This window comes from Thermobia domestica, chromosome 8, assembly GCF_964235325.1.
Source record: "Thermobia domestica chromosome 8, izTheDome1.hap1.1, whole genome shotgun sequence".
NCBI classification, from domain to species: Eukaryota; Metazoa; Arthropoda; class Insecta; order Zygentoma; family Lepismatidae; genus Thermobia; species Thermobia domestica.
In genome coordinates, this window is record NC_137461.1 from 295,094,473 (window position 1) to 295,238,651 (window position 144,179).

Sequence of the window (144,179 nt, forward strand, 5' to 3'; positions counted from 1 at the left end):
GCATACCTAAAGCGGCAATGTCTTAATCGAAATATTAACAAAACTGTGAAATTCTTTAAAATAGTTCCGTACAATCTCTCTGGTGAAGAGAGATTAGAGAAACAAATGAGAAACAAACGAAGATCTATGGTTGTGAAACGCTCTGGAAGTCCCGAAGCTAGGATTATGAAGCCCTCCAATTTTTGCACTAAATTTTCAGACTACTGAAGCTGCTTCTAATGTAAAAATCAACACAATCACAACTCTACCCAATTCATTCATCTGTCAAAATGTTTAGGGAGAAGAATTTTCAATATTTTCATAACAAATTACAGTATAGTCCCTAAAACTCAGCACTCGATAACATGGCAGTTCGGATAACTTGGCCATACCCTGGCAGGGCGCCAAAACCCCGCCTTCTACTTAATTTTCATTATAGACAGCTTCATAAAGTTTTCTGAGGTCTGTCTTATCAGGTAAATTACTATACAGTGTTTATTCATTAATTTTCATTTTCATGTATAGTAAAAGCTGTATGCCTTCATAAAGTGGGTACTTTTTCTTTCTTTAAGGTAATTGGGCAGTTTATTCTCTGTTATATTCTCAAGTAACCAATACAAACAAGTACAGCTCACAGATGATGAGAATAACCCTAGAAGAAGTAGTGTGACGTAGGTATGGGCTCGCCCACTTTTCGCACGGGGGTTTCAAATGACACCACGAAATAGCACGCAAATAACTGCCCGGAGTAGTAGACGACATCTAAATATAGACCACACCTCAAAAACCGAAAATGGACTTGACCGTGTCGTTGACCTTTCCCCGCTACCCCTGTTTGAGGGTTCTTCTCGTCATCTGTGAGCTATACAGTACTGTATTTTCTGAGGCAACACTTGTACTTATTCTTTTTAAACTTCATTCCCGATAATCCGGCACTTTCACAAACTTGGCCACCATTCTGTGCATATTAGACTGAGTTTCGAGACTATACTGTATTGATTCCATAACAACCCATGTTTAACCCTTTCACAGAGGAAGTTGACTTTTGTCGACAGAACCAAATTTCCTTAACATGCGAATGTCGACTATACTCGACGTGTTAAAATTTGTTTCTCCGTATCTTGGCTTTGTCGAGAGTGGTCGCCAAAGTTGTGCCGTTCATATTTATTTGTGTTCTATTGTTTTCGATAAACAATAGAAATCACACAGAAAACCTTTGGCGATTACAATCGACAAAACCAAGATACAGACAAATTTTAACACGTCGACTATAATCGACATTCGCAGGTTAGGGAATTTTTTTCCGTCGCCGTCCACAGTGAAAGGGTTAATATACTTGTTTGCCAATGGAAAATGTATAAACTGAACATTTAACGCCTCGTTGTATATCAATTCAAACGATTTAATTTATATTTTGATTCGTATAATCACACAATTGTCTTGTGTTGATTATTCTAATGCCTAATTTTAAAAATATGAATCGCACTTCTGTTATATTTTATGTTGAATTAAAGGTTATTTTTTTAAATTTTTGAGTTATAACTACTCATTAGATTGAAAATAATAAATACTCAAAAATTTCAGAAAATTTTAAATGAAACTAGAAACGTTATAACTGTGTGAAATTTACAAACTGTCTGAAACAAAGCACATTCCATTATTAGCAGTTTTCAGTTGGATTACATTTTTTATAGCCGTTGGCAATTAGAACAATTAGTTTTAGAGAAAATTAAAATATAATGAAATAGTAACATTTGACATCATATCCTGTATTTACATTTCACATCCTAAAAGGCATTTTGATAGATTCGAAAAAATTATGGAGTAATGTAAAAAACGAATAGAATATAGAGGAAAAAGATGAGTACCCGGAAGACATTTTCTTGTCTACGACAGAGCATATGTGATATGAAACACCGGAAAACTTAAACGTAATTATAATATTAGGGTTGACACAGTTATTAAAAAGGAACTTCCTCTTTTATAGTGTATATATATATATATATATATATATATATATATATATATATATATATATATACGGAAATAATATATACAGGGTGTCCATAAAGTTCGTTGTCACCCCATGTATCGTCGAAACGACTGTGAATATGAAAAACGCAAAACCACGGGCATCATTATTTTAAAGGTCTTGAATTTTGTGCTATAAAAGGTCCACCCAAGATATCTCTATATAAGAGTACGTAGAGTCAACTTGAAAATTTTAAATAGCAAAGGGGGTTGAGTAATATATCATTGGAAAGGTCTCGACAAGAGGGCAACAGACTTCATAGACACGAAATGTCAACCCCCTCCATTTTGGCCCAAACATTGTTCCCTGATGGTGATGACATCTAGCAAGATGATTTGGCACCCTGGTACTCTGCAAAAACAGTGAAATAATGGTTTGAGGAGCATGATCAGGAGCTATCACACTTTCCCTTGGTCCCACAATCACCAGATCTGAACATCATTGAGCCATTGTGGTCTGAGTTAGAAAGGCGTGTTCGGTCTCATTACCCTCCACCGGCATCCCTTAAGGAACTGGAGCATGTTTTGTAGGAAGAATGGTACAAAATTCCACACACCATGATTCAGGAGCTGTATACGTCCATTCCACGTCCGATCAAAGCTGTTTTGGATGCAAAAGGAGTCCCCACACCATACTAGGTAGAAACTGTGCTAAACTGGTAGAAAAATGTATGAAGAGAAGATTAGTTAATTTTCTTAAAGAAAATAAATTATTTTCTTCAAATCAAAATGGATTTCAAAAAGGTGAAAGTACATTAGATGCGGTACACAATTTAACAGAGATTGTTTGTAAAAATGTTGATAAAGCTGAAAAAGTAATTACAGTTTCCTAGACCTAGCTAAAGCATTGAACACAATACCACACAAAATTCTCTTAAATAAACTAGAAAGATGTGGAATAAGGGGTATATCGCTATCTTGGTTTAACAGTTATTTGAAAGTCAGAAAACAGGCCGTCCAAATAGGTAATTTTCGAAGCAATTATTTATATGTAAAACAAGGAGACCCACAAGAAATTGTATTAGGTCCAATATTATTTTTAATTTATATAAATGATTTGTGTAATTTAAAAATGGACAGTCATATACAATCATTTGCTGATGACATCTATCTTATATTTATTGGTACAACATGGACAGATGTATTCAAGAAAACTGAAGCAGAAATGAAGAAAGTAAAACAATGGCTTGATAATCATTAGTTGGTATTAAGTGCTGAAAAAACAGGTAAACAACGTTTTCGCCACCTTTAACAGGGCAGCCAGAAAACATATCACTAAAATTGCATTATTGTCAAAATACTGAAAAATGTAACTGCAGTCCTCGTATTAGTGAAAATAAAGTAAAATACTTAAATATATTTATTGATAAGAATCTAAAATGGTCTTCTCACATTACACATATCACCACAATACTAAGAAAATTATTATATAAATTTGTTCAATTACGAAACATTGTAAGCATAAAAATATTACGAACTGTATATTATGCTCTTATAAATAGTATACTTACATATGGTATTTTAATTTGTGTTGCTGCTTACCCTACTCATTTAAAACCTCTGTTGTTCAACATTGTAAGAATATGTTTAAAAAAGGGACTTGGAAGTAGACTAGATAGACTAGATAGACTCAGTGTTAAAACTTTGAAAATTATATTTGCAGAAGATATTAATATATGTTAAAAAGGATAGTAACAAAACGGAGGTAATAAAACATATATATATAACCAGAAATGAGACAAACAAAAATTTTGAAATTAAAGCAACGAGTAAATCTATAACTCAATATCAAACATACTACAGAGCTCCGAAGATCTACAACAAACTCCAAGTCCGAATCAAAGAGGAAAGTAATTTCAAAGTATATAAAAGGTTAATTTTACAGTGACTAAAAGAATCAAAAACCGCCTTATGCAGAGTCGTTTTGACATATGATTAGTGTCATACTAAAGGGTTAACTACTGCAGGAAATATATGTTAGTCGAAGTCTTTAGTGTGACACTAATTACGCGCCACAACGACTCTGCATAAGGCCCAAAGTGTTTTAAAAAACTATTGTTAGCTAAAAGTAAGAATTATACACCTCATATGTTACGGTAAGGAAATAAATAAATAAAACATGAGAATCAGGCTCACACACAAGCATTTGCTTATGTAAGCCATTTTTTTATTCTTTGCATAAGAAATACAAAAAATTCGCAATATAGAAATAAGTGCATTGAATTAAATTACCTGACACGGGAAGATAGACATGACTTCTGGAAGTCCGATGTCCTGTCATCTCTGAATACCGGGTACGTTAAACTTTATTAATAAAGGGAATCTAGGAAGTCCGATTTCCTTTAGAGAAGTAATAGCACTTACAAGTAGAAAATTTGACTTGTTAATTTCTGTAGCAGTTATTTTTTATATTCTTTTATTTTATTCCATTAATACTTTGTATATTGTTATTTTATAATTTAATATGTTTATGTATTTTTATGTATATTCTTTAATATATTGGATACACCCAATATATTACATTTTCTTCTTTCTTTAAATAAATAAATAATAAATAAAAAATAATAATATTGGTTGCTTACAGTCTATAACAATAAATCCCTTATCCTTCTAAGCCATATCTATCTATCATTTGACTTTTACATCCCACTGTTATGCCGGTTAGGCTAAAGGAGATGGTGATGATGAGATATGAATGAAATGGTGGAATGAAGAAAGTGAGAGGAAACGGAGAACCTCGAGAAAAGTCACGCACACGGTATTTGTCCACCACAAAGTTCACTTGGCGCGAGCAGAGTTTGAAACCAAGACCCCAAGCACCAGAGATGAACGCTCTTTCACTGAGCCACCGCGGTCCCCCTTCTAAGCCATAGTACACATGCCATTCACTTTTTTTTTCCGGTGCAATAATAAATAATCGTTGTAGCACTTACGATTTTTAGGATATTTATCAATAAATTACAACAAAATTAATCTCTTCTATATTATCTGTAAATAAAGCTACACTGAGAAAAAATTTTAGGTGGCGTACTTAAAAACGTAGGTTACATGCGTAATTCTTGTAATTTTTGGACTTAACGTACAATAGACGTATAAATGAACACGCATGTTTTATAATACTTTCCGTATAAGTGTTTCATCGATACGTACTTTCCGTATGAAACAATATAGACGGTCAGGATGTCAAATACAAATGGACGTATATAACACATAGCTGAGAAATGGAACATAAGTATATGCATGCGATATAGGGAAAGCTGTTATTTGTCAGACATCCTGCAACGGCATGATGTAACATCTAAGGGCAGTGCCTATGTAGCATATGGATAACGTATGCTCCATACTGATTTCTGTAGTAAGCAAGAGAATTCTGTATATTAGTACATTATACCGCTGTCCGGATAACGGATTTTTCTCAGTGTATTAAATCAAAGATGCTGCTGGAGTTATGAACTCTGTATTATATTTAAATATTAAGCTAAGTATATTGATCGACCTTGTACTTTTAACATTATCTTCTGTTTTTATCACAATTGCTGTAATCTTGCTTACAATGATGTGCTTTACATGTTTTCTCTTCCCAATTTACAATAAAACATCAAACAAGCAAGAGTGTAATATTAATAAGACTTAGCCCTACCGGTTATGACGTATGGGCCTCGTGACGTCAGCGCTCTCAGGCTTGTATACCAGTGGCTACGGCTCTGTCATCATACGGGCAGATGGGCTTTTATTGTTTTGAGGACGAGAATATCCATGCGATTACAGTCACATCGAATCGTTACGTCGCCATACTTAAAACCTTTGTTGTGCAACAACTACAGAGATTTCCACACATTATTGATACAATCTGGTTTCAACAAGATGGATTAACGTCCCACACAGCACGAATATTGATGGCTGTTGTACGCCAATTGTTTAGATACATGCAATTTCGAAAACTTGTGACATTGAATGGTCTCCCAGATCCCCTGATTTCAGCTTGATTTCTTTTTGCAGGTTCTAAAATGGCATTATTGTTAGTATTAAATGTCATTTAAAAGAATATTTCCATGAAGTTATTTAATTTTCAAAACTTGCCGTTTTTAAAATTACCCTGTATTTCGAAAATCCAGGAAAAGGCAGTTTATTTTCTTGCGCGACTATAAAGGTTGCCATGCATATATTTTTCATTGCTATCATGTGTATTTTATCTCATATTCTGGCGCAGAAACAATACTTGATAAGAGCAAGACATGTTTGTCATGTATTATGACGTTAGGAAATCCTTATTTCTTTGTTAAACATTGCATGTATGATAGTGAACATGACAATACATAATTTCTCACTTCATATAGGTATGACATGGGTTATCATGTATTACTCCACTTTTTGTCACGGCTAGCCTTTCCAATGAAGGAAAAGAATTTGAAATAAAGTGTATTTGAAAGATAAAACTTAGGTAAGTGAGTTCATCACCAATGCACTTGCAGTAGGCTAATTGCTAGTTAATCGCATAAAGAGGCTCTATCTCTTAAGGACACCGCTATTCCAAACAGGAAATCCTGGGAATAGTTCACTGCAAATTGTTGATAATATTAATTAAGGGTTTAATCTCGAGAGGGGGAAATGGAGAGCCTGCCCCCCTCACCAAAATGGAGTACGTCTCTTAAGTGTTTATTTAAACATGCTTACTACAACAACGGAAGGATATTAGCAGTACAACAAGCTAAATTGCTCGTTTTCGCACATCAAAAATAAAATTTAATGATTATAAAACTTGAAAATTGAATATTGAAAAAAATGCATCTCTTTTCCCTTTAAGAAGCGGGATTGTAGGAAAACGCTGCAACACATGACTACTCATTTTCTACTATGAGTTTATATATCGAATTTCGTACTTCAAACTCAAACGAATCTTCACATTAGGCATTTTCTGAATAAAAAGTGGGAAATTTAATACTACTTAGGGAAAAGTAATGCCCAAAATCTCACTAGTTTGCCAATAGAACTGCAAACATTCTGAACTGTTTATCATTAATGCACTGACGTTTAAGCTATAGGTTTTCACTTGTTTCACCTTCCTATCTCTTCTCGTTCCAGAGTAATGGAGCAATCCATTGTACCCACTTGTGACGTCCGGTTGAAAGTGCGGGCTGTCATTGAATCTCTGACTGCAGAAGGTTTGCGCCCAGGAACATTTATTCCGGTGATGAGATGTGGATACACCATTACGACCTGGAAACGAAGAGTCAGTCAATGGAGTACCGTCACACGTCCCTTCCTTCGCCAAAATTTCAAAATTGTTCCATCTGCTGGCAAACTGTTGTTGAGATTCTGTCTCATTTTGCCTACTCTGGATCTTGTACCTTGCGACTTTTGGCTCTTTCTCAAATTTATAGATCACCTTAAGAGCGAATGCTACAGTTGTGACGCGGAGCTGGAAGTTAATGGTGTCACCAGCAGCCATCACAATTCTTCGTCGACGGCCAAAAAAAAAAAAAAAATAAAACTTGTTTCGCGTTGGTGCAAGTGTGTTGCCCGTAATGTGAACTATGTTAAAAAATAATGAGACCATTTATAGCCGACATTGAAAGATTTCCATTAATACTTGTATCGCTATAGTAGTAGTGGCCCCGTTATGGCCAGCCGAGTCAGCAAAAATTTTCTCGATTCTGATTGGCTGAGAGAGGTCACGTGACGTTAGGCCCCGCCCACGCGGGAAATTCAAATTTTCAGGTCACGTGGTATGACGTCATGAGTCACCCCGACCTCATCCCGGATTTTGAAATTTGTTCCCTTTTACAGGTAAGATGTGTGATTCTGATTGGTTGACAAATGTCACATGATCTTAGACCCTGCGATATTTGAAAATTCGTTCCCTTTTACGGGTAAGATGAATCCTTTGGTACCCCAATGCTGATTGGTTGATAGAGGTCACGTGATCTTAAGCCCTGGGATTTTTAAAATTCGTTCCCTTTTTATGGGTAAGATGAGTCCTTTGGTACCTCGATGCTGATTGGCCGACAGAGGTCACATGCTCTTAGACCCGCCACACACCCCATGAGTGAAATATAGAGCGATATGTCGGTGATCACCCTAGACCTGTATTTTAGAATTTTGTTCCCTTTTATGGTTATCCTTAAAGTTCCCATGAAGGGTTCAACCTCCTCCTTAAATAACCCTTTTTTGGTATCATGATATTGTACTGAAGTTTACCTTAAATATTATCGTTCTCTTTGACAGATAAGATGATTACCAGCTTTTTTACCTTGATGGAGATCATGTCCTTGAATTAGTAGTCTATGTCTCTGGAAGTAACAATGGTGAAAGAGGGGTGTCGCTTGTAGATTTCTTATAACACATTGTTGTGAGTTTAAGCGATTTTTTAAACGCTCAGTAAGCGCTTCATTAATGGAAACAGCGTTGCCAGATTTTTTTCTACCTAAACTGCTCCGATTCTTTTCGAAACGGTTCCGCAGAGTACAAGAAATTTTAAACTAAAAAATTTTTCGAACTAAAACAATTTTGTAACTAAAAAAATTTTAAACAAAAATTTTCAAACAAAAAATTTTGAAACAAAAAAGTTTCAAACAAAAAATTTTCGAACCCAAAAAAAAAATTTCAAACTAAAAAATTTTGAAACAAAAAAGTTTCAAACAAAAAATTTTCGAACCCAAAAAAATTTCGAACTAAAAAATGAAACAAAATTTTGTCGAACTAAAACATTATATAAAAACAAAAGTTTCGAACTAAAGATGTAAATCACATCTAAAAATTTTCAAATCAAACTTTTTATCGAACTAAACTTTTAAAATTTTCGAACTAGAAATTTAAACCAAGTTTAAGAAAAAATCCTAAGAAATGTTTTTTTCAGGAATCGAACTCAGGTCTTTCAAACCAAAGATGTGTATGCTAACCGCTTAAATGAATTCGGTTTTAATCGATCTTGGTGGGTTTCGAACCATGGTCCTTGAAAAGGATACACATATACTTTAAGAAAATAAATCTGACAGTGTAACGCTTCTCAAATCAAACTTTTTATCGAACTAAACTTTTAAAATTTTCGAACTAGAAATTGAAACCAAGTTTTAGAAAAATCCTAAGAAATGTTTCTCCAGGAATCGAACTCAGGTCTTTCAAACCAAAGATGTGTATGCTAACCGCTTAAATGAATTCGGTTTTAATCGATCTTGGTGGGTTTCGAACCATGGTCCTTGAAAAGGATACACATATACTTTAAGAAAATAAATCTGACAGTGTAACACTTCTCAAATCAAACTTTTTATCGAACTAAACTTTTAAAATTTTCGAACTAGAAATTGAAACCAAGTTTTAGAAAAATCCTAAGAAATGTTTCTCCAGGAATCGAACTCAGGTCTTTCAAACCAAAGATGTGTATCCTAACCGCTTAGCTATGAATGAATTCGGTTTTAATCGTGCTTGGTGGGTTTCGAACCATGGTTCTTGAAAAGGATACACATATACTTTAAGAAAATAAATCTGACAGTGTAACGTGGATTAAAATAAAATGCTGATAGACTTCTTTGTGTGACGACATAGAAGCACATATGATTGAAAAAATGCAAACGTCAGCGGATCGCATTACTTTAGTTTTACTACGAACGTGTCAGCATGATTCATGAAAAAAGCAAACATTGACATTCTCGTATAGAATATGATGAAAATGAAATGTCGTCACAGTTACGACAAGTAGTGACATGTAGAAATCATTTGGGATCGGAATTGCGATACTATTGAGAAACGTGAATGACGTCACGATCGATTGTTACACATCGTTTTGGTTCGTGATTCATGACAAAAGCAGCGAGCGTTTTGATTGGTTCGTTATGACATCATTTTATAAATTTCCTCGTTTCTGATTGGCTGACGGTGACGTCGTTTTCACAACGACCTAAATAAAAATCTAAATTTCATTTTTCAAATCCTACATCGCTCTCAACTATCGTGTGAAGAAGATCTCCTTTTAAAAGTGTCTTTATTTAAGAAGCTTCATTGCACCGACTTTTTGTTCATTGAATTTGAGAGATTTTCATTGATTTGAGAGAGATTAAGTTCAGTGAGATTTTATTTGTCACCCAAGATTCCAAAATCATTTTTATTTCATATTTGTGGGCGGATCACGAATACACTGTTTTACTTTTAGTACGAAATATTTAGACTATGAAGAAATTAGTGGAATGGGAAAGTGGGAGTACGAATCAGGATCCCCACACATTAGAAGTAAGCACGATAAATGATATGGTTTAGCGCCCCTTCAGTGAACTCCCGTCGGGAATTGAACCATGGCCAGAAAAATGTGTGCGCTTAGTTTTGAAAAGAATACATTACAAAATTTCAGAAACTATGCCTGAGAATAATATGGTTCGATACCCTTTGAAAGCATTAGCGTCCCCTTCAGCTTAACGTGATATTCGAGCAACCGCCCGAGATTGAACATGGGCCAGAGGCGTGTACGTCAATCATTTAGCTTAGTTTTGAAAAGAATGTATGATAACGCGTGAGAATATTAAATTTCAGAAAAGGCTTGACAGCGATCCGATGTGGGAAAGCAAACCCCACCGAGGATTGAACCAGGGCCTTTCACGTTAAAAGCATGTACGCTAACCGCTTAGCCACGAGTGTATGAATATGTGGTTAAAAAGATTTACGCTATACAGATTTTGTTTTGACAATTACGTATGCGTAACGTTAATGGTTGATGAATCTCTTCAACTTGCAAACGCATCATTTAAAGGTCGTTGTGAGTAGAAAAAAAAATGCTTACGCGTACTTTATCACATCTCAGTACTGTTGAAACATTCATTCATTTCATGCATTCTTTTTATCACTATAGAATGGTAGGTCAGTTACATGCTGATGTAATGGTCTCGAGTTTGACAGCAATAAAACACTCATTTCAGTAACATAATTATTTAAAAAAAAACTTTGATTTCTAGTACACGTGCTTTCATAATGAGATTCTGAACGCCACCGCCAGGGAATCAAACTCAGGACCTTTACATGAATTGCTTAGTTAAGAATTTATCATGAATGTTATGATTTCCTGTTTATCAGGTGATTAAGATTTTTCTTTCTTCTTTTCTTTTGTAGTAAATTCACGCTGCTCAATTCCTTTTTCCCTTACACATTTATCGCAATTGTACCTGTTTGTTTGTTTTCATTTTTAACCATGGCCGAATCGGGTTTTATTGTTCGCAATGAAATCACTCGCCATTATAGACGATTTAACATTGAAGGCAGAATGCTCGAAATTCAATTCAACGCACCGCCCGTAGGAACCGATATTATACAGTATGTACATAACAGTTTCCAAGCAATGCTGGACCATTTATTAGTTAATGTCGACGATGAGGCGATGGTTGGTTTATCAGTAATATCACCACGGAACACGAATAAACCATTTTGGGTGAGTTTTCGCCAAGCCCGAAACCTGACTCTGGAAACGATGTGGGCCTCGTTCGAAAGAGTGTTACAAAGTAACAATGCATTTCTCCTGCACGAACCATTCACGGTTCATTTTCATCGTGTGGATATTCCAAGAGGATACGGATATGGAGATCGTTTAGCACAAGGAATACTTCAAAATGAAGAATTGTTACGTTGCAAGCGTGGGATTGTACGAGTAAAAAATCAAGATTCAAGGTGTCTGGCGTACGCCCTTGTTATTGCTATTGGCCTGAAAAAATACAAGAATACAGATATGAAACGACATAAGCAGTATAAACATCAATCGAAATGTGTTGTGGACGATGAAGTCGATGCGTTATGTGCAAATGCAGGAGTGAATTTGGATCATGGTGCCAGTGTAAATGAAATTCGACAATTCCAGGCATACCTTAAAGAATATAAAATTACAGTGTATACCAGTTTCACAGGCCGTGATATCATGTACGAGGGGCCCAATGATGAAAATCGCACTCCCATAAATTTAATTTGTTTGGCTGGCCATTTTGACATCATCCAATCTTTAACTGCTTGTTTTGCAACCAAGTTCTACTGTGAAGCGTGCCATAAAAAGTATGATCATCGTAACAGACATGTAAAAAATTGTCCTGTAACATGCTCCAAATGTTTACAGAGACCTCTATGCGACAAGAATCAAACGCTGATATTATGCAACGACTGCAATCGGCAATTTTACGGCGAAGAATGTTTTAACAATCATCGTAATATTGTATATCATCAAGGGGAACCTATATGCAAAATGGTGAAGCAATGTACTAGATGTTACAGAGTATATTCTTTTGTGCATACTGGACAACGACATCATGATTGCAATGAGATCTTTTGCAATGTTTGTAAGAAGATTGTTCCAGGATCGCATCAATGTTTTATGCTTCCTGATCGCCAATGCTTGAAACCAGGTGTTCCTTCACTCATGCACGCAAAGAAAGCCTTGTTGATATTCTATGATATAGAATCTATGCAGGACACGAATATTGGCGATAATACGTATGTACACATTCCAAATTTATTGGTTGCACAACAAGTATGTTACGCATGTGTTGAAAACAATAATATCCAGCAGTCTTGCAGTACGTGTGGTCAGCGCCAGCATATTTTCCAAGGAGAGGATCCAGTTTATAATTTTCTCCAGTACTTGCGGGAACGTCGTCCCAATATAAATAGGATTTTCTGTGTCGCGCACAACGCTAAGGGCTACGATGGACATTTTATCCTAAAGACCATGGTCGAACAATGCCAATGGAGACCCGACGTCATATTAAATGGGACCAAGATACTGAGTTTAACGTTGAATAATCTGACGTTCATTGACTCGTTGAACTTCTTGCCTATGGCATTAAGTAAATTGTCAAAAGCGTTCAATTTACCCGCAACCAAAGGCTACTTCCCGCATTTCTTCAACACCAAGGAGAATCAATCGTATATTGGACCACTTCCAGAAACGAAGTATTATGGTGCAGATGAAATGGCCGTCGAAGACAGAAACAAGTTCATGCAGTGGTACAACGATCATCGTAATGACACGTTTGATTTCCAGAAAGAAATTCTCAAGTATTGTATTCAAGATGTCAATGTACTGCGACAAGCATGCGTTTCGTTTATGACGTCATTTGAAACAGAAAGCAAAGTGAATCCCTTCTTGGAGACGATCACGATTGCCAGTGCTTCCAATTTAGTATTCCGCCGGAATTTCCTCAAACCCAATACCATAGGAATTCTACCGGCACATGGATATCGATGGAGAAGTACCCAATCGATCGCTGCAATGCAATGGCTGGCCTACATTGAAAAAACCGAAGAAAAACAAATCTTACATGCGGCCCGACAAAAAGAAGTGTTTATTGCGGGATTCCATGTTGATGGTTACTACCAAGATCCTGAGACGTTAGAGGAGCACGTCTACGAGCATGCCGGCTGCTTTTATCACGGATGTAAAGTATGTATTACTACAGGCCGTAATCAGCCCATCTATGGCAATCCAGAAGACACTATGGAATTCCGTTATGAACGAACGCAAAGAAAAAATGCAAGACTGCGTGAATTGGGGTACATTGTACATGAAATGTGGGAGTGCGAATTTAATCAGTTCTTAAAACAAAATCCTGCAATGGCGACGTATCTGAAGAATCACCCGTACATGAACCGCAGACCATTAAATCCAAGAGATAGCTTTTTTGGAGGAAGGACCAATTGCGTGAAATTGTACCACCAAGTCGACGAAAAAGCGGGGGAAGTAATAAAATATTTCGATATTGTCTCGCTTTATCCTTACATCAATAAGTGTGCTAAATACCCTGTAGGCCATCCACGAATTTATCTACAGGGTGATGAAAATATACCACCAATAAATAAAGTCAATGGTCTAATCAAAATGTCGATATTACCAAGTCGCCATCTTTATCATGGTCTCCTGCCTTACCGATGTAACAAGAAACTACTCTTTCCACTGTGTGCTGCGTGTGCCGAAGAAATGAACCCAGACCCTACAGCAACGTGTACGCACAATGATCAGGAGCGGTGCCTCACTGGAACTTGGGTATCATATGAAATCCAGAAAGCAGTAGAATTAGGATATCAACCAGTGGAAATTTTTGAAATTTGGGATTATGACATTGAACAATATGATCCCATCACGAAAACAGGTGGCTTGTTCACGGAATATATCAATACGTTTTTAAAATCAAAAATGGAAGCGTCTGGCTGGCCTAGTTCCTGTGTCACCGAAGAAGACAAATCAAAATTCATACAAACCCTCCTGGAGCGTGAAGGTATTGCATTGGATCCGTCCAAAATTGAAAATAATCCTGCACGAAGAAGTTTATCTAAGCTTTGTCTTAACTCTCTTTGGGGAAAGCTTTGCCAGCGTACAAACTTTAGCCAGACCACAATTATTGATCGGCCGGAAGAATTTTATGAAAAACTCACTTCCCCCGACATTAAACTCCATCAAATTGTACCCATCAATGATACGATGTTGTATGCGTTCTGGGAGTACAATGAACATGTGCCTGTTCAAAACCGAAACACCAATGTCGTGTTAGGTGCATTTACAACATGTCAGGCACGTCTGGAACTGTACAAGTACCTGGAAATGTTGCAGGAACGTGTTTTATATTTCGACACAGATTCTGTAATATTTACGGAGAAGCCCGGGGAGCCAACCATTGAACCTTCAACGTACTTGGGATGCTTATCGAATGAGATGGAGTCTTATGGACCACGAGCATACATCAAGACATTTGTCAGTGGAGGACCAAAAAATTACAGCCTAGAAATATACAATCCGGATACCAACGTCACCAGTTACATATGCAAAATTAGAGGATTTACATTAAATTACAATGCAGGACAACAATTAAATTTCAACACGCTAAAAGAAATGATTACAAATCAATGCCGTGGACAAGTCACCATCACTATCCCCCATAAGATATGCAGGACCAAAGACCATACCATCGTCACACGCAAAGAAGAAAAAATGTACAGCATCCAGTACACAAAACGTCGATTTAAAGAACTCAATTCTTATGATACGGTTCCGTACGGGTACGTTAAAAAACAGAAGTTGGAACTGGAAAAAGAAGAAGATGAAGAAAAAACTGTAAACACCCAATAAGGCCGCCATTTCTTTTTCCTTTTCCTTTTCCTTTTTTCCTCCTTGACCATAAAGCAGCAACACCAAGAAGAAAAAAATGAAGTACCCAGAAGAGATCATAAACCATCAACACCACCATCAGTGGAAGAAATGCAGTCATCTCGTATCCAAGGAGGAACCTTGACCATAAAGCTGCAACACCAAGAAAAATGCAGTACCCAGAAGAGTTCGTAAACCAACATCAGTGGATGAAATGTACCCGAGGAGGAAGATGAGCCTAAGCACATCCATCATTTACGAGTAAGTTTTATTTCTCTCTTATCAATATTGACTCGTTTTTATTGTTTCAGAAAAAAGAAAATTCTTAAATTAATCCGTCGTTTCTTCTTTTTCTTTACAGGATACGGCTACAAGATTCGAAGATGATGACGCGTCCAAAATATTCATTAATTAGATCCTGTATTTATTATGTTAATAAACATGTATAGGAAGACCACATACCTTTCGTTAAAATACAACAAGTTGAAAAAAAAATATGTTTTATTATTTCTTGAAACCCTGAACACTTGTTTTCAAATAAATGGTAATCTTGAAAATTTAAGGTGAAAAATATATCCAAAATTTGTTTAAATGATTTTATTCGAAAAATTGATTTGAAAATTTAGTCCAAAATTTGATTTTTAATTTAGTTCGAAGAAATTTTGATTTGAAAATTTTTAGATGTGGTTTACAACTTTAGTTCGAAACTTGTTTTTAAAAATTGGTTCGAAATTTTTTTTTGGGTTCGAAAATTTTTAATTTTTTTCGTTTCAAAATTTTGTTTGAGATTTTTTCGTTTGAAATTTTTGTTTGAAATTTTTTTCGTTTGAAATTTTTTTGTTTGCAAATTTTTGTTCGAAAATTTTGTTTAAAATTTTTTAGTTCGAAAATTTTTTGTTTAAAATTTTTTTGTTTGAAATTTTTTTCGTTTCAAAATTTTGTTTGAGATTTTTTCGTTTGAAATTTTTGTTTGAAATTTTTTTCGTTTGAAATTTTTTTGTTTGCAAATTTTTGTTCGAAAATTTTGTTTCAAAATTTTTTAGTTCGAAAATTTTTTGTTTGAAAATTTTTGTTTAAAATTTTTTTAGTTCGAAAAATTTTTTAGTTTAAAATTTCTTGCACTCTGCGGAACCGTTTCGAAAAGAACCGGAGCAGATTCGGTAAGAAAAAATCTGGCAACACTGTTTCCATTAATGAAGCGCTTACTGAGCGTTTAAAAAATCGCTTAAACTCACAACAATGTGTTATAAGAAATCTACAAGCGACACCCCTCTTTCACCATTGTTACTTCCAGAGACATAGGCTACTAATTCAAGGACAGGATCTCCATCAAGGTAAGAAAGCTGGTAATCATCTTATCTGTCAAAGAGAATGATAATATTTAATGTAAACTTCAGTACAATATCATGATACCAAAAAAGGGTTATTTAAGGAGGAGGTTGAACCCTTCATGGGAACTTTAAGGATAACCATAAAAAAGGGAACAAAATTCTAAAATCCAGGTCTAGGGTGATCACCGACATATTGCTCTATATTTCACTCATGGGGTGTGTGGCGGGTCTAAGATCACGTGACCTCTGTCGGCCAATCAGAATCGAGGTACCAAAGTATACATCAGAAAGGACACCCTAATTTCAAAAGTCACAGGGCTTAAGATCACGTGACCTCTAGCATCGTGGTACCAAAGAATTCATCTTACCCGTAAAAGGAAACGAATTTCAAATATCGCAGGGTCTAAAATCACGTGACAGCTATCAACCAATCAAAACACACATCTTACCCGTAAAAGGGAACAAATTTCAAAAATCCAGGGTGAGGTCGGGGTGACTCATGACGTCATACCACGTGACCTGGAAAGTTTGAATTTCCCGCGTGGGCGGGGCCTAACGTCACGTGACTTCTCTCAGCCAATCAGAATCGAGGTACCAAAGCACTCATCTTAGCCGTAAAAGGGAACGAAGTTCAAAAATCCCGGTCGTAAAAGAGAGTGAGGATGAGTCATTCGGGCATACGGGGGGGCCTACTACTGCTATACTTGTATCACCTTGGAGGCATTACTTTCTGAATCATCCTCGTAAAATTTATTCTCTTTAGTAGCCGAATTTCTGAAAAGGCTGAAAGATGATTTCGAATTATATCAATTAGGAGTTTATATACCAGATTTCATACCTCAAACTGAAACAAATACTCACATTGAGCTTTTCTCCATAAAGAATCGGAAAATTGAATACTATAGAATATATCTTCGCCATGTTAGAAGTGGAATAGTCGAATGAATCAAAACAAGTATCCTCTTATTACAAGTAAGACTTAAAATGACAAATTCTAGACATCTAACCTGAGTGAATCATCATATGTGGCAGTTTCACAATAAATAGTCTAAATTTATAACAAAAAATTGCTCCCTTTTCCCCGTTTAAGTTTTGTAGCAAAACTCATATACAGAGTTTCTTGTTTCTAACCTGAGATATTTAATTAAAAAATTAAGTACACTGAAATAAGTACACTTAATTTAGTATATGATTTTTTAAACAATATTCCTATCACTTGTTTCCTTGGAAAAAGAGCTTCCTGTCCAAATTTTATGTCATCTACCTAGAGTAGTATGGCCTTGATGTTTATGAATGAGTTGCTTTTACTTTTTTATATAATAGCACAGATATGCAAGAAAAACCCTAAATCACATCAACACATTATAATAATTACGAACGTTCCCAAGGCAACAATTAGTGTAATACTGATCAATGGTATAGATAGAAATGCATCAGTGAGGGGCAGGCCCGTATCTAGGAGGGTCTAGTGGGGGACCGGCCACCCTAAATTTTTGCTGCCTTCCTAAAATTTTCACGGTAGGCTTGCAAATGAACTATTATATGATGAACTATAATATGGTTGGATCGCGCCCCCTAACTTCAACCGCCCCCCCCTACATTTTTCGGCTGGCTACGGGGTGTGTGCTAACAATCGTAGAAAAGCGCTTGCACACACATATATACTTATCCACACTAGGATTATGAATACCTACACCTGAACACGGGGTAAAATATAGGCCATATGGTCTGCCTGAGTACTTAATAGCCTCTTGCAATATGAAGTTTATTTCTTTTAGTACGCAAAGGTAAGACGAATTCTAGGAGAGACAGATAAGAAAGAAATTACTTATAGTTTCCATTAGTTGTACATTATTGAAATAGTCACGACTTTACCTAAGTGGTACCACATTAAACTTCCTGCTGCTGCGTCCCATTAAAGGCTATGGCAAGCCAGATGACTCACGTTTAACTGGGTGATATTTGGTCAATGCATTGGATTATAGGTGTCAGTATTTCTGCTTTTGTGAATTGCGTTCGCTACCTCTTAATTCAGGTGGCTTCCGAATTGCTTGATCATGCTGGGTCAATACCGAAAAAAAAAATAGTGAGAGAAAAAATATCCACTGAGAATAAAACCAAGGACCATGTAGACCGAGGTCGCTCACGAAAACAATTCAGCTTAATATGAGCTAAATAATAATAATAATAATAATAATAATAATAATAATAATAATAATAATAATAATAATAATACAAGACGAAAGCATAAGACTTGCAATATACTGATACACGACAAGAAAGCAGGTTAAGTTCCGAAGAATAGTCCTCAATGTTGGACTAGTTGCAGTAACTTTCCTGCACGTTTCCTTTCCTTGATATCACGGTTTGTTCTTAGATACAAAGTAGTCAGCCAATGCTGTTTCCGCCTCCTGATTAGTGAAGAATCCTGATTTCAGGTAATACGTCATAGACCGAAACAGATAGTGATCCAAAGGGGCATAGGATTTTATAGCAAGACATCAAGTTCCTGCATTTCTTATTACGGAACTCAAATCGAGCGTGGTTTTGATTTCTCTTGTTGCAGCAGGAAGCGCTTTCTGTTCTTCAATGTGGAATATTTTTGGCGTACTATACCGTACATCTCTCCCAACTCGCCCGTAATATTACCAAACTTTATGTTCGAAACGGTCATGTTTGATGACAGGCTCTTGAAGTTGGCTGTGTTCAACCACAGTTTTCACCCTCTCATTTTAGAAAAAAAGACACTTTTCGTCCCATATGACATTCCGTTTGAGGAAACGCACATTATGCAGATTCTCAGCAGTTGTTGCCATACGTCCACTCTCCTCTCGACTTGAGTTGGGTTAACTCATGTTGCACAATGAGTTCGTGAAGGTAAGACAACACAATGGACTGATACATGCCGAGTAGGTTGGATAATCGTCGGGTGCTGGTGGCTGGTTTTTCCTCAATGGCATGCCATATGACCTTGGAATCTATTACCCCGGGACGACCGGACCTTGGCTGATCTTTGACATTTTTACAACTAGCACGAAATTTTTGAAACCAACGACTTGCTATGCTATGGTTCACTGCACTTTGAACTTTTGCATGACGAATGTTTTGGGTTTTGCCACAGTGTTATGCCCGAGTTCGGTCCTATCGGACTGTGTTGAGCACTCGTCGCCATTTGTATTAAAATATGACTGAAGATAGTGACGGATTGGTAGCCTCCGTTAGGGATGCGCACGAGACGATTCGAGACAGGATTTTTCTGACAAAATTTGAGTCGAGACACGGCTCTTCCGATAGAAAAATTTGAGTCGAGACATCACTTTTATAGCACATTTTCGAGACGAGACAGCCACAAATCTTGTCTCGTGCGCATCCCTAGCCTCTGTATTAAATAGTTTGGTTGCCACTCTAGTTCTTTTACCAGTTTAGCCTTGTGCTTACAGTACATCATGGCGTATACATACGTTTTGCAGTTGTGGGTGTGGAAATACTGCAAGACTTTACACTCATCCTTGTAATCAGGCCCGGATTAAGGGGGGCCTTCACTCTGATCAAAATCTCAACTGGATGTCTAAAAAGAATTATACAAGATACAGTCATCATCATAAGATAAAATATGAAACAAACTTCTTCGTTTCTTACATCCACAGTCTTAATAAATTATAGGAATAATTGTTTGAAAATGATGTTGGCGGTGTTTTCTCAAATGAATGATTGCTTCCTTGATTTTCCTCTCAATACCAGCCGCAAATTGTGAAGGTGAGAGAGGATTTTCCAGAATAACTCTTATCAAGTACAAATTGCATGATACAATGCAAGGAGAACGGATTTCCGCTCTCGCCTTGTTATCACTTGAACATGAGGTGACTAGTTCTCTTGATTTCCAGGATGGGATAGAGGAGTTCGCTAAGGTGAAAGCTACGAAAAGAATTTTTTGAGGTACTTAGTTTTTTATTTATTACATTTATACAATGGGGTAACTTTGTATGTGTATTTTATACATGCATTTGAAAAGTTCTATTACGTATAATGTCATCTAATGCTTGGCATCTTTGAAGTCATAGAACTACGTGTATTCCAAGGTGACCAGAATTTTCACTTGCGAAAACGGGACGCATACGAATCGGCTACGGAGCAGGGGGGAGACATCTGACTTCCAGATTGCATTTTGGGACTCAGCAGTGTTCTCAATTTACAAAATACACAAGTAAAAGTGATAACACACCGTTTCTAACTTTACGTGTACCACACAACAAATAATGGTTTCCGATTGCAAGCTCTATCCAGCAATTCTTTTAACTAGTTCAACACTCAAAATTCCCACTCAATTCCCACTTGAACCACGAACACTCAATTCCCATTTGAAAATTCAGAAGTTCTAGACACGGCTGAACCTTGGCAACGAGTGTTGGTACGGAAGAGAGTAGAATTTGCATTGACGATTTATATTTTGAATAATAATTACGGGACACCTAGGTCATTTTTACTTTAAAACGGGACATTTAGGCGTCCCCGTTCGAGAATCAGAAAAAGAACGGGACAACGGTTGGAGAAAAGGGACTATCCCGGCTAAAACGGGACGTCTGGTCACCTTGGTGTATTCCCTTAATTTTCCTACTTGTACTTTCACAGAAATGTATTAGGCGAAGACAACAGGGGATACAAATCATTTTGTAACCCCGGGTCTCCGGATAGGTTAATCTAGGCATGGTTGTAATAACAATAGTAATATTTGAACATTTACTTTGTTTTTAATGTTCTCTATTTGCACTCGCATATGGAACGAAAAGCAATTGAAAATATGAGTAATTTAGTATATAACTACACAGAGGAAAAAAGTATGTGGCGTACGCAAAATCTGTAAATTTTGGACTTAAAGTACGACTAAACGTATGTTTTATAATGTTTCCGTATAAGTGTTCCACCTATACGTAGAAAATAATTTCCGTATACATATACATATATATATGTACGTTTCGCCAGCTCTCCACCTTAGAATTTCGAAACAAAACCTATGTCAATCGTTTGTACTAGTTTGTACCGGAATGTACCGCAAACATTTTCGTTTGTACCACTTCCGGTACAAAGATATAATAGTTTCAAAATACATTTAAAGACGTTTAAATTGCGTATGATTAGCATCATACTAAAGGCGTGACTACTGTAGGAAAAGTATGTTAGCCGAACTCTTTAGTATGGCACTAATCATGTTTCAGAACGACTCTGCATAAGGCCCAATATGTCTACACAGTAAAAAATAGTTGTGTTAATTCAACTTAATTTTAACACAGGGCAGTGGTTCCAGCACGACTACCACTATGCGGTGTTAATTCAACACACACTCCGCGGTGTTGACTTTTAACACAGGGGGTGTGTTACGTTTTTAACATACAACCGGTGTTGAACGGTGTTAAATTTAGATTTGTATTAGTATTTTCGGTGTTGATTCGACATCATATCAGGTTCGGTAATGTGGGGAAAAGTGTTGAGTGTTATTTGTGGTGGTGTTGCACAAACACGAAGAAAGTAACGCAGTGTGTAGTGTGTTAATATTACACCATGTCAAGTATCAATATAACACAGATCCTACGTTTTTTCAGCATCATTTTCTTATTTCAACACACAACCTGTGTCATAATTCAAGGTCAAAGCCGTTTAAGTAACACCATTTTGGTGTTAATTCAACACTGTGTTAAAATTCAAGGTGAGACCACCATATTAACACCGTTTCTGGTGTTAGTTCGTTTCCACTTCTGTGTTACTACGACAACTATTTAGGTATTGAAATAACTCCGTGTGCGATGTTGATGTAACCATTTTTCTGTGTTGGAAAAGCTTGTGGTGTGCGTGCTTACATTTACAGAAGATTCTAATTTTAAAATAAGAATAGTAAACTACAGAACACTTCATTTAGAAAATCTTCACAAAGTTTTTTGTCGTCCTTCGCAACATTTATTGTGAAATATTTCTTGATGGTGCGAAACGCAACCTTTACCAACATCTTGTTGAAGAATGATAGGAAACACTTACCTATATCCTTATAATATGTTTGCCTCCTAATCGTGTTTCCACTTGTTTTCCGCCATTTTTGAAACAGTCCCTGAGTTGACTGATGAGCTCTAGTACATTATAGAAGTGCCACAGTAATGCGGTGTTGTCTCTTGCTTTTGACATATTTCTTCAGAAATATTATGTAAAACAATTGAGAACACATTGCACGGTTTGCACATTGAAATTTTGTGAATACTTTGATTTGTTCAAGTATTTCTTTCTTCTTTGTTTGTCTATAGCTTCAGTATATAAGTCTTTATAATTAGATGCCCAGCATATTAGCCAATCACGCAGAAAAAAAAACACCGAAGATTGTACACTTGTGTTAATTTAACATACAGGTTCTGTGTCATTTCAACTACCGGCATTTGACACACGACTTCAAATGGAAAGTGAGTTGTTCTAACCACAGTTTGTGTTATATTTTAACACAATCGTGTTAACACATAGGCATATCGTTGAAATAACACAACAATTATTTACAGTGCATTCTATATATGGGCAGTTATTAATGCTTTCACATCTTGAAATAAGACTTTCGGTTAATTTTAGTACATAAAAGTCTGCGTCCTCCTGAAAAATTAGTGGACACATCTAACAAAAACTTGCTGGGTACGCCTTTAACGATAATACATCTTAATTTTAACACGGGTTAATGATCGCATCATCGTCCCTAGGACTTTACTCTGTTATTTCAACACCAGAGGTTCGTGTTGAGATTAACGACGACACTGACTACCAGTTAGACACTGAACTAATTTTAAGCTGTGTTAACATAGACGATGGTGTAGGTTATGAACTGTGAAAACGAAACCGTGACGGTGTTAAAGAATAAGGTGAAAGAATGAAGGAACACCACCATGGTGTTATTTCAATCATATCTTGTGTTAGTGACACTTCACCTACCATGGTAAATGTAAGCAATGAAGTAATCATACTGATAAGTTTTTATTTGTTAATGAATACGCATTGGCTTAGAAATTGAACAAATAATACTCTCGAGAGCCGGATGAAATATTTACGAGCCACCACTTGTCCATCACTCCTCTATTGGTCGAAAATAATAATTTTATTAGTGTGTTAATAAAATCTTTTAAATTATTGATATAACTCTGAATTAAAATCTCTATACATATATAAAAATGAAAGTGACTTTGTACCCGACCGATCTCGAAGTTTCAACATAGAGGAAGTTCAGACCTGGGATGCTTTAATCACTTCACTTTGACTGTGCAACGTAGAGGTTGGGGAGAGAGGGAAGGTATTTTAAAAAATGATTGATAATGGCCGTGGCCGGTATTACTGTCGAATCCATGGTTTTAGGGATCGCTGAGATGAACAGTGACATTTCCGATGTCATTTAAACCCAAATTCAGCTAGAGCATTCACCTATGGTACAAGGGGTTCTGACTTCGATCCCATAACGCGCCAATTGAACTTCGTGTTGGACAAACACCGTATGATTGGATTTTCTCGGGGTTCTTCCAATTCCTCTCACTTCAATCATTCCACCATTTTCCTTCAGTTGTCATTATGACCGTCTCCTTTAGCGTAGCCGGCATAACCGTAGGTCGTAAGACTTCAAGATTTTATTTCATTTCCTTTTCCAAATTCAGTCCCGCAACTTGGGAAAAGGAAGGGGACATATACAAATATATTATATATATATATATATATATATATATATATATATATATATATATATATATATATATATATATATATCGAATTAGTGTTGTATTCATAGTTTCGAGGTCGCTGATTCCGATGCCGTTTACCCAAATTCAGCCCTTTAATTATGTTCAAAATGAAATGTATTCTCCCCTTGCGAAGAACGGACATTCTACTAGTCATATTTATTGAGATATTAATTCAGGTTTAAGAAGTGTTTTTGGAGTGAGTCTCAATTTATAAGAACGACCCCGAGACTCTCAGAGGCGATTCTAGCTCGCGACTGGAAGGCCTAGGCTCCAGCTATAATTTATATATATTTTGAAAGTTTATAGCGAACTCATAATTTACGTATCATAGTCTGTGTTCTGGCGGCCCCCCAGGTTTTATCTTCTAGATTCATCAGTGGAGAGTTTACAATTGTAACTTTAAGTAATGCAGCCTGAAGATCTCATTTGTGCTTGCTTATAACTGTTCGGCACACTCACATATTCTGTGTTGAAGTGCGTGTTGAGCTACTACGTTACATAGTCTCAATTGTGTTATTAAAGCGTGCGACAGAGCAAGGAAGAAGGGAATTCTTGAAATGTGATCTGCTGTAAGTGGCAGAGAATCTGAAAGCGGGGAATTATATGAGAAGAAAAACGAAGAGAAAAAAAGCCACTTGAGAGCGGGAGTGTGTCATCAAGGAAAAGGGAATAAAGTCTGAAGGTCACTCTGTGTTGGCCTACTTAATCACACTGAATGAACAGTCAACTATTCGCTGTTGGACTGTAGCCAGATAAACATATTGCACAGCTCATATATCTTCAAAACGCTACCACCGACAGGTGAGTTTACATGTAGATGTAATCTTTTATTTATTATTAAGTTTTTACATACAAACAGTGGAAAGTAAACAACAACATTTGACATACTGTATTACACAACTGTTTAGTGAATAACATGTTTGAGGAAGATAAAAATATCATTGATTACACGATAAAAATAAAGTGTTAAAACTACTGTAGCTGCATCCCATGAATAGATGTTGTCATTTGGACAGCATTCAGTTGAGTCATTATTATGGGATCAGTACATCGTCTCCCTCAATCAGCAGGTTGTCTAAAAAGTATTGAGGCTTTTGCTCATGAGGTGTTAGTTTCTCAACTATCAGGGCATATTAGTCGGAGTGAGTTAGACATAACATCATTTGATAGCCGGCAGTTGAAACTAGTGTCTATATTTTAAAATGCTAGGTTTATATATTTGTGGTCAATTCCTTTCAACAATGATATCACAAAAAACACAAGTTCTAGAAACGTGCTGCTTTCACTGGTCTATTTCAAATTTTGTGTACACCACCCAGTTCTAATTAATTCTTTTAAATGTGATGTTACTGTTCTATTCTAAATTTTATGTGTCGTTTGGAGCCATAAAGATTAACATTATCGCTAGGGCTGAGCTAGGGTTCATATCCTTGTGTTAGGCAACCAGTAGAGGAGTTACGTATGGCGGATTTAGGCCCATAGCCACACAAAAAATTTAGGGGAGGCCCGATCCAACCACATTATAGTTCATCACCATATTATAGTTTACTTGTAAGCCTACCGTGAAAATTAAAAAAAGGGGCCAGTAGAAATTTAGGGGGCCCCGGCCCCCTAGACCTCCCTGGATACGGGCCTGGGCGGATTGACGGACAATGGAGATACTTTGTTTTACCATATTGCATACAGGGAAAACCTATTAATGCTGGCAACTTCGAAGACCTCAACAGCCGGAATGAGGCGTCCTCGTACGGATATGGAGTTATAAGGAGGAAAAAAAAAAACACATTCGACATCATCTGTCACTTCTTTTTTGGCTCATTTTTCCAAGAGAGTAATGGTAAAAGACAATCAAATAAACTAGTGCATACACAGTTTTATTGTTAACAGACCAAAGTCATTTGTATGAGGTAATTAAATTTCTTCTAAAAGCAGGAAATTACTGTTATTATTCAGTTAAAAATCTTTTGTCGTTGCGAAATCTATCGAATAATTTGAAGATTAAAATAAATAAAACGATAATCATACACTGTAAAAAATGAGGTGTTGAAACAACACAAAATGACTACCACTTTAGCGTGTTACTTGTGTGTTAATTCAGCACCAAGCACATCGCCTTCCGGGCATATCAGAAATAGCTCGTTACTACCTGAGAGAATTTAAAATTGGTAATTATCGTTTAATATGAGCAAAGCTGTGCGAAATATATTTGGCACTTATGCCAAGTAACGAATAATGTCCTATGTATTCTGTAACCGGTCACAATAATATTGTTGTAAACCTGTGAATCGTCTGACAAGAGTTACATAAGCAACAGTTCTGCCATCTTCTATTCATACGTGCTAAGACACAAGAATAACAGATAAAGAAAATAGATGGAAGTACTGCTATCTGTGTAACTGTTGTCAGATGATTCACAGGTTTATGACGATATTATTGTGACTGATTACAGAACACATAGAATGTTGTTAGTTACTTGCCATAAATGCGAAATATATTTCGCCAAGCTTTGCTCATACCAAACAATAAAAAACAATGCAAATACTCACAACCAGTAACGAAGTATTTTTGATATGATCTGAAGGCGATGTGCTTGGTGTTGAATTGACACGCAGATAACACGCTAAAGTGCTAGTCGTTCTGTGTTGTTTCAACACCTCATTTTTTTGTTGAGTACCTGTTGTAAAACATGGTCGCTTATTCTGACGGAAGAACGCAGACTGAAAGTATCAGAGAATAAAATCCTGACATGAATATTCCTATCGAAGACGAACGGGAATGAAGAATGGCGGAAACTTAAGAACGAAGAAGTGCAAAATTTATATCGTTTACCAAACATTACTAGGATCATGAAGTCTTGGAGGCTCAGGTGGGCAGATGATGTAGCCAGATTGGAAGAAAGTAAAAACGCTTTCAAGGTCTTAACTATAAATCCAATCGGAAAACAACTATTAGGAAGACCTAGGCGCATATGGGAGGACAATATTGAGATGGATGTCGCAGAAATAGGAATACAAATTAAAAACTAGACCTAGGTGACTAAAGATAGAAAACAATGGAGAGCTTTTCTTGAACGCGGCATTAAACCTTCGGGTTCCATAGGCCATTAGTATACATAGTTTCATTATGTTATTTTCAAATTGCAACAAATATTTTATCAGTTTTGACTTTCAAAGGATCAATATTCTTTAGGCAACCTTTATTATTTCGGCTTTCCAGGCCGTATTTAGGTACCTTTTAATTCATGTAGCTTTTGGTTAAATGCAAATATAAACGATTTATATTATCTAAATTAACGTTATTATTCTCATCATTACGAGAAAATGGTTGAATCGTTTCCAATGAGTGTTTGAACACAGTTAGTTAGCACTTGGCTGTAATCAGGTTTGATTCAACTCTTATTAAGTACTATCGTAAAAGGAGCGAAGGAGAGTTTTAAAGGCACCTAAAAGATAGTGCATATCACTAGCATCTTATATTAAGGAGATGAAGCTTTTGTTGTATAAACTCCTCATTACAAACAAGTGGGAGCGGGAATTCACTGAGCTACCACCTGTGGGACTAGGTGAAGTATGTTATGTATGCGATGAAAATTGGTGATGCTCAGCATCTCAAGAAACGAATTTTGGACATAGGGAACACACTGAACACGTACTGTAACAGTGTGTGTGGTCATTACTGTATGATTAACCTCTTTTGTCGAAGACATAACCAAGAAACAGCCATAACTTTGTAATGGTAAGTGCTAGAGTAAAAACAAGAGTTTCATTCCATTTCTAGGATACTTTACTATTAAGGTGACATATATAACATGGTATGGTTTGTATGAAAGATAATCGTGTAAAATTTTGAGATAGCTTACTTTTACTAGTAATATTATTAGTAATGATATGAAATGTGAACATGAAAGTCAAGCAAGGATAGGAACGGCGAAAGAAGCCTTTAAGAGGAAGGAAATAGTATTTTGTGAGACCTGGGATAAAGAGGGAGAAAAAGACTCATAAAATGTTTCGTGGAGTATTAAGCCGTATGGGTTAGAGACATGGACATTATGCAAAAATGATTAAAAATAACTGGATGGTTTTGAAATGTGGGTGTGGAGAAAAATGGACAAATTACCTGGATCGAGCGGAAAACGAATAAGAAGTTGTTGGAAATGGTGGGAGAAAAGGACAATTTTAAATATTATTAAAAGTGGAAGAGAAACTTTTTGGGACACTGGCTAAGAAGGAAGTGTATCATGAGGGACATGCTAGAGAGTATGGTAGCAGGAAAAAGAGGAAGGGGCGAAGGAGACTACAACAATTAATGGACGATATCAAATCAGAAAATTCATATGTGAAGGCGAAGAGGTTAGCAGAAGACCGTGGAACATGGAAGCTTCTTAGTTGCAGTAAGTGACCTGCCAATAAGGGCAAAATACCAATGATGATGACTTCAATATGACGGATACCATTGTGATATGTCCCGCAATGTTTTCTTCCGTCTTTATTTCCTACCTACATATATAACATGTGTGTATCTCTCAGCTGTGAAGAGATTTTCGCTTAAAAGAGACTTAGCTATGGCATTGTTAAACTGTTCAGGTTATTTGCCAGTTTAAAGTTATTGTCAGTATTTAATTGCAAATTTAACAATTGCATTCTCTCAACGTAATTGTTCAAAATAGACAAGGGTCATGACCATGCTTATATTTGTGCATTGAATATAGTATGGAGTTCATCGTCTTCATTGAGCAAGTTTTATAAATAAACAGTTAAATGTAACCAATTAAGAGCGATTTTAACCAATACAGTACTGTAGTCCAAAAGCCCGGGCGAATCAATTAGCAATAACACAGAAAAAATATTCCTCTATGTAATAATAATAATAATAATAAAATTTGTGTGGTTTAAACAAATTACAAAATCATGCTAATTTTCGAAATGTTTATATCATAATACGATTTTTGGATAATGTTTCATCTTGCAATGTATAAGATATAGGGTGCCCCTGTGTAATTATGAGACAAAAAATCAAATTTTGAGATCTCTCGAAAACTACTGGACATAACCTCATGAAACGTGGAAAGCTTAATTTTCCCAGTAATTGGTGAAGATACCCAGACTGACTTTTGTGTATGTCACAAATTTCTGAAGAAAATTAGAATTGCCTTCTCGGGGCAATTTTGAAACATCTCGGGGTAATTATGAGACACACGATTTTCTCAGTTTGTAAAGCACTTATAATAATGAGAAAGGGATAAATTATAAGATAAGGGTTTCTATTTTCTTCTAGATGTGGTGGAATATTAAGACACTTCATACAAAGTTTGTAAATATTTTCTTATTAAAAGCACTTGTATTAGCAGTTCTTTTTACGGAGAATAGGGTGAACATTTTTATTGACTGTTTACTATGAACAAAGAAATTGTAGTGAATATTAAATATCATCAGTTAGACTGACATTGTCTGATAATGCACTGAAAAGGTCTAGTTAGATAATATTAGTTTTACCCACAAAAAATAATAAAATGAAATAAAATAAAATATATTTTACTTTGTTTCCTCATGCTATAGGGCGCATATTACAACCATTTACATGATTAATTTTATGGATATAAAAAGAGAAATAACTTTGAGAGAGTGGCACAAATATTCATAAACAACACTCACATAACCCAAGTTCACCATAAAAAATGAGATTGTAGCCATTGCTACATTTTGGCTACAAAACAAAGTCACTTTAAAAGAGTGAAAACGAATATTCACAAACAAATGCTAGGCTTAAATCCCAAGACTACACCGGCTCACCATTTTTAGTTTTGTTAAATTCTCTTATATAGTGATAAAACTGACAATGCCGAAAACTAAAAAACATTAACATTGAAAACACACACATATAGAAACACATACAAAAGTGCAGTAAATTTACATGTTTTGTTTTAGGCTGCAACTATTGTAACATTAGGCTATAATATTGGTAAGAAAAACTAAATAGGAATTGTAATCTAAGGAATTGTAATCTTGTACTTTTGTAAGGAATTGTAATCTAAATAGCTTACTTCCAACATAAGAAACGAAATTACGTAGTTGTATGCTCAAAACCTGATTTGAATAATTAGTTTTCTTGAGTTCAGAAACCTAGAACACTTCTGTCTTGTATTTTTCTGTTGCAAAAGATTGATTTTACGACTTTATCACAACGAAAGAAAAATGAAACTATTAAGCTATCTCATAATTACCGCAAAAATTCAAAAATTTACCTCAAATTTTTGAGGTCACTGACAACATTTCTTGTTGGCCAAAAGTATTTAACACTGTAGGATTTAATACCTGTTGTTTTTGGCTCCATTTTAATAACTCTAACTTGACAATGTTCTCATTCTCCAAAGATCTACAAAAAAATATGCAGTGGTATGTCACAAGTTGAAACTTTTTTTTTTTTTGCAAGCCTTTTAAAATCAATTTGACATCATATATTTCTAAGATGTAAAGGAACAAATCGTGCTACATGGGTAGAAAAAAAAAAAAGGATTGTTCTCAATTGCTAAAGCCAAAAATACCATTTCTGGAAAGAATTGGCCAAACTGGGAAGGTGTCCCAAAATCACCCGGAAAATCACTGTCTCATAATTACCCCGATGCACTCTATTCATTTACCGCCACGGACGTATTTGTATTTAAGCACACGCCTTGTGTTTGTCCCCTTCGCTCAGCTATTGTCCAGTTCTGTTGCTATATGTATAACTAGCAGCGTTCACCCCGCTTCGCTGGGGTCACCCCGGAACGCAATAAACCTTGTTAATTAGATAATTTTTACTTTTTCGCTTTCAAGTGATATGATAAAAACCATAGTAGATTGCAGTAAATGTTAACATTATATCGCCTGTCATTTATGTTAACCCGCCCCGCTTCGCTGCGGTCACCCCAACCCGCCCCGCTTCGCTGCGGTCATCCCGGAACGCAATAAACTTTGTTACTTAGATAATTTTTACTTTTTCGCTTTCAAGTGATTTATAGCGCCTGTCAGTTATGTTAACCCGCCGAGTCACAGGGTCATGCGGGTTGCATATAAATACGTTTATTTTTATACCTATGATGAACTAATAACAAAGGATTTGTACGTATGGACACCTGAATGGTCAATTATCTCAAGACACTGGTAATTGAAAATTAAAGTGATATGATAAAAACCATCTAGGGTCCACATCCTAACAACCCCCCAAAAATGAAAGAAATCGGTTCAGCCGTATTAGCGTGATGAGCGCACAAAGGATTTTTTGTACGTATTGACACCTGATTGGTCAATTATCTCAAGACACTGGTAATTGAAAATTAAAGTGATATGATAAAAACCATCTAGGGTCCAAATCCTAACAACCCCCCAAAAATGAAAGAAATCGGTTCAGCCGTATTAGCGTGATGAGCGGACAAAGGATTTTGTGCGTTCTCTTTTATATATATAGATAAATCGAACAGAGGACAATTTTAATGTCTTGCGAAACCTAAATACGCATAGTAATCAAGGAACGTACTGACTTGTGAAAATAACAGATGCATGAATGAAATCAGAATCTCTTTATTTAAGGAGCGCTTAGACAAAATATTGATGGTAAGTGCAGTGGTTCTCAACCTTTTGTGGCTCATGGCACACTTTACGGAACGTCCAGCACATTGCGACACACTTGTTTGATTTTATTATTATTACTAGCAGCGTTCACCCCGCTTCGCTGCGGTCACCCCGGAACGCAATAAACTTTGTTACTTAGATAATTTTTACTTTTTCGCTTTCAAGTGATATGATAAAAACCATAGAAGATTGCAGTAAATGTTAACATTATATCACCTGTCATTTATGTTAACCCGCCCCGCTTCGCTGCGGTCACCCCGGAACGCAATAAACGTTGTTACTTAGATAATTTTTACTTTTTCGCTTTCAAGTGATATGATAAAAACCATAGTAGATTGCAGTAAATGTTAACATTATATCGCCTGTCATTTATGTTAACCCGCCGAGTGACACGGTCATGCGGGTTGCATATAAATACGTTTATTTTTACCTATGATGAACTAACAAAGGATTTGTACGTTATGGACACTTGAATGGTCAATTATCTCAAGACACTGGTAATTAAAAATTAAAGTGATATGATAAAAACCATCTAGGGTCCAAATCCTAATAACCCCCCAAAAATGAAAGAAATTGGTTCAGCCGTATTAGCGTGATGAGGGAACAAAGGATTTGTGCGTTCTCTTTTATATATAAGACTAGCAGCGTTCACCCCGCTTCGCTGCGGTCACCCCGGAACGCAATAAACTTTGTTACTTAGATAATTTTTACTTTTTCGCTTTCAAGTGATATGATAAAAACCATAGAAGATTGCACTAATGTTAACATTATATCGCCTGTCATTTATGTTAACCCGCCCCGCTTCGCTGCGGTCACCCCAACCCGCCCCGCTTCGCTGCGGTCATCCCGGAACGCAATAAACTTTGTTACTTAGATAATTTTTACTTTTTCGCTTTCAAGTGATTTATAGCGCCTGTCATTTATGTTAACCCGCCGAGTCACAGGGTCATGCGGGTTGCATATAAGTACGTTTATTTTTATATGATGAACTAATAACAAAGGATTTGTACGTATGGACACCTGAATGGTCAATTATCTCAAGACACTGGTAATTGAAAATTAAAGTGATATGATAAAAAACATCTAGGGTCCAAATCCTAACAACCCCCCAAAAATGAAAGAAATCGGTTCAACCGTATTAGCGTGATGAGCGGACAAAGGATTTTTTCTACGTATGAACACCTGATTGGTCAATTATCTCAAGACACTGCTAATTGAAAATTAAAGTGATATGATAAAAACCATCTAGGGTCCAAATCCTAACAACCCCCCAAAAATGAAAGAAATCGGTTCAGCCGTATTAGCGTGATGAGCGGACAAAGGATTTTGTGCGTTCTCTTTTATATATATAGATTATTATTATTATTATTATTATTATTATTATTATTATTATTATTATTATAATAGTGTAACCCTATATAAATTTTTTTAATATAATGAGTTATGTAGTATGTATGATGACTGTACATAGTATTGAGCATTATTGGTGCCGCTGGACGTTGACTGGTACAGTCTGAATCAAAGTCAATTTTAACTAATTATTATTAAATTGTTCATGATTTTTAAATCCTAAAATTTTGCGACACACCTTAGGGGACTGCATGACACACCAATGTGTCGCGACAGAATAGTTGAGAACCACTGTAATAGAGAATACTAACTAACTTGTTAACTCTATGGCCTATGGAAAGAGGATGTTCAATGCCGTGTTCACAAAAGCTCTCCACTGAATTCTATTCTTAGGCAATTGGATCCAGTTCCTATTTTATATTTCCATTTCTGCGACATCCATCTTAATATTTTCCTCCCATCTGCTCCTAGGTCTTCCTAATGGTTGTTTTCTGGTTGATCTTCCTGCTAAAACTTTGAAAGCGTTTCTACTTTCCTCCATCATAGCTAAACGACCTGCAAACCTGAGGTTCCTAGACTTGATGACTCTAACAATGTTTGGTAAATGGTGTAAATTATGTAGTTCCTCGTTATGAAGTTTTCGCCATTCTCCCATTCCCATTCCTCTTTGGTCCGAATATTCGTCTCAGGATCTTGTTCTCAAATACTTTCACATCGTGCTCGTGGGTTTTCTCGGGGCTGTCCCGTTTCCTCCCACTTTCTTCATTCCACTATTTCACTCATTTCTCATTATCACCGTCTCCTTTAGCCTAACCGGCATAACTGTTGGACGTTAAACTTACAGATTCATTTCATTTCAAATACTTTCAGTCTATGTTCTTCTCTCAGAATAAGCGACCATGTTTTGCAACCATATAGAGCAAGCATGATTATCGTTTTATATATTTTAAGTTTCAAACTCCTCGACAGAATTCGTGACGGCAAGAGATTTTAAACTGAATAATAACACGAATTCCCTGCTTTTAGTCGACATTTAATTTCTTCGTGAATTTGATTTTCGTTTTTTCATATTGATCCTAGATATTTGCAACTATTCACTTTATCAAAGGTATTATTTAATATTTTAACGCATCCATAATTTGCCGTATTACGGTTCTGACGCACTCCCATGTATTTAGTTTTTTCTGCATTTACTTCTAAACTCATTTCCCTGCAAGCGTTTAATAAGATCTCTGTATTTCTTTCTATTGTTCTCCTATCATACCCTATTAATTTACATAATCAGCATACGCCATGACCTGGTGAACACCGTTAAACTTTATGCCCTGGTTGCTATCTTTGATGTTTCTTATAACGTATTCCAGGACAAAGTTGAATAATAATGGCGACTACGCATATCCTTGTTTCAGGCCATTCTGGACGTGAAAGCTTGTAGACAAAAATTTCCCTGCCCGGACTTTACTTTGTGATTCATTTAAACTTATTTTAATTAATCTAATTAGCATTTCGGTATTCCAAATTCTGTGAGATTGTTGTACAATGTTCCTCTTCTAACCGCAATAAAGAATACATGTCCACAAAATGAAGTAATACCACAAACACGTTTATGTCTAGTACATATTGTTGTCAACTAGATGAGAAAAGCCTTGTCTCGTCTCGAAACCGGTCGAGAAGTACAAGGAACATTAACAATTCATGAAAAGCTTTTGGAGGTTCGAGACGAGACGGGACAAGATAAAGAATTCTTCGGGAATAGAGGTGAGAAAAGATTTTTAATAATTTACGAAGAAAGACGAGGAAAACTTAATTCTTGTTTCATAACGTCTCGTCTCATGGGAAAAACTACTGCACTATTTAATAAGAAATGTTGCATTTTAATACTTTAATATACAAGGTGAACTTGAAAGATGTGCACAAACTCCGGGAGGCGATTCGTGACAAAAACTCCTCTTGCATGTTGTCGAATTCCGCGTCGTGTACGAATGACAGGGTTGCCAACTTAATCGAAACTCGAAACGTGACAATTGGAATGGAATAGAAAGATATGCACATCGTACATGACAACATGCAAGACGACTTCTTTTAATGTTACGAATCACCTCTGGAAGTATGTGCTTATCTTTCTGTTCCCTTCCAATTATCAGGATTCGAATTTTGATTCCAAGTTGGCACCCTGTCAGTTACGCGACGCAGAATTCGACAATATTCAAGAAAACTTTGTCTCCTTTTGATGTCACGAATCACCTCCCGGTGTTTGTGCACATCTTTCAGGTTCACTTTGTAAATCTTATTAGCACTGTCAATAACATTATTTGCAAGTTTCTCAGATGGATTGACAAATCTTAGATACACGATTAAAAAACGTATAAATTTCTACGTAGAACTCAATTCATTAGAAATAATACATTAATTAATGTGGCTTCGTCAATTTGTATTCCTCTGTTAAATAAGTAATTGTATTTTTTTATAATTAAAGGCCAAGAAGAATGTCATTTCCGTTTGAAATTAAAGACGTTGAACCAGAATTGAACCAACAACTTCTTGAAGATTTCCATGGCGAGAGAACAGGATTTTTACAAGTTGGACCCGAAAAATGGTTTTTCCCTTCTAGATACAGAGAACAAGCTGCAAAACTTTATAATTTTGAAGTCAGGCCAGACGATGTTTGGATTGTTACGTACCCAAGGACAGGTAAGGCAGTGCAATTTTATTTTAAGGAAAACATCAAATGTTCGCTCCTATAGTCTAGCTAAATTTTATCCAAACGTACTCCAAATAAGTATTTTTTAAATACTCTGCTTGCTAACGCTGTGTCGATGGAATAGATTAAAATAAAAATTAATGCGACAATGTCGTTGAACTTGTTGGAACTAAGTTTAAGTTGGAAGCACTTCTTTGGTCTCTTAACTTCTATAAATTATGCTTACAATATTATAAACCTGAAATAAATTTTAAAAATAAACAAAGAAACAACATTAACCGACTTCAAGGAAGCACTGGAAAGCACTGGAAATTTGGTGCAAATACGTTGAACGGTACGGCATCTAATCGAGTGAAGACATTTATATCGGGAGTACGGACTGGCAGATGAACAGATATCGAAAAATAACTTTTCTAGTATGAAGCGGCATGAAACGAATAAATCCGTTGAAATCTCGAATTCGATTTTTTTTCACTATCACAATACGTTTCTCCTCTCGTATCATCGGTCAAAAGTCAAAATGAACTCTGAGCAACGTATGCACTTATTATTGCTAAACTATGTTATAGTTGGCAATGTACCATTGCAAAAATTGGTCCAGCTAAGTGTCCAAGGCTGTCCATAAATTTCATGGGATTCCAGACAAATTTGATCGAACAACTCTATTTTTTGTTACGAAAATAGTTAGATAACAATCTAAATGTTGCTAAATTTGTATTACCTATGGATTACACTTTTTACTTGTCTCCACACGAAGAGAAAAATCGTGTGCATTTAGAAGCAGAATCCGTAGATTCCGGCTACAGGCGGTTTTTCTGCACTGATCCGGCCACAGCAGGAGAACTGTCATCCTGAAAATTCTTGTTGTGGGGCAGATTTTCTGGGCTGTGTAGTGTCCGCACAGAAATAGACAATGTTTATCAAAGTACATAACCAGATTTTCTGTATCATGTATGTACGGCGGAGGACACACATGATCGGCTGAACAATGTCCTGACTCAGCACCAAACCTGTATATAGCTTGATACATAAACTTGTATGTGATACAGAATCCTGCTAAATTTTTCTCTCCGGATTTTCTACACTTAAAATCAGCTTTCTATCTCTTAGTGCATGTATTTAGTACATAAATAACGAACATTTATTCCAGCGTAATTAAGAGTGTGAATTAGTGTATGAAATGAAATGAAATATTCCAGTTTAACGTCCCACGTTTACGTCCTGTAGGCTAAGGGGGAAGAAAAGGCAAATGAATGATGAAGGAATAATTTGTGTAATGAGAAAACAGAGGAACAGAGGAAACAGAAGTATGTAACTTAGCCTGAGTGAAGTTAATTTTTCCCCACAAAGACTAACGCCATTGGACATGTACTGTTTGAGTACATACACATAATTGATTTTAAATATGATGAATAAAACATTTAAATCTGAGTCACTATACTCCAAATATGAAATAATGTAATTTCAAAATTAGTAATGAAAATCAAGGAATTTAAATTGACTGATTTTTTAATGAACAAAATATCAAATTATTAGGTTTTACATCAAAACGACTAATTTCTGGAATAATCATGAGGCTAAGTATTTTGAACAAAAATTTCAACACTTACCAACATTGCTGACTCTAGAAATTATTACTTCCATAGCGAATTTTATTTCTTGTGCAATGTGGGGGCCGCGGTGGCTCCGTGGTAGAGCGTTCACCTCTGGTGCTTGGGGTCCCGGGTTCGATCCCAACCCCCGCTAAGTGAACTTTGTGGTGAACAAACACCGTGTGCGTGGGTTTTCTCGGGGTTCTCCCGTTTCCTCCCACTTTCTTCATTCCACCATTTCATTCATTACTCATCATCACCGTCTCCTTTAGCCTAACCGGCATAACCGCGGGACGTAAAACTCAAAGATTTCATTTCATTTTTCTTGTGCAATGCATTTAACGTTATCATTCCAAAAAGTAATTATGGAGCACTAGACCCACTTCAAAGGCTATTAATTGGGTTGCTAAACACACTCGAATGGGACTAAATTTCTTGAACTTTACCGTAACCACTATAAATGTGAAAATTTGAGTATAATTTTACCACTCGAAACTTCAATGAGACAAATATCATTAAGCCATTCACAAAATGTAACACACACTCGTAAAAGTACAGGTAGTCGTTCCCATATCGTAAATAAATTAATTATTTGAATGAAGTAGCCAAAATATTCTTCTTTATAATCTTTGTACAAATTCCGGCAACCAGACACTTTAACTTATCGATCGATAAACTATTTCTTTTCAACTTTCAGAATATACTTGTTACAGCTTATATCAATTTAAGAATTTTTTTGTTTCACATTGTTACTCTAAACTGCATATATATCTTAAGAACTTTCACTAAGATAAATTTCTATAACACTTGAATTTAACGAGTATTTGACTGTGTCCAGTTCTCGATCGTTGTAATAATTATGAGCCTACTCTATATCCGCGCACAACCTTTATTGTGTTTTTCAGATGTAAAGCATCACGGACAGTAGCCAATGATGTGCGATATTCCGCGCGGTGTTGCCGGATTTCGGACTCCCCTTTCCCTTCTCGCTCTTCCTCTAGTTGAGATTATTACACATACATTGGCAACATTATTCACAATGTAAATATACTATTCCAGCAAACTCAAAGATTTTGGCTGTGTATCCTAGAAGTATATATAGCAACTGAATAACCTATCTATTAACTTATTCCACAGGAACTGCTAAACGTTCGTCTTCAACACTACTTTCACTATCGTCTATGTCAATTAATATTTCGCCATTGTCTGAATCTGACTCTTGTAAATTTTTTATTATGAGTTCCAAAAATTGTAAACACAAAAAATAATTCTTCGAGCTTCACTTTGTAGCACTTAAAAAAAAAATCCGCACTTGTACTGGGTTTCCTTAAAGACATTGTCAACTATAATTTTGGAGAACAAATGAACTACCACGAAAGAAAGCAACCCAGACACTGATGAATTCTGTTTATGCTAGAAGTTGCGTTCCTACACACACAATCAGCTCCTTTGCTTCCATGTCTGTTCCTATAATAACATACTCTTATACTTGATGGAGGTCTCACAACAACAATCCATCTGATTCGTAAGCAACACGATATGGTCGAGTTTGTTTTGGGTTACAATAATTTATGACACCACTCAGACGCCTGGTGCTTTTGCATCCCTGCTAGAGGAGTAAAGAAGGAGTACGTAATTGGCCACACATACGTAAGGTATTGAAACGAAGAAAAAAAAATCATACTGCGTTTCTTCTGTCGAATAAGGAAGAATCTTGCATGAAGGCAATTTCAAAACAATATTACGAATGTCCCATACCTTCTGTTCTTCCACATGAGCTCCCGCCGGGAATCGAATATATATATATATATATATATATATATATATATATATATATATATATATATATATATATATATATATATATATACATACATATATATATATATATATATATATATATATATATATATATATATATATATATATATATATATATGAATCAAATTGCAGAGGCTTGTTATTTAATTCGATCGCTTACTATTCTCAAGGGTGTAGAAACGGGGGAAAAGAGGGCCTTGACTTTCCAAACTATTTCCAGCCCCGAAATGAGGTTCATCTAGTATATGTTTAGTAAACTTATTTAATAGTTAATGCAAATTAGGAACGTTTATAATAAAATACGATTTTTAAAAAAAGAAAAAAAATCATCAATACAGTTTCTGTATCTAATTACAAGGACGCTGATTTCTCCGTAAATTGGGGGGGTGCATTCAGATGCAGAAAGCATATATGATGATTTTAAGACAAATTGCATTCAAATTATGCCTAATATTGCACATTTACAAATAAAATGAGGGACCCTGGCTCCCTCAGTCCCCCCAGGATCTCTGACCACTATATTATTGCATAATAATATCTGAGTTGATATTTTTTCGAGTTTTTTTTCCCTTTAGTATTTTAACCTACATAAACACAAAGTCGGATAAACAGACTGCTAGAAACAGCATTTGTTTTCTTATGAATAGCTTATTGATTTATCTCTTACAATCCGCTTTTCAACTTCAGTACTGTCAAGATCCATCTTTTGTTAAGGTAGCATCGAGAAAACATAATATGTGTATAGTATACATGGTGAGTTAAAATGCTTTCATATTCTGAAATAGGTCATTTGTTCTGTTTTTAATGTGTGAAAAGCTTTCCTCCCCCTGAAAGTAATGTTCCCCTACAACAACCTGTTGGTTACACCCCTGATTATCCTTTAATGAAAGTTGAGTTCCATTTCCAAATCGAAAAAAAATCCACTGGAAATTAGACGGGACTCAACGCTCGTTTTACTAATTGTTTTATATGGAAACCTTTCAAAGCGTGTATCATGACAACCAGTTGTCATAAAAAGATGTCGTTTTCACGTATGTGTTCGTAATTCTTTCCTCTACTTCGTAAAGTGAGCAGTTAATGTGCTAATACAATATTTCTAATAAGCGCCTCTGCTATTGTCAAGATTCGCAGTAGCGCGAGAAGTCAGCGTGCAGAACTGCTTGTCGCGAATTGTCAACACCGCTCAAAGCCAATTGGACGCCGCGTAAAGCCAACTCAAGGCCATGCCGCTTCTCATCTGAAATCTGCTGTAGGTTCTAGTACTCGTTATTCCCGTTATAAATTCAATGGCGCTGTTTACCAATTTTAACCGACTATCATTTCCCCCCCCTTTTTTTCTATTTAATGAAACTGTTACACACACCAGTATAGCAAAAAAAAAAAAATCATATATTTTTTTTCCTAATTATGAATATATATATTCAAGTCCAATGTCGAAAACAAAATTTAATAATATAATTATCTATATCCATACACCGACTACAAAATAATAAAATAAAAAAATAAAGCCCAATAAATCAACTAAATACCAACTACATGTCTCAAGTCTAAATGTCGAAAATAGTCTACAGTCAAAGTTCCAAGTACTAAATACATTCATAAACAAACATCTAATAGAAATAATGATTAAATCAATATCGAACATACAAATAGTTTAAATATAACTTACTAACCAAATATAATGGTAATATAATATTCATAGGGAATATCAAATTCTGAGCACGAACTTCTCTCCTTTACAAAATTCAAATAATCATGGGTACAATCGTAATGGAACAATATGAATTACCACAGTAAATGACAATGTGAAAAGAACATCCAATCTTCCAATTCATGCCATTCCTTTAAATCAGATTCATCCACAATAAAAACCATTTGACTTGAGCGATGTCTAACCAGTAGACTTACATTAGCTCTTTCTGGAAGGGATCAACACCCCTTTTACAAAAGTATTTTCCAGGCCTGGAATTATAAAATCATATTAGAAAACAAACAAACAAACAAAAAAAAACAATCATACTATCCACTATCATACAATGAATAACAAAACCAAAAATGAAATATACAATGATTAATGGAAATTCACTATGCTCCATCACAAGTGAAAGACAAAACTGTTTTACTATTAAATATAAACTTCTATCCGATCAAAATGCCTAATTTAACCTTGGCTCCCTAAACCTTTTTGTCATAGAAACGTGCACTTTCCTAATATCATTATCATCTTCGACTGCTTTAACCTGAACACAATTTGAATTTAAGAATTTGACTATGACGTATGGTCCCAGCCACCTATAGCATAAGCTTTTTGTAACTTTATCAGCTAGCGGGGACTGAAATTGTGACTTAATAAGAATTTTATCCCCAACGCTATAAGAAGTTTCAACTCTGTTCTTATCATAAAGTCTCTTTCTACGCTGCCAAGCTAACTCCATGTTATGTAATGCGTTTTTCCAAATGTCAGGATTCCTCTTTCTAATATCTGTACAATCAATATTCCAACGTATATCTAATGGATCACACACGTTGTAAGTATACACTATGTCCATTGGACTATGTTTTAGTTCCGTATGAATTGCAGAATTTAATGAGAATTCAATCTCATGTATTCCTTTATCCCACAACTGTTGCTTTGTAGCAAAATATGATTTCAAACTGTCTTTCACCGATCTTATATATCTTTCACTTAAATTGCTAGCACTGTGGTAAGGGGAGATTCGAGTATCTCTGATCCCGTTACTAAATAGAAAATCCTGAAATCTAGCTGAGACAAATACACTATGGTTATCATGACTTAAAGCGTGGGGAAATCCGTGTCTGCACATTAATTTATATAATTTATTTATAAGTACCTGGCTAGATAAGGTCCGAAACGGTTCTAGATACATAAATTTAGAAAAAGAATCCACCACTATCAAACAATAGCGTCCAGAACTTGAATTCACCATTGGTCCTATTACATCACACGCCCAATTACTATTTACAAATGTTTCATACGTTGAACTTAATTGACCCATAACCTTCTCATTATTACTTTTACTTTTCTGACATTGCACACAAGAGGTTACGTAATCTTTAATTTCGGAAATCATCCCATCCCATGAATAACGGGCTGCAATTTTAGCTATAGTCCGAGAAGCCCCTAAATGCGATCCCGGCAAAATATATGAATGATAGAATTCTATAATATTTTTTGATAGACTCCTAGGGAGACAAATTTTATAAGGATTATGGATTGCTCGAGTCTTCTTACATAAAATCCCTTTTACTATTTTATACCCGGAAATATCTTCTTTATTATTTAATCTTTCAATAATACTCTTTAATTCAGGATCTATTTTCTGATGTTCCGCTATAGATAATTGAGCATAAGGCATATTCCAAATGTTAACTAAAAATAAATTTATCACTTCTTCATCCAAAGAAGGGTCTTCAATAAATTCTTCAAAATCATTCGTATTATGCAAACGTGACAGAAAATCAGCAGGAACATTCAAATTTGATGGAACAGATTTTACTGTAAAATTAAATTCAAATAACCTGTACAATAAACTCCCATAACGCTTAATGCGTCTCAAATTACGTAAAGCATATGCCAATCCCAAGTGATCATCTTGTAATTCAAAAGGAGCGTTTAAATAAACACGAAACCGTTCCATGCATTCAACAGCTGCTAACAATTCCAAAAGAAAAATCCGCTTATTCATATCATATTTACGCAATTTTCGACTAAAGAACGATATAGGTACTAGGTTACCTTCTTTATCATACTGTGACAATGTTCCTCCTAGAGAACGCATTGAGGAATCTGAGGTAACTACAAACTTACTATTTAAATCTGGTAATTTAAGCACAATATAACTCTCAAACATTTCTTTTAATTTATTTAAAGACTCTCGTTGTTCGCTACCCCAACAAAAAGGAACCTTTGGAGACCTTAGCCGAGAAATAGGTTCTATTATTTCTTGAAAATTAGGTATATACTTACTGTAGTACTGTGCAAAAGAACATAGAGAAATAATTCCACGTCTACTTTTTGGAGCTGGTAGTTTACGGATAACCTCTAATCTAGACGGATCCATATAAATGTTTCCATCCTCTATGATATGTCCTAAGAACGAGATTTTCTTTTGAAAAAAGGAACATTTATTCAAGGATAAAGTCAAACCATTTTCAGCTAATTTCTTTAACACAGCTTCTAAAGTTTCTTTATGTGTTTCTATATCAGGAGATTTTATCACAAGATCGTCAAAATACCACGTGACACCCTGTTCTTTCATTGAATAAAATATGTCTTTCAACACCTTACTCAACACAAAAGATCCTGAAGCTAATCCAAATGGGATATATCGAAATTCAAAAAGTCCTCTATGAGTTAGAAAGGCTGTATATTTGTAAGAATCTGGATTCAATTTAAGGGGGTAAGTCTTTACTTTGACTCCAACTGTGACTTTAATCGGTTCTTATAGGTTCAGTTACTTCCTGGAACTGTTTGTGTGTGAGTCACTTGTTAGAACTGTTCGTGCCTTTGGTGTGACGTCTTAGTTCATATTTTTCCCACTAGGCGTCTGTGTAGTCATATGGTAGTTGGTTAGTAGTCACATGTTCTGTGTGCATGTATGTGTGTGCTGCTGTTTGTAGCATGCGTAATTGGGTTAGCGCGTAATTGAATTGGTTGAATTGAGTTAGAGAAAACCTATCATAGTTGTGGTCTAAACTGAAGATATTTTCGACGTATTCTAAAAGTGGACGTTTATTGGTTTCTTGTTTGTAATAATAGCAAGTGTGCTCGGTTTAATAAAACGACGTGTGTGCGGAAAGGAACATTTTTCAGTAATGTTGAGTATTGTGCATGTGTTCTTGGTATCTTATTTTTTCGTGTGTGGAATCAGCAGTTCTGAGTTCATTATTCATGAGATTTCTCTTATGGCGAAATGGTGAGTGTTTTCTTTTTTTAATTCATATTATTTTTATTCTTGATTTGTTTTGCATTTGAGTATTAGGCAAAGTATTTGGTTTGCTGCTGCTTGTCCTATTGTCTTGTTGAGATGTATTTTTTTTTCTTTGTCATGCACTGATTTATGATTAGAGACGAGTGTTTTTTTTTTTAAATTTTTCCCTTCTTATCTTAGCTTTATAGTAGTGGTGTGATTATTTATTATTATTTTGGATGTTTTTATGGTACTTGAGCGGGGGGGTTGGGGGCGGTAGCCCCCCATTTAGATCTCAAAATTCATAGTCACCGCTTCACCTGAATTGATGTTTAGTAACATTGTGGCCCTTGTACTTATAGTATAATTCTTAACTTCGTATAGTAACATTGTGGCCCTTGTACTTATAGTATAATTCTTAACATCGTATAGTAACATTGTGGCCCTTGTACTTATAGTATAATTCTTAACATCGTACATTACTTTCACTGTGTTAGTAATTGTAATCGATTCATGTGATCCGGTTCCGGGAGCAGTTTAGGAATGATTCCTAAACTGCTCCGGGAACCGGATCACATGAATCGGTTGAAGTCACAGTTGGAGTCAAAGTAAAAATTTGCCTTTAAGGGTATAATATGCTTTCTTTATATCTAACCTCGACATCACTACTCCATCTGAGAGTTCTGCAAGAACATCCTCAATTCTAGGCCTATACTGAGGATTTAAGATTAAATTACGATTAAGATCAATATAATTAATTACAAGCCGTTTGGAACCATCCTTGTTTCTCACCAGGAAACAAGGAGAGGAATAATCACTAGTACTAGGCTGAATTATATTATTTGCTAATAACTCATCTAGAATAACATCAAGTTGTTTTTGAGCAACCCTTGACATAGGATAAGCTTTATGCTTAATAGGTGTATAATCTTTTAACAAAATAGTATGCTCGAAATTTTTAACTTCACCAACAACATTATTAAATACAGCATTATAAGTTTTAACTAAACCATCTACATACCGTTGTAATGAAGGATCCAGTTCTAAAAGTTGAGGATCTATGTGGACTGAAGGTTCCATTGAATCCTTATTAATGGTCTGGTACAATAAAGATGATGATGACACCTTAGCAGAATAGCTGGCAACACTGCTATTCCCGGAAAGCCGTCCCATTTCAGTAACATCACTTCCAACAAAAGCTCTCGAATGTAAGTCTCTATGGTCACTATTTGGATTTTCATTAAACGGATTGTCTACAACATCTCGTAGAAACATTTTTGTCGAGTTATACTGTATATCACTGCTATATGGTAATTTATTAACGTCCTCATTATCCGTATTATTGAGGTTAATTTCACTAGAAAAAGGCAATGACGTATTATAACGTAAAGGCACCACACTATGCTCCAAATCTAATTTTAAAATATTATTATTTAAATCAATAGTGGCTTTAATAGCTTTTAGTTCGTTAACTCCGATAATGAAAACAGGTTGCAAGTTAGAAACCAAACAAAACTTGAGTTTATAAACCTGACGTCGGAAGCGTAATGGAACATAAACAGCACTGTCTAGTTTTATTTTCTGTTGATCCACTCCCACACCACTGAAATAATCAGTTAAGATTCGCACAGGAAATTTCTGTTTCGAGTTCCATTGCAGGAATCGTTCCTTGTTTATTAAAGACACTGTACTACAAGAGTCCAAACTACCAATAAGATTTTCTCCCAAAATATACGCAGACACAAAGGTAGCAACCAAATTATTACGATCACTTGAACAAATTTTTACTGATGTCTGTTTGTTAATTTTATTTCCCATAATCTTATTATCTTCACCATTCCGAGAACGAATCAAGGTTCTCTGCCCACTATCACCAGAAAGTGAGCCCTGTTCACCCACTGTCATTCCTTTACTCACTGACTGTTTATCATTTTTAACAAAGTTTTTCTGTGCTGACTTTTCCATAGTATATTGAGTAAATTGCTTACTATGCTGTTGAGATAAAAGTTTCTTATTTAACATCTGTTGTTTACGAATCTCACATTTTGCAACTGGATGAGGGCCACTACATTCATAACACTTTACAGTAGTTTTATAAGGTTTACTCTTTAAACATTTACTAGCAGTCTCACTTTGCACTAATGCCGAATAAATACGTACATTCTTTTGATGCAGTTCAAATTGCTTGACCATGTCTATTAATTCCGCAAGAGAGTTCGGGTAGGAATAACCAAAAACCTTATAAACAACTTCGGGATTTAGTCCGGCCATTAAAATGTCTTTTACTGCACTGTCATTTAAATGTCCATAACAAATTGTATAACTATCCACGACCTTGTTGACAAATTCCACTGCATTCTCATATGGCCTTTGCAAGCAATTCACAAATGAATCGAGAATGAATTTACGGCCTATAGGGGTCACTATCTTGTTAAATAAGAACGAGGCAATTTTTAACCAATCATGTGAGAAAGTAAAAATATTCAACAATTCGCTATGGAAGTTACCTACGGCCTTCCCTATAGCTGCCAGGAAAGATGTTTAATTTAGCTATTTTATAAACTGACAACAAAAACTGAAATAATATACAGTCATCCTGACCATCACAAATAGGTATTTGTTTACATAAAGTAGTAAAGCTGTCCGCAGCAATATCCACAGTTACTTTATCGAAATTTGTATTAAAAGGCATAAATGAATGTGAATCGCCACTACTTGTGAATCGCCAGACACAATTCTTTCTGGTTTAAGAGCAAAAGAATGAACACTTTCGTTTTCTTTTTCTTTTGTCTTCAAAGCAGCTGATTCACACGGTGTCCCGACAAAACGTACCAGCGACAAAACGTACCACTTGAATTTTCGCGACAAAACGTACCACTTTTGACGACCTGTCATAAATGACAACCTGTCATGGATTAACTAAAGCATTTCTGATATTTATTCCACGACAAAACGTACCACTTATTTAAATTACAACCTGTCTTGGACTAAATAAAACATTTCGGATATTTAATCTGCGACAAAACGTACCACTTCAAGCATTTTTTTCAGCGTGTTCACAGATTATTCTCCAGATCAAACAAACTTCTCTTAAAGGTTCTGTACGTGACAAACGTAACATTAAACACGTTTATCAGCGAGTAAGAGAACACGAGTCTTCCAAAATACATTAGACCAATGTGGATGCTTACATATCTAACAAAAGAGAACATAATGTTAAGAAACTACTTCCTCATGAACAGGTAAAACAACGGCAGTATAAGGTTGAGAAGAACAGACAGGTAATGTATCGAGTTGTCAAAGTGCAGAAACTCATTGGTAAAAGAGGAAATGTAGCAGCCTATAAGCTGAAAGACACAGCTATAGATCATGGAAACTTTTTGGATATTATTTCTTTCTTAAGCAAATTTGATCTTCCGCTTAAAAGTAATTTAGATAAGGTCACCGAGAAGAGTCATATACGAGGAATTAAGCAGGATAGTGGTCGCATAACTTTTACTAAACACGGTGAATTATGTTTTGAATGCTATCAACACACTTATCAGAGAATATATTTCGAAAGAAGTCTCTCAAGCTTCAATATTTTCTGTTCTATTAGACACTACTCAAGATATAGTAGTTTCAGGCCAGTGCTCTGTTGTTTTACGGCATGTTGTTAAAATGGTTGTTAAACAAAGTATTGTTGTCATTGTAAAATACATATCTACCGCAGACCAGTGTCCTTGCGGTTTACTGCTGGAAATTCTGCAGAAGTTGATATTAAGAAGTGTATTGGAAATTCAACCGATGGCTCAAGTAACATGCAAGGACAATATTCGGGTTTTACAATTCACCTCTGATCAGTTACACGTGTGATTCAGTTGATTTTGAGTTTAACGGCCCTTTAGCAGCGAGGCTATATGAGACGGGACATACTGATTTACGGGAAATCCGAACAACATGAGCTCCCGCCAGGAATCGAACCCAGGTCTCCCACGACAAAGGCGCATACGCTAACCGCTTAACCACTAAGAAACTCAGTTACACGTGTGGTGTTACGCTCATATACTCAATCATGTCATATGTGATCTGAGAAAAAAAATGCACTGATTCTGTGTCATTGTTCTGCTGAATGGCTGTGCGATATTTATGCGAGTCTTATCAGCGAATGAACATTTGGAAGATCAAATGTTAACAAAGGCGTCTTACAATTATTGCGGAAACAAGATGGTAGAAAACACACTGTTTTTCAGAAAAAGTTTGGTCATGAAATATGAAAATGAAGCTGTTTCTATCCAATGACCAGGTACTGCATCGACGCATTTAACACAATATTGGACATGGTAGTTTCGAGTATTTCTTCAAGATTCAAGAAGCAATGTACTTTATGGATTATTTGGACCCTAGACACTTCAACCAAGTAAGAGAACTTCCAGACGTGCCTTTCGATAAACTTACATATTTTCTGAAAAACTTCAGTAAAGAAGTTTCCAAGGATACTATAAATGTATTCTCTTGGACTTTTGAAGGACGTGGATATCCTTGAAAGTCAGTCTTGATGACGAGCACAACCGAGAAAAAATGACTGCTGATGGTGCAAGTGATTCAGAATTAGGAGAAAACATATTTCTTCACACGGAAAGCGAATGCAAAACGTGTTGCAAAATTGTCCAATGTGCTGCTTTTAATTTTGAAGAATTGTAAATTTTGCAGTAATATTTATCCAAGTTTCCAGCATACAAATTTTTATTGACTTTGCCCTTAACTCAGGTAACATGTGAAAGAAATTTTTCAAAACTGAAATAAACTGAAATACATTAAAAATAGGCTAACGAGTACCATGTCTCAGAAACATTTGAAAACATTTATGTTGATGTCTATTGAAAAAGATTTATTAAATAATATTTCGAATGCAAAAGTGATAGATACAGTAGCATCAAAAACTAGTACACTAAAACATCTGCTAATTTTGTAATATAGTATACGTTCTTCTTGAACTTCATATAATATTGTGAACAATTCAGAATAATATACTGATGGAAGAATATCAGGTTTTAATTGTCAATTGTTAATATTATTGACTTACTGTAGAAAGAAAACTGTGCAATTGATTTGTGATATTGAGATGCTGGTGGCCCTTGTGGGAGAAAGCGCCCGCGCCCCTATTCGTCCCTGGCCCTTAACCTTAGTCTTAGTCTTGGTCTTGCATCGGTACTTTTCTCACCACCAATCTGTTCAGCTTTTTACGTTATTTTGGCCGACATATATATACTTATATACCGTCCTATCAAGTGGTACGTTTTGTCGCCTGTCATTATTTGACGGCTGATTGGAAGACTCTTCGCAAGTAGTCCTCCAGTCAAGTGGTACGTTTTGTCGCTTGTCATTATTTAAAGTGTTTTTAGAAAACCCTTCACAAGCATCCCTCAGGGTAAGTGGTACGTTTTGTCGGTGGTACGTTTTGTCGCTAGTACGTTTTGTCGCGTATTCGATTCACACGCGACTCTGAATGGGTTGTTATCAGCAAGGCAATCTAAAGAACTTCCGTGAACAGCCTTGGGCTCTGTGTTCACACACACTCTATCAACAAACACCTGCCCCGTATCGCTATCGCTACTAAGTAAACAACTGGTATCATCACGTTCTGTTTGTAAGAGAGGACTAAACATATCGCCAAAAGACGATAGAGACTGTTCGTCTACCTGAGTATTAGTAGTATCCATATTCCTCTGCACAAAAATTCCATGCGAACCATTAGTAAAACCATTCAATATTAACTGACCTGGATAAGATAATTCTGAATGCTTGAACTCCATTATAAACAACAGTTGCACAAAAGCCAAGCAACTATATACTCTAAGGCCTACCGCTCACTGGCGACAAAACAGTTGCGCAACTATCTCGTCGCTGTCGCCTGCAGTCAGCAACTTCACGGCGACAAAACATTTTTGTTGCCGTACCCTCGCTCACTGGCGACAGCAACAGAAAAGTTGCCAAGCATTTGATATGACAATTTGCATAATCGGCAACCGGAACAATTCATATAATCGCTGGTTTCGGGCATTAAAAAAAAAAACTATAGCCCATTCCAATGGTTAAAGAAATAAATTTAAATAAATTAAATAAGACCTGCTTGGATAAATTTCAAAGTTCTCCTTTTCTACTAATTTCAAGACGCTCAATCCAATAGAACTATTTTCTTAACATATCCCCCTCTGGGGTCTCGAGAAAAATAATCTCAAAATTGGGTGGATTGAGCGTCCTCAAATTAGTACGAAAGGTCTGTTAGACATGTACCCTATCGTGGGCACCTTTACCATTTGCATGAGTTTTTTTTTTTTAATCAATTCACACTCGGAATTAGCGTGCACAGGTCTTCGAGCGTGTTAAAGGTCTATAAGTTCAAAAAAGTCATGAGTGGAACTAACAATGAGGTACTAAATAATTTGAAAATATTAATAATGAGGACGGGGGATGGACTCAGACGACATATAGGCCTATAACATTATTATAAGATCTTCTAAAATGTTCTTGCAATTTTTAGAAGTAAGAGGCCATGGCTCCCCAGCAAATTATCCTAATTACACCAATGCTATCAAATTTTGGAAGGTAGCGTCAACAGGGGCGTCATTTCAAACTTCGCTTGAGGGAGGCAAGAGCACTACCGACGTAAGACTTTCACGTTTTGTACTAGTAGGTCTATATTAATAGACAATAGATTAGAGTATTTATATAGGTCTATATATTTCTCAAGCTCTTGGGGGCAATTGCCCCCTCTTGCTCCCCTAAATGACGTCCCTGAGCGTCAATGAGTGACAAAAATAACAGCATTGTGTAAGCTAATACGAACGGGAACAATTATTCCAATCAAAAGATAACAATAATAACGAAAATATAAAACGACTGGAAGTAACTAACAGAACGAAACTAACAAAAGCGGCAATCCGACAACACTGTACCGTAACTGTACTCTCAGATGTTCTACGTACGTATATACATAAAATAAAAATTGATTTTCTTCGTTCTTCCTGCATATTCTTCACGTTTTAAAATCGGCTACTTTTATACTGTACAGTTTTTTTCTTTTTTATATTTGAAATGGAAAGAAAATTGATAATGATAATTTTATCTCTATTTTTCTAGTTGTGGGAAATTAATGAAAGTAGTAGTGTGTAGTATGACAGCGATATGTCATTATCGATTAATGAACGCTCATGTCCAAAATGATTGTCGCATATCTATAACCGTCTTCTTGTAAGAATATAATTTGATAATGATTTTGCAGGGTACTTTTAATACTGATACTATGTGTATAATAGGGAAATGTATATTTGTGATAAATTTCATAGGAAAAGAATTATAAGTACGAAAATTAGAATGAGTAAAACAAAATGTTGCTAAATGGACAATAAAGTTTTATTTTCGTTTTATTGTTCTTACTCTTTTGACATGAAATTTTCCACATACATGTCTTTGCTGATTATACACATACTAACATTATAAGAAATACCAGGCGAATTCGTTATCAAATTATATTCCTACAAAAAAAACATATTTATAGACAATAATTTTGTTTTTTCTTGGATGGAAAGCTCATTCTAGTTTCTTACAACAGCAAAACACACTTCCTTCAATAATTTCTTCTTTGACGCTGGGCGTTTCTCTATTTCCTCAATTAATTTTTCATATTCTTTATCACTAATTAAAGACATGCTAGTCACTAATCAAAGAATGTATTAGTTTCCATTGGGAACACTTCTTTTCACGCGCTACACACGGAACGAACTATTACGTGAAAAAACTTGTAGAAAACATTTATTATTTACTTTTCTACTTGGCGGTACCTCGGCAACTTTTCTGTCGCCGTCGCCTCAGTGAGCGGACTCCCATAAGACTCAATGTATTTTTAGATGTTGCGCAACTGTTCCGTCGCCGAGCTGTTGCCCTGCTGTCGCCCTGCTTGGCGACACCTCGGCAACTTTTCTGTCGCTGTCGCCTCAGTGAGCGGACTCCCATAAGACTCAATGCATTTAGCCAGAGCAACAAGATAGTTGCCCGACAAAATGTTGCCAGTGAGCGGTAGGCCTAAAACCGGTCTAAGACGAACGGCTATGGCTTTCGTTAATGTACTATCTCGACTTTCATACGTCAACTTAGCCTCATGAATCATCAACAATATTTTAACTTTGCAAATTAAATAAAAATTTAGACAGAAGGTAAGAACAATCGAAATATATTATGATAATATACAGCGTGCACAACTAACGATTATAACAACTTGTACATTGTTTAGCTAGTGGTCTACTTTGCCACGCTTAGTTGCATGCATGGGGAGCATGCCCGCGACCGTTCGGTCTATTTAATGGACGGGTTCCGCCTACAATGCACCCCGCCCGTAGTTGCTCAATATACGCTATATTGCACGTGCACGAAGTGCACCGTCAAGATTTGCCCCCTAACCTTGACACCTTAGTGTGTCACCCCCATTCTCTGAGGGAGTGGGATACGCCCACTGCGCGGCCAGACCGAAGTCCTGAGTGCCTACCAGTAGACCTACTGGTTGAGGCAGACTGCTAGCGAGTCAGTCCTACCATGCTCTGCAGGCATGGCGCCCGAGCGTTATAAGGCAAGCTCACCTCCCGCCCGTGTTCACCGTTACCCAGATTCCTGGGATTGGCTCCCACAAGCTACCGAATCCCACGGTTTGACCACAGCCCGGCAGAGTCCAACCCAATCCGGGGCCCCAGGCTACGCCCGAGGGGGCTTGTTCAATCCCGGCCCTGCCTACCTCTATCGTTCAACTGGCAACCGCCTTGTCATGTAGAGGTACCATGCACACGTCGAGATACTCCCATATCTCATCCCGGACCCAATGGTACGTGTTAAGTCACCATTTGAGTTTGGTGCCGGCCCATATCCCACGGACCTTCCTCCCTTTAGCAGGTTCAGAGCCGTTACCCAGATTCCTGGGATTGGCCCCTCCCCCACCTCCGGTTGGTCCTCCCGTAGGCAGGAATCCGACACTCCCCCCCCGGTAGGGTCGTCCGAACAATACGGGACTTCCTCTAGTTACGGTAGAGGTACACCGTACATTACCAGAGCCAATGACTGATGTAGACCGTTTGCTCAAGGCAGACATTGTCATTTGGGAGCCGTGTCTCCCGAGGGAACCGTGTCTCCCCTGGTAGGCCCGCCCAAACAATACGGGGCTACCTATCTTTAACGTGTTTAGGTACCACGTACACGTTGTAGCAAGCTACTTGTCCGAATCCCAATGGTACGTGTAGACCACCATTAGAAGGGACACCCACACCCTTCCTTCGGTAGGGTCGTCCAAACAATACGGGACTACCTCTTCTTACGAGAGAGGTAAACCGTACATTACCAGACCCAATGGCTGATGTAGACTGTCTACCTTTAAAGACAATGGCCATTTAGGAGCGGCGGCTCCTCTGGTAGGGTCGTGGCTCCTACACCCAGTTGAACGCAGAAGACCTGGGACGAAGGAGGGACCCACGTCCTCAGCACTCCTGAGGTACGAGTATGCGTTAGGATACTAAGTATTCCATCCCGGACCCAAGAGAACGCATAGCACTCTCTTTGAGAGCAACTGGAACTCCCCCGGTAGGGCGCTGGATCCGCCCACCCAGGGCACACCAACTACCCACTCTTTTTAGCGTGTTGGGGTACCACGCAGCCTTATCTCCCGGACCCAAGGGCACGGCTTAGTTGCCCATTTCGGGGGATACCCGAGGGCTCACCCCCGCCGGTAGGTACGGCAGCCAAGCTACCTACCCCACTGAGGACGTGATGGGGTCACACGTACTCTCCCGGATCCAATGGCACGAGTTAATCGCCCATTTCGGAGGATCATTCCCTCCGCCGGTAGGGTGTTGTCCAACCTTGACTCCAGCCCATAAGACAGGACCGGCCGAATAGAAGGACATTCAAGATGGAGCCTGTTTCCAAGATCCACTCGAACCAATCTCCCCCGCGGCCCACTGTGGCTACAATGCACGCCACAGGGACAAAGGCCAGCGGGGGTCCCTCCCCCTTTCTCAGCACGGGCTTGGGACCGGCCACGGCGGGGTTAACAGTGCACACGCCTAATATAATAATTACGACAACGATTTTGTGTAACGTAGCCTGAGTGAAGTTTATTTTTCCCCACAAAGACTAACGCCATTGGACATGTACTGTTTGAGTACATACACATAATTGATTTTAAATATGATGAATAAAACATTTAAATCTGAGTCACTATACTCCAAATATGAAATAATGTAATTTCAAAATTAGTAATGAAAATCAAGGAATTTAAATTGACTGATTTTTTAATGAACAAAATATCAAATTATTAGGTTTTACATCAAAACGACTAATTTCTGGAATAATCATGAGGCTAAGTATTTTGAACAAAAATTTCAACACTTACCAACATTGCTGACTCTAGAAATTATTACTTCCATAGCGAATTTTATTTCTTGTGCAATGCATTTAACGTTATCATTCCAAAAAGTAATTATGGAGCACTAGACCCACTTCAAAGGCTATTAATTGGGTTGCTAAACACACTCGAATGGGACTAAATTTCTTGAACTTTACCGTAACCACTATAAATGTGAAAATTTGAGTATAATTTTACCACTCGAAACTTCAATGAGACAAATATCATTAAGCCATTCACAAAATGTAACACACACTCGTAAAAGTACAGGTAGTCGTTCGCATATCGTAAATAAATTAATTATTTGAATGAAGTAGCCAAAATATTCTTCTTTATAATCTTTGTACAAATTCCGGCAACCAGACACTTTAACTTATCGATCGATAAACTATTTCTTTTCAACTTTCAGAATATACTTGTTACAGCTTATATCAATTTAAGAATTTTTTTGTTTCACATTGTTACTCTAAACTGCATATATATCTTAAGAACTTTCACTAAGATAAATTTCTATAACACTTGAATTTAACGAGTATTTGACTGTGTCCAGTTCTCGATCGTTGTCGTAATTATGAGCCTACTCTATACCCGCGCACAACCTTTAGGTTCTAGTACTCGTTATTCCCGTTATAAATTCAATGGCGCTGTTTACCAATTTTAACCGACTATCATTTTTTCCCCTTTTTTTTTCTATTTAATGAAACTGTTACAAGTACCAAAAGCAAACTTACGGGCACAAAGTTGTCCAACATAAACTTACTTGACCGAGATTGAACGAGAGACCTCACGTGCCAGAGGTATGCACTCTATCACTAAGCTACCGTCCCTCCTAGTATGAATTATTATTGACAACGAACGACATACCTTTGGCGAAGAAAGTTCATTTTTCAATTTTCTCGAAAATTGCTCATGAGAATTTAGACTCAAGCATGTTATTTTCTTCAACTCGATGTGTATATCTTATCTTTAGGCAACATTTTACTAGTTAAACAAATATTAAAATCTTAACCTACAACTCTTTTAACTATACTATGTATTGTTCTCCTCTTAATATTGTTAGAACATGAAATGAAATGTTTGAGTTTTAATTACGTTCCACGATTATGCCGGTTAGGCTAAAGGAGATGGTGATGTTGAGTAATGAACGAAATGGTGGGATGAAGAAAGTGGGAGGAAACGGGAGAACCCCGAGGAAACCCACGCACACGGTGTTGCCCACAGAAAGTTCACTTGGCGGGGATTGAGATCGAACCCGGGGCCCCAAGCACCAGAGGTGAACGCTTACCACTGAGCCACTGCGGCCCCTTAATACTGTTAGAAAATGAAATGAAATGAAATCTTTGAGTTTTACGTCCCACGGTTATGCCGGTTAGGCTAAAGGAGACGGTGATGATGAGTAATGAATGAAATGGTGGAATGAAGAAAGTGGGAGGAAACAGGAGAACCCCGAGAAAACCCACGCACGCGGTGTTTGTCCACCACAAAGTTCACTTGGCGGGGGATTAATACTGTTAGAATGAAGAGCTTAATAACATATTTTAGAATGGGTTTAATATCAATAAGGAGCATGACACTCGTACATCATCAATTTATAGATATACAAAGAAATTTGTTTTTCTTCATTTTCTGGAACACTATGCATGAGGTTTAGATTCATGCTTATCATATTGATAAACTCATTAAGATCTATTGACTAATATAGGACTGTGTCTCATTAATAGCCATTAATAGGCTAAACACTTATAATAGTGCAGAATTTTGTCGCGGTTTGCAATTTCAAATTTGAAAAAATCATAATTAAGTGAAGAAAACTTTACGTCTCACCCCGACATTACTTGGACTTGCCTCTCTTCTTAAGGGCGCTGTGGGTGTGTTTGACAATGTGTATGATAATTGCCAAAGATGTAATACTGATTAATAATAAGTGTTTGCTCTGATCACATTTCATTCTACATACTTTTAATATTAATTGTTGGGTCGTAAGGAGAAAGATGCCATGACAAAATTTAACATTTCTATGAAGTAATGAACTCTATTTCTCTTTGATAGGAACCACGTGGACCCAAGAACTGATTTGGCTTTTGGGGAATAACTTGGACTACGAAGGGGCTCAGAAGGCTCCACTTGTTGAAAGATATCCTTTCATTGAGTAAGTACCTTGATTTCAAAAATAATCCATGGCACAAAGCTGTAGATATGGAAATATACACTTATGAGCAGTTGAATCAGAGACATCTGGGTAGTAGAGTGTGAGTGTAGTATTGTCTTTTACCTTGACGACAGTGGCGATACGGCGTGGCATAGAGCCCACAAGACACTGGAAGCTTTGGAGACCCATCCTGGTCCATGATCATTGCTTAGCCTGCCGTAATCCATAAACATTGGTCGGAGCAGAGTCTAAAGCAGGTACACCTTGTCTCAAAAAGGTTGAGCGCATTCTTTATTGCTGTTTCGAGGCAAAAATTTTCAAAGTCCAACTTCGGGTATCTTCGGGAAAAAGTAAACCAGGTTGGAACCTCGAAGCCAACCTTTGCAATCGGGAAAAATCTTGCAGATGTGCTTTTCTTCTTTTAAATATAATAAGACTTGTTACCAATTATATATAAAAAAGCAACATTGATTGAAATACTTAATGTTACAATATTTCGAAACTGTATTAATGCCAGCACATGCTTGTTTGTCATTTTGCTCTCCATACTTAATGGAATATTTAGATACGTAAACGAATCTTTCCATATGTAAAAGAATGGTGAAAGTTAAGACATAGAACATTATTCTCTCCTGAGTACTAAAATAAAAGTCAAAGTAGAACAAAAACAGCGTTCGCAGTGGATATGAATGTAATTATTATCTTAAATACTGTTATATATCGCTAGAAGTATTATATGTGGAGCGCTTGTGTTAGCTCAGTGGTACGCCGTTGGATTTCAAATCATAAGGTCGAGGGTTCGATTCCCATCTCAGTCAATGCTTTTTATGAAATTCTATTTTCCGCAATGCATGAAAAATTATATAAAATAATTACATTAAAATACGTCAGTTGTATATATATAACATACAATCATTGCAGAACAAAGTGATTATTATGTTTAAAATATAACAGATGTTCACAGTACGTTGGTATTCAATGATATATGTGAATGTTAAATACAAATTAAGAAAATAATATCATCGCAATGAATAAATTATGTAGTGTATTTATTTGGAGCTATTTGTCATCGGAAGTTACTTCTGAATTTTCTCATTACAGCAAGTGATTTACGCTTTCTGAAAGGTAAAGAGACTATTCGGGTATAAACAGAAATTATTATACAAACTCCAATCTTCGTTACAGACACAAAACTCCCGATCCCCAAAACTATGTAAACACGAAATTTACGAACACGAAGTCATGTCTAAGAGACTTATTTATACTCGAGAAAGAAGGCAGAATAGGATTTCTTTCCAAAGGATTCCAGTTCAATAATCTGCAAGGCTTTTGTATATGGGTGTGGTCCCTTTCTCTCCGCCAATATATATAAAGTAAAAGCGATCGATATTAGTGTCGAATCCATAGTTCTCGTTGTTGCAGAAATTAATAATTACAACTCCGAAAGCGTTAAAGTCCAAATTTAACTCTCATCGTAAAAGCTCCTTTGTGGTTAAGCGTATAGCGTACACGCTTTCGGTGTGGGAGACCCAGATTCGGCCCCCAGCGAGAGCTCATGTAGTTCGCGTTAATTAGTAGGTCTACGTCTCATATAACCTCACTGCTGACGGGACGTTAAACTCAAAATCAATTCAATTGATTCAAAACCCATTATTATGGCGGCAGGCACGTAGCCAGGATTTCGTAATAGGGGGGGGGGGTCCGAGACATGAAGTACAGTGGTTATCACACCAGAGTTCGATTATTCTAAACTATTTTACTGGTAACATATATTGGTTCCTTTAGTCAGGATTTCGTAATGAAGGGGAGGGGGGGGGAGTTTGACATGAAATATTGTTGTTATCACACCAGGGGCTTGATCAATTTAAACGATTTTACTAGCAACATATATTAGTTTGTTAAGACTTTAAAATTAGGATATTTTAGTAAGTATTTTAGTAACAAACTATGAAGAAATCTCGAAGAAAAGAATATTTAAAAAAAGATTTGAAATGAAAATGAATTGAAATCTTTAAGTTTTCGTCCCACGTTTATACCGGTTAGGCTAAAGGAGACGGTGATGATGAGAGATGAGTGAAAAGATAAATGAAGAAAGTGGAGGAAACGGAAGAACCCCGAGAAAACCCACCAGTACGATGTTTGTCCACCACAAAGTCCACACGGCGCGAGCTAGTATCGAACCAGGGAACCCAAGCACCGGAGGTGAACTCTCTACCACTGAGCCACTTTGGGGCCTGATTATATACCAAATGTCATTTCATTTGACTTTGCAATTTGACCGTGATAATCACGCAGACATAGTTACTTTCAGTTTTTTATACTAGGTATAATAATTCGTATATTACAGGTGATTCAAAATTTTTTTCCAGCAGTTAGCTCCTCTAAAAGCTTACAAGCTGTATCTCAAAATTGAACTCCTATTGCTATTGCCACTCTTACAATTGCAAATATCAAAATCCAAAAATGCCTGAACTTTTTTCATTAGAAATGGAGATTCAGAAGAAGAAAAATGGAGATATTGAAAGTAAAACGTAGACAAGCTCACCAGTGTTCAGAAGATGCTGTCTACAATGCGCAGAACAGAATGGGACGGTGGGTAGTTGGGGGTCGTTTCGTCCAAAGATATTTCGTCCAAAGGATTTTCGTCCAGAGACATTTAGCCCAAACATTTGGTCCAGGGACATTTCGTCCAAAACACAATTGGTGCAAAAGACAATTGGTCTAAAGGACATTTCGTACAAATCACAATTGGTCCAAAAGATATTTGGTCCAAAGGGCATTTCGTCCAAAAGACAATTGGTCCAAGGAACATTTCATCCAGGGATGTTTAGTTCAAAGCACATTTCGTCCAAAGAACATTTGGTCCGGTAACGCTTTGGGGTCAAGGGTTTGCATCTATTAGAAGAGTAAAAGTGATGCATATAACATTATGACTCACAAGTAATACCTCCCAAGTGTAACACTCCGATTTTGAAAAAAATAGGCAGGTAGATACTACACACAAAATAAACGAATATGTGTTTTTCTGCGGAAAACTGGTTTTAGGGGGGCAAAAGCCCCTACTCAAAATTTTGAAAGTTGACGCCCGAAAGGCAAGAAGAGGTGGACCGAAGTGAACGAAATTGTGCACAGATATTGCAGACGTAAAATGAGGGAATACGTGTTTCGTATTTTCCTGGAAAAAATGGTTACGTGGGGCACAGACCCCTCCAAACCATTGATCACGAAATATCAAAAGTACTAATAACAGTATGTCAGATGTGTGTAAAGAACATGAAGAATTGCAACGAAACTTTGAGTAGCGACAGTACGCAAAAAAATAAATAAATACGTTTTTTTATTTTCTGCGAAAGAACGGTTTGAGGGGGCAAAAGCCCCCATCCAAAAGTTTGAAACTTGAGGCCCGAAAGGTCACAAGAAATGAACCAAAGTGAATTAAATTGTGCAGAGATATTGTAGACATAAAATGAGGGAATACTGGTTTCGTATTTTCCTGAAAAAAAGAAAAAAAGGTTTGGGTGGGACACAGACCCCTACAAAACTTTGATCGTGAAACATCAAAAGTGCGAATAACAGTATGTCAAAAGTGCTTAAAGGACATGAAGAATTGGAACGACATATTGTGTAGGGACAATACGCAAAAAATAAACGAATGCGAGTTTATTTTCTGAGGAAAAATGGTTTTAAGGGACAAAATCCCCCACCAAAAATTTTGAAATTTGAGGCCTAAAAGGCAAGAAGAAGTGTACAGAATTGAATGAAACTATGCACAGATATTGTAGACGTAAATTGAGATAATTGGGTTTCGTATTTTCCTTTAAAAAGAACGGTTGCGTATATCACGGACCTTTTAAACTGTTGATTACGAAATGTCAAAAGTGCAAATAATTATACGTCAGAGGTTCTTAAAGAGTATGGAGAATTGCAACGAAACCTCGTATGGGGACAATTCGCAAAACAATAAACGAAACGTGTTTTAATTTGTGCGGAAAACAGTGTTGGGGCCTAGGCCTTGTCCGAAAAAAAGCAAATATTACCGTAATAGCGCAGGAAGTAGTGGACCAAAGCAAATGAAATTGTGGGTAGACATTTTAGAGACCCTATGTAAAATAAGGTTTTTCGTGTTTCTGAAGTATCCCTATCTGTTTTGCTTCAAATTTGGCACATCAACAGCAAACAGGAAATTAATCGACACGTGTTTTTGTTTATGCGGGAAAACATTGTAAGGGTTAAAGGTGCCTCCTGAAATGCTATAAAATACACTATACTGTTTGTGCTTGTTGTTGATCTGCCAAATTTGAAGAAATCAGATGGAGACATTTGTGAAACACGAAAGGCCTTATTTTACGTATCCAATATCTACGTACAATTTCATTCACTTCGGTCCACTTCTTCTTGGCTTTCGGGCTTCAACTTTCAAAACTTTGGGTGGGAGTTTTTGCACCCTATAACCCTTTTTTCGCAGAAAATGAAAAACCCGTGTTCATTTATTTTTTGCATATTGTCCATACACAAAGTTTCGTTGCAATTCTTCATGTAAATTTAGGCACTTCTGACATACTGTTACTAGCACTTTTGATATTTCATGAGCAAAGGTTTGGAGGGGTCTGCGCCCCACCCAAACCATTCTTTCTAGAAAAACATGAAACCCGTATTCCCTCATTTTTCGTCTACAATATTTGTGCACGATTTCATTCATTTCGGTCCACTTCTTCTTGCCTTTCGGGCGACAACTTTCAAAATTTTTTGTGGGGGCTTTTGCCCCCAAAAACCGTTTTTCCACAGAAAATAAAAAAACACGTATTTACTTATTTTATGTGTAGTATCTGCCTGCCAAATTTTTATCAAAATTGGAGTGTTACACTTGGGAAGTGTTACTTGTGTAGCTTCTTATTTCTAAAGGAAATTTTGAAATAGAGATTTATTCCGCAATTTTCTTTTCGATAAAACAAATCTATGTTGAGATATTAAAAAAAAAACACCTGAAAACTAAATGGCCACCTTTCTTTGCTTTCATTAATAATTTTACAAAAATACAGTTTTAGCTTCGCAGAAATACAGCTGTAGCTTCGTTGGTTAAGGAATTCACCTCCCAAAATGATAAACAACCCTTTGAAGAGCATACTCCCTCTTCATTTGCGGACAACATTGCCTCCGCATGGTCATGTGAATCTTCTATTTGGTTTGAGACTTTGCAATGGATATCTTAAATGTACTTTGCTGTACCGAGAAAATTAATATGAAAGCAAAAGTATATACTATATTTGCATAAGGAGTAACACTGAAATAAAAATACAAGACAAGTTAACAATTCTGGTTTGTCATACAACTCACTAATTATGTAGAAATGTCTGCCGAAGTTACACACTATCAATAGTCTACAAATAGAAACCAGACTTGTGGTTAACCTGAAAAGATACGTATATTTTACACGAAATGTTCCAACTTTCATCTTATATTTGTCAATAACTTTTCACAATGTTGCAGCCCAGAATGTGACTGTTTAAGAGTATTATCTTTGGACACTAAGAATATATTTCACCCATGTGTATTTTTCTATTCTCAGTATTTCTTCAAAGATACTTGACACATAATTTTTCACTTTTCTAACACAAGGGTTTGAATACCTAATATTTAACTTACTCAAATTTAAACTCCATTAATTTTAGTTACCGGTACTTATTTTAGAACTATTTCATTCACAACATGAAAATTTTAGATGTCATGTTAGCAGTTATTACAGCAACATACTTCACACTACAACCTTTCCCTCACTCCTGTTGTTCGGCCATGTTGTTTTCAGGCGTTTACGTTTTTCTGAATATCTCAGCATTATTTGTTCTATCAAAATGAAAATTGCGGAATAAATCTCTATTTCAAATTTCCTTTAGAAATAAGAAGCTACTGAGTCATAATGCTATATGAATCACTTTTACTCTTCTAATAGAAACAAACCCTTGACCCCCAAGCGTTACCGGACCAAATGTTCTTTGGACGAAATGTGCTTTGAACTAAACATCCCTGGACGAAATGTCCTTTGGACCAATTCTCCTTTGGACGAAATGTCCTTTGGACCAATTGTATTTTGGACGAAATGTCATTTGGACGAATTGTCCTTTGGACCAAATGTCTTTGGATTAAATGTCTCTGGACGAAATGTTCTTTGGACGAAATATCTTTGGACTAAAAGGGTGGCCACCAGGTGGGCCAGTGTGAGTCACGGTGAGTGGTGTTTCGAAGTAGGTCACGTCCTTTTGACCCACGATCCACTGATCCACTCACAAATCTTGACCCATTTCACCCACTTACCAACCGACCCACTGACCCACTCCATCTTTGATTTTAACATGTCTTGTTTCATTTAAAAGACGAAACATACATCCACATAATTTTTTCATCGATTGCGAAGGTTGGCTTAATATCATAATTGTAATGGTAATTTCTTCTTAAGGTGAGAAATTGATATGATTAAAAAGCCCATCTTGACGTGGGTACAAATTACCTCCCAAAGTTATTAGAAACGCTTTCTCACCCCGAAAACTATGAATTCGACAAATATTTAAGTAATTTTTGAGATTTTATTTTTAGCTCTCCCAGGCCATCATCCTGTGAAGATGGGGATGAATTTGGATGTAACCTCCATTGGAAGCATCACTATCTATCTCAACGACCGAGAAAATTATGATTAAAACACTAAGATCAGTCGTTTTGCATTATTTTTACATGTCACACCTCCCAACTTCCATAACTTCATACTACTACAATATTTTCTTCTTAGATTGAAAGTAATATGTCCCCCAAGTTTGGTAAAGATTGTCCCAGACATTCCAGAACTACGCTCTCCTTATTAGATGTGCTGGGGGATCTTACTCTTACTGGAAGTTGAACTTAAACTTAAAGGTCATCAGAACTGCTCCCAATGAACTTGGCGACCACGAAAGATATGGGTTGTATACTAACATTGGTTATTTTCAATTATTTCTACATGTCAGAAATTTCACAAACTCCTTCATTGTGTTAATGAGGGCTTAACTTACATGGCATCTGAAGTTCCAATCTTTACCTAAGAGACCCCCAAAATTATAGATTCGACACTAATGTAGGTCTTTTTTTATAATTTTGATGTCAGTCCCTTTCATTCCTCCTAGGACAGCAAACGGATACTGCCACTGCTAGGACTAAATTTGGTCTTAAATGGCATTAAAATTTCTATCAATTAATTTAGCGAACAGTGCTGCATTTAGAAGCTCGGCGTCCCTACGCACTTTTGCTCTCGGCGCCCCCAATAACTACACATTTCTCCGTCCCTTGAACCCTAACTTACAAATAAAACTTAATTCGAATATGCTTAATTAGTGAATTTATTGCAGTTAAATACCACTCACTAGATGCTACAGCTACAATTACGTAACAAAAAATAAATGGGAAACATGTTCTGAATTATTTTCAGATTTCTTATGCCATCCTTAAATATATTAGAATAGTAAAAGAGGACTGCTCATGAAATAGTATATTTGCTCTCGATTTTTAAAACTTTTTCATACGAAAAAAAAATAAAATTTTAAACTTTCCGCTCTTCAAATATGTTGCCCTCTAGGCACGGGCCTAGTTGGACTAATGGGAAATGCGGCACTGAAAATTTACGCTTCGACTCTAATATTGGTTGATTTCGATATTTTTTGTCGCTACGTAACCACCCTGGGTGCTAATGGAAGCTTAATTGGACTTGAATTGAAAGTAGAACTGTTTACCTAAGCGACCACGAAACTATGGATTCGATACTAATATCGATCCTTTTCTAGCATTTTTTGATATATATCCCGACAGTACTCTTTTCCAGATTGTAAGAAATATGGTTAAAATTGCTCTAGACATATCAGAATTATGTCGAAACAAACACATACATCCACTTTCATATATATAAATACAGAGTGAGGGAGCGAGAAAGTGAGAGAGAGCGACCAAAGGCATCACCACTCCACATTGCAAAAGCATATATCAGATATTGAATTGAAAATATATGTAAAGACCTTCTGCTGTGGCATGCTTCATAAGGAAAATTCCAGTCTGCTCACGTGACCTTTGGGGTTCATGAATTTCTTGCGAGCGTTCCGACTTTGGATTCTCTGTTTATACCTCTTTTTATGCCTCGGATAATTTTTCAAGAATATCAATGACATGCTGTAATACGAATGTTCAGAAGTAACCCCTATATGACAAATAGCTGCAAATAAATACACTATATAGTTTATTTATTGCGATGATATTATTTTCTTAATTTGTATTTAACATTCACATATATTATAGAATACCAACGTACTGTGAACACCTGTTATATTTTAAACATAATAATCACTATGTTCTGCAATGATTATATGTTATATATATACAACTGACATATTTTAATGTTATTATTTTATTTAATTTTTCATGCATTGCGGAAAATAGAATTTCATAAAAAACATTGACTCAGATGGGAATCAAACCCTCGACCTTACGGTTTGAAATCCAACGGCGTACCACTGAGCTAACACAAGCGCTCTACGAATAATACTTCTAGCGATATATAACGGTATTTAAGATAATAATTACATTCATATCCACTGCAAACGCTGTTTCTGTTCTACTTTGACTTTTATTTTAGTACTCAGGAGAGAATAATGTTCTATGTCTTAACTTTCACCATTCTTTTACATATGGAAAGATTCGTTTACGTATCTAAATATTCCATTAAGTATGGAGAGCAAAATGACAAACAAGCATGTGCTGGCATTAATACAGTTTCGAAATATTGTATCATTAAGTATTTCAATCAATGTTGCTTTTTTATATATAATTGGTAACAAGTCTTATTATATTTAAAAGAAGAAAAACACATCTGCAAGATTTTTCCCGATTGCAAAGGTTGGCTTCGAGGTTCGAACCTGGTTTACTTTTTCCCGAAGATACCCGAAGTTGGACTTAGAAAATTTTTGCCTCGAAACAGCAATAAAGAATGCGCTCAACCTTTTTGAGACAAGGTGTACATCCCTTTCGACAGCATTACAAGATATTTACAATGAGATTGAGGTGGTGGCTTCTCGTGAGCTAGCTTCACATCCGTGGAGTGCTCATCAAACTAGTCAGCTACATTTCGGAAGAGATTGGTTGGAACATAGTCTTACTGTAGATACAGATCGCTTGCAAAGTGTTGGAGTCGAACAAAGAGGTGAACATGATTTACTAGCAAGTTGCTCTAACATTTGCTGGTGAGCGACATTGTCAGATGGTAATGACAGCAACTTGAACTGTATCCTGATGGTAAGAGAAATCCATTCCCTCATGTCGTTGACAACGTGCTCTTGCCCGGCCATCAGCGTGTACCAACTGATACCTCTACTCATTTGTTCAGACGGACTTTTTCCACACTTCGAGCAACCAAGACTGTGCACCTTTCCCTCTGTTAGTGCCTTGTTCTGAATGTTGAACAAAGGTGCCCTCGTAAGATTCTTGTTTCTGTATGGCATGAACTGGTTTTTGATATGGTTCATTGTAGTCTAGCATTGAATTCAGGAGTGATCTATTGCATTGTAATCCTTCTATCCGCTTTTACCATCCGAGCTAGCCGACGGTGACCCCTGTCATGATGTGTCGTACACCAGGACAATTGACTCTGGCGGCAGTAGTTTTATCCGAATCCATGTAGTTATCACACACTATTGGCGCTGCGGACTTTGAACAGTCTAATGTCTGCACTTTGGAGATAGAACGGCCCATACGTCTGGAACCTTCTTCAATTTGGCCGCGATCAATTATGCTAAGGTCGGGTGTTTTACCCACTATAACCCACTGTTCTCATACAGCCTGCATGGTATTTGACATCCTGGCTCTTACCTGGCAAGTTCTCCTGTTACATTCACCGAGATGACCATAACCTCATTCCTGCAGAACGGTAGCTGACTCTAATTCAATTACTCACAAGTATGTATATAGTTATGTATGTACAAAAACAGTAGAAGTCGTTGAGCTAACTTTAGAGGCACGGAGCACAGCAAATTCACTCAGCAAACGGTAACAAGGATCTCTTGTCGACTAATCAGTGTGATACTTGTGTGTAGAATGGGGAAAGCCAGTAATATATGAGACTGATTGGGGCCAGATTATGGTGGTCATACGGCTGTGAACGAGCAGAAACTGTACGAATATCGAGTGTTCGTGAGTTACCATGATTAGTATCTTCCAAAAATGCGAAAAGGACGGTTAAACCAACACCAAATCATAAGCGTTGGATATGGTTGATTAAGCAAAAGGTTATAATTTCATATCTGCAAACAGTTATGAACTTCTAGACTTCCTATGTATCAGATTGTTGCAAAAATAATTTCTGTTTTTGATACTTTAAACTTTGATGTTTAATTTTGGGGAAACGTTTCTTTAACAATGGTAATATCATTTATCATTTTAAAGATCAAAAATTACTCAACTTATTGTACATAATTGTTTGTATACTATCAGTTTGTTTTGGGCTTTCTAAATAATGAGAAGAAAGCAAATTAGAACAATTTTGTTACACGAGTTCAAATTGAAAGGTAAAACTGCACAAACGTCTCGTAATATCAACTAAGCATTTGGCTAGGGACCATCAGTGAACGTACAATTCAACATTGGTTCCAAAAGTTATGTCAAGGAATCGAGAGCCATGAAGATGAGGAGGGTCATGGATAAGAAATTGAGTGTCATTATTGAAGTGGACCCAAGCAATGCAACTCGAAAGATTGCAAAAGATCTTCACGTTGACCCTCAACAATTGTTCGATACTTGCACCAATTGGGAAAATCAAACATGCTGGAAAAATAGATGCCTCACAACTTAAACGAAACCCAAAAACTTCACCGATACGACATCTACTCTGTATTTCTTCTTTGCAATGATGAATTTTTCATCGCATTGTGACGTATGACGATGAATGGGTCCTATATGACAAACGACGGCACTCGGCGCTGTGGCTGGACAGTGATGAGGCACCAAAGATCACCTACCCAAAACATAAGATTCATCAAAAGAAGGTAATGGTCACTGTTTGGTGGTCGACACGTGATGTCATTCACTGCAACTTCTTGAATGCTGATGGAACCATCACATCAGAGAAGTTTTGCGAGAAATTGCACAAAAGTCATCAACAACTGCAAATTTATGGTCAACATTGGTCAATCGGGAGGTATCAAATGCTCTTTACCACAATGCCAGATGTGTCTCACAAATGAGTGCACAAAAATGTTCAACAGACTGGGTAACGAAGCACTATCTTACCAACACTACTTACCAGATCTTTCTACCAATAATTACCAGTTTTCCAATGGCATTGATACCTTCCTGAGGAAGGAGGTCTTCCACAACAGTTGCCTTCATCTGTTTTAGAACTCAGAGAATTGTATGCTACAGAAATTAATAGACTTTCTCATTGGCAAGAATACATAGATTCTAATGCTTCTTAATTTGATGAATAAAATTAATTCAAATTGATAAAAATTCATAGTCAAAAAGCTCTTTTATACTTGCATTATCTTGATATAAGCATGGAATATCATAGACCTCCAGACTCTGTACGTCCATGTTGCTTATGAGAAGGAGAACTGGAAATTGTGGTGTCACAGATGATTCAGTAAGAAGAAACTAAAGTAAAGTTTTCCAATAATTGTAATAAAAAGGAAAAAAATCTCTTTTTTTAATTTCCAGATTCAGTATTTTGCTTCACAAGGACGTGTTCCAGGAGCTGAAGGATGCTAACAAGGACGATCCAGAGAAGTTGAGAATCGTAGAAAGCATGAACGTCCCGGGATACGAACTCCTTAAAAATGCACCTTCTCCTAGATATATTAAAACTCATCTACCATTCAGTCTTCTGCCGCCGAAACTAGCAGATACATGCAAGGTAAGAGAAATATATTTAAAAACAATAGGCAATAACAAATTGCAGTGTCACGTTTATATGTCGTGATATTATTTCAATTGATTCTAAGCCCGAAAGTGCTAGTAGATTTCCATCAATTCCGGTTTCAGAAGATAGATTACAGTGGGTAGTGGAATTCAATATATTTCTGAGACGCGTATTTTATTCCAGGGAATCGCTTTTATCTTTCTTACAGCTTTTACTCTATAGCGATCACCGTTAAATCAGAAAATGGTTAATTTTTACCACTTGCTGTTTGAATTTCGGCTCCGAAAGCGAAATCGACTCCTAAGTGTTGATCATCTACGTTCTGACCAAATTGGGTGATGATTGGTTAAGTAGTTGTTCAAATTTTTTACCCCCTGGACGGACCAACGGATATGGAAAATACACAGTTTGTTTGGAAACAACACCGACAACATTTGGGAGGTGATTTCTGACACCAACATAAGACATAAAGTATACACCAACCAGAGTGCAGAGATCCAACATTTCGGAGGTATAGGCTGCTGAAAACGTGAAAAAAATGAGCTTTAAAGGTCCATAGCTCATGGAACCTACCGTAGTCGAGTCAAAACTTCACACAGGAACTAGTATGTACCCTACCCAAATATCTAAGTTTCAGAATTCTGAGGTACTTCCGCAACGATTTTCATACAGGTACTTGGTGAGTATTTAAAATTACATGCCCGTGGCCAAACTCTCTCCATAAAAATTTTTGTGTGAGTACCTTAGGATTCTGAATCATGTATTTTTGGATAGTGCACATATTAGTTCCTATGTGGTCTTGACCCGACTATAGTAGGTCGCATAGTATTGGAGCTATGGATTTTAAAAAGTTCATTTTTCATGTTTTCGACAGCCTATAACTTCAAAATGACAGATTTATGCACTCGGGCTGGTCTATACTTTTTATCTTATCTTGGTGTCAGGAATCACCTCCTAAACATTGTCGGTGTTGTTTCGAAACGCCCTGTATAAAGGGCTTTTGGTAAACCTAACTCTAAAGATTTATGGTACGTACCACAGTACAATTTCAACAAACTGCAAATGTTTATTTAAGGACTAGTACTTAATATTAAACATATTAAATGATACAGGTTAATATCCATTAAGGAAGTTTTGGAAATATTATAGGAGACTTACACTACTCACAATCAAAAAATAGATACATATGACTGAGAGAATTTCGTTTGAGTAATTTAATTTTGACGCAAATTTAAATATACAAAATAAGAAATAAAATATATTCAGTAATAGCAATAGAAAGGGTAGAACTCAAGATAAAGGACGCATCCTGGCTGAAGGCTATGTGTATTCTATAGGATAGACCATTTATCATGACACGCTCTTTGTAACTTTTAAACTAATGGACAAATTCAATCGTTGACTTCGAAAACCGGTCATCTCCATCGAAGCTACTTTGAGAAGAGAGACAAACAAAACTAAATTAATCAATATGTATCTAACATATAGGGTTATTTTCATTTTTGAATAGTAGAAAACTGTGAGGTCTACGCCCGAAAATGAAAACAACCCTATATGCCAGATGTATATTGACTAATTTAGTTCTGTTCGTCATTCCTCTCAAATTAGCTTCGATGGAGATGACTGGTTTTCGAACTCAACGGTTCAATTATGCTGAAATCTTGAACCATGCAAATATCGGGAGGGCATTGTTTAGCTTAATCTGTGATACTACAAAGTTACCAGTTTACCAGTCCAACGTAACTTACGCTTTCTCAAATGGTGTTACGTCAAGTTATTATATAATTCAAATTTAAATGTGAAAGGAAGACTCCCAGTCCTACACTTACACTACAGTGTTGCAAACTGAGATCGCTACAGTATTACAAACATGGAAAAACTATCAAATTGTGGAGGTTTCTACATCATAAACAACGCAAGAGAAACAAACGGGATAATAATATGCAAAGTACCTCATTGTCGGATACTACGGTTATCATATGACGTATTTCGAACAGGTAAAAACAGAATTTTAAGAATTTGGAACTTTGACTTTCTTCAAATGACTTTATTTCGAAAACGTTTTCAGTATGTATCACATCGAGTTCTGCAGATGGTTTTCAATGAACATAAAGATCACAATGCCATTTACAGCAATTTGACATCTCAAGTCATTCAGGAGATGTGAAAAAGCGGTAAAATTTGATATCTTGCTTAAAATGGAGTACTCATTAGAACTTTATACAATAATCTTTTATTTCTTTTGCTTACACAACATTACAACAGCACTTTTTGATAGGTGTAGTTACAGTAAATTCTCGAAATTATTTAATTTTATGCAGTGCTGCAAACTTTAACAGTTTTCACCATATCTCCAGAAATACTTGGGATATCAAATTGCTGAGAACGGCATTAGGATTTTTACATTTATTGATAACTATCTGTGCAATTGGATGGAGTACCTATTTAAGAAGTGTTTCAAAATAAAAGCTTTTCAAAAAAGTCACATTTTCAATCCTTTGTAAATTTGTTCGTATTCATTCGAAATCCACATATACATAATCGCACTACATATTAAAGTACTTCGAATGTGCTTTGTCTCGTCTGTCTTATTTGCATTATTTCAGCTGTAAAAGTCACTAAAATTCTGATGTTCTTATTATTGTAGCGTCCTTAGTTTACAACACTGTATGGCAAGGCTGGTATTGTAGGTTTTTCTTTAACATGTAGATTTGAAGAATGTAATAATATGACGTAGCTCTATTTGAAAGAAAGTATAACTTTATGGTGGGTTGGCAACACTGTATCACGTATTGTGACAAACAATGACCCGTTGTCGATATTTGCAATGTACAAAATTTCAGCGTTTTTTGTCTATTAATTTAACAGCTACATGGGCATATTACGATATATGGTCCACCCTGAATAAGTAGAATGTATGAGATGTGAAGAATGACAACATTGTGATACTGCTTTTATTTAAAAATATGCTTATAATCTATAGGCTTCACAATAAAGTGGTGAAGTCGAATAACCAAGTAAAATTGGAAATAACAATTAACTGTGTAGATTAACTCAACAACAGAAGCAATGGCGCAACCACAATTTTATTTCGGGAGGAGCCAAGGCTACTTAGTACAGTAGCCTGCAGACGACGGGCTGCACCATCTGGTTAAATTCCCCCTACTACAAGAATTTTAGTTATCCCTATTATTAACACGCTAAAAGGCCTTAAAATAAAAATTGAAGTTCATAAGTTCCCTATTATTAACCATTACAATTTTTAAAACTTCCATTCTAATTATTATTTTGTACCTCTTTATTTTTGCATGTCATTACGCGGTCTTTACTAACATTTATTACTCTAAGAAATTAATTAATGGTTTTCACAGTTTTTTTTCTTTTGTATGGTGCTTTGACTTAATTCGATATTCATTTATACATTGATCTATTTTAGGTTTATTGGCACATTACAAAATTCGCACTACTACTGAATAAAATGTACAAAAATACACTTTACAATTTATGACGACGGACTTTTAAAGCTAGTAGTGAATTAATCGAAATTTTCAAACCCTATGATACAAGTGCAGGTGCTTTCCAAGATCAAACACTTTAATAGCTATGAAAATACAGATAAATGTTACAATATTATGAAGAACTTACAGGCTATAAATTTCAATATTATAGTTCATGTACATAACTTCACAAAATTATGTAAGAAAGGTTAACCAATTATTATCATTTGGCACATAAACCTCGACAGATTAACACTTTCATACATAGCACATTCTTGTTATCAATGAAATATATATCTTATTAAATGATTACTAAAGCTATTCAGTACAATATTCTACAAGTAATTCACGATTTGAGAACTTTTCCCTATTTACAGTTTGGTATCAAATCTCCTTGGCTTCTTTGCAAGTCAGGTTATTCGAAAAGGACAGCAGTAAACTATCGCAAGACGATATTTCATACGTGATTCACATACTTCAATGCAGATTAAGAGCACTCTTCACGAACGGTGTGTGTGTGTTTGAAAGAGAGAGTTTACATATTTTTATAGATACTGGACAAGTGACAAACAATAATGTTTTTTTTTCTTTTTGGAAATTTCACCAAAATTTGTCTGCAGTGCTATTGTAAAAGATAGACCAGGTTAGTTTTGGGAGAGACCTGGAACCTCTGGGCTCATAGCTTGCGCAACTAAACAAGAGTCACAACAAAGCATAGTGCTTTACTTTTACGAAAGATACTGACATACGTGTGGTAGAAATAAACAAATCGTAGCAAATGACAAATAATAGAAAAGTGTGCAGATTTGGTTTACGTTGATTACTAGGAATATGAAAGTAGAATTGAAAAAATTGAGCTAAGATAATCTAATCTCTTTTACTCATATACTCAAGAATGCTAATACTCCAACGCATATTGGCTAACAGTGGTAAATTGCCACTAAAATAGATTGTTTGGTTTGGTTTAGTTTAACGTCCCATGGATAGGCCTGCTAGGCTAAAAGAGACGTGAACTTAAAAATTTGTAAGTATTCTTAAATTGTGAATTCTCTCTGAACTCAATCTACAGTCACTTGTTAGTGTGTGGAATGTTGAGTCTCTCAATGGAGGAACTTTAGTTTTACCTAGAGACGTGAGTTGCAGCGAAAATTTAATAATTTCTGTTTCATCTTGCTCAGTGGATCTTACCTGCACACTTTACATTAATTAACAGAGAGGAATGGTTTACGTAGCAATTATACTATTCACATAGATTCTACAACTCTCACAACGCATTTACTCTGAATATATAACGACGCCATTATGCTGATAGCTCAAAGTTTTCATCTTGTTGGTCATGGTATCGGTTGTAACGTCGTAAATTGTCCAGAAACAAATTCTCTCCATTATGAGCAAAGTAATGCAAAAGAGAAAATAGCTGCTTTTAACTTATGAGTTATAAATAGAATGTGAAACGGGGAAAATGCACTGGATCGTGTAAGTGTGAGATGCGAGAACGTTGACTTCAAAGTCAAAGAACTTCTCTTTCCAAATACAAATTTTGACTACTTAAGGAATCAATGATTACAGAAAAGTCCCGAGTCACATTTTACTGAAGTTTTGTTTGTGGACCTTTCCGATTCTTTAGGGGTATACACATAGGGCAGGTGTGGGGGCTATTACAAGGGTGTAAACACAATATTGGTCTTTAGCTTGAGCTCCAGGAAGAGAGGTCTGTATTCCTGAATTTCAACTGCAAAGTTTTACTATACAGCAGAGATTAAAACATATCTACAATATTTTTTCTCTTAATTAGATCTTAGTTCATTGCTCTCTCAATATGTTTTGTTTTCATACGATGTACATACCTTAGACATTCATAAACATAACATTTGTATATTATTAACATTATTTTGTATATTGAAAGTTAGAATGTGATGAACATAACATTTGTATATTAACACAAAAATTATGATACTAAAACATTTATAATGCTCATATTAGGTGGTGTACGTAGCTAGGAACCCTAAAGATGTAGCCGTATCATTTTATCACCACAATCGCCTTCTGAAAGTCCAGGGATACCAAGGAAACTTTGAAAAGTATTGGGATTACTTCGAGAAAGACTTACGTAAGCACATTTCATTCATACGTACATTGTATACTGCATGCTCTAATCACATGGATATTATACAATGTAAAATTCTTAATCTTTATTTAAGTGTGGCATTTATAGATACATTTTAAACAATATTATAGTAATATAGTAATCAAAAACGTGAAATTCTACTTAATCTGAAAATCTTGCCCCCTCCTCCACTTGTGAAACTGGAAATAACACTGCTGGGCCTATTACATAAATTGTATTTTTTCCTTTCAATAGTTAATTAAGTATGAATTTCTCTTTATTAAAAAGACACACTATATATTACATCACTACAGAGAAAGGACCTCTGGTACATTTTCCTCCTTTTTTCCTTGCAATAGTTGCTTAAAATGTCCCTATATTTTGCTTTGGAAAGATGGCGAGCCCATGTGAAAATAATGTTTTAATATTACCATTAAATTAATGATGATGGGAATTTTTTCTTTAATATACGCTATTAGTTTTTAAGCAAAGAAATTCCTTATCGTTTCTTATGTAGTCCTTGCGTTATGTGCTTCAAACTATATTTCGCGCAATTTTGTATCCACTGTATATAGAGTTTATTATGGAGAAAGAATTAAATACAATGCAATTATTTTCTTTTGATAGGTCATCTACACGGCACGAAATCCGAAAGACGTTGCCGTGTCTTATTACTACCTTGAACGGATGCTGTCAAATATGGATTTTAAAGGAAATTTTGAAACGTATTGGAACTACTTTCAGAGAAATTTACGTAAGCTTTCAGAAAGTATGAATTTCGTTAATTAGATGAAATTAATCACCCTTCTATTTTTGTTTTATTCCCTTTTTAGAAACACATTTTCAATACACATTTTGTTAACATTGCCTACATTTCTGAGATACTTATATCTTTGTTATCACACAGATTTCTGAGATAAAATTAATCCATTATTGACAGCATTTCTCACTCACAATTCAATCGGTGAATGGAAAAAGGAAAGCATTCTCTAACATCATACTTTTGGAAAACGAAAAACAGTAAAAAGATATTTGTATAGGACTTTGTAGCTTAAAATCTTTCAATTATGAAAATACCACATTCATAATAAGGTTGGATATTTAATTATATATAAATTGCTACCGTGGAATGTTCTCATTTATTTTTGAGATATTCTCTTTTTCCCACTCACTTATTCAATTATAAATTGCAAATTTTGTTACATAGCATACATAATGTGTCTGTGTTGTTTGTATGACTCACATTTCGGAAATATTGTTTATTCTTTCTATTTAATGTTTTAACATTACACTGTTTTAATGTAACTAATATATTAACATGTTCTCATATTTGAATATCTTTCAACGTGCCTCTGTTTTCGTATTCATTTGTAAGGTATATCTCCCAAGTAACGACTTGCCATTATAGTTAAATATACATATAAGCTCTTGTAATATATAAAACTGATATTGAGTGTGAGAAGGTATGAAATGAATTATTCTCTAAAATTAAACAAGAGTACAGTGGTTCAATGGTAGAGTGCTTACCTCTTATGCATGGGATCCCTGGTTCGATCCACGGCCCAGAAAGTTTGTGGTAGACAACATCGTATCCGTTGGGGTACTCCCGTTTCTTCCCACAATCTTCCGTTTCCTCCTAATTCTTATATCGTCATTCACTTGCCTAAATCATCCGAAAATGAAAAAATGAAATCTTGAAGTTTAACGTCCCACGGTTATGTCGATTAGGCTAAAGGAAACGGTGATTATGAGAGATGAGTGAGATGGTGGAATGAAGAAAGTGGGAGGAAACGGGAGAACCCCGAGAAAACCCACGAGCACGGTGTTTGTCCACCACAAAGTCCACACGGCTCAAGCTGGGATCGAACCAGGAACCGCAAGCACCGGAGGTGCCTAAATCATCCGACTCCCTTAGTCTAAAGGATATAGTCGTGGGACGTTAAAGTGAAAGATTTTATTTCATTTCATTTTCTATAAATAAACATTTCACATTTATTTTTTAGTACGAGAGTGTAATCTTTTTAAAACCAGATGAACATCTCAAGTTATTATGGGCCATGTTCAGAAACAACTTAGCGTGTGATTAGCGTCGTACTAAGAATTTGGTTAAACCGTGATTATAACTTCCGTATTCAGAAGCACTCCAAGACTTTTAACGGTAGATACAAACCACGACGTTCCCGCAGGTTTGTCCAATGCATTATGAGAAAAATAAATCAATAAACGGCGAGACAGTAAGGTGTTTAATATTCGGTCTGATCTTTTTTGCTAATGTTTGGACAGCCCTAAGGAATGGTCGTGGCTTGGCTCTATCAAAATAGCACCAGTTGTTAACATAGTCAAAATGTAATACGGAAATTATATTCATGCATTAGTCACATAATTCGGACGAAGTTTATCATACATAAAATAGTTTCTGATTCCATATATTTTACCTTTTCAATTTCTTTAAAAATAGTGCTTTTTTAATACAAACATTGTTGTAATTATTAGGGTCACAAACATACTTTACACATAACTAAAATGTATACCAGGAAGGTATACATGATAATCAAACTTTACCTCAGTGAATCACTAGTTTTGAATATATCTATTGAATATGACAGACAATTTTGTTAAGTATCTATCACAGTTTTTTTTAAAATTATTATTCTTATGGTAGCTGTGTCAGTTAGTCAAGATGCCAGGCGACATGTCCAGTTCGGATATTATATGAAGGTACGGAGTGACCCACTTGTCACAAACCAGTACATGGTTGGTAGAAGATGATTCGTTTAAGATGAGCTGAAATATCACAATAGTTGACAATGTCAATGTTCATCGTATAAGAAATTTCAAAGAGATCCTTCGTGGCTAAGCGGTTAGTGTCCGCGCCTTTGGCGTGGGAGACCTGGGTTCGATTCATGTTATTCGGATTCCATGTTAATCAATAGGTCCACGTCTCACATAGCCTCGCTACTGAAAGGGACGCTAAACTTGAAATGAACTCAAGGAATTTCAACTTTGTGATAGACAAGTAATTGTTATTCAAAAAGTGTTTTAAAAACATTGACACATCTTAGTGTTGGAAAACTTACTTACTTTGCCGAAATGTATTCCCAAAGTGGGTTTCGAGACAACTAACGTGACCTCAAAAGCAAGAAAGAACTTCAATCTATTCACATCATTTTAGTAAAGAAGGTCAATCGTTTTAGGAACGATACAGTAGTCGCTGGTGATGAGACATAATGTAAGTCCATATTACACATTAGATTCAAATATATTACGAGGAATTAGAGCAGCAGAGACTTTGATTCACAACATGAACTTTAAATATATATTTGTTCCAGTGATTCAGATATGAAGGTAAATTGTCTTATCTGTTGGTATTAATGTACTGATACATCAATGATAAAAAGTAAAATAATATCATCTAATTTACTGCTAATTTTATCCTGTATTCATTTATATATTAAATTTCAAGTTTCACATGAATAACTCAAGTGTAATAAATAGTTTCGACTGTTGTTTAAACTTTTATCCTAATAAAATTATTAAGTTTGTTGATGAAATAGTAGTAATTATTTGTTTTATTTGTAGTTCCATGGTCCCCATATTGGCGTCACACAATTGAAGGGTGGGAGAAACGACATCATCCAAATGTGTTGTTCTTATTTTATGAAGATATGAAGAAGGTAAACTTAACATTTTCTAAAGTGATTTAGTCAGTTAATCCATGAGTTCGTAAAGCCACATTTTCTATAGACGTTAATGAAGATTTCTGTCGATAATATTTTTGTTTCAATCATGGAAAAAGAGGAATGTTAGTTAAGGACCATGAGTCACGGAAACTTCTTAGTTTAATAACAGAAATATTTAGCTAAATGTTAGTGTCGAAGAAGAAGGTAGGGAGATGATAATCTTATATATAAAGTTGACTGTTTGTCCGAGATAGAAATCCATACATAGTATGCGCTTGAAATGAATTTTTGAACGTAGTACTTGGTTCAGGCGTGATTTTATCATGTGAGTTTCATTAAAATATATATCGTAAGAGATGAGAGGTATTCAAAATGCACACCGAAAGTGCAGTATATCTGAAGACTCTCATGTTCAGAAGGTAAAACTCAGAATATAAACTCTTTATTGAAATAATTGGACCTTTGTCTCAGCACTTTCGAAAATTCACTTGTAAAGGGGGAAACAGTACAACTTCTATTATAGTTCAGTTTAGTATTCATAAAATGAAAAATAAGGAAATACAAGTTGTAGTTGTATCGTATAAATCGATTTTATGAAAATAGTTAGCAATTGGATTTACTTGAGTGCTTTGCTCAGTGGCGTATTTAGAGGGGCTTCCAGGCTTAAGCCCTCCCGGAAATCTTACTTACTATAGTAAAGTATATGAAATATCTTGCAGAATGTTCACATTTTCAAGCAAAACCCCCCGCCTGAAAGTTAGCAAAGCCCCCCGAAACAAAATGGTAAATACGCCGCTGGCTTTGCCATTTCACTTTGACTGAAATGAGTATCCTAAAGAGGGAAAGAGAGTTTAAATTTTTCATAAAGAATGACGACTGCACCGCTTGAAATGTATTTTCCAACATATTTAGCACTTAGAAATGATATGAAATCTTTCAGTTTAACATCCCACGAGTATGCCTTTTAGGTTAAAGGAGACGATGATTAAAAGAAGTGAATGATGATGGAAGGATTAGTGAAATGAGAAAGTGGGAAGACAGGAAAAGAGCACGAGAAAAGCCATGGACATGATGTTGTCCACCACAAACTTTCTTGGGCTGGGATCGAAGCAAGGAACCCACGCACCAGCGGTAAGTGCTCTAGAACTAAGGCACCATGTTCCCTGATTTAACACTTTGGTGGAGTTGAGTTTTTATAATTTCATTTCGATTCAAATACGCGTCCTAACGGGGAAAGACAATTCAAATATTTTTCATAAAACTATTGTATCTGTGTGCGAGGAATCGGTATTTCAGTTTAGTGGATTGTAAATAATGTATTTATAAGCTCGTACAATGTCTCCATGTTACATAATAGTTACAGTCTTAAGGTAGATAAAATGAGATTATAAGTGTACCGTTCACTGAGAAAAATCCGTTATCTGGACAGCGGTATGTTGTACACATATACGGAATCCTCTTGTTTACTATAAAAATCAATACGAAGCATACGTTATGCATATGCTACATACTTTTCCCACTTAGAAGTTACATCATGCCTTTGCAGGATGTATGACATCTAACGATCTTCCGTATATTACATACATATACATATGTTACCTTCGTCTACTATATGTTATATACGTCCATTTGTATGTGAAATCCTGACCGCCTATATTGTTTCATACGGAAAGTACGTATAGATGGAACACTTATTCGGGAAGTATTAAAACATGTGTTTTCAGTTATACGTTTGTTGTACGTTAAGTCTAAAAACTACTGGATTTACCTATGTAAAATATGTTCTTACGTACGCCACATACGATGTTTTCTCAGTGTTGTTGAATTAATTGCGTATTTAATTTAAATTAATGCCCTTCAAAGTTGTTAATGATGGCAAAGGAAAAGACATTCCATAATCTGCTTCATTACTAGAAATATTCATTCCAGTCCTCCCCCAGTAATGCAACAGGACCTTTTTCATAGGATTCACTTAAGTGCAGTTTGATACCATCATGAATTTTTAATCTCTATATACATAAGGAAATCCTGAATGACACACTGATGAACGTCAAGACCAAACATTGTGGACGGTACATTTGTGATGTAAGGTACTAATACGAAAGAATTTTTGGAAATTCTACGTTGAAGGTATATAAAAAGATGCCCATATCACGGAATTCCTCATGGTCACAGACATAGTATTTGCTATTTGGACCTTTCATTTAAAATAATTAAATTTGTATTTGAGCATTTCTTAACATTGACTTATCAAGGGAAGAAAAGAGATAGAAAGAATATAAGATGGAGATTAATAAGATATTCATATCTCAGAATCCCATAAAGTTAGAGAAATGAAATTTTGTATTTAGACTTTTCTTTTAAAATTAGTAAACATGCGTTTAAGCTCTTTTCCATGTTTGACGTAGGATGTAAGCAAAAGGGGTGGGGGTTGTTCATTGCGATGCGGATATAAAGCGTTCGAATTTCGTGAGAATTCTCGAATTCAGACGTACTCTATTTGAGAGGTGAAGAAGAAAGAACACAGTAACACATGTGGGCACTTGGTAGTCTCTATATATCAAAGTCAAAGTCACTATGTTTGTAACTTCGTACCGTTTGAACCACCCAACCGATCTCTATCAGATTTACTGGATACATGAGGTTCGGGCGTGGGATGGTATTTATCATTTCCGTTTTGACGGTGCAACTTGGGTGAGAGGGATATATATAAATGATTGAAAATGACCAATATTAGTGTTTAGTTTTCGGGGTCGCTGAGACGAATAGTGACACATCCGATGATGTTTAAATCCAAATTTATTCTCGCAACTTGTAGGAGGGGTAGGAGTAGGGTGATCATAAAATTTTCAGCTGAAAACGGGGCAGGTTCTGGTTTCTTTAAAATCATGTGAAATGAGAAACAGGTCAGTGAAAAAATAAGTTCTTGCTACCTAAACAAAAAGAGCAATTGCTAAAACCTGTGCTGCCTTTCGAGCAGTGCTGCGAGCTGTTACCATCATATTTAATGTAGGGACTTTAATTCAATTCTTGCCTCTTTGTTATTATTAATTATTAATATCTTTACAAGGATTAAAGGTACTGGGTTTGTTATTTAGTTCTTTTACTTGCATGAAAAGGAACAAATATTACTTTTTAACATTTACTAACAGGACGGTCAGGACACGTCCCTAAAACGGGACGTATGTTTGCCCTAGGGAGGGAGATATATAAATGATTGATAATATTAGTAGCGAATCCATAGTTTTCGGGGTCGATGAGACGAATAATGACAATTTCGATGTCACTTAAATTCAAATTAAGTCCTTTATGTCCAAAATGAAACGTATTTCTCCCATGCGAAGAACGAGTACTATGTATTATTCTGCTAATAAATCGTCTGTTTAGTTTCAGAACCTGAAGAAAGAAAAAGAAAAAAAGTAAGGCAGTTTTAAAACTCATATCCAAAAATCTTCCATAGCGCCAGGCATAAAAATGGATCTGAAAATGGATGACGTCACCCCGTTCCCCGTGCCTATCTGTGCCTATTCTAAATTTATAGGAAATGGAGGGACCAATAGGTATTTTTGGAAGTGGAGGAACGACGTCCTCTCGCGTTCCCTCTCATTTTTACCCGTGCATAACCCTATTTTTTGTTCCTTTACCTGATTTCTATTTAAAAAAACAATGACAGAAGTATATACAACACGCGAACCATACGACTTAACGGATTTTGTCTAAGGTTGACATAGAGGTAAAACTTTATTTGCTGGATATGCATCTGAAATATTTTGTTCTGAAAACCTCTGATTTTCAGAGTTCGGCATAAAATTCTCTAATTGCAATTTAGGACAATAATTAGGATAAAATATTTTAAACAAACCTGATAATCATTAATTTGTAGTTAAACGTGAAGGAATGCTTATAATGAAAATCTGCTAAAATCTGAAGTATCATTTTTTTCCCCTCTCAATCGAGAAACTGGGGCCGCGGTGGCTCAGTGGTAGAGCGTTCACCTCTGGTGCTTGGGGTCCCGGGTTCGATCCCAGCCACCGCCAAGTGAACTTTGTGGTGGACAAACACCGTGTGCGTGGGTTTTCTCGGGGTTCTCCCGTTTCCTCCCACTTTCTTCATTCCACAATTTCACTCATTTCTCATTATCATCGTCTCCTTTAGCCTAACCGGCATAATCGTGGGACGTAAAACTCAAATATTTCATTTCATTTTTTTTTTCAATCGAAACTCATTACTACTAATACATCTACATAATTTTTTTTCAAGGATTTCAAATCTGGAATCAGGCGAGTGTCGAAATTCCTAAACAAGAGCTACTCAGACGATGAAATTGATAGGTTAGCCGATTACTTGGACATCAAGAACTTCAAAAAACATACATCAGCAAACGTTGGAGCAGTCGTCAACGGAATTGCGAGGGAAGGAGAGCAGCCGTTTATTAGAAAAGGTACCGGCGCACTATGTAGCTGAGAATTTCTTTAAGTTTTTTCTTATAGTGCTTCTTTTAGGTTAGTTTTCTCTTTGTTTGTTTGTTTGTATGGGTCAAATTCTACAAGTTGAATTTCACCCACACTCATAGTAACTTAAAATTCATAGTTTGTACAAACATTTTAATCCGATGATTGCACAATATTTTTACACAATTCTCATTGGATCTGATCGTTTTACTGTAAAAATAATTAAATAGTTAAGCCTTACTTCAATAGATGACAAAGTGGTTCACTGCTGGCTCTATACCTTTATGTGGCACCTCTAACGGAAAAGTTAGGAAATATTGCCTTCCACAAGAAATGGTGTAGTTTCTATTGAGTTAAGAAAATTAGAAATTTATTAAAATACATTAATAATAGGACTAAAACGTTAATAATACCCGAAAAAACTTTGAAAAGCAATGTTGTTTAAAATGTACTTAAAAGGAGAGTATATTGCAAGGATCCCCACATCACAACAGACGCACGTGTCAGCTCAACACATGCTAATGATTACAAACAACCTAGCAGACAACAGGCCAACCCGGAAGACACCGAGGAACACAGAAAGCAGACGGACCTCACCGAAGGACCCGAGGAGGACAAATAAAAGGAGGACCACCGAGGGACCCAGCATCAGTCGACCAACTGATCGCCTAACCTTTACTTTCCTATGTCGCTGTGGACTAGGAGCACCTCTTCTTTACCCTATGTCGCACTGGACTAGGGATCCATCTTAAACTTATAATCCAAGTCTAACCTACAACCTGCCAAAGTGTTCTGGAAACTGCCATGAGTGGAAGGGGCACCCGGCAAAACATTTAGTATTCCTTCACTTGGTCATTGAGGAAGAGACATTGAATTAGAGACACTTGTATATATTATATTATATTTTGTAATAAAACTTGTTGAAGGGGAAAAGACACCCGGTCTATCTTTTGACTCTACCAAACATTACAATATGAAACTACAAACAAATGAATACTCATGGCCGAAGAGAAGACGTTACCTTCTGCGGCGCCCCCTTCTTCAGATGAGAATGACATTGCATTTTTTTAAAAAATGAATGACATTACTCCTAGGTTCACAATTCTGTTGCAAAATAGCGTTAAATATCTTGGCGTCAGCTTCGATAATCATCTCAATTGGAAAGTTCATCTCTAGAAATTAAGAAGCTAATATACGCCGAAGAATCAATTTGTTGCGTAGTTTACGAGGAACATTACTGGGGCCTAAGTATGAACCTTATACTTTATGCATACAAGTTCTTTGTTCGTTCTACTCTTACTCAAGAACATATCGTCAAAATTCTATGACAAATTACAGGCTCTCTAACGTCATGTCTTGAGCTTTGCCTACTAATTGCCCGCACGAACTCCAACACAAGAAGTCTATCACTGTATAATTAACCCTACTCTTTTAGAGCATCTCTTCCGTCTCCGCTGACGCTACGCTCAACACCGTATTAAAGCTCCTCACTTGATCCTTTATGAGACATTAGATCAGCTATACCACGTTACGCATATTCACCAGCCAATCATCTTCTTGCATTTCATGAACGTGATTATGTCACTTCTCTCTGCAATACACATCGTCGCATTTACTATCACCATCCGCACTTCTATTGCACATAATTTCACCCTTGCATTCCTTTATTCTCACTAACAGGCTTTCATTGTCTTAACCCGCTCTGAATAGCCCCAGAGGAGAAGATTAACACCCTTGTCTCAGATAACATCATATGTCCTTATGTTACTGTATATGAGCAGCATTGCTATCTTCATTTCATCTCTCATCGCATTTTGATGTATTATTGACAATAAATCATTCAATAAATAATTTTCGCACCCCTCCTAATACCTTTTTACTACAGTTAAATTGATGTCAGTGGCCCAAGAGAAGGCGTTACCTTCTGTGGCCCGCCCTTCTATTGATGGGAATGAAACTACACTTAAAAAGATGAATGTCCCGAGGAAACATAATGGTACGTTACATATTTTTTTAATTTTTAAGCAAAGTGGGAAAGAAGGTTCAACATTCCCATGCAATTCAAGGCAATGGCATATGCCAAAGAATCTTCTTCAGTCTGCAGGTACATTTCCGAAATAAAATTACCTACATACTGTTCTATGGTTCAATCCTAACCCATTCCACTTAATAACTCAATTTCACCGAAACTGGCGCTTAGCATTATGTTCACTGAGTCGCTCATTTGTTGAGGTAAAGTAAAGAAATGGCACTGGATGCTATTTAAAATTTAGAACAAGATATTCACTTATGATTGTATCAAGCATAGCCCTCAACCTTAGAATTGCAAACGATATGTTTTGTTTTGTTCCCATTTCTTTATCTTACTCCACGTGCACTATCTCTCTCTCTCTCTCTTTCTCTATCCTACACGCATACAAACACACCATACACAAAAGTGCATTTTGTAGAAACAATATTACTAAAGTTGTTTCCATTATTCATCTTCTCCTTGCGACAATGGGAATTGAAAAATAGTGTTACAATAGTGTAAGGTAAGATTCCACAACTCCATGATCTCATCTCAAAGGAGGCAACTTGGCGTACATTCCGATCCGATTTACTCAGGGACCAATTTGACAAAGGCTCAGCCGCATAGAAAAGGGTAGGACGGTAGTAAATCTCGCTCCCCTACCATGTCGTCCAATTGGTGGGTGGCTACTAATTACATCACATCAATACTTGGTTCAAACAGTATTTTGAATATAACTTGCAAAGAACGATTTAACTACTGCCAAGAAATGGGAAAACACCTGATTTTAAACTCAAATATATTATGCTAATCCCGAAGGTGTTTGCTATCATGAAAATATAAAGTAGGATATTAAAATTCTGGAACTGCCGTTCATAGAAAGTTATTTATCCTGTGATATTAATGTTATCATAATCTTTTTTCGAACAAAATGTGAATAGTTGACAACGAGACTACTTATCCCCTTGTAAACGTTGACCACCGAAGACACCCTGTCATGGATTCCCACTGTCATGGATTCTTCCATGGAATAAAGGGCGAGCATTAAATTTTGCTGTAAGTTAGGAAAATCAGCAACATAGACTTACAAGATAATCAGAAAGTTTGGGAAATCAGCAACATACACTTGCGAGATAATCAGAAAGTTAAGGAAATCAGCAAGAGAGCCTTTCGAGATAATCAGAAAGTTAGAAAATTCAGCAACAGAGACTTACGAGATAATCGGAAATTAAAAAAAGAATCAGTCACAGAGATTTATTACATAATCAGAAAGTTAAAAAAATTAGCAACAGAGTCTGATGAGATAGTGTAAAAGCTAAGGAAATCATCAACAGGGACTTACGACATAATCAGAAAGTTAGGGAAATCAGCAACAGAAACTTACGAGATAATCGGAAAGTTAGGAAAATCAGCAAGAGAGACTTACGATATAGTCAGTAAGTTAGGGAAATCAGCAAAAGAGACTTACGAGATAGAACAATTTACCACAACAATGTCTTATTTTGTGGTCCTGTGTTTGAATGGTACGCCCGATTTTGTGATGGATGTGTAGACGTTTCTGATTATCCTAGTAATAAATAATCGTCAATCAGACATTCAGATGATAATATCGACCGTGTTCGCGATCTGCTGCAGTCGAAACTTCGTATGACCATTCCCATGATGGCAGATGTGCTGCGTGTCAATCACGAAATGATCCAGCAGATTTTGATCTAGAGTATTCTGTCGGAAAATAGTTCTCATAATCTATTACGGTAAGTCTCTGTTAGTAATTTCCATAACTTAATTCATAACTTAGTGTTTGTCCTTTGTTCCTTGAAAGAATCCATGTCAATTGGAACCCGGGTCTTCGATAGACGACGCTTCAAAGAATACAGATGCACTCTTTAACAAATCGTTGACATTCCTTGTAAAAGAAGAATATCTTAAAATATTTTGGTAGGATAACTAATAACATATAAATACAAATATAATAGAACATTATTAATCAACTAGAAGGCTTTTTAAATTTATAGTAATTAAAATATTTTAAAAATTTTTGTAGTAACAACAACGCATTGAGAATCAACAAACAAGAAAATTTATAAAATATATGCTAATTACTCGTAAATAGTATTAAGTATAAAAATATATATATTCTAGGTTTCAATATTAATCAGCTAGAAGGTATATAGATCAATCTAAAACTATTGCTTGTATTTCGTTCTTCCTTAGTCTGTTAATTTCGAACAGATTGAGTCCAGAAAGATTGAATATTTTAATAGCATGGCAATAAACTTACTCCAATTTATTGACTTCCGTTTCATTTTTTTATTGTTTTACCCTCATGCCATACAAAATATTATCTTCTTGCTCACAAGATATTCGCAGCACTCAATTAAGAGTCTTCATCCCGGCGAAATTAAAATACCGCTAATTTTACAGTAATTATGTGCTATCTTCAAATAGATACAAGATAATTGAAATATGGAACAAGAGCGCCCTAGACAATATTATTTTGCGTGAGGTACCGTTATCACAAGTCACCTAGTGGCTTTCCGTTTTCAGCTATTTAGAAACGCGAAATTAAATGCCGTTTTTAAAATTGCTCGAAATCAAAAGCAGATAAGTGAGTCGTGATAACGGTTTCTTATGTAAAATAATATTGTCTAGGGCGCTCTTGTTCCACATTTCGATTATCTTTTATCTATTTGAAGATATCACATAATTACTGTAAAATTAGCGGTATTTTAATTTCGCCGGAATGAAGAATCTTAAGGATTATTATTATTATTATTATTATTATTATTATTATTATTATTATTATTATTATTATTATTATTATTATTATTATTATTACAGTAGTAGTAGTAGTAGTACTAGCAATAGTAAATGTACTGAGTAGTCGTACATTTCAAGCAGTAATACATACGTTGGCTATTACAGTAGAGTTCCTAAAACCAGGCACTCAATAACTCGACAGTTCGGATAAGTCGGGCAAACACTGGCAGGGCGAAATTCCGCACGCAGACCCGTTCAAGGTCATTGCCGTGTATTTCTCGGAGATCTCTCTTATCAGGTAAATTACTGTACACTGTGTATACATTAATTTTCATTTTCATGTAGGCCTAAAGTAAAGGCTCTATGCTTTCATAAAGTACATACTTTTCCTTTTTTTAACGGTAATTGGGTATCTCAAGTAACAAATACATACAAGTACAGTACTGTATTTGCTGAGGAAACACTCGTATTTATTCCTTTTTAACCCTATTCCCGATAACCTGTCATTTTCACAAACTCGACCACCGTTCGGTAAACGTTAGGCCGAGTTTTCGATAATCTACTGTATTAAAGTGATTGATAGGAAATGTTAAATGTAATGACATACTTTCTCTTCTTTGTTGTAGGCCAAGTGGGTAGTTGGAATGAAGAGTTTACTCCAGAGTTGTTGGCCAGAGCGGACAAATGGATCGAAGAGAACTTGAAAAGCACTGATCTACGATTCCCTCTGTGAATATCATGTGTTTATCATGTACTGAGTAGTCGTACATTTCAAGCAGTAATACATACGTTGGCTTGAAATACATCAGTAATACATCAGTACTGCTTAACCAAATACAAATTAAATTTTCTAAATTGGCAGCTAATCTAAATACTTTATTTACATTTTCTGTTGGCAATATTTTTAAATATAATACCAGGCCAATTTAAATCCGATTTAAACTACTCGCTGATCAAAACAATTCGTTTATTGTCAAAGTTATTAACGTGTAACACTTTCGCCAACGGCTTCATCAGACACATAATCAGATAGCGTCTGCTGAAGCCAAGTGGATAATTGGCGAAACCATTTACACTTTAATAATATTTACATTAAACGCGTTGTTTTGGTCAGCGAGTAGGTTAAATCGGATTTAAGTAAGTCTACTAAAAGAAAGCTTGTACAATGGAAAATATTACAGGCCAATTTAACTACGATTTTCGATATAGTACAGTATTTTTTTAATAGACACCCACCTCTCTTTAGAAGACAATATATCAGTGGCGGACTTTAATACCTTGGCCTAAAATAAAGATCTCTATTAGCCCAAGAGGATTTATGTTTATTTCACTTAATTTCATTGAGATACATAACGTTTCAAAGAATGGTGGAAGGTTAGCATTTTAAGCTAGACTGTAACTATTTTTCTACGTTAGGAAAACTTCCAAAGTACTTGGGAGAATATTTATGTGCTGGTATGCAATTTTCCTGATAACTGTACAAAGATCAGTTGCAGCCCAATAAATATTTTGGTTATTACTATTTTGTTTATATTTCTTTTAAATACTGTGTTGAGTTGGGTGCCAGATTTGCCTGAGTTCCAAAATAGATATTTCTCAGTTAGGTTCTGGATCCGGCACTAGATGTCATACTTTACCCAAAGAGACATTAACTTATCGGGAAATAGGGCTTATTCAGTGCTGGGAAGAGGGTGGTTTATTGTTACGGTCGTAAAGCTTACGGCTTCAAGTTAAATTTTCTCGCAAGTACGAACGTAGCACATAAGCTACTCTGGCACTCAACCCTTTATTTCAAGAGTCCTAAGATAACAACATGAGGGTTTTCCTTTTGTTCGAAAGAAAGAGATTATACACTTTGAAGACGTTTGAATCGAGCATAATTTCAGGTGATCATCAGAGATTGCAGTAGCATTAAGGATTTGTAGAAATTTCGTATGTTAAATATTTTCGTTCAAAGGATAAGGGTGCAAGCGATTCTTGCGAAACACATGAATCCAAGGTTATTGTTATTAACAGAGTATCTCTCTGTTCAGCGAATTTGTTATGTATTTGCATACATTTTGATTTATTTTATTTCAAACATTGGGATATTTTAATTTAAATTGAAGTCAATGAAAAGTATCATCATTTGATTATTGAAGTCGCGTTACAATTGCGTTTTTTAAAAGTTCATTTTCTTTACAAACAAGTAAGTTTTTTTGCTGTCTATCGTCTTATTCTTACATATGTAACCTCTGAATCAATAATACAGCAGATTGTTTCCCTGTCCGCATTCCTGTCATCACCTGATCTATGGTTAATCTATGTAGTATGCACTTTTCAACGAGACAGAAGAAACTGTCAATTTACTAGGAAATAACCCGGAAGGAACGTTAAACAAAAGGATTGGAAGAGTTTTGGAACGGGTAGTCGAGGTTGGATTCCAAGAAAAGCAAAATTGTAACAGCGCGAGCAACGATTTTGAGTTTTCTGACAGTTATACCTTGCTCTAGCACTAAGAGCATTTGTCATCACTAACGTTGTTTAGTTGTTGCTAACAATGTGTTGTCGTTTACAAAGTAACTTCAATCTTGGTTGAATCAACCACAGCTAAGACACTGACTTCTTTGTTTGAGTCGCACTACCTCTTAATTTTCATCTGCTTCACCGTTCACTTGAAAGGACAGACCAAGGAGATCTACGAGTGGACAAGCACCAACCTTCCGAAGAAACGATAAGGATAATAACACCGAAGTCTGCGAAGTAAGTGCTAGTAGCTTAACCAATCCTAATAGCTATTTACCTTCACAACAATTTCTACCTTTTCAACATCAAAATCTGTATCATTTTGTAAGTGTTCAGTTTTATTTAAGTGCAACACAGGCCAGATACCGTATTTTACCCACTACCAAATACAAAGTATTACAAAATCCTGGGCGCAACTTGTCAGCTTTAACATCCCCAATGTACAACTTATTCATTCCTTATCTGAGCTTACAAGGGGCGGCTGCACATTCTATGTGAAGCAATTCATTTCAAATAGTTTAGATTTGAAGCGAATGGTTTCTGAACCACTTCTGAAATTTGTGATGATTAGTCTACACGAGAATACATCACAATTATTATTATTATTATTATTATTATTATTATTATTATTATTATTATTATTATTATTATTATTATTATCTTTCTTCTCTCCTGAAGGTATCAGCTATATTTATGTCTGAAAGTCAGCGTTATAATACTTCGGCTTAAAATAACTATAGAGAGTTGAAATAAGTACCGTTGTTTAAAGGATCCTGCATGATCTATTTAAGTATATAAATAAAATTGAAACTAATGGTTTTTACTTGTCACACACTTCCTACCCTATTGGGATATCTTAACCCCGCAGTATATTTTTCAGATTGTAAATCATAAGTGTTTGACTACTTGTTTTTGAAAATCCACTTAAATATTGAGTTTATTTTCTAACATGAGTAGTGGGGCACGGTGAAACTGTGTTAGAGTGCGTATGTCTGGTGTGTAGGATCCCTGGTTCGATCCCCATCCAAGTTAGTTTGTGATAGGAAACATCATGTCTGTTGGTTCTCTCAGAGTGCTTCCGTTTCCTGCCAGATTCTCCTATCATCATGCACTTGACCTAATCTTTCGTCTCCCTTAGCCTAAAGGACACAATCGTCGGACGTTAAACTGAAACATTTCAAACCGTTTCTAACATGAGTAATCGTTCTTGGAATAAACTTTAAACCCACCTTTTCTCCTTTGAAATCCTCTCGCTCCCCTTAAAGTACGCATAAAAAAGTTTTAAATAGCGTAGATCTCTCCCATTAAATAGCGTAGGACAAGCCAAGGAGTTCCATGAGTAATGGGGGAGTAAGTCTTCTTACATTCTGGACGTGGGCATGTAGGGGGGGTGTAATGCCGGCAGCATTTTGCTCTGATCGTCTTTAGCCCTAAGTTTTTTTCTTAGATAACTATTTTACAAACGCTGGCGAACCCGAAAGCCAATTTCGAAGGAGGGTAAAATATGTAATCCCCTGTGGTTGGAGATTAAAGATAAGTACGTAAGTAGTAGTGTTGCAGACTACACAAATTCGGGTCTTCGAAGAGTATAAAAGAACATTTGGGGTTTTCAAACCACAAGGGGAACAAGTTGAATTACCAAAGTTGTGAGAGAAAGGAACTTATAGTTTTTACGGAAAGCTTTGTTTTCTTACACTATAATATTTATTTACAATATTTGGAGATGAATCTTTTAATCTCTGAATGGAGTACTAGATAAGGATCTTAGAAATGGAATATGTCTCAAATGAGAAACGTGAATTTAATTTCATTGTTCAATGAACGCCGCTCCATTTAGTAAGCTAAGTTGGAGACCTAATTACTTGCTGTCCCTTCAAACTTGAAAAGATTCAATAGCAGATGGAACCTTTTCTTTCATAAGATTCTCTTTTTTTCGTTTACTGACAGGATTTTGTAAAATTCAAAACAATGCATGCAAGAGATTAATTAATGACACGTTGAGCACTGCGGAAGGCCATTTACTAGGCTGTCATCGGGTGTACTTCAATTATCATCCGGATAGATGTAATCTTGCTAGGACTGTACCTTAACACACATTACCCGATCCAGTCAACGGACCCGCAAGACAGCATCTGCTTCTAACACATTCAAGAGTTTTGAGTGCAATCCTCGCTGTGTCATACTCAGAGAGGTTTCTACTTGTTTCCGTCACTGCTATCAGACAAAGAATGAGATAGTACTTTATTAAGGTTACATATGACTTTTTTCTACATTTCTAGTGTTTCAGTAATTCAAGATATTTTTGTTCCAGCGTTCAGTGACCATGCTGCCCTTTATTGTACCATAAAATTTCACATGTGTATTAAACCAGAATATGGACCAAGCGATTGGAAATTAAAAACTACACTCTTACAATAATGATGTGCGTACAGCCTTTCATATGCGTTTGACATATTGACAAAATCACAGAAAATATTTTTCTAACACCATTCAATGATGGAATCGTTATGTCAAACCGAAAATAGGGTGTTATTTCTGGTCAACAGGCCGTGAACTGAAACAGGATGAACATAATACACGGAATACTACTATCGTGTTTAAATGATTTCTGGGATCGCCCTAGTAGCCCTACCAATCATCATCATATCAATCATATTGAAGCTCGCATTATCAGTGTAGATATACAATTACTTCAGAAATATTATTGTATATGTGTATTGAAGATATGTGTATTTGGACTCATAATGATACATTTTATTTTGGAGTTCGGGACATTTTACTTCAAAATTCATTACAGTCGAAAGCATAATCGTTCATTTAATGTTCAATCACTTTTCGTTTTTTTTCCTCTAAGTTCATTTGCTTTTCCTACTAGGAAGTTTTCTTGCTGTCTGTCATTTCTTTCTTATACGTGTAATTTCTCAATCAATGAAAACGACAGATTGTTTCCCTGTCAGCATTCCTATCATCACCTCACCTTTGGTTAATCTATGAGCACGCACTTTTCATCGAAACTGAAGAAATAGTCAACGACCCAGGATATCAACCCGGAAGGGACATCGAACAAAAAACCTTTGAGAGACTTTTGGAAGAGTGAGCCCGCATCGCAAGAAAGACGAGTCAACACGTAGGAGCACGAACCACGATTTCATTTTTACAAGAAGTTTACCTTGCTCTAACTTAGAGAGCACTTCGCCTTAGTTAATGTTGTAGTTATTAGTTGCGATGGATAATCCATTAAAGAGTAATTTCGACTTTGATTAGATTTACTGTGTTCGGAACGCTAGTTTTCCTGCCCAGACTCTTAACATACGACTACCTGGACGCCCAGCTGACCAGAGAGAAGGATGGACGGACATCAATCCACTGAAAGAATCATCGAAAACACACCACCAAGATTTATAAGTAAGTGCAAGTAGATTAACCTGTCCTAAAAGTTACTCCCTTCTCACCCCTTTCAACCCCTTCAACATCACAATCTGTTTCTTTTGTATATGTTTGATTTTATTTATATGGAACCCAGGTCAGATCCTATATTTTACGCTCTACCAAATTCAATATTTACAAAATCCTGGGCGCAACGTGTCAGTTCTAATATCCCCAATTATGCTGTCTATTAGCGCGTTATCAGAGTTTTCAGACTGACAAGGGGCGGCTGCACATTATGTCACAATGGACACAGGTGATAAAATTAACAACGATCAACTGTCTCTTTACCATTATGTGTGTCAACAAAAATAATGACATTTTCAATATGTGAACTCTCCTCAGACTGTAAATGGTAGACTTCTTACAGACTCTCGTCTCACTAGTTAGACCAATACCAATCATATGGAAAGATTGTCAAGGATCAGCGAACCATTAGTGATTATCTACAACTGACGTTCCCTCAAGTAGCTCAACATTTACTTAGTAAATTTATGACGCCTATATAGAAACAAGAGAATTTTTGCATGCTCCAAACTTGAAAAGATTGTAAATGCCCAGGGCCTGATGGTATCCCTTATGAACATTACAAGGATTATTGGGTCTTTTATAGGATATTTTATGATAATTATGTAATAAACTGCTCCGTAAACAATGTACATGATAATCGAGTAATAATAATAATACTAATTCCAAAGAAAGGGAAAACAGTTACTGTTCACGACCATCCTCCTATCACGCTACTTAACACAGATATTTAAATATTTCAAAAAGTTCTTGATATCGGCTTAAAGCGAGGTACCCTTTGCTTATTAGTGATTACCAAGCTGCATTAAATCCGAAGCATAATGTTTTTGCAGCGCTTAGTAAAATTCGTGATCTCTCAGCATACTACAAGTTTAAACAAAATCCTGCTTTTCTCTTGTCCGTTGATTTCAAACAGGCTTTTGACTGTCTATCTCGTGACTACTTATTTACGGTACTTCGTGAATATGGCTTTCTTCCTTCATTTGTCCAGGTTGTACAGTCAATGTGTGTACACTGTACAGTGCACTTCAATCGGCAACATATATAGAAAAACTGTAATTCAGAGTGTCTTATAGCAGACGTTAGAAGTGCATGGTACTACCTCATTTATGACTTCTTGTCTACAAATGAAAAAATATTTTCTATCGATCTTGTCGCGCAAGCAGACTGTACTTTATGTGGTCAGCAATCAGCTTGATACTTTAATACATCGCATCACAACATGTATTTCCAGACAGCCAATATGGACTGTCTTTTGTCGAATGCTGGGACTTGTCGACAACCACCATCAAGTTTCTCTCCCTCCATCTTACGATTTCCAGACTATCGCTGGTACCCGCAGACCAAACTAAATGCGGTTACTTGGTTGAATGGATATTTTACATTCTATATGTTACAATATCCTACCAAGTTGTCATATTTGGATTTTATTTAGTTCTTACAAACTCACAGATTGTATTTGTTTAATGTAACTCTTCAAATAGAGAGAAAGAAGATTGCAAATTTTGCTTGCCCAAGAATAATGTAATTCTTTCTTCTCTGTTGTGAGTTGCTTCTCTTGATTTGTAGTGCAATTCAATGTACTTGTGAACTTTCATGTGAAATAAAAAAAGTTAAAAATGTGGTAAAGCGTTCACCTCTGGTGCGTGGACCCATGTTTCTATCCCGGATCGCACCAAATTGATTTTGTGGCGGACAAACACCGTGTGCGGGGGTTTCATTGGGTTGTACCATTTCCTCCCATTTTATTCATTCCACCATTGCATTCATTTCTCTTCATCACCGTCTTCTTTAGCCTAGCCGGCATAAGCGTTGGACCTTCATTTTTTTTACATCACGACTGTTCTCCATTTTATTAGCTGTCTATTCACATAAAAAGTGAAATGCGTGACCAGCATCCAGCCTATGTGTTGCCTTAACGGGGAAGAGAACGCGTTGCTTACCTTAATAACATACCGCTTAAATTTTGACCTTATTACACTAATTAAAATGACGGCAAGCCTGTCAGAATAGCCGATATATAGTATTAAATTTCAAACCCCCTGGAATGCGATGAAGTTCAGTTTATATATATATATATATATATATATATATATATATATATATATATATATATATATATATATATATATATATATATATATATATATATCAGCAAAACGATTACGATTCTCGTGACTAGGTATGTCAAATCTATTAAGGTACAGGTCTAATAGGATAAAATTTATTCGAAACATATTTAATGTGAAATTTCATTGAGCTTAGAGGTGCATTTTTTGGTTTGGTTTAAGTTTAGCGTCCCTTTTAACAACATTGCTATTTGTGACATGGGGCTACATCTTAATGTGGGATCCGAACCATAAAGTCTTCCGTCGGAAACAAAACCTTGGTCTTCCCGCACCGAAGACGCACGCTAACCGTACAACAGAAAAGAGCTCAGGTAACTTCTTGGCATTTTATCTCTGCTATCGGAAAAGAATCTGAAAGCGGGAAGTTATCTGATGTGAAAAATTAAAAAAAAAAAAACTTCAGTGCAGGAGTATTATCAAGAAAACAGGAGAGAAGTGTGAAGGTCATCGTATGTTGGTGTAGTTAATGATACTGAATGAACAGGCAAGTATTCACTGTTGGACCGTAGCAAGATAAACATACATTATATAAGCTCATATACATATCTCCAAAACGGTGTTACAAACAGGTGAGTTTCTTGTAGATAGATTTTTTTTATTATTATTAACTTTCTGAATACAAGCAATGAAACTTAATTCATAAAAGTGTGCTTAACAATTCGTAATTAGCAAGTGTATTGCACATGTACAGTATGATTGAAATGTGGGTCCTAAGGAACAAAAAAGACATTGATTATATCAGGATTTCTCAACTAGGGGTCGCGAGAGGGTTTCACGGGGTCGCAAAGATAAGCGGAAGAGATAAATATAATTAGAATCCAATACAGGAAAATATTTTGAATTTTGATCTGATAGACACATTTTTATTTTTATACATTAAGAAGAACAAAAAATAGGCTTACAAAACACTTTCAACACGTGCAGAGTTATTTAAAAATCAACTTAAACAAAAGAAGTACGACATGAAACTAATGAAAGCTGCATATTGAAATACCAAAAAAATACAAATGCAACAAAACCTGCGTACTGAAATATAATTGAAATTGAAAGTTAATGAGATACCTGAGCATGCTGTGATTTCACTAGTGCTGCAATGTCCGCTTCAATCTTCGTGCCGCACATTATCAAGTCATTTTCAACTGATACGCGATCTCTTGTCTTTGTTTTAATGCTTACCATGGAAGAAAAACTACTTGTGCACAGATACGGTGTAGCAAATGGAATTATTACTCTTAAAGCAGCAGATACCAGACAAGGATATTCTTCTCTCCTCTACAGCCAGAACTAGTCTAAGTCTTTGTTACAGAAAACCAGTTGCAAGGACTTGTCGCAAGATAACTCTAATAGTTGCTTAAGAAGTTGCAGGTTTAGATCAGCTACTTTGATGGCCTCTTCAATGAAGGGATTTAATATTAATCTTGAACCAGCACTTTCATCGTAGGTAATATATACAGTGGATTATACTATCATAGAAATAGATGGATATCGTGAGATCTCCACAACAGATAGAGAAAAGGAGGGCAAAGCGAACCAGTTAACTTCAACAGCCTCAAGTTTTTTCTCTAAGAAATTTGACCTCATGCCTGAAGGAGGTCTTTGAGGTTGGTGTTTAGGGAACCTGCTTCCCGAAGGAGCGCAGAGGTGGAATGGTGTTTCCCGACTCGGAGACGAAAGGAATCTCTTGTAGAGTACAGTGCGGAGATAGGGTATCACTCTCTTGTCCGAGTAGCACAGAAGTAAGATTAGGGAGTCTCCAGCTTAGAGCAGCGTGAAGGGAAATGTAGGAATGATCAACTGGAATTCATGTCTTCTTGGTCTTTTATAGCCGTATTTTGGAGGCGAAGTCTGTGGAGGGGTTGTAGGGGTCCTTCGTGCTTCTCCGTGTTCTTCGTACTTCTTCGTAGGTAGTTTCTGCTGGCTGCTTTGAAATTTTCGTGAAGACTCACATGTTGTTGCATACCACTAGAGGGAATTTGCAATATTGCAATATTCGTACCAACTTATATTTATTTCCAGTAATACTTCTGCATATCATAATAATGCAATATTGGTTTTTGTTAGCTTCCAAAAATACCACAAAGGATGTTACAATTACCAACCCAGCCTTGTACAATTTAAAAAAAAACTCAATATTTAATTCTATTATACCTGTAATCTTCCTTGAACTCACATTTATATTTCATATCATTATCTTAACAAATACTTTTTTTATAACTTTATAATCTTAAATCATAATCATCTTCAACAAACTGTCATAAATCTATATCATATCTATAACTTATTTGCACAGATTAACTCTCATTAACTTGGTAATCGCAAGTATCACATTTATAAGCACTTTGTGCCCAACAGTTTTGTTCTTAATGGAACCACAGTTCTTACTCGATAGTTACTTTGTACTTTTTTAAATGTTACTGAATAACCGGAAAACAAAAAGAATATAAAAATGTGAAAAGTGAACCAGGTACTATTTTTTTTTAAAAACTATTATTTGAAGTAATAATTGTTTTCAGAACATTTTCCTACAGTTATGACGTTATGCTTTTACCACGTCATGAAACAGTTTTGACGTCAGAAACTGGGCACCCAAATATAATATCTATAAGAAAAGATTTGGAGACATTTACTAGTTTATTTTGTAGCGTTTTACAGACACTACCTCACTCACTTTCGAATCTTGATATTCGTTATCTTAGTTATTCATTAAAATTCAAAAATAGTAGGGGTGAGTTTAGGGAATAGCCTTAAGGCTGTTTATTACAACATTTATAATATTTGTAATCATGAGGGTAGTTCATTTGCCTTCCTTTGTAAGAAATTGCATAATTAAGTATTGTTATTTGCTAATTACTAACATAAGTTCTTGGTTTCACTGTAATTATAAAAATAATAATTTGTTATTATGGATTTGAATTCGTTTCAGACACATATATGACTCTCAGTGACATCTGCTGGTAGTTTTTTGTATTTTTTTTTTCAACTGCAGCAGACTAGGATTGTCAGATCACAGGCTACAATCTAACCGGAAGATAAAATTTAAATTATGTGTCAACCTTAAATCAAATGAACCTGTTTGGCTTTCTAAATTGAAATTCGAGGTTGGTAATGACAGTGATTCATATCGAATTTAAAGGAATTATTGTGAGTGGTTTGGGTTATGATCGGATTATTAATCTATAAGTAGTGCATTTGTTATTATGTGATTCTCATTTGAAGCTAGTGCACCATTCAAAGTATTTTTTATATATACTCGTATTTGCTACTTGTTATTGCTGTGAAATATAAATTTGCCACTTCTACAGTCGTTTTGAATGTGTATTCATGACCCCGAGTAAGTTGAGTTTTGCTTAATTGTAGTAATATTATAATTATTGAAATTAATTATACAATTTCAAGCATAAGATATTTATAAATTGATATTGTCCTTGAACCATTTTAGGCCTTAGATTACCTGGCGTGCGCAAGTGTGTTTCGCTTCAAGATAACGGATTTAATAAGTTCTCAATTTACTTCAATTGAATTGAACTTAACCAGCATGCAATTAATTACTATTTATTTAATGAAGGAAGTAAATTCTCCTTGCTTCCAGCGTGCGCCATTTGTTTTGTCCTTGCGTCCGTGTAACGTATTCATATCTAAAAAAAAGAAGATATACGTTACAAACAAAGATATACGTTACACTCCATAATGGATTGGTCCATCATCAAGTTAGAAACCAGTTATAGACAGATCAAAGAATCCATAACTATGTATCCAGAACTCAATACGTTATGGATGAGGCTTCTTGAATATAACTTTCTTGTTGTATAATTAATTGTAAACGTTTGTCAAATTTTCTTCTTTTGAATAGGTAGCGAAAGAATGTCGTTCCCCTTTCAAATTAAGGACGTTGAACCAGAATTGAACCAAGAACTTCTTAAAGATTTCCATGGCGAGAGGACAGGATATGTACAGGTTGGACCTGATAAATGGTTCTTCCCTGCAAAATACAAAGAACAAGCTGCAAAGCTTTATAATTTTGAAGTGAGGTCAGACGATATATGGATTGTTACGTACCCAAGGACAGGTAAGGCACTAGAATTTAAGATCTAAGTTATTTTGCTGACATTGTGAGACCACGATAGACTACCAAAGTAAGGGAATACAATATTGAAAACAGAAATAGTAGATTGGTAGTTTCAATACATGGTTAAGGGTGGAGTTGGCACCAATTTTATTTAAAAAAATGTCGGTATCTCTAATCGTTACCGATGTAGTACCTGTCGGTAGAGAGATGGCCGGATACAGATATTTCTGTTTACTTGGAAGACTAACAATATATAATTTCTTGACTCAAAAATGTGTCTGTGTGTCTTTTGAGCAATATTTAATCGTTTTATGTATTCATGTGTTAATATTATAAATATTTTTTTCATAATATCTGCTAGAAGCGGCGAGGATTAAAACTTGACATCTCTGTAAACATCAGTGGGTTTAATCATGCTCTTTTGTTTCCCTCGCAACTGAAATGTTCGATAGTTAAGCCGCGTTCACAAAAGCTCTCCATTGACTTTTGTCCTTAGCCAACTGCGTCTAGTCTACTTTGTATTCCTATTTCTGCGAGATCCATCTTAATATTGGCCATTGGCCTCCCATCTGCGACTAGGTTTTCCTAATGGTCGTTTTCCGATTAGTCTTTCAGTTAAGACGTTGTAAATGTTCCTACTTTCTTCCATCCTGGCTACATGATCTGCCCACCTGCATAGATTTTACGACCCCTAATAATGTAAGGTAAACGGTATAAATTACGTAGTTCCTTGTTATGAAATTTCCAGCTTTCCTTATTCCCGTTCCTCTTGAGTCCGAATATTCGTCTCAGGATTTTATTCTCAAATATTTTCAGTCTACGTTCTTCGCTCAGAGTATGCGACCATGTTTCTCAATCTTACAACACAATGTTCCGTATATACGTATGATTAGTTACATGTGTTAATATAAATTTACTCTATAAAAATTATGATATGTAGACAGTTTTAGTGTTTATTTAAAGATTTCAAGAGTTGTTAGATCAAATTATCACATATGCATCATATATATACTTCACTCCAGACCCAGAATTTGCTCGGCCTACTGCTCACAACTGATATTTCAAGTTCTGCTTTCATTCTTAGCACGACAAAAATACATTTCTGGTATTATTCTTTGCAAAAAATTGAATTAAATAAAAAGAAATGATAAAAAGCGATGTCGGCCCAAATGCTGTGTTCAAAGATTAATTTCAGATGGTTCATCCCTCCCTATTCCTCTAATGATAAGATTGACATCCTCGAAGTCATTTTTATGGATTATCCAGAAAAGATAGAATTGTCCTCTTCTCTCGTTTAAAACGGAATTTCAGGAAACGCTGTGGCATATTGAACCTTGCTTTGATTCTGAATGGACTACCGTGTATAGCTAAATACTGATAACATATAATACTGCCTGTTTCATAAAATTAACATAGTCGAATAAATGTCATAATGAGGTTATTGCGACGGAGTTGGTTTTTCACTACTTTCCCTTTATAAATACCTATCATTTCTCTTCATAAATACTAATATATTTTTTGATACTTCCAGCCGCTTATTTTTTTTTATTTAAAGAAAGAAGAAAATGTAATATATTGTTTTTATCCAATATATTAAAGAATATACATAAAAATACATAAACATTATATAATAACAATATACAAAATATTAATGGAATAAAATAAAAGAATAAGGACAAATTAACTGCTACATTAACAAGTAAATTTCCCACTTGTAAGTGCTATTACTTCTCGAAAGGAAATCGGACTTCCTAGATTCCCTTTATTAATAGAGTTTAACGTAACTGGTATTCAGAGATGACAGGACTTCGGAAATCTATTCATAATGTTAACCTTTCTTAACATTGTTCCTTTATCTTGACATAAGTCTTAATACTCATAGATACAAGCAGAAGGCCTGTCAAAGCAAGAAACCATCATGTCGGTAAACCGTTTAAGGCACAAAAATAGTAGAAGATTTTTGCTATAACGAGTTTTTAGGGTCACATTAGTTGGTCTTATGTAAGATAATATTAGTAGGCATATCCATTACTCCATACGATGTCTCCAACAAAAGATAATTTTTAAATTATGTTTCTTACAACATATAATTAAATCGATTATCTTGGCCGAGTTCGTTAATGGAATCAATCCGTTAACATCTTAACGAGTAACGGTGAATTAACGTCCGCTCTTAATCCATACGATAACTCTTGAAGGAAAGCAAACTTTTGAATCATTTTCCGTAGTAGATAGCTAGAGCATTTATCTATGCCAAGCTCGTTAATGGAATCAATGCGTTAACATCTTAACGGGTAACCGCGACTTAATCTCCACCCGTTACTCCAAACGATAATTCTTGATGGGAAGCAAAATTTGAATTATGTTTTTCACATTAGATAGCTAGAGGAGTTATCTCTGCCAAGTTCGTTAATGGGGCCAATCCGTTATCATCTTAATGGGTAACGGTGGCTATTTAAATTCCACATTGCATACATATAAATTTCGCGTGATCCTTGATCCTCTTTACTATGTTGGAACAGGGTAACTCACGTCAGTGTTAGAGCGCTTACTTCTAGTACGTGAAATCCCTGGTTCGTTTCTAGCCCAAGTAAGGTTGTGATCGGCAACGGGTTTTCTTCGAATACTTCATTTCCTTCAATATTGTCATTCTACCACTTCTTATTCCATTATCATTCAGTTGCTTTACTCGTCGTGTCCCTTAGCCGAAAGGACATAATCATGGTATGTTAAACTGAAAGACTTAATTACATTTCGTTTCTGTTTACTTTTTAGCAAAGTTTATTATTGCTTATCTTTTTCCATATCTTGCCCGGAAATCAAAATTAAGCACATTTTCACATACTTACCTTGAAAATACTATTTTAAACAAGTTAGTATAGTAATGAAGAGACCTGGAAATATATGGGTTATACGAACACATATTTGCGTGTGAGCTTTTTGCTGTTAGTTGTGTCCCCGCATCTACTGTATGAGTCTGCGAGTAAATACAAACGGTAGTACCCAAATCAGGTGTGACATACTTGCAGCCAACTTACTTAAAAGAAAAAATCAATTTTAAAATGTGATTAACTTTTCTCACTCACGAAAAGGAACCATTCTCAGCGCGATGCAAGTTAACAGACATTATTCTCACTTCCGTTCTTAAAATAGCTTGTCTCTGGTCATCAAGAACCTGGTTTGATAAAAGGAATTGCAGGTACTGGGTAAAAAAAAGAACACGTATCCATCTACTACCCGAATTTCCGTATGTTTCTTCTTTTTTAAAAGGAGAACTACAATATTATGAAGTATTTAATGTATTTTGTTACTAATTTAACCCTTAATTACTAACCCATGGTGAAAAAACACGTAAAAGAATTATTTTCATTTACCACCAAGAGAGGTTAGCACCTAAAAACTGTCTTTTGGTGTATTTTATTTCTTTTTAATCACCCTGTATGCCAGTAGCAGTGGAAGTGTACAGACGTGTGGAGTTTGACTACTGCGTTGAACATACGGTGAAAACACACCAGGGATATGTAATTGTGTGTTAGACAAATAGTTGGTACCTAATTGTTGATTACACTATTAGGTATAAAATTGACTGTTTCTTTGCAGCCCGCAACTATTTGTATTCATATGACTATTTGGTCCACTTCAAATTCTGAGCTTGACGTGCCTGGCCTAAATGAACGCGGTTAGTATATACAACACATCATGCATTTGAGTATTGAATAGGATATAACTTTCAGGATAGAGTTCTTTTACGTGAATTATGTCTCTTTCAGTTGAATATATTCGTTTATACTCACATGAACTAAACATTTGGGTCGTAGCAAGAGCTACTTATCGAAACGGTTTAAATTCAGGTTTGCAATTCTAGGTACAAGTAATAACCATTTTTGTTTCTCGTTTTTGATAGGAACGACGTGGACTCAGGAACTGATTTGGCTTTTGGGAAACAACTTGGACTACGAAGGTTGTGAAAAAGTTCCACTTGTTGAAAGATTTCCTTTCATTGAGTAAGTAACTTTGTCTTCAAAATTATGACATGGCACTAACGTATAGACATGGACGAACAGAAAGATATGTCTAGTCATGTTCAAAAACATTCATCTTCGTTTTAGTTATTTTGTCTTGCATTAGTAGTAGGTTTTATGAGTTGATTTATGAATTCCAGAAAACAATATTAAAGATAAGAAAAAGCAGAATATGTTGTTAGAATCCTTCTTATTTATAAGTTGTGGTCGAAGTTAGACGGTATACAGTGGTATACCATACCACCTCTGGTTTTTCAGTGATGAAGGCATACCATATATGTTTTGTCAATGATTAAAACGTACCGTCACTGGAATTACCTTTAATAAATTCATTTTTATATACAGTAATTGACGAATCGCTTTGCGCTTAAAAATATTTTATTTCTTATATGGAAATAATTTCTAAGTTGACAACACCGACGTTTTTGTTATCTTTTTCCTACTTTTTGTTTTTAAAATGAGGTGCCTTCAAAGAAGTTCACCTAGTTTATATTTTGGTGTGTCATATTGAGTTCTTTCTTTGTTATGAATGTGTGTATGTCTTCTTGGCTTAATGCATATAAATGTCGTGTTTTGAGCATGGACGGATTTAGGGTCTGTCTGCTGTGGGGAACGGACTTTCCGGGGTTTGGAATAACTCAAGATCGAGTGGGGGAACCTGATGTTTCCCCCCAGGAAATTGTTACCCTCATTCGGTTTTTGAGCATTTTTATTCTTGATAAAGCACACATGCGTAATATCTTTCTTTTGCCTCTCTCTTACTTTTCACATTTTGTAATCATGTTTTTTCCGTCTTTTGTATCCAAATTGTTGTACAACTCACAATATATCTTGCCTTTTGCTACAATAACTGCTTTCTTGGCATGTTTTTCCACTTCCTTGTAACCCTTCAGATCTTCTTCATTGCCAAAATACTCCCATTTTTTGTATCGTTTGTTTCTCCTTCACAGCTGAGTTGAATTCTATGTTCCCCCACTATGTTTCTTTATCAATGAGGACTCTCCCTTTTGTTAATCTCACCACTTTATTTGTTGTTTTATTGAAAGCTACTGATACTTTGGTCCACTCTTCTTGAACGTGCACCTTTTCTGCCTTCATTTGCAGTACCTGTGTTGTGGTAATTTCCCCTTGAATCTTTTCAGCACTTGTCCCAACTAATATCCACCACTTCTTCCGAACAGAAACATTTTGTTATCTTCTTCCTACGTCTTCCTTGATATAGATATTGATTTAGAAATTACAAAGATTTTATGTAGGATGATATGTGTTTTATATAAAGCTTTTTATGAAATGTATTATTATTATTATTATTATTATTATTATTATTATTATTATTATTATTATTATTATTATTATTATTATTATTATTATTATTATTATTATTATTATTATTAAGTATTCTGCCTCTTAGCAGGTCTTCGCACTAATTAGTTTTTTTTCTTCTCAATTTTAGATTTGGGCCTAGAAATGTTTCTTCCATGTTTCTCAATCTTCAGCTTCCTCTTTTAACTCTCAATATTTTTTCTATTTCTCAAATCATCGATCAGTTGCGATCTTTTTCTTCCTACCTCTCACTTTCCTTCTATGATGGTATGAAGAAGACAATTTCTTCGCAAGATGTGCCTAATTCAATTGATCTTCCCACGAAGGATGCTGGCTAAAAGAGTCTTCTTCTCTCTTATCCATTTAAAAAATCTTCGTTTGTTATTCCCTCTCTCCATTTTATCTTCCTCCACCACCAAATTTCGAAAATCTCTAAATATTTGTTCTCTAACTTCCGTAATGTCCAAGTCTCTGAACCATAAAGTCCCATGCTCCATATATATAGCACCTAACCAATTTCTTCCTTACTCCAATATTAAGGCTGCTAGTTAAGAGTGAATTTTTCTTGTTGAGATGTATTACATGATCAAAATTTGTTGTATCGACTTAAGATCTACTCTTATTAGTTGTGGTTAGAAACGTAGATATTAGAAATTAATTACCTTCTTTTTACAGAACAAAATGCAAGTATTTCGACTAACACATTGTTGAAGGAGTAACGAATTGTGTAAGGTTTGAGTGATTAGCATATTTTTTGTCTTTGTCTTTCCAGATTTAGCGTCCTGCTTCACAAGGACGTCTTTCAGGAGCTGAAAAACGCTAACAAGGACGATCCAGAGAAGTTAAAAATTGTAGAAGGTATGGACGTCCCGGGATACGAACTCCTTGAAAACGCACCTTCTCCTAGGTACATTAAAACTCATCTACCATTCAGCCTTCTGCCGCCGAAACTAGCGGATACGTGCAAGGTAAAATATTCATATATATTGTTATTCTGTGAAGATTAGTAAATACTAGACTGTCAACTCAGAATCAAACCTCTGATTGTCGGTTCACCTAAATATTAGACTGGTTGCTCACAGAATGTTGAGAGAGATAGATGAAAAATCAATTGAAGAGAATATAAAATTAATAATTGAATGGCAAAGAGGTTTTAATTTCATTAACTCTTCTCATAACGTGTATGAAGACTGTACTTGAAATACGAAGCAAAGAATCTACAAATGTCAGGAAAGATTAATATCGAAAGGGACTTAAAATGTGTTTTTCTGGTAGCTTGAAGTCAATTTCGAAGGCTCCGGTTTTCCTTGAATTGTGTAAGTATAAACCAATAGGAAGTCTAGAACTGAAGTGTAGACTTTGTAATGCTCCGCTAAGTGAAGTTTGCATAACAGGGCATATTTATTGTTTTCACACACATGTGACTACGGGAGAAGAGCAAGATGGCGTTCATGTGAACAGGTGTGTTTGTTGTGTGTTGTTAGGTTTTCAGTTTTTTTTCACATGTTTTCTTATAGTTCTGTTACGAATTCATCTTGTTGAAAACTTACATAAATTCTTTTCCTGTGCAACAAACATCAATATCATAGTAAAAACTGAATCAGATAATACGAAAAGGGTTTCAAATAAACTTAGTTTTGAGGTAATTAAAGAAAAAAAAACATCGCAGAACAAACTCATTCTGCGTAGAATAATCAAAGTTGACATCTGTTTATGAAATATGACATGTTAAACCAATGAAACTGAAGCCCATTATGCATAGAAACATCGCTGTTACCTTATAGAAACAAATTTCCGTTATTAACTCAATGCAGCCATGTGGGTGACTGAAGCCCTTTTTGCACGAACTAATTCAACTGTTTTAAATTGCAAATGATATAGTTTGAATAACAAACGAGAGTCATTGAAAATAATGTACAAAACTAATTATCCAACAATTTATTAACTATCGATTTAAAGTAATTTTACCTTCATATTGGTTAATAATTCAGGCAATATGATATTTTGTTCGTGCCAATACTTAACGTAATCTATATAAATAATATATATATAGATATGATATATATAAATTTCTAGACTCAATACAAGTTTGTGAACTTTGTAATGTAAATGGCGATAGACTATATATACTCCATTAGAAATGATTACAGAAAGACCACAAGTATAATAAAAACTAGTAGTTCCAAATTAACTTATAACAATTTATGGTTATGGACAATTTAAAGAACTGTAATTACCGCTGTATTATTATTATTATTATTATTATTATTATTATTATTATTATTATTATTATTATTATTATTATTATTATTATTGTAAGGTACTTGTAAGATCCAGATTAGAATTTGGTGCAATTATATGGAATAATATATCCACAACATTATGTAGCAAAATTGAATCGGTTCAAAATTGTTTCATTAGGCTATTGTGTAGAAATAAGAAAAAAGATTACTACACTCATAGTTATGATTACTGGAACGAATACTGGGGGTTGCAAGAATTACATGTAAGAAGAAAAATGATAGCGAAAAACTTTATTCAGAAAATTTTAGATAATAGATATAGTAGTGAATACTGCCTACATAATATAGGTATAAGGGTACCAACATATAATCTTAGAAAAGCATCAGAAGTGGTTCCCATGAATAAAAATTCTATAATCTTAAGAAAACTGACAAGTTCTTTTAATATATTATCGGGATAATTGTATTTATTGAACAGACGTATAGATTTTAATAGGTATGTATATTTTTATAGTATATTTGTATGTTTGACGGTATCCTTGTTTTAAGGACAATTTTAAGAAAATTGACTAACTATTTTAATGAATAATGAAGTAATTATGTTTATCCAGACAAGATACAAGTCATAAAATTATGTATATATATTATAAGATAGACAATGACCTCCTATCGTCGAAACAAATGTATTGTTAATATTAAAAGGAATATAGGATGTTTGTTATAACCCTTAGTTCTATGACTAAGTGCTGTATTTTTGCTATCTGGCTGTTCATGGTACTAAAAATAAATATATTATTATTATTATTATTATTTCTACACAAATCAATTATATGTATAAAACTATTCAAAACATTACAGTATTTCATATTTGTAGCACACAAGAACGTCACTTCTCTGGTGCATCTGGTTCATGGTAAAGGTTCATGAACACCTTTACCAATAAAGGTGTGCATGAATGAATGAATAGAATATACAAAATTTTTTAGAAGAATTAAGACATTAAGTAAAATATTTTTCTTGAAATAAATTTTATTTCTGCAAGAACCTGTTATAGTTGTTGAATTTACAAAACAGAATATAACAATGTGTGTATAATAAGATAATATATCACTAAATAAAATTTAATTAAGTACCGGTATATTTGGTGCTTTGGAGAGGCTGTTAACTAATATCGTATCTAACAGATAATAACAATTCGGGAGAAGTCTTTGGACCCTGATTCTGATAGCTTTTAAATTAATTTCAGATCCTCCCTTTAAACGAAAGTGATCACTTTCATCAAAATTCTCAGTGCAGTAATCGATAATCAATAGAACGAATGTCATGTGTAATATAGAATGCCACAGCATTGGTTTCCATTACAGCTATCGAAACAACATACAATATATCTGAACTTAATTATATAAGAACCGTAAACAATAACTTAATGATGTATATACAACACTAAATTAAACATCTAATAGGTAGAATCAACTAATATATATTACCTTCCCCGGTCGAGTAGCAGCGAAGTCGCTAAAAATAGACCTAAATCGATATCTGGAATATAACTAAATACGAGGAAACATTCAAGAAATGTATCACAAATTACCCATGTATATTAGAGTGGTCCAAATAATGAACTTGGTCAAAATAATCCGCCACAAGGCTTATTTTCTTACTCTAGTCATAAGCTACCTACCTACTAAATTTTAGCCATATTGCTCAATAATTACCGGTCGCACCGTTTTAAAACGTTTTGGTCATGTAGTATTACCAATGTTCAAATGCTAGACTTTTTGGGGGGTATACATGGGACCGTTTTCAAAAGTATAGCGTATGCCCACCTCCGTATATACTCTTTCGTTCGTAAATTTAAGGTAAATATATGCTGCACTATAAAAATATTAGAAGGATAATGGGTATACGCCCAATTATATTCGTGTATACTACATTATAGGTGTCAATACTACAATATAACTTAACGCAGTGGCTGTGCTAATAGCTTGATAGATATAATTTCGTACTTTTCAATATGATCACTAGATGGCGACAGAAGAGGTAATAGTACATGAAGCTCCACTTGCCAACCGAGCCCCTCTCAATGACATTAACCTTTTGTCAGTTCTGAAAATTTATCCAGGCAAATCTATTTCCAGTAATTCATATGTATCATTTTCAAGACATCTTTAGCTTTACACTTAAAATATATGTACATTTAGATAATTTAGTTTTGCACTTAACTAGTTCATACAAATGTATAAATATGGTCATATATAGTCATATAGTCAGTCATATCGAGTATAGTTCGTACAAATTTATACTCAAAATATGCATTTGTATATTGACACATAAATACATGCCAATAAAATCTTTGTAACACTCAAATTATAATAGGTGGTGTACGTTGCTAGAAACCCAAAAGACGTGGCTGTATCTTATTACCATCAAAATCGCCTTCTGTCTGTGCAGAATTATCAAGGAAACTTCGAAAAGTATTGGGGATACTTCGAGAAAGATTTAAGTAAGTATATTTCTATGATACATACATATATTACATGTCCCAATCACATCAATATTTTACAATGGAAAATTGCTTATTCTTTATTTTAGTATTATACAATTTACAACTCCGTCTTTTAAATATAACATATATTTGAAATTTCGTTTAGTCTAGTATTCCAAAATGTAAATCTAAAACAAGAATGGACGAGAAGTAACTTACAAATTTAATCTTGTATATTGAGAAAATTATGCAGCCTCAGTAAATAATATGCCATTTAGGTTGATATGATCCTTTGTAAAATATCTTGCGAAATATATATTAGGAAGACATTGAAAATTTTACGGCCTACTAGTGAAGAATGGCTCTAACAAAGAGAAATTATGGAAATGCTGATTATTGAAGAAAATATGGAAATGCTGAAAGGGTTACTAAGAAAAGTTGGAGTAAAAATTTACAGAAAAGGGAGACGAAGAGTTCTGGATGTAATTAAGAAGGCGAGGAATAAAAGTTAGAACTATTACCAAATGTTCAAAACATCGCTCCACCTAAATTTAATACGAAAGAATGGATTCATAATGATAGTTACACTGTTATAATACAATGAGCATATGTATACGCTATTGTGATTGACAGTGAAAGTTTTTTTTTTTTTTTAATGTGTTACGGTACTTATAGTACTAATGACCTTTCGATTACAGTTTCGATTTCAATTACAGTTACCATTTCGAGTTACATGCGGATATACTGCGTGAAAACTAATTGTATTCAAAGAAATTTAAAATACATCAAATTCAACTCAGACCTGTAACCGAAGAGACCTTATCCATTCCATTTTAATTTAGCAATTAAATTACTGTAATCAAGTAAAATAAACTTAGTTTCAAAAATTTGTCGTCTTGCAAATGTTCCGTTAACAGTAACTGGTATTGACAATTCCTACACCTAACATTTGTTTAATTATCGCTTTCGAAATTTTGTCTAGGAGTCTTCGCTTGCCTCTCATCTCCTTTCAAGTTTCGTAGCTATCTTTTCCGATAATATGCACACTTGCTTTTTTATCGTTGGCCATTATTAGTACATGAAAAACAAAGTACTATTGGAAAGTGAAAACACACATCATCATAAATTTTAACAATGACTCAGGATAGAAAAGAAAACGTTGACAAATGACAAATGGACTAATTTACATTAAGAAAATGAGTATTAAACAGTGGACAGCGATTGAGGGCCACTCATGTTACGAACTTAAGTTAAAATTTCCCTCAGAAATGATCAAAAATTCAATTTGTACCGCCCCGTGGAAAGAATGCTGCTGTCTTTAGTCGTATTGCAGTAGTCCTTAATATAACATCTATTGAAAAGCTAAATTTCCCTACATTTTATCTCACATCCGTAAAATCTCTTTCTTTTCTGCTTAAAAATATTTCTTAAATCTCCCTCTGCCACAGGAAATTTTCCTCAAACTTGCATCATTTGTGAGTATGGCATTGGTGCCAATTGATGTACGAGTCCATTTCAGTAGGGGGTGTTTTATAGACAACAACGCAAAGATTCGACTTCACTGTCCTTTTGATGTATTTTATCTGTATCTCAGTCTGTATAATGTTTATTCAAAGCCATTTGCAAATTTTTTCTTCATAACGTTTTCTCTAATAAATAATCACATTTAAAACACAAACTCATTTTCGAGTTTGGCGCCTCCTGCAAACGCGTAGTTGGCAGAATTCAAGATCCAGCCCTGTAGACTTGATAACCCTAACTTGCTAAAGAGTATGAATTATTTGTATATATTATTTTATATTATTACATTTATAAGTAGTTCTAGTATGTATATATTTAAGGTTATAGACGCTAAGTATCAAGAGGGGACTAGGGAAAACGTGCCTGGTATCAGTATAGAGGCAGGTGGACAGTTGGACAGATGTTAGACTTGTAAAGATTAGCAACAAATGGAATGGTAATAGAATCCAGGTAGGTGGCCAGTTGGACGGGTGTCAGCCCGAAAAAGGAAAGAAGGTAGCTTTCTAAACGAATAAGGGGGTATTAGTCTTCACACACATACACACACACACACACACACACACACACACACACACATATATATATATATATATATATATATATATATATATATATATATATATGTGTGTGTGTGTGTGTGTGTGTGCTTTCCTAAGATGTTTTTTTTTCATTCAGTATCTCAGTATCTCATTGAGTGTCTAATGAGACTACGTTAAGCTGTTGAAATTGTGATACTTTATTTTATTTTTAATAAATAAGAGTACAAAATTCTTGTCAGAGGGTGGTAGTTGTTTATGTACTACATTCCAGAATCGTAATGGATGAAGTTACATTTTGTGTTGCTTAAATCAAGGCCACAGGAGTGGAAGTTTCTGGATCCCGACACTAGATTTTCAATTTTCAGAAACAAATATGAACATTTTTTTGTTATTAAATCATGAAGAATATCCTCTGTATTTATATAGATATAGTTAGTTTAATGGAGACACTTGGTTTTCAACATATCGTTGAATAATAAAGGATGTTTATGGATTCTCCGAAACTAAGCCGTAAAGCTGTATTGTTACACAACAGTCACATTGAACTACCAATATAATTTACACATTCCGTAGACATTAAGGAAACACATAAAAGGATATCTGTGTAAATAGATGTGATTGCTTATAACAAGTAATAGTGGCCAATTTGTGAGATTTAAAGATTATTATCATTTTGGTAAGGCTGGAGATGACATTTGCAAAAAGCTGTTGTTTTCTTTGCGTATGGTATAGTAGGACAACTGAATGACACTACACTATAAAAGATTGGTCTTTTCTCCAAGCACTTAGGAACGGTGTGCGACGAGTAAAAAGAATAAGGTTCTTTCAGGATATTCAGAAATTATATAGATGTATCAATGTAGAATCCTCACGTGATGGACGACTACTGCAGCATTTTAGTTAAAGAAAGTGGAACGCACTACAGGAGAAAGAAGTAGCTCAAGTTTTAAAAATATTCGTCATTTTCATAATATTATGTCCATTAGCTTTATATTTTAGTGTAATACCACTAGAAGCAATGTAAAACATTCCTTCTAAAATAAATTTTTTAATTATGAAAAACATACTTTTTATATAATTTTTAAAAACTTGATTTAATGCAGGAAATAAAAATTAAAATGATGACTTACATTGCAATTTAGATCAAGATCTCAATTTTCATTCACTAAATCAAATCAAACTTATAACTACAAAAAATAAATATATTTATCGCGAAGAATTTGAGTCAAAATGTAACCATACAAAAGTAGCATTAATATATTGTAATTTGTGTTATCTTAAACTGTAAAACGAGTGGATTTTGTGATCAGATTCCATAGTAAAATAAATATAGTGTGTGCCAACCAAGGATCTTAAAAATAGAGGATCTGCCCTTACAACAAAATCCTGAAGCCATACGTCACAGTTTCGCCACCCGTACTCCGCCCAATACGATCGCAATATTTTGAGCCAACAATCATGGTGGAAACAAAAGTAACCAATCAGACGTGCCGATGCTCGGTTGTTTTTTGGCTTCATCGATTTAATAGGATGAAGATACATATGGGCAGATCCTCTATTTATAACATCCTTGGTGCCAACAAACTACCGTATATTATTTTGTCGTTTGTGAAAGAATCATATTGGCTTGTGTTGAGCAATATTCTTACATGTTAGAACATTTAACTGCCATTTTCGTGTTCAGGAAGGTCGATTTAGTTAAAATCATATATTTTTTCCATGTAGCAGATAAACAGTTTAAAATTGTTAACCAGTGTAATGATTTGTTTTTGAAAATTAACAATTTCATAATGTACCCAGATGAGAACGCTTGAAAAGCATTGCCAGAACGAACTTAAAAGCATTACTTTTTTCGAAATGTATATGAAATTGTATATTAAATTTATTTGATTAAATTCAATAGATAATACACTTACATATTTGGAACCTGCGTATTAGGGGATCTATTGAATTAGCTATATTGAGTTGAGTTGGGTTGATGTAAAGTTTAACGTCCCGTTCAGCAGCGAGGCTATATGAGACGTGGACCTACTGATTAACGGGGAATCCGAACCAAATGAGCTCCCGCCGGGAATCGAACCCGGGTCTCCGACCTCAAAGGCGCGTATGCTTTTGAATTAGCTATATTGAACTGTCACTTGTTATTACCGTATATAAACTGAAAATGCAGATATAACCAGTGGCCACCTCTTACTATTTGGTACCAAAATATTCACTATCTTCTTAGGAATTGATCAACGTGAACATAATACATCTATGACTTACGGTTTCCGAGATATGGGTCCTGAAATCGAAATGTTTTTGGCCAATATCTGGAGAACTGTAAGAGTGACGCGAAAAATTCCATAATTTCTTTCAGATAGCTTTTGACGCCCTATCGAATGGAGGGCTTAAATTGAAAAATTCGAAAATAAGAGTCACATATACACAGATAATTCACGAATTTATTAAGTTCGTTGATTACGAATTTACATAAACTACTAAAACAAAACAGATAAACATTTCGAAACTGTTTTCACCTTCTAATTTCTTTCAAATTTGTTGTCTATTAATTCAAGTCTCAATGTCAAAATGAGTAGAGTCCCAAGAAAACTTTGCAAATGACTGAAATAAACTAAGAGATTCACATGAAAATCGGAATATACCTCAGCCAATATGTGTTACTTGAATCTCAACTAAACGTAGAAGGCGTTCATATTACAGCTCAGTCAGAATCAATTATTTTCATGGCTGCTGTGTTGTTATTTAATATGTGGACAAAAAAATAGTTCGGCTATTTTTGGAAGCGAATCAATTGTCGTTGTCTTGTAAAAAAAAAAAAAAAAAAGTATACGTTCTGAAGTTTTGAGTCGTTAAAAGCTTCGAGAACTCTCTAAAGGAAAAGAAGTAAGTCTAATTTTTTAAAGAACACGAATTAATTCATCATAGGGATGGAAGATAAGTCTCAAATTTGTACATCGCCAATAATGATAGTATAAAGAATGTTACATTCGGTGGTGCAATAAGTAGTAGCCAAACAATGTAAAAACCTCAATAACTCTTACCCTTGTTTACAAAATGTCATAATCGTTTATAGTTTGGAAAACTACTGGCAAGATGCGTTTCCAGACAACTGACTGACAGCCGTGTGCACCAACGAAATTTAATTGAGCGTTCATTAAATGCGTTCAACATTAAACTTTCACGTTTAAACGTGGTTTCCAGACTTTTATTGCACCATTGAAAGTCACAGTTCAGTACATCTCGTTTAAGTAAACTTCGGTCAATTTGTAAAATCGACTCTGATTGGTTGTCGTCTTTTGTCTCTAATCTTCGTTTGAGAAAGTAACAAATGAAGAAAGCATACCACGTGCCGGTCATTTCCACTTTCTAGATTGTGTGCATAGAGTTGTGAGTAGTTGAATTTCAGTGATCGTAATTGTGATGGAAAAAATAATGAAACCATTAGCAATTTTTTTTCCGAACACGAGAAATGTATTGTAATTTCGTTAGTGGAGAAATACAAGGACATTATTGCAGCAGACATTTTCACCGAACTTGGTTATGACTCTCGTTCAACACTTGAACTTAGTTGGTGCACACCTCAATGATTCTTAAAAAGCAAAACAGATTTTTAATCTAGATGTTCAGAAGTGCTTGATGGTTGTCACAAGAAGAACGACCATTTTGGACAGATATACAATTTCCCGATAATGATGAGTCTCAGTTCTATCATTATACACTAAAGTCAAACAAATCAAGAGGAATAGGAGCTAAAGCATCCTGGTGAAGTAATTCAAATATATGTTCTCGAGATATTAACCAGGTGAAATGTTCATTGCTCAACGTTCCGAGAAAAGGCATTCTTTTCATCAATCCATCAGCCAATCAGAGCTCACCTTATCCACTCCAGATAGGATATATATACACAATTCCTGTGCCTGGTGTCTTCATACTAATCTCGAAGATGAAAACATGGCTGTTCTCGAAACATTGGACAATGAAACACCTCATCTGGTTAATATCCCGAGAACATACATTGATATCAAGATAAATTAAGGAAACGGAGGCTTTCAGGACGTGTAACATTGTCTTAGTGGAGATTGACCGTGTCTTTGATGTCAGCCCTCATGCACGCGACCAATCTCTCGAGCACCTCAAGGTAAAAGGCGAGGTTGACAGTTTCTCTCTTCGGTTCAAACTCAAAATGGCCGTTGTTAGGCGTCCAGAACGGGGTTCGTCGGCGACCTTCTCCTGGCACTCCTTGAGCGACTTGTGACACGTCCCGGACTGACTTGAAATGCAGTTGTCCTTGAGAGTCTTTTAAAGCATCTGGAATGTTTCGGTTGCATTCTTTCCAAGCTTCACGCAAAACTTGATGGCGTAACGTTCCATCGCGCCGTGTTACAAAGTCGAAAAAAAGACTTCACGCGGAGGCACGTCTTTCCGCTCACACCTTCGCAAAAAAAAAAAAAAAAAAAAAAAAAAATGGCAACCGGCTGCGTTCCAAGGGCAGACTTCCACCACATTGCTCGACCGGTTTTATGTCGCTGCAGTGGATAGTCGCATCACAATAAAATCATGCGCATTACCTACTTTCATAATTGACCTTGTATAATGCATACGTCTTGAATTGGTTCAAATATAAGGACAAATCTCTTTCTTTATCAGTATTAATGCATCGATTGTTAAAAAATACTGTTATATTAATGGAAAATGAATATTTACTAGTCATGAGTTTGCCTTGTTCCAATTTGAAAATAAAATTCCACTTTTCAACTTTCGTGTAATGTATTACTAAACTGATTGATTTTATTGATGAAATAGTAATAACTGTTTGTCTTGTTCGCAGTTACGTGGTCACCATATTGGCGTCATACAATTGAAGCCTGGGAGAAACGTCATCATCCAAATGTTTTGTTTCTATTTTACGAAGATATGAAGAAGGTAAAGTTAACATTTTAATATGATTTATTCATTTGATCCATAATTTAGTAAAGTTGTACTTTCTTTAGATGGTAATGAAGATTTGTAACATTGCTTCAGACAAAGCTTCTCAGTAATAATATCTTTGCAATAGAGATGAGTGAGAAGACAAATTTAACAATTGACAGTTGAGTGTCGCAGGCCCAGAGTGAGTTTCCGCAAAGGGCTCGTGTTCACTACCCTCACAGAAGTCACGCTACCTCAGATTTGCGCTCATTTCATCTCGTTCTATCTATCTTTAATGAGACTTCCACTAATGACATGAAGACCCACGGTACTCCAGGCATGAGCTCGTGCTCTTTATTCTCCATGCGGCTCCCGTTTGCTTTCTCACAGAGGTTCACACTAGCTCAAACTTGCACTCGCTTGATCTCGGAATTTATTATCAATGAGTTCACGTTGAAAAATCTCGGGCAGGCTCATATTAGCTGAGATGTGTACTCGCTCACTCTTGGAATGTCTGTTCTCAATGAGGCTCCCGATCACTAATCTCACGGAGGACCACGCTAGACCAGACTAACAATCGCTTGAGCTCTAACTCTCTATTCTCAACGTAGCTCACGTTCACTACCTTACGGAGGGATCACGGTTGTTGAGACTTGAGCTCCCGCACCTGACAAAATTTCCTGAAAGAGTTTATTAGTACGATACACTACATAGCGCCATCAATTTGGACGTTTCTTGATCAAGGAAACTAGTCAGGTGTTGCCTTTTGGTCTCTTTGCTTCCTTCTCATCCTGTAGGACTTGTAGAAGCCTCCTTCGTGTTGTTTCGTATGACATTTCTGGAAGGACAAGGAAAAACAGTCATTAGCCAAAATACTACTCGCAACAATATTACCCTGCTCACATATAAATATGCCTTTGAAACCAGATCGGGGAAAAACGGGCAACACTTGGTCCTTTTCTCTAAGAGATAACATCCTCTACTATCACATCCAGCACATTATAGAACTGGACTCGGCGGGACTCAAAATAAAACTCTACTTGAAATTCAACATCAATTATACCAATTTCGGTTTTCGATCTAATGGTTTGTACATGAAAGCATATTAAAGTTCTACTTATATGTCACAAACGACGAATGCATAACAATGTTCTGCACAATAATTATTGACACCTAACAATAAAACATTCTTTTGTTTTCTCATCATGAACTTTGCGTCCGCTACTGGGCTGGAAACATGGGCTTCTTCCATGACTGTAATATTTCACATTGGTACTAACTGTAGGACCAACCCTTACGAGCGGCACGAAAACCTACTTATTTCTGCACACCTTACGTCTTTCCTTATTAAATCTGTAAGGTTTTTTATATTTCTGATAATTTCGAATTTTGAGGTTTTTGCCAGATTTGGAGGGTGTATGTGTAGCGGTTTAAAGAACATAGATATTCTAGATAAGGCCAGAAATTTATGACCTTTTTCTGGGATCAATGCGATGTCATTTTCATAGGCTTCTTGGAATATGGCTCCACAAATAAGAAGAATTGTTATTGTTTGTCACTGGGCAAACTACGGCGTGCTCTGCAGATCAAGAGACGAGAGCTGCAAGGTAATTCTGTCAAACTCAATCATAACAATGCAAATCCTCACATAGTCATGATGACAAAGCAGAAAATCATGAAAATGGGATGGAAAGTCTTCCCTCAGCCTTCCCAAAGTTCACATTTGGCTCCTTCGAATTTCTTGATCTTTGGTCGTTTGAAGATCAACTTGCGAGAAAACACATTCGATGGTGACAAGTTCCTCTTCTCTTGTGTGAAACACTGGTGTAAAAATCAGCCACCTGAATTTTACAAAACCGCATTCAAGGCATATAAAGAATGTTGGACGAGATGTGTCAGAGCTGGTGGAGGCTACATTAAATAATATGGTATGTAGCCAAAGGATCAAAGTACGTTCATCTAAACTTTCATCATCATATTGCAAATAATAATAATAATGAAAACCATCTCTGTAAAACTTATTAAACTTTCCTTATTTAAACAGCTGTTCTACTCCCACTTCCTCCTTTTGCTCAGTGGCCACGTATTTCGATTCATTGGCACATTGTAGAAAACATAATTCAATTGGCGACTTGATAGATTTGTTATGATGCCGTATATTAGCAGTAAGGATATTTAGGTGATACCTACACTTTAACATGGGATATTAACTGTACCGCTACAGCGTTTGATGAATTAAACCAGGGACCAAAGATAGTAGTTGGGTGGTGAGCCAAATATAAGTGTGATATATACTAGACTAGTGGTTCTCAACCTAATTCCTATTACAATCCCCCTTTTATCACATCCTCTTGCTAGCGATCCCTTTACAATATCTGGTTTGTAATAAGTTTGTGTGAAATTTTTAATATACCTATAGAGGAGATCTCACGATACCCATCTGTTTTTTATAATTAAAGAATCCATTTCTTGTACATAGTGGATACAGTAACTTCTCTGAAAGCAGAGAAATTAAAACCAAATTTGGTAAGTTCATTCATATTATAAATATCGAATCCGATTCATCATACTGTTTCAAAATGGAGGCCGTCTGAAAATTTTAAAACCTCATAACTCATGATAAAATATTTTGTAGACTTCGTTGTTCTTAACAGTTCTTCGTTGTTTTGTCAATAAAAATACCTATCAGAACAAAATTCAAAATAATAGTTAAAAATATTTTCGGCATTAAATTATAATTATATTTATCTCTTCCGCTTATCTTTGGACCCCATGAAACCCCCTCGCAACCCTTAGGGGTCGCGATCTCCAGGTTGAGAAACCTTGTACTACACTACGCAGCACCGCTTAGACATTATGTGCTCTATGCTCAGTTGTGTTTAGCGTTGTATTAAGAGTTTGAAAACAAACTTCCGTATTTAGTAACATCTAAGTGAAGTTAGGTACGATTTATATACAAAAAGGCCATCCACGGCCTTTCCACAGGGTTGTCCAAACAAAGAGAAATCAAAGTATGGGAATATTTCTCACCTACCTTAATGTCTGGTAATGTACTTGAACAACACTACGGACATATCGTGACTGGTCTTTTTGTATAATAAGTATACTTACGTGTTACTAAATATGGAAGTTATCATCACTCGTTTTTCACCCTCTTAATACAACGCTAATAACGACTCTACATAAAGTCTGATAGGTTTTGATGTGTTGTACACGTTTCTCTCTCCCCTCATTGGAGTATATGTGCTAACCTTGGATTATCTATCGGTTTCAGTTCTTTTCGTATTGGGTTATCTATTTGCTACAAGAGTAAATAGAAATTGTATGAAAAATGTCAAAGAATAACAGGAGATTATTTCGGACATCTCGATTGGCTTATTCTATGTTTCAGTGTTCTTAAACGACCGTTCTAATCTCAATTTGATTGGTTGTCATTACTCGTACAACTTCCATATACTCTGGCGCCTACTATCTAGTGTTTCCAAGTACAGTTAAAACTACAAATCGCAGCCGAGACTAGTGTGCTCTACCTTGCTACCAATGCTGATTGACGCTGAATAACATTTGGCAGTTCCTTGTTTTGAGTGAACAGGTCTTCGTTCTAAGATACACTTTAGCATAGGTGATTATAATCATAAAATTTTAATAAGTATATGTGAGTAATCAATCGTTTTCAAATTTGAGAAACTCGAGAATTCTTTTAACCTTTAAAGGAACTTTTGAAACATATATGACAAAAAGTTTTAAAGCTGTATTTTGATTTTCTAAATATATTTTTCAAGGATTTCAAATCTGGAATCAGGCGAGTGTCGAAATTTCTAAACAAGAGCTACTCGGACAATGAAATAGACAAGCTAGCCGATTACTTGGACATAAAAAACTTCAGGAAGCATAAATCAGCAGATTTTGGATCACTTGCCAAAGGAGTTTCGAAAGAAGGAGAGCAGCCATTTATTAGAAAAGGTAAGTGCACACCACTTGACTTCAAATATTTTTAATAGTTTCTTCATTCAATTTCTACGCGACCTGTGAGTATGGGTATCATGTAACAGAGCTGAAATAACACAACTGACATTCAAGGTTTTGTTTAAGGGTAGAGGTATACTCTCATTATGGAGATGTTATATGACCAGTGTGCAGTGTGAACATAAGCCTCTATATTTTAATTATCTCCTCATTTAGGGAAGATGACGTAATCAATAGGAAGCTCCGTTTTCTGTACTCTTTTGACAAGGGTGGTAAATGTTGAGTCGTATGAAAGGGAATAGAATGGTAGTATAAACTTTATCCGACCCCCAGCCCTCACAGTGGTATCATTCAAATATTTTAACAACCGATTCGAATTTGGAATAGCGGAAAAGCTAGTTAGATTAATTAGGGTAGGTCTATGTTTAAATGAATCTCAAAGTAAAGTCCGAGTATAAAAATTCTTGTCCACGGGCTTTCACGTCGAGAATGATCTGAAACAAGGAGATGCGTTGTCGCCATTATTATTCAACTTTGTTCTGGGGTGCGCTTTAAGGAAAATCAAAGACAGCAACCAGGGTCTGAAGCTGAATGGTACTCACCAGGTTATGGCGTATTCTGATCATGTAAATCTGATCGTGGATGAAAGGAGAACAATAGAAAATATGCAGAAATCTTGTGAAACGCTTGCAGGCACATGGGTTTAGAAGTAAACAAAGAGAAAAGTAAATACATGGAAGTTCATCGGGATCGTGAAACTTCAAATTATGGATGCGTTCACATATCAAATAATACTTTCGACAAAGTGGATACTTTCAAATATTTAAGATCAATATTAACAGACCAAAAGTACATTCACGAAGAAATTAATTGTCTACTAGAAGGTGGGAATTCCTGATATTATTTAGTTCAAAGTCTCCTTTAGTCGCGAATTCTGTCGAGGAATGTGAAGCTTAAAATACATAAAACGATAATCATGCCTGTTGTGCTGTTTGCTTTCGAAACATGACCGCATACTCTGAGGGAAGAACTAAGACTGAAAGCATTTCAGAACAAGGTCCTGAGACGAGTATTCGGAGCAAAGAGAAACGAGAACGGAAAAGACGTAAACTTCATAACAAGGAACTACATAATTTATTCTGTTTACCAAATATTGCTAGGGTGAAGTCTAGGAGGCTCTGCTGGGCAGATCTTGTAGCCAGAATGGAAGAAAGTAGGAACGCTTTCAAAGTTTTAGCTGTAAATCAAATTGAAGAGCAACCATTAGGAAGACCTAGGTCAGATGAGAGGACAATATTAAGATGAATCTAAGAGAAATAGGAATAATAAATAGAAACTGGATCTAGTTGCATAAGGAAAGAAGTCAGTGGAGAGGTTTTCTGAATGCGGCATTGATCTCCCGTGTTCCAAAGGCCATACAGGTAGTTAGTTAGTTTTGTCATTCAAAAAGTAAATTGATGTAGAATTAATATTACCTAGATATTAGTATATGATTATATTATCATGTATTTTTGGCTACTTCATCCTACAGAAGTTAAAACGAATCACATTTATCAAGAAACGTCATTCGTAGTAAACTTTTGGCAAAACTATAATATAGGTTTTCAGTTTCGTAATAAAAATAGTTTCGTCCAGTCATAGAATTTGCCATCAACTGAAATAGCTATTTCTTCTCCTTATTGAAAGATAGCAGCGACGCCTCTTTGAGTTCCAGAACACAAGAACATCAGGGGCTTAATTTTGTATCGCTTTGCCTCAGTGTAACTCAAAATTCTTCGGTTAGGGGAAGAAGAAATGTATCTTGATTTTTGTCATTTTATAGGTGAATGATTTGAAATTAATGTGTAATCTCAACCGCAGCATGTCTTAACTACCTCTTTAAAAACCTTAAAGTAAAAAATGCACTAATTCTCAAAAATAGAACTATGGAAATATTTTTTTCGGTAAGTATTGGCTTTAGAGGTGGAGAGTAAATTGTAAGAACAACTTCCGGAGAAATTTTAACAACTGGAACGATACCACTGTCCATACGGTCGTCCAGTTGTGCTAGAAAGATGCCTTACCAATTACGCAACGTCAGTGCTAGAATGAAGGAAGATGTTCAACATAATTTAGAAAGAACGCCTTAGTTACTAACAAGAAATGTAAGAATCTCTCACTTTGATACTCTATTACATTACGTTGATCCCAGAATAGCTTTGTCATTGTTAGCATTAGCCTAGCTATTCTTAGGGGAAGAAATTCTTCAATTTACAATAATTAAGATAATTTTAAACTTATCTGGTAATAGTATGTTGTGAATCAACAATTAAGATAATTAATACACTTTATATTGATTTCTTTTAAATACTATTACTCTCATAATTAGTGTAGCGGAGGTACGGAGACTCAATGCTACAGAGTTTACCTCTGGTGCGTATGGTTTCTGGTTCGATCCGCATCCAAGTAAGTTTGTGGTGGACAACATCGTGTCCATGGATTTTGACAGGGTACTCCCGTTTTCTCCCTCATTTTTATTCCACCAATTCTTAGATCATCATTCACTTGTTTTAATCATCCGTTTTCCTTAGCCGAAAGGGCATAATCGTAGGACGTGCAACGGAATTATTTAATTTTTCACTTCATTTTACATATTTATGTGTTACTGAAAATAAGGTAAGATATTAGCATAACTAGATATTAGTATTTCTCTGCTAGACCATAATTTATACACTTTCTCATAATTAAAACAATTTTAATATTGTATTTAAACCCAATATGTTATTAATTAGATTTTATTATTATAATTAGAAATACATAACTACAAATATAATAATAAAATATTATCAAGATTTGAAGCTTTCCTGGCGGCGTATATTATAAAGTTTTTCTCGGGCAATCAGCCAGGTGAAAACTGGTGGATAGGCCAACGTTTCGAGAGCTGTCATCGTTCTCATCTTCAGGGATAATTGCCCTGATGACGAGAACGATGACAGCTCTCAAAACGTTGGCCTATCCACCAGTTTTCACCTGGCTGATTGCCCGAGAAGAACTTTATCAAAATAGTATCAATCATCATAAATATTTTGATAATTAAAACAATGTTAAACTTATAAGTAATATTAGTAGCAGATATTCTAGAAAATAATGTTTATCTGCTGAAATATAATCTTTACTACTAATAATTAATAAAAATAAGTTTAATCTTTATTTAAAAGCAAGACAAAATTGCTTACTTAAATAACTTCAGAAAATGATTTTAGTTTAGCATTTAGATGATTTCATTAATACCGTGAGAAAAATGTAACTATAAACATAACAAAACATTATCAATCAGTATAAATAAATATTTAATTGGTATATACAGTGAAACCTCTACTAACGGACACCTCTATAAAGCGGACACCTCCCGTAACGGACACATTTTGTAATCCCCAAACACTGCAATAGGGAAAAACATATTGGCAAACCTCTCTAAAGCGGACACTCTCTAATACGGACACGGACAGTCTTTTTTGTCTTTTATAGGTATTATTTACCTCCGTATTACGGACACTTTCTCTAGAAACAAGTTAAAAAGTATAGTAAAAATTCATTTTTCATATATGTCACCAAGGAAGCAATGTGACATTTAGCTTCCTCAACTGTCTGCTCAGCAACCCAGATGAAGAGTCTCCGTTTAGCAACACTCTCATGTATTTTGCATGCATCTTACTCCCACCCAAGCTATTTTAGACACAAAAGTGATTGACAGTTGCCCGACGTTTGGGATGACATGTTATGCTACTGTCCCTCTGGAATCTCTGACCAAGCAGAAGACAAGTTTGGTATTTTTTGCCCGCGGTTATGCATATTGTCTCAAAAAAGACACTTCTAGACTGCAATTAACCAACAAATTAAAGCGATATACTGAAAACGTAGTAAGTAGTGATAAGTGTAAAGTACAGAGAACTATAGCATCTTATTTCAATGTTGTGCCTCGAACATAGAGTATTGGATAGCGGATGGTAATGCTGGTATCGTAACATTTTGGTAATATTCGTAAATACACTATTCACGCAAAAAAATTTTTTCTAATTACATATCACCTTGATTACTAATTTACGTAAGAAAATATTGAAACCTCTTTAAGACGGACACCTCTCTATAGCGGACAATTTTTGATTCCCCACGGCTGTCCGCTTTAGAGAGGTTTCACTGTAGTAATTTATTTTTAGCGATTAAAAATGTTTTGTTTTGTTTATAGTTTCAAACTTATGTAGTAACAATACATTATGAATCAGCAACAAAGGTAATTTATAGACTTTAAACTAATTACTGGTAAATAATATAAATAATACTAAAACTTAAGTTGATTTATACTAACAATAAGATATATTCTAAATATCAATATTTATCTACTAGATGATAATTTATAATAATTAAAATAACTTAAATGTTGCTACTGAAAGCAAGATTATTGACCTTCTAACAGGCTAATTTTAAAATATATTCATTACTTGTAAAATAATATTAAATTTTTATTTTAGCAAAACATGATTCATATTCTGAAAGATAGTTTATACATTTTGTATTAAATAGAATAATATTAAACTTATATTTATTAACAAAACAGCATGAATAAGCTACAAAATGATTTAGATAATAGTTTGAAACTTATATAATTGTGATTATTACATTGTAAATTACGTAGGAAGATAACAATTCATAATACATAAAACAATTTAAAATGCTTACACAAGTAATATATCACCTAAGATATCTTTATCTACTGTATCTTTAAGCACCTATCTGGGAATTAAGAAAAGCAACTTAAGAAATTTCATATACGTCGGGATGAAATAGCAAAAGTGCCTATCAAACACGAAAACCTGATCTGACTTACTCCAGATATTGCTAAACATTAAGAAATTACAGTGGAAATACTGAAAATTCACGAGTTTTAAACGGTTTCAAAGCCTAAGTATGATCAAGACTTTTAATTAAATGTTAGAACAATAAAAGCTATGAATTATGGACATCAGAAGTACACAAATATTTATCCTTAAAAGATGCAATTTATTATTAAATTATATGCAATTTACACTAAATGCATTTGTTATAAATGTAAATGTAGGGTAAATTAAAATACTGTAAATAGTGTTTGAATCACTCGAGCGACAAGGAGAAAGATCTCTCTCTGTCATGGAGAGAAGAGCGAATTTGTCATGGAAGAGAAAGACTTCAGATAGAGTTCTTGCCATATTGAAAATTCTCAAAAATCAATCAATCAATCAATCAATCTATTTGTCTATTGAACGTTTCCGAGGATTCCTATAAAAAGTACCAGTAGTTTATTAGTAGTTTATTTAGAAAAGAGAATAATTTCAAGTTCAGTTTCCAATTATTCAACACGAATGGTGGTTCACCAAGCCATTGGCCTGTTACAGACTGAGGACTCAAGTAGAAATTCTGTAAAAATATATCATTTCTGGTTTTATTGTTAATCGTAATAGACCAAAGACAACAAGAAATGGATGCAGCATCTCAGGAATAGTTCCTTCCTCTGCTCTTATCACTATACTAAAACAAAAAATGGTTGAAGATAACTGCAACTTCCGGTTTCAATATTAATTCTCAGAAAGGAAAAGTGGTAACATGCTTGGGGGCCAAATCTAAAGACAAACGTACGTTTCATAGTCTCTGGCACTGGCCATAATCTCTTCAGATAAATCAGTGAAACTTGAACCATACATAGAAAGTAGTGCCCAGTGTCATAACTGAGATTTTTCTGGGAGAAGGGGGGCAAGCATTAATACGCGTATTTGGCCTCCCTAGAAAAAGTTGTTTTTCTAATTCTTTGGTCCCTTTTTCATCTTTTTCTTACTCTTTATGGGGTCCTTCCGCACGGCAAGATCTGCGGGGCCGTTAGTTACACCCCTGGGTCCGTTCCATACATGACAAATTAATTAAGGAGACAGTATTAACAAATCTCAAATCCGTATGAATAAATATTATTTCCTGGGGCCCCTAAATGTAGACATTTCTTTTTTACTGAAATCGGCTCAGGACTCATTTTTGTTTTATTTACCTTTTGTGTGCTGTTTGTTTATGGAATGCAGTGCACCAATTTTATGCTTCATTTATAAAAAAAATGAAATGAAATCTAAGTTTTACGTCCCACTGTTATACCGGTTAGGCTAAAGGAGACGGTGATGATGAGACATGAGTGAAATGAAGAAAATGGGAGGAAACGGGAGAACCCCGAGAAAACCGACGAGCACGGTGTTTGTCCATCACAAAGTCCACACGGCGCGAGCTGGGATCGAACCAGAGACCCCAAGCACCGGAGGTGAACTCTTTACCACTGAGCCACCGTGCCACCTCATTTATAATTTCATGTTCGTATCGCATATGGAGTAAGAAAACTTTGTCTTAAAATGTGACCACCGGCGGGGAGATTCTCTGGGGGAACAGTTGCCCCCTGCCCTCAAAAGTTACGGCCCTGGTAGTGCCACAGTACGATTAAGGAAACAACAGTAAAAGAACGTGTGATTAGAACAACAAAAATGATACTTTTAGGGAGAAACAATAATTTACACTGAAATCACTGCAACTCATAATGAACCCCCTGACCTTGCGGAACTCAACTCTGCCTGATATTTTACAAATAATTAACGTAAGACAACTTTCAACTGATAATTTAAATACATATAAATATATTCGAATTGCTCTTTCTTTATTCTTCCACTATGCATATTGTAAGTGTTTCTTTTAATTTGATTTATAGCTTCGTGTAATATTGTAGTTTCATTTTATAATAATTAATGTACATTTCTTAATAATAATAATAATAATAATAATAATAATAATAATAATAATAATAATAATAATAATAATAATAATAATAATAATAATAATAATAATAATAATAATGTAATTAGTAGTAGTAGTAATACTAGTAGTATATGTAGTTCATTAGCTATTATCAAAGTGATTGATAGGGAATATTAAATGTAATGACATACTTTCTATTCTTTATTATAGGCCAAGTGGGTGGTTGGAATGAAGAGTTTACTCCAGAGTTGTTGGCCAGAGCGGACAAATGGATCGAAGAGAACTTGAAAAACACTGATCTTCGATTTCCTCTATAAACAAAGTGTGTTTATCACTGTACTTCCTAAATAAATACAAATATAACCATTTTCTAAAATGACAGCTAATCAACATATTGTCATTGCATTTATTGTCTGCAATTATTTTTAAATGTTCAATTTGGAAACGGTTTACTATAGTGTACGATTGGCTTCTAAAATAGAAAGAACGGAAAAAGAAAGAAACTCTGGCCAAGCACGTTTCTCAGGAAGACCACGTTTCTGCAATATTACTCAAGAAATTTTAAGACTTAACCTGAAATAAATTTTTAATTAGACAAAGATGATTTATATTTCTTTGATACAATTTTCAACTGTGCGTGAGAGTAACAAATTTTTAGAGATGGGTGGTTAAGTTTTTTGAAGGACAGTGTACCTCCTTTCTGTGACAAAAACTTCCAAAAGAGATTACGAATGGTACTGGTATGCAATTTTCCTGACAATATTGGTTGCAGTCAAGTATATTTTTAATTTGGAAGTATAAATTTATATTTTTTCTAAATATATACCTATATGTACCAGTATATTATACATAAAATTCTAGATAGTCTTAAGAAATATTAATAATCTTCGAGAAACATTTTTTTCGATAGACGAGGGTCCCACTAAATCTTTCGCAACACATTAGAATTCAAGAGTGTTGTTATTACCAGAACAATTTAGTTTCCTATGTGAGGCAATCCAAGTATCCAAAATTTGAAGTCAACCGTTGCTAAAGTATCTTTAAAATTTGTAATTTTTAATATCAAAATGCCTGACAAATTACTCCTTCAAGAGTAACTTCCCGCTCCTCAGTTCATTCTTACCTCCTTATCAAGAAGAAGCAAAGTTCACCAGAAATACACTTCTACGATGCGCGATATATTGAACTTAGCATCGGTAAGTGTTACAATGAATACGTCCCAGAAGCTGTTCAGTTTCGGCGGTATCAGAGTACACTTGGCCACACTGCTGTACCGCGTGACTAAGAAGATACTATAGACTGAAATAGTGATGTCGTCATTTCCTTTCCGTTACCAGGGTGATCGCCATGTCTTTTTCTATACAAACGCGTGAAGCGAATGCTGTATTTTAAAATATAGTACAAATAATGACAACGGCTGTAAATTAATTATAAATTTGTAATTATAAAATGTTTTAACGACCGATAAAGTTGGTGAGAAGGGGTACAGATTTAGAATATAGAAATTACGAATACAATCAAGAAAATTCATAAAGAAAGAGTAATATCTAAGGAACTTATTTCTAAAAGCACCACATCTTTAAGTGATAAGGTGGAAATCAAATAATTAATGAAAATGTCATTATCATATAATGTACCTTAAGAAGCAATTATACACATTATAAACCCCCTAACGTGCAGATTGAAAAAATGTCGGCACAACGAAAACTGTAAAAATATACAATTAAAAAAAATCTTTTACAACGATGTTGATTCTATTGGGACATTTGCTTTCGTTATGTTCACTCTTGATAATGGAAGACCACAATATTAATGTCTTCAATATTACAAAAGAAAGGGGAAAAACGCAAGCCTTTGGAAAATTTCAATCCGGACCATCAGTGGATATAGCAAGATCTTTTCTTATATTACCTACCAACTTTTTTTTTGAAAAGCATTTAGAAACAGTACAATAAGAAAATATCCATTTATGAATGGTTCAGCGTATATTCTAATGAACTGTTAAACTTTAATCCTGTTCACGTATGCAATGTTATGATACTTATATTAATGAATCCAATATTTTCCGGAATTATTTAAGATTAATATCAGATTATGAACAAACATTAGTATATTTTTCTTTTTCTGTATATGTTTTTTTAAGCTTCATTGATTAGAAATATTTAAAAAGGAACATAAATGTTTCATTCATTCTCATGTTTGCAATTCCAAAATATTTCATCACTGTTTTCGCTTTGCATTTAGGTATTTAAGCTACTTGTTGTTTAGAAAATAAAATGGCGATCACCATGACAACGAAAAGGATGTGACGTCACACTATTTCAGTCTATTGCTTATCTCGTGGCAATCTCACCTTGATGATTGCGCATGCGCCGTACAGTTGCACATTTACTTAAGCTACTATAAATGAATCAACCTCTGTATATTGCGTAATGACTTGAAGGTTGATAAATGCTTTTCATTGTGTTCTATGCAATCGTTTTATCAATTTACAGTTTTTATAATATGAATCACTAACATTAAAATAGTGTTTGCAATGTAAAGCATGAGTGAACTAGTGTCGCTTACAAAACTCGTGATGCTTGTCTATGCAAATCATAATCTATGCAAAGCACAGTCTTGTTAGACAAGTAAAATTTACATATTAATATGTAGGATCTAGCAAACTCGAGTGTAATGCATATCATTATGCTAATTAGCACACGGTTAGACACATGAATCGAGATTCCAGCTTTACAACATATCATCCAGGGAGTCACAATTTTGACTTGTATATACTCCCAAGCATCAGTGCACGTGGCACGTACCTAACCACTGCAGCTGGAAAACTATTTGTGTTTTGGTTCGCTGTTAGCCAAGTTATCACAGCAAACCAGACACAAAACATCATCACATAAGTTTTCTTCTTAGTGTTTTCTGTTATGTTTTCCTTCACGAGAAGACTATAAAGATCGATTCGGTTGTTTTGTCTTCTTTCTTTTGATTAGCCATAAACTACTTCACGGGTGTGTCAGCGTATATGTTGTGATCTAATGCAGCTGAGACTTAAAAATATCATAGATTGCCATTGTTTTTATCAAGATTCCTCACAATCCATTCATTTGTAGCTGAATTGGTGAACTTCTTAAAAGTGTCCAACATAGTTATTTTAGAGGTTCCATTCTTTGTGAGAAGTAGTGCGGTGGAAATGACACCACACTTTCCCCGATATTCTTAAAATAATCTGAACTTCTTTTAAGAGGTGTGGTTCAGGTTATCCAATAATATCCTTCCATTAGGAGTCCAATAAAGATTCATGATTTTACTGCATGTATCCTATGAAATTCTTTTTCTTTCATTCACCCAGATAGATTTGAAGCTCTTATACTTCCAACAGAACCACTGGTAACAAAATGTGACTTGTAATCACCCGAGGAAAAACAAAAAATACGGAGGAAGGTTGTTATCAATGGCAGTAGTGCAGCAGTTATTTTGCTTACTTGCTTCCATCCTTTTACAAGCAACCTGAAATGTGGTTACTCTTGTTTCGTTCATGCTCCAAGTGCATCCACGTGTAGAGGTCTGCATGGGCCCGGCCTGGATTTTTAGCCTGGGCCCGGCCCGACACGTGAATTCATAACGTGAGGCCCGTCCCGAGTCCGAAATATGTTTTAGCATTTAAGCCCGAACTCGTATGATAATCAAATGAACCCGAAATAAGCCCGAATTACAGAAACTCAATAATTAACGCAAAATTATATTTTTATTTAAAGCAACTAGAAGTTTAAGTTTGCAGTTGTGCTTTAAAAGTTCTCCAGAAAGAACGTCCAATAAATAAAGTTATACAGTATATTTGCCAAGTTAGTCCCAAAAAGGCCAAAGAAATATGATTGTATGTATAAATATTTACGGCCGAAGTCTGGCCCGAACCCGAAGTGGTATATGTTTTGTGGGCCCGAGTCCGTGCAGACCTCCACCAGACCGTAGCTTCAGGTGCACAATTGGGCAGCGGTGGCTCAGTGGTAGAGCGTTCACCTCTGGTGCTTGGGGTCCCGGGTTCGATCCCAGCCTCGCCAAGTGAACTTTGTGGTGGACAAACACTGTGTGCGTGGGTTTTCTCGGGGTTCTCCCGTTTCCTCCCACTTTCTTCATTCCACCATTTCATTCATTACTCACCATCACCGTCTCCATTAGTCTAACCGGCATAATCGTGAGACGTAAAACTCAAAGATTTCATTTCATTTTCAGGTGCACAATTCTCAGACTTCTTCAACATCTTTAAATTGAAACGTATCGCCCGAGCAATATTAGTAGATTCCGCTGATATTATAGAAAGATTCTTCTGCCGTTTAAAAAAGCTACTAAATCAATCCTACTAAGGAACTTCTTCATTCTCTGCAACATTTTTACGTACAAAACTCTAGCATATTGATATGAGAACATAAACGCTTCTCCTGGAATTAATAATAAATAATTAGCTGATGTTTTCTTAAATAGTCCTCAAGAGCTTTCTCTTGTGTATCGGAAAACGCAATTCTGTTTATGAAGTACTCAACACCGAAGGACGGTTGTAGATTGTTAACGACGTGCTCTTCTTTAGTGAGTTGTAAACAATATCATGCCAGGGTTTAAAGCCGTACCTTATAATCTCTGTCTATGTCTTGGAAAAACTTCTTTCCAGTTTTTGCTTCCTTTGCAATTTGAACCATGACGTCCGGTAAAATCATCGTGTCTCATTTTTCTTTTTTTAAATAGTAATATTGACAAATTAGCTTATAGTCTCCCAGTTGGAAGTATTAAATTGTCAATTTTAAAAGTTTCGGGTACTACTGATAGCCTTGCTCATAACTTTTAAATTTTGATAACTTATTTCAGAGATGAAAATTCCTTTTAGTGTTAATTGTGGGCCCACAAATTTCTTCCATCAGTGTAAGTTATTGTATTACCTATAGGAGATGTGGATCTGTAAATCTCTATTACATAATTATTTGAAATGTTACATTTCACTTGAAATAGTTTTGTTAGGTTGGTTTTCTATATACATTTTGAATATTGACCTGTTAACTGTCATCTAAAATATGAAAGTATTTTCGACGTACGTAATGTATAGATCCCGCGCGGTCACTCGTTGTCTAGTCGGGTTTATAAAGTGATGTTTGAATAATCATTTTGAAAAAATGTGTGTAAACTGGGCATGCGACCGCGGAGCGATTAAACGTAGTCTCATTTGTGAATATGTTGATATTTTAATAAAATGTGTATATCTCCGACGATGTGCGTTATATTTGTCAAATCTTTTGTTCGATAGAACGATATTCTTCTTTGTTTACCCAGTCTATATCCACCTGACGCGTTTTATTTGCTGCCATATTTATGCTCTGTTTATATGTGTTTGTATGAAATATAAAGTAAATGAATGTGGGTTGTATTTTCTTCTTTGCATGAAGTATTTATGTCTTTCATTAACTTTATTGTACTAACAATTACTAAGTGCATGCTATGATAAAGTAGTTTAGCAGCTTACCGTGAAATATTTATAATGCAAAATAAACCCAAAATTCTATACAGTAAAATTCTTATTCTCAGAACTATTCAACTTACCCCACCATCTCCTCAGTGATTATAGAATCTCCATGGTGTGATTTTCTTTGGAGCAAGCTGAAAGCAACTGTACGTCCAAGAAATATCAGTGAATCTATTTTAATAACATAGTGAAAGCTTAATCCGTTGAGAGACCTTCTTAATTATTTTTCGTTCCATAACTGGCGTCTAAGTGGAAACAGTTCGACTCTCGATTCAATCAGCTCGAAAATATCGTTTAGATTTTTTTTTAATTAAAGTGACAAATTTCATCCCATATATACGACTGACTAATCGACAAGTAAATGAGTGTTTAAATTATTTTGAAAGTGAAATCCTCAAAAAACGAAAATTATTTACCCAACCTGTGCCTATATTGGCCACTATGCTATTTTTCGTCTATGTGCAAAATATTGCTTATTGAAAACTTAGCAAGTATGTTGTTTGAATTAAAATTTGAATAAACAATAATAATTTAGTAAATACAGTAGTAATGTAACATGAACGCTAAGACTAGCGGCAGTGGGCATGATGTAATATACAGATCGTTAAATCTTAGAACGTTACGGACTCAAGTAAGATTTTTTGTTATATAACAATTAGCCCATACAAAGGTCACGATTTTTGTCAAAGACTAACGGAGAACTTGCCTCCTTGTTGTAAACTCAATGAGTATACCCTACGCTACCTTCAATAGCTAAACATTACTATATTTTAACATTTTAATTTTCTGTTCATAACGCTCAAACGAAAAAATTCTTATACTCCGATGTTACATTTGAAGACATTCGCAAATAATGCAAATGACTAATCAGAAAATTAAATAGATACATAATACTACGTAATGTACCCCTTACAATTAATATATATAATGTTCTTTTGCTAATTTTTTCTTTCTTTCTGTCGTTTATTATAATAAAATGTACGAAAATGTTGCGAGTGGATTTTTCCTTTCAAAATGAATTAACCTAATATATTTAAATATTGTGTTTTGATGTGGTGTAAGTGATAGTGCGAGTGCGATTAGTTTTAAGTGAAGGAACCTAAATAGCATTGAGAATTTGTAACTATTTACTGTGTTAACATTCACAAACAAATGATAGTTATCGATGTATGTCATAGGTCATAAAGGATATGAATATGCTGAATATAAATTCTTTTGTTGTTCAGTGGTTATGGCTCTTCGACCTAAACGTTGACAAGTGAACCTAGTAACAGAGATAGCTTGTAACTCACTTGCTGTTTCGCCTGCTGCACTCACTAAGATTGCACCCAACTTGATTGGAAAGGGTGCAAGCATGCTGCAAGCTGGATTTCAGTGACGAAGTTATATGGGGAAATTTTGCATTCAGTGCTCCATTCAATCGTGTCGCAGGCGATTTACAAGCCAATTCAAAGCAATAGCCAATTAACGGCCAGTGATGCTATGACGCTCTGCGAAGGGTCTAAAGCATTGTTTGCAAGTACAATAGAAGGCAGATTTATGAATGCATGCATTTCAAGTGCAAGTATACAAAGCCATAAGTCAAGTACGGTCAAACTGACTGAAAGATTTCTTGCCACTAGGGAAGAAAAATAGTTACAATAATTACCAAATCTCGAAAATATCCAGAGAACTTCAATTTCATCAATGTTATGATATTTAGTTGGAGTTTTTCTTTCTTTAAATTCATCGCAATTTTCAATAACAGTTTGACTGTTGGACCGGAAGTGAGAATACAATAAATCGTAATTGTAATTCGGATAAAACCTAATTGAAAATAATAATCATTATATGTAAAGTAATCTTTCTCATCAGCTGGGCTGGGTTAGAGTAAATCCACATTGAGTATTTACTTGGATCCAGGTCAGCGTTGTAAGAGATAACATGTGTCTGATTGCAACAAGGTTTAACTTTTTTTTCATTCTTTCATGAAGACTAATAAGAAGACATTATACATGGGAAACATTATCAGATTTCGGACTATATTTCAACAATTATCTTTTATTCTCTCTCTCTCTTTTCTTCCTCCTCTCCTCTCCTTTCTAGCATACTCTGAAGTTTTTTTATCGGCATTATCCCTTTTATCTACTATTCTTCAGAGATGAGACTATTTCTGTAAAATATCTTTACAGTTCTTTCTTCTTCTTCTTCCTCATTTCCTTCTTCTCCTCCCTCTTCTTCCTTCCCTTGATTCTACATTTTCCTCTTTAACCTTCTACTGTAAAAAGAAATTATATATAAATTAGGTCGTTACTTCGGGTACTTCAATGCGCGGTGTCTTTCAACTTATATTAAAGAAAATCTTCAGAAGTCCGAAGATTGATACAACAAGGAGAATAACTGCAAAAATAGAGTCAACGATTTAAGTTAGAAATCAATTTATTCTACGCTATTTCTTTATATATTATTTTTATTTTTATTGAGTACACGATAACACCATCATTACATTGTTAACGACACAGTTAGGCTTTTCGTTCCATTTCCGAAACATCAGTGTTGCCAGCATTAAAGAATACTTTTCATTATCACTGTCTCAATCAACTCAAATCTCAAGCAGCCCCTGTCTATCGCACTTTTGTTAAGTGTTATCATATCGGACGAAGGACAGTACTCAATGTACTTGAGGTAGGCCAAGTTAATTTCTTTCAAGTGAAAATAATGAATTGAGATAATAATCTAATCATTCTTTAATGAATAAACTCTAGAGATGACCATATACAGGATGACCCCAAAAAACTCCTTCATTTTGATCGGCTGTAGCGCTGTCAGTGGTGAGGCGAGAGGAGTGGGGGTCATTGCTGCTCACCACTCTCCTGCCGTTTTCAGTTAACATTATGCTTCGACCAGGAGCTCATCGCTCGTACGCAGTTGAAATGTTTTGCAAAAGCAGTAGCTCAGTGATTACAGTGCTAAGAGCTTTTTGCTTAACGACCTCAGGAAAGTAATTCAAGTGGAGGTAACAGCTACTCCAGAAGATGTGACACATCAGGTGATGAGAACCTTCAGAAATCGTTTTAAAATATATATTGATATAGATGGTTAACGTTAAGGAATTTTCAAAACAGAGTAATTACGTACTGTTTTCAATATTTTAATACCACTTTATGTATTAATAGTGGCGTACTTGAAATTTATCTTCCTTCTTTGTCTTATAAAATTGCTACAAAATCATGTGTTTAGAAACATACTTACCTTCTAATCTTCGTGAGAACGAAATAAAAAAAATGTTATGTGATAACTATACTTCGGATCTATATGCACTAAAAAACGCCAAAATATGCATGCAAATATGCGCTAAAAATCACGAAAATATGCACTAAAAATATGAAAATATGCACTAAAAATTGTAAATATGCGCCAATCAAAAGCTAAAGCTAATTGAGGAGTTTTATCTTTAGAGAAAAAGTTGTAGTACTTCAACTACATATACTTATTGTATAACTATGATGCATTCATGCTACAACACACAACTATGTAGTTTTCGGTGTTTTCTGAAAAAAAAACCTGCATTTATCAGTCAAAACATTACTATAGATCGAAAATGTTCCTTCCGTATTACGGGTCGTTAAGGGACAGTATTTCAAAGAAGCAATGTTACTTGCCGATAAATCTGAAATTCGTGCGTCGTTGTTCCCAGGAACACTATATTGGACAAGAATTTTATGTTAGAATTTCTCGCGTCTATTGACTGTACGTTTCGAAGAAGTGCTTGTCCGATTGGTCTTGGTGGCGCTCCTGTCGTTATTGAATCAAATGCACTACGAATTCCTAATCATCGCTCTTCTAATCTCGTTATATTCTTTGAATTTGAACTTGAAATGATTATTGATAATCGCAAGTGCGCTTTTAATGTTTTCAGCTTCGCAAGCGTTCACGGCTTCTTGAATACGATTGGTTTCTTCGAGTTCAAAGAGCTCACAGTCAGTATGTGAAATCAAAATAGATTCCGTTAAAAAGTATAAGTATATATATATATATATATATATATATATATATATATATATATATATATATATATATATATATATATATATATATATATATATATATATATATATATATGTATATATATATATATATATATATACAAATAAAAAGAATAAGCCAAGTATCTGTCAATCTGTCAATAAAGAATAAATATACTCAGAGAAGTAAATAAACACTTCTGACAAGCATATAGTAAAACCTGCCTAGCGAAATTGATCAGTACTCGCAAAAATCTCCGTCAGAGGTTATAAATCTAACGAAGATAGATCTATGCTTAAAAAAATAAGTAAGATACAATGGACATAGTGAGATAAAATAAAATGTTGTACATAGGCCTACCGTATTCAATTACATTATTTATTTATGCTACCAATTAATACACACAAAACTTACAGTGAACAAAAAAAAAAAAAAAAAAGCCTACATACGGTTTCAAAGGCCAAAAGAGAAAGTAGATACTAGGCCCTTTTCAGTGCTCCTTCCACTACTTTTAGCTCCCTTTTGATCTATTGTGTATATTATGCTCTTTGTTCCATGTCTCTAGACTAGCTAGAGGGCGAGTTATTGGTATTTAGAAATAACTATGTAAATTGCACTTCATTCAAAAACTCACAATTCATCTAGGGCCTTATATGGAGGTGGACTAAAGGTTAAATGTGTAAGTAGGGTAACAGGTAAACGAAGACCTCTACAGACAACGTAGTTTATATACCTAACCTCTCACAGAATGTCTAAACTTTTTCTAAACGCTGCATTCCGGAACTTGAAAATTTCCGTTTAAAAAGTATATTTTAACATCTGTTGTTCACAACACAGGTTCCGCCTAATCAAGAGAATTTAACACAGTTTTTAACCTTTAAATTCATGAAGCCTTGAAATATTTCCGTTTAAAAGGATCCTGTAGAAGGCAGTTTTTATTGCATTAAAAGTCTGTGTTCAAAACCCTTATGTTCTTGTTTAAAAGAAATTAAATCCAACTGAATTTAGTTTTTGTATCCAATTATGTGTAAATCCTAGAATTTTTCTTCTAGCGTAACATTGTCCATTTCAAACAGCAATAATTTACAATATATAGTATTGATACTTTAAATGGAATAAACTGATTTGAGTGAGACATGGAGCATGAATAGGAAGAAGGTAAAATTATCGAAAACATAACAGAAGACTTAGTAGCAAAGTTTGTTTCGTGAGACTGAGGTGCGTAACAAAGTAACACAAGTTATACTTAAATACTCTCATAAACTCCTTAAAGGAGATTTTGGGAACTTCTCTCCTTCTCTCAGAAAGTAATTGCTGCAACAAGGTTTAAATTTTGTGAAGGAAATATTTTAATTAATTTAGAGCTCATTTTCAAAAGGGTTGTTCCTTTCTTCCCGAAATAAATTTTTCAATGGTTTCTTTGGAATGAACTCTGTCGAATATGAAAAAAAGGCCTCATCTGGGTTGTTCCTTATTTGTATAAACTCCTTACCAGACTTGAAACTGCTATGAAAATATAAGAATGCCAAACGATAAAGAACTGCTGAAGGTTGAGCTTTTGCTGTAGAACAAAATAGAAATGTCCTCTTTTGAAAACAAGCTTGCTTACTTTGAAAATATTACTTGTTTATCATACACTTTGCAAAATATATTTTCTTCTTGAATTGTTAACGTCTCTCAAGTTCAAAGCATTGCTTCAGAAGCTAACTTCTAGAAAATTTTTAAGGCCCATTTAGTTGTAGTGCGACATCTTCAAATTCGAATTTTAACTAGCTGAGAATTTGGCCAATTTACGTCCATTTCTGTCCACGCAAGACCAATTTTGTGCCACTCAAATAACCGAGGGAGAGCCATTTCAAAATTTGGCCACTTCGATCACCTGCAGTACTACATTATCACATTTGAATTTTGACTAGCTCAGAACTTCGTCCGAATTTTTGTCCATCCAAGAAAAAATGCACCATTCAAATAAACAAGGGAGGACCATTTCAAAATTTTGGCCATTTCTTTCACTCAAAGTGTGACATCTTCAAATTCGAATTTTAATTAGCTCAGATTTTGTCCAATTTCTTGTTCATTTTTGATCACCTACGAAAAACTTTGGACCATTCAAATAAACGAGCTTGGACTATTTCAATATTTTGGCCACTTCTATCACTCATAGTGCGACATCTTCAACTTCGAATTTTAACTAGCTCAGAATTTTGCCCAATTTTTGTCCAACCAAGAAAAACGTTTATGCCATTCAAATAAACGGTGGAGGATCATTTCAAACTTTGGCCACATCGATCACCTGTAGTGCAACATTTTTAAATTCGAATTTTAACAAGCTTAAAATGTTATTCAATTTTTGTGCCCTCATGTACCACCAACAAACATTTTGTATTATTAAATTAAACGAGGGAGAGTTATTTTAAAAAATGGTCATTTTAATTACCTGTAGTGAGACCTTCAAATTCAAATTAGCTCAGAATTTTGTCCAATCTCCCTACATTTTTGTACCATTCAAATTAACAAAGGACCATTTCAAAATTTTGGCCACTTCGATCACCAGTAGTGTGATATCCTTAAATTCGAATTCTAACTAGCTTAGAATTTTTAATTTTTTGTAGAATTTTGCACCACCAAGTTAGTTGAAATTCGAATTCGAAAATGTCTCATTACAGGTGATCCAAGTGACCAAATTTTTAAATGGCCCTCCTTCGTTAATTTCAATGGTATAGAATTTATTCTTGGTGGTACAAAATTATTCAAAAATTCGACACAATTCTGAGCTGATTAAACTTCGAATTTGAAGATGTCGCATTACAGGTGACCAACGTGGCCGAAATTTTGAAATAGCCATCCTTGTTGAAATAGCCATCCATGAATAGTACATACATATTTTCTTGGGTGGACAAAAATGGGCAAAAAATTGGACAAGATTCTGAGCTAGTTAAATTCAAATTTGAAGGTGTCACACTACAACTAAATGGACCCATATTTTTCTGTTGGTAAATTTTTACTTCCAAAGGACCACACAATTTCAAATCCACCGCAACGGTAGCCACTTTATATTCCGGGATGGGTAACATGAAATTTTTGTTGTAGGTGATTTGACACTGTTATTCATATCTTCTTCCAAAAAGGTGACAGTCGTATATCATTGCCAGGAGGATAAATCACTCACCGGTTTCTTATTCTCCTTTCACATGACTTTCGAAGATATTCTAAACCAAGAACAATGAACCATTTCAAGATCTCGAGTCTATTTATACTAGAAACTTGAAATTCTATTTATGAGGAAAATTGTTGGACATTAAAAATGATTAATTTGGTTGTTCCTTTAAATATGCATTTATATGCAGTAACGATGTAAATATGCACTAACCTCCGAAATATGCACATATATGCACTATGAAACACTGCTATTTTACCCCAAAACAGCTGAAACGAATTTCTGTTTAAAGAGCATATCAATATCACGTAAGGAAAAAAAACATGCAAATATGCAAAAATCCGAAGTCTAGTGATAACATAAGCACACTGTTTACGACAAACATGTATCATTTATCATTTTGCTATCAGGAGTAGCTTTCTGTCGTTTAAAACCATATCAATGAAATAGATAACATAAAATAGGCTTCAAGGTCACTTTGAAGTGGGAGTTGAAGTCTTAAACCAATTATCATATAAAATCTTTGGTTACATGAACATCAAAAGCATAGTTACAGTTGAAGAGGTAAGTACATAGGTCATAATTTCTGATGCGTTTTCAACTGCACAATTCATGATAATAATGTTTACATGTAGTGAGTATCATTTTTGTTATTGAAGAGCTAATTGAACTCGTGAGGATACATCAAAGAGGTACTAAGTGTATGAAACGTACGACACATATAGCTTTGTATATATGATGTGTACTTATATCTAATGAAGGCGCTGGTGTAGTATTGAAACGTTACACTGTATATTATTTATTTGTTAAGTGTTGGTATCCTTTTTCACTAATAACAATTTAATCGCATATAAATGGTGAGTTGTTTTGCAAAAGTCCCCATGAAAGAACTGTGTATTTCCAATGCAAGTAGCAAGATATTTCACTTGTAACTGTAGGTATTCTGACACCCAAGAAAAGATCTAACCCGTTCACTTCGCAGAGGTAAGCTGGTCAGTGCGCCATTAAATCAAAATGATGTGATTTTAAAGTTTTAAGATATTAATTTTCACTGGTAGTGGGTAACTTATCCCAGAATATGGAAGGGAAAGTTGGATGTGTTTTTAGAAAACCTAAAAAATATATTCCTCTGCCTGTAGCCAATAGAGCTTCACACCCCTTTGATTGAGAAAGTGTAACTGGTATTATTTTTGGATTTGCGTGATTGTGATAATAGAGTAAAAAATTCGCGAGGGGATATGCTTTAAAACGAACAAAAACTGACATAAGACATTTTTGAAGTGTTGAAAATAATAGATCAAATGCGAAAAAAGCAAGACAAAGCCACAAAAATGCGAAGTCAATGGCGTTTGGTCAATTATACTGGTATTGCGCACCTTGTATATACACCATGGATTAGACAATCATCCAGTATCATGCTGTAAAAGTATTTCCGAGAGATTGCGTAGTAAGTTCCTGCCCAAGAAACCAATATTCTAATGTGCCAAGAATCGGATTCCTCATTACGTTAAGGCTCCTGGAGTTTTATTCTGTAAAATTTACATTTTAGGTTTCGATATTCGATGTCATATACTGATTTTGATGTGTAAGGTCAGTGTTGGAAAGTTTGTGATTATGGATTTATCCATTATCCACAAACCTTTTCCAGTCAAACCACTCTTACGCAACATCAAAGATTCTTAACAGTTAACACTAATTTTGTGTTGCCTTGCTCTCCTCAAATTTTCCGAAGATTGAATCGGAAGGAGAACTGATTTTGAACCGACTTATAAAAGGAACCTCAGTTTGACTTGTATGTATGTTTATTTGTAGGGTTGTAGGCGGTTATGTGGAGAATCATTGGTCATATTTCGATGCTGTTTTCTCTAATGGCATACGCTATTCCCAAGCACGGTTTATGTGTATAAAATATTTGAAAACAAGTACTCGTTAATTCATTATTATTTGAAAGTCAATTATTCTTGCAATACCGAATGAAAATAAATTAGTATAAGTATGCTGTAACCAGGAAAATCAAGAAATAAAGTGGGTTGCATACCACCAAAGAAATAACTTTTTTTTTTTAAGACAGCTTTCTCAGGCGATGTAATGACTTTCAAACGCTATTATTTCATAACTTTTGCCAGAATATGTCCACTTTTTCTATGATTAGTCGCCCACTGTGAGGAGCATATTGGGCATCGAAATTTCCAGACTGTTTTATTGATTTTTGTTCTATATTTCCTGTTTGAAGTGTCTAAATACTCGCAGCCTACATTGTGATAACCTACAGGGAGTCACGGTGGACCATTGGTATAGCGCGTATGTCTGGTTACAAGAATCAAAGAACTGACTCCAGACCTTGTAGTGGATGACATTATGCGTGCGTATGTGTGTGTATGACAGAGAAGGAGATTTAAATGTAGGTACAGAGAGGAATATATTAACATATGCAAGGTTAGAATTGGAGAATTGAATGATGCGACAGCACCCATATCGTTAGGAAAATGTTTATTTATGAAGCGTAAGAATAAAACTTTCTCAGTCGAACCTACAAGCACTACACCCGCAGTTGTCTAATTAAGGTTAAGAACTCGTTTTGAAGCATCAGATTATTGAGCAGGGAGAGAAAGATCTTAATATTTGGAGAATCAATAATTTTTAAAAATCACAGATTTTGTACACAGATATCGAACCAAAAACCTTTCGTTCATGAATCCACGAAGTTAACAATTTTTTTTCTTTGTAAGGATTTTATTAACAGTTCAATCACATGTGAAATTGTTGAGTTATGTAAGCGACCCAAAAGCCAGTTGGTTACAAGAAACAGATAAAGTAGTTTTGACAAGTTAGAAAGCAGACACAATTGAAGAGACAGGTGGAAGAAGGGCCAATCCCACTTGTCCATGAAAAATGAGTTTTATGGCTGAAGTGTACGCTAGTGTCTTGTAGTGTTACTCATTGAACTAAATGCATTGTGGGATATGTACACTGAGAAAAATTTTCATAGAAAATTTAACAGTAAAGACATGTAAAGTTGATTTTTTTTAAATTCCGTACTTAAATTACGTACATTTGGACTTGAAACCATTATAATGTTAATTTATCATGTGGCGAAATGGAAATACAACATGCTGCATTTTGTCTTTTATGAAACATCTGTAGTACGCAATAAATGTACGTAACGACAGAAGGGTTTTCAGTTCTGTAATGTTAAGAATACATTCCAGACTGGTCAGAAAATGTGACGTAATCCACGAGAGATAAATGACTTTCAGGAATGAAAATATTACAGGTTATCCTATCCAGTACGTGTTTTTTGACATGAGTAAGGAAAATATCGCAGGAAGAAGAACAAATAGTCTTTGTAATGCATTTTTTACATTATAATGTTAAAAGAAACTCAGTAATGTGAAAATGTTCGTAGTAAAGTGCAAACTTCACGTCAGTAATGAAATTTTGTCATGATAATGAGACCTACCCATTCTACACTGCAAAGATCAAACAAATCCGTACTTTACAGTCATTATGCAAGGAGACGAAATGTTTTATCATTACTTTTAAAAGACAGTCTAAGGAAAACATGATTACGTACAATTGCTACGTACAACTGACCTTTCACTCGGAAAGTGCGACAAATAAAGTACGTAAAGGTATGATAGAAAGTCATTATAATGTTATATATCCCAGAAAATGGATAAAACTACATTTAGAACGAGTAATTTACAGTAAGTAATGGAAAAAAGTCCTGAAACTCTGTGTAATCATACAGTTGTTTGGTATTAAAGTCTGTATTGTCATGTTACTTTAATATTACCATACAGACAGTAACGCATTACTCCAGTTATAATAGGTGGGGAAACAGAAATGCAAAATTTCCATCACCCACAATTCCACACTATATGAAAAAAAAACCGGAATGTTTTTGTGCTAGGACACAAGAATAACAGAAATGACAAACAGATGGCAGCACTATTGACTTGTAACTTTTATCCAACAATTCCCAGGTTCACAAAACTATTATTGAGACAGATGGGCATACAGAAAACATATAACATTATTTGTTACTTGGTATAAATGCCAAAGATACTGCGTAAACCTTTGATTATTTCAAACAATAAAATCATGCTAATTTTCATAGCCAGTACAGAAGTTATTTCTGATATGCTTGGAAGACATGCGGTGGGTGCTTATAATTTGTATATTCCGAAGGAGCATGTTCCGATCCTATGTAGTGGAGTCTACATTCTATTAGTGTTTGCGTGCACTATTTACTGCAAGCTTTATTTCGATGCTTGCGGAAAACACATTGCTCGATTAAGTTAATTTCGTCCCTGACTGTTACAAGCATTTCATTATACCGTGGTAAGAAAGTATATGCATGTA

General features: G+C 35.3%; 2 protein-coding genes across 2 annotated transcripts in view; both read left to right on the forward strand.

Annotated features, from left to right (window-relative positions):
• Nucleotides 1-24,841: 24,841 nt before the first annotated feature.
• Nucleotides 24,842-88,706, forward strand: LOC145693732 (sulfotransferase 1C4-like). Its single transcript, XM_081770026.1, has 8 exons — nt 24,842-24,992; nt 35,625-35,839; nt 56,669-56,768; nt 68,484-68,679; nt 74,166-74,292; nt 77,869-77,963; nt 82,230-82,410; nt 87,818-88,706. Exons 2-8 carry the CDS (start codon nt 35,635-35,637, stop codon nt 87,922-87,924), a joined length of 1,011 nt encoding a protein of 336 aa, XP_081626152.1. The 5' UTR covers nt 24,842-24,992; nt 35,625-35,634; the 3' UTR covers nt 87,925-88,706.
• A 10,256-nt stretch (nt 88,707-98,962) lies between these two features.
• Nucleotides 98,963-144,179, forward strand: part of LOC145692617 (uncharacterized) — an 82,734-nt gene continuing 37,517 nt past the window's right edge. Inside the window, 6 exon segments of the mRNA XM_081767939.1 lie at nt 98,963-99,344; nt 103,249-103,348; nt 105,462-105,657; nt 109,309-109,435; nt 116,309-116,403; nt 120,171-120,351. Of these exon segments, the coding sequence (XP_081624065.1) occupies nt 99,140-99,344; nt 103,249-103,348; nt 105,462-105,657; nt 109,309-109,435; nt 116,309-116,403; nt 120,171-120,351 (904 nt within the window). The 5' untranslated portion in view covers nt 98,963-99,139.

What these genes read in the sequence shown, in the direction of transcription:
- LOC145693732 (XM_081770026.1), top strand. Translation starts at nt 35,635, where the DNA reads ATGTCATTTCCGTTTGAAATTAAAGACGTTGAACCAGAATTGAACCAA. An exon ending in TGTTACGTACCCAAGGACAG is followed by an intron (nt 35,840 to 56,668) that starts GTAAGGCAGTGC and finishes TCTCTTTGATAG; the next exon opens with GAACCACGTGGACCCAAGAA. An exon ending in TTTATGAAGATATGAAGAAG is followed by an intron (nt 77,964 to 82,229) that starts GTAAACTTAACA and finishes TTTTTTTTCAAG; the next exon opens with GATTTCAAATCTGGAATCAG.